This window comes from Gorilla gorilla, chromosome 10 (assembly GCF_029281585.2).
Source record: "Gorilla gorilla gorilla isolate KB3781 chromosome 10, NHGRI_mGorGor1-v2.1_pri, whole genome shotgun sequence".
NCBI lineage: Eukaryota > Metazoa > Chordata > Mammalia > Primates > Hominidae > Gorilla > Gorilla gorilla.
The window spans coordinates 43024634-43168812 of NC_073234.2; positions in this window are offsets into that span (position 1 = coordinate 43024634).

The window sequence follows — 144179 nt, forward strand, 5'->3', positions numbered from 1 at the left end:
AACTACAGCCCCCAGGAAGTTCACTTACGTGACAGTCTCAGACCATTGGATCTCACTCTCCACCAAACCACACCTGTGAGATCTCTTAGTCTTATCCAAGATGACTGAAGTTGTCCAGGACTAAAGCCAGCCACCAAGAAAGGCCAGTCATGACGAGACCCAGGTTCTCCAAAGCCAAAGCCAGGGGAGATGTGGTAATCAATTTGGAAGAGGGATGCTATTAGAATATTTATCCCATGGTGTTTTGCTATAATAACAGCAATACAGATAACATCAACTGCACTTAATCAGATACCCAAAACCCTCAATTGTCAAAACGTTCATTTTATTCCATTTCATCAGAATTCTACAGCATGCCCAATTTGGCTTTTCTGTTTCCAAACACCATACTGGTTTCCTAAATGATACTCCTTTGGTAGGGTACCAATATAATAATTGTGGACAGTCCATTTAGTGACAGTTGTTAAAAGAAAAACTTCAGCCTAATTAAATTTAAAGGTGTTTAATTGAGCAATGAACGATTCATGAATCAGGCAGCCCCCAGAATCACAGCAGATTCAAAGAGACTCTAGGGGCACCTCGTGGTCAGAACAAAGTTATAGACAGAGAAAAGTAAAGTGATGTACAGGAATCGGAAGTGAGGTACAGGAATGGCTGGATTGGTTACAGGTCGGCATTTGCCTTATTTGAACAGTTTGAACACTCATCAGTATATATGACTGGTTGAAGTATGGCTGATGTGATTGGCCAAAACTCAGGTATTGTTACAGGCGCAAACTCCTAAGTTAGGTTTTCAATCTTGTCTGCCTATTAAGTTAGGTTGCAGTTCGTCCTCAAGGCCTCAAATATAGAAGTACAGAATCCTTCTCAGGCCACATTTAGTTCTCTTTTACACAGTCTATTTGTTATTGGCCTTCATATCATCTGTTGCCTCTTTTGTGTCATCTAGTAAGGAATAGCATATGCCAAAATTTCTAGCAAGCTGTGTGGGATCTTTTATATTCAGAATAAGAGAAGTTGCTATAAATCTAAAGTCAAACTATAAAATATTCCCCCCCAAAAAAACTTAGGATTTTCAAAATATTGCCAATTCTATGGAGGGTAGGTACAGATAAAATGATGGGGTCAGCCTCCTAATTCACAGGAACACCTATAAGATAATGAAACTATCAATGTCTGATTTCTAGTATTAGTGGATATATGCTGATTAAGAGAGATGGAAACTCATGAATCTCAGGATACACACATGTATCCATTCCCTTCGCATAAAATGCCTACTTTCTGGGTCATGGTATCTTCATTCCAGGGGCATGTGTTTCCCATTCCAGCTATAAAACAAGCTTCTCAGGGCTGTCTCATCCCAACGATACCCTCAGCAGAGTCCACTCAAATCAGGGGAAGTCCTACCATGAGGAAGGGGCAGAAAGAAGAAACAGTTCCCTGTGGGTTGTTTTCCTCACTTGGGTACTTGGCCAACACTTTCCAAACAAAGACTTGCTTTTCTCAGAGCAACAGGGTATGTCTGCTAAACTCTTTAGAAAATGAGGACAAGGACCTTCACGATGTCAGAAATGGAGTACCTGGAATTAAAATGAACTCTCTGAATCAGGGGGCTCGGGGGAAGAAGGATGACAAAGCCCAACCTCAGGAATTTCCAACCACATAAAGTAACAACCATGGTCATTTATTCATTTGTTCAGCAAATATTTATCGTCTACTCTGAACCAGGCACTGTTCTGGGTGCTGAGGATACAGCAGTGAACGAACAGGCCAGGAAAGTGAAGAAAATGTAGAGTATATTAGAGGGGTGATAAATACTATGGAGAAAAGTAGAATAAAGCAAGGGAGAGAGACGGAGAGTTGGGAAGTTAGAACAGGTTGAATTTTGATTAAGGTATCCAAGGAAAGCTTTCTAAAAAGGTGACATTTGAGGAAAGGCCTGTAGGAGATGAGGGAGTAAACCAGACAACTATCTGGAACAACAGCTGAGGTAAGAACAAGTTCAAAGGCACTAGGCAGGAGCATACCTGGCATGTTGGAGGAACTGCAAGCAGGCCAGTGTGGCTGGAACAGACAGAATGAGGAGAGAATAGCAAGGACACAGAGAGGACATGCAGGGCCTTGAAAATCATAGTAAGGGTTTTTATTTAGAGTGAATTAGGGGAGCCATTACAGAGTCTTGACCAGAGAAGTGGCATGCTCTGACTTACATTGTAAAAGGATTATTCTGGCTGCTGTATTGAGAATAGACTGAATGGAGAGGCCACAGTGGGGTGTGGTGGGTAGGTGGAGATAAAAGCAGGAAGATCAGTTAGGAAACTATTACAGGTGATGGTGACCCAGGCCAGGAAAGTAGCAGTAGCAATTGTGAGAATGTTGAGTTGTGGATATATTTGCGGATAGAAACAATAAGATTGGCAGATACATTAGATGTAGGGTATAAAAGAAAGGAGCCTAAGTCTTCAAGGTTTTGAACCTGAATAGCTGGAAAGATGAACTGAAATGAAGACTAAAAGAGAAGCAAACTTGGAATTGATGACCAGAAGTTCCATTTGGGACATGTTAAATCTGAGTTGCTTCTTTAATCCAAATGATGCTGCTGGGTAAAAGGACCTAGATATGCAGGTCTAGAACTGGGGGAAGAGATTCAGGCTAGAGATACAAATGTCAGTCTTTACTATAAAGCTTTTCTACTTGCTGGTCCACTTTCCATGGTATCTCTTCATGCCCAGAACTAGATTGTTCTTTGATGCCTTTGACTTAAGGGGGCCCTACTCCTATGGAATTTAGTCATTCAATGTTTGTCCTCCTACAGAAATATCTTCATTGCAGGGCTCAAATGAGTAACTTGAAAAGAAAGTTTTTATTATTGTTCTAATAATTCTAGAAGGAGAACTTTTAAGTTTTTCTCTATTAATCACTTCTTTTTCAAGAACCTTGAAAAAGACTCTTTAAGAAGAAAATAAAGTAAGGAACTCTCTTGTGGAATTATTATAGATTTTAATTTGTGACTGTCTTAATAGTAGTTTGGTGAGATATTCTCAACATTTCATTACTATGGAATTGAAAACATTGTCATTTTGTCTGCATTGTTATTACAACTTGCCTATAGACTCAGTTTCCTCCATGTAACAGCTTATATTTCTTTTGACTAGTTTCTAAAACTTAAGGATGCATTATTTCTACACTGGCATTTTAAGATCTAATAAGGCTTTCCCTGGTAACCCTGGCCACATTTATGCCTCCTTTAGGAATTTGATAATCCAGAAGGTGTTCAGTCTCTATCTTTAGACTCTCTTTCAGAAATCTCCTTAAATCTGTCTGTGGCTACATTGTAAGGAGGACAATCTCTCCATACCAGACTAAGATATTCTTAAGAAAGCAATAAACCACTACTAGAACTACTAACCATTTTCTACTAATTTTGTAAAATCTTAGGTTGTGTATGTCTTATATTGAGCACACCACACAGCTCAGGGAATGGCCATGTTGTACAAACGCAAGAGCCTTTGCCTAGACTTGGAGTCAGAAGATGCCTGTTCTGGGCATAATGATGTCTCGTGCTTGGTTTGTGACGATGACAGTTGCAAGTCACCACACCTCTCAGTTCCTCAATTCTAAATAAGTAAAAATGAATTCTACCCACCTAACAAAGAAGTTGTGAAACTTCCAAATGCCTAAAACCAAAGGAATTAATTTTTTCCCACCCACTCCCCATGTGCCAAATAAGTATACCGAACTTTCTTCTATATTCCCATTCCTAGTCAATTATGAGGTTGGTGCAAAAGTAATTGCAGTTTTTGCCATTACTTTAAATGGTAAAAATCACAAATACTTTAGCGCCAACCTAAAAACATAAATATATACATTCAATAAGATCTCTTTCTTATCAAACTCACCCAAAAAATACCACTACATATAGGTAAAATGTAGCTTTCTAACTTACCCTGATTTTTAAATTTAGGACTTCAAAATGACCTCTAGAGCAGATATTAGCAATATAAAGGGCTAGGTAGTAAATATTTTAGGCTTTATGAGCCATAAGGTTTCTGTCATAACTACCCAACTCTGCCATTGTACCTGAAAAGTAGCTATACAAAATATAAAAATAAATAGACACAGCTGTTTTTCGTTGGTTTGTTTTTTTGAGACAGAGCCTCGCTCTGTCACCCAGGCTGGAGTACGGTGGCACGATCTTGGCTCACTGCAACCTCTGCCTCCCAGGTTCAAACGATTCTCCCTGCCTCAGCCTCCCAAGTAGCTGGGATTACAGGCACCTGCCACCATGCCTGGCTAATTTTTGTATTTTTTTAGTAAACATGGGGTTTTGTCGTGTTGGCCAGGCTGCTCTTGAACTCCCAACCTCAGGTGATCCGCCCACCTTGGCCTCCCAAAGTCCTGAGATTACAGGCATGAGCCAGCTGTGTTTTAATAAAACATTATTTACAAAAAGAGGTGACAGGCTGGATTTGGCCCACAGACTATAGGTTGTTGGCCCTGCTCTAATGCTCAGGCCTTATTCTTCTGCACATACAAAACTCTAAGTCTTCAGAGAACAAACACTGAATTCATTCCTTACTTTATAAATTCTGGATAAATTAAAATTTCAGAAGTGGGATTCTTAAATAAGGAACATTAGTATAATATGTATAATAAGTATAATAGTTCTACCAAACAGTGTACAATGGATTAGGAAATATATATATACACATATATATATTTGCCTTGGTACAAGGCATTATTTGGGAATGTATATATGTGTATGTATATATATACATACACATATATACATATACATATATGTATATATACACATATATACATGTATGTGTATACATACATATACACATATATACATGTATGCGTATACATGCATATACACATATATGTATATATACACATATATACATATGTATGTGTATACATATATACACATGTACATATATGTGTATACATATATACACATATACATATATGTGTATACATATATACACATATGTACATATGTGTATGTATACATATACACATGTACATACATGTAGGTGTATACATATACATACATATGTACATGTATGTATACACGTACATGTATACACATACACACATATGTACATGTATGTATACACGTACATGTATACATATATACACATATGTATATACATACATATATGCATACATATGTATATGTATGTATACATATATGTGTATATATGTATATGTGCATATATGTATATGTGTATATATACACACACATATGTATTCCCAAATAATGCCTTGTGTGTATATATGTATATGTGTATATACATATACATATGTATATACACACATATATACACATATACACATATACATATAGGCATATACACACACATATATATATATATTCCCAAATAATGCCTTGTACCAAGCAAAAAGGCTCATTCAAAGAAAATATGTGTTTAAGATATCATCTGCCAGAACAACAAAAGATTATTGCTACAGTTAAAACAGATCTCCAAGCTTTGGGAATTTACCTACAGGTTACAATTTCCCCTTTTGTTCAATTACAAAATATTATTAGCTTGTAAGTAGAGATGTCAGAAATAATATTTAGAGATTATAAAACATATATTCACATTTCAGTAACCCATTGGTAAGGACTTGAAATATCAGTGATATGGTTTGGCTGTGTCCCCACCCAAATCTCATCTTGAATTGTGACTCCCACAGTTCCCACATATCATGGGAGGATCCTGGTGGGAGGCAATTGAATCATAGGGGAAAGGTCTTTCCTGTGCTGTTCTTGTGATAGTGAATAAGTCTCATGAAATCTGATGGTTTTGAAAATGGGAGTTTTCCTGCACAAGCTCTCTTTGCCTGCTGTCAACCATGTGAGATGTGACTTGCTCCTCCTTGCCTTCCGCCATGTTCATGAGACCTTCCCAGCCATGTGGAACTGTAAGGCCATGTAACCTCTTTTTCTTCCCACTCTCAGGTATGTCTTTATCAGCAGCATGAAAACAGACTAATACAGTAAATTGGTACCAGTAGAGTGGGGCACTGCTGAAAAGATACCTGAAAATGTGGAAACAACTTTGGGACTGAGTAACAGGCAGGGGACGGAACAATTTGGAGGGCTCAGAAGACAGGAAAATGTGAGAAAGTTTGGAACTTTCTAGAGACTTGTTGAATGGCTTTGCCCAAAATGCTGATAGCAATATGGACAATGAAATCCAGGCTGAGGTGGTCTCAGAGAGAGATGAGGAACTTTTTGGAAACTGGAGTAAAGGAGACTCTTGTTATGTTTTAGCAAAGAGACCTGGAGGCATTTTACCCTGCTCTAGACAGTTGTGGAACTTTGAACTCGAGAGAGATGATTTAGGGTATCTGGCAGAAGAAATTTTTAAGCAGCAAAGCATTCAAGAGGTGACTTGGGTGCTGTTAAAGGCATTCAGTTTTAAAAGGGAGACAGAGCATAAAGGTTTAGAAGATTTGCAGCCTGACAATGCAATAGAAAAGAAAATCCCATTTTCTGAGAAGAAATTCAAGTCAGCTGCAGAAATTCACATAAGTAACAAGGAGCCGAATGTTAATCCCCAAGACAATGTGGAAAATGTCTCCAGGGCATATCAGAGGTCTTCACAGCAGCCCCTCCCATTACAGGCCTGGAGGCCTAGGAGGAAAAAGTAGTTTCTTGGGCTGGGCTGAGGGTCCCCGTGCTGTGTGCCGCCTAGGGACTTGGTGCCCTGCATCCTTGGCTCCAGCCAAGGCTGAAAGGGGCCAACATAGAGCTCGGGCCGTGTCTTCAGAGGGTGCAGCCCCCAAGCCTTAGAAGCTCCCATGTGATGTTGACCCTGCGAGTGCACAGAAGTCAAGAATTAGGGTTTGGGAAGTTCCACCTAAATTTCAAAAGATGTATGGAAACACCTGGATGCCCAGGCAGAAGTTTGCTGCAGGGGTGGAACCCTCATGGAGAACCTCTGCTAGGGCAGTGCAGAAGGGAAATGTGTGGTTGGAGCCCCCACACAGAGTCCCTACTGGGGCACCACCTAGTGGAGCTGTGAGAAGAGGGCCACCATCATCCAGACCCCAGAATGGTAGATGCACCAACAGCTTACACTGTGCACGTGGAAAAGCTGCAGACACTCAATGCCAGCCCATGAAGGCAGCTGGGAGGGAGGTTGTACCCTGCAAAGCCACAGAGGCAGAGCTCCCCAAGACCATGGGAACCCACCTCTTGCATCAGCATGACCTGGATGTGAGACATGGAGTCAAAGGAGATCATTTTGAAGCTTTAAGATTTGACTGCCCTGCTGGATTTTGGACTTGCCTGGGGCCTGTAGCCCCTTTGCTTTAACCAATGTCTCCCATTTGGAATGGCTGTATTTACCCAATGCCTGTACCCCATTGTATCTAGGGAATAACTAACTTGCTTTTGATTTTATAGGCTCATAGGCTGAAGGGACTTGGCTTTTCTCGGATGAGACTTCAGACCATGGACTTTTGAGTTAGTGCTGAAATGAGTTGAGACTTTGGGGGACAGTTGAGAGGACATGATTGGCTTTGAAATGTGAGGACATGAGATTTGGGAGGGGCCGGGGGCAGAATGATATAATTTGGCTGTGCCTCCCCCCAAATCTCATCTTGAATTGTAACTTCCACAATTCCCACATGTTGTGGGAGGAACCTGGTAGGAGGTCATTGAATCACGGGGATGAGTCTTTCCTGTGTTGTTCTCATGATAGTGAATAAGTCTCATGAGATCCGATGGTTTTGAAAATGGGAGTTCTCCTGTACAAGTTCTCTTTGCCCACCACCATCCATGTAAGATGTGACTTGCTCCTCCTTGCCTTTCACCATGATTGTGAGGCCTCCCCAGCCATGTGTAAGCCCATTAAACCTCTTTTTCTTCCCAGCAGCATGAAAAGGGATTAATACAATCAGTGAGTGCTTTCTGTTGTAATCCTAAAATTCCTAGAACATTAGAATCACAAGACTAGAACAGAGTTTCAAAGACTCTCTATGAGTCTGCAATTGTTGGATGAGCTATCCTAACTCTTTCCTACTGAAACACTAGTTATGTATCAATGCTAATTTATATGGAAGTTATACAGACTGTGGTAGCCAGTCTCCAATATGGTCTCTGATAAACGCCACCCCCAGTATAGTTTCTTATCACATTGTACCAGGGTTGGTCTGTGTGACCAACAAAATAAAGCATAGGTGAGGTTATGTGACTTCTGAAATTAAATTATAAAAGACACTACAGTTTCCATCTTGGTTGCTCTGTCTTGCTTTCACTCTCTCAGATCACATGCTCAGCATGTTCAACTGCCAAGTCATGACCTTCCCTATGAAGGGGCCCGCATGGCGAGGAACTGAAGCCTCCTGCCAACATTTATATGAATGAGCTTGAAAGTGGATCCTCCGTGCCATCAGAAGACTACAGCCTGGTCAACAGCTTCACTGTGACCTCATCAGGAACCCAGAGCCAGAACCAGCCAGCCACACTGCTCCTGGATTCCTGACCCTTATAAACGACGTGAGATAATAGATATTTGTTGCTGTAATATTCTAAGCATTATGGTAATTAGTAACATATTCTAGAAAATTAAAGAGATTAACAAATATCTAATACTTAAATTGGTTTCCATAAAAACAGATTGTAACCATTTGCAATAATTATAGACAAAACTGGTCATAGTCAAAGGCAGACAAGAAATAAAATCTCTCTGGTGTTGCAGCTAGACCCTGAGATGTGGTTCATTCTAATGGGATCCCGCCACTATCTGTGAATGTCAGCTCACGTAGTGAAAATTTGAGGCAGCTCTTTCTCTGCTTAGGCCATGTCCTGCTCTGGAAATTCTATCTGCCTTTCTTCTACCTGTGTCAATGTGCAGACTTTATTCATCTTTCATGGTCCAGGTCAGTGTTCAATTTCTTCCCAAAACCTTTTCAGACTACTCCAGCAACAACATGCCTCCCTGCCTTTTCTCAATACCTATTGCATTGAATTCCATACCACAGAGTTCATGACTGTTAACCAGGAATATGTTGAATCTCCCTAAGCACTTTGGGAGCAGAAGCCATGATTTTATAAGAATTCTCTACCTTTCACCTCACTCCCACCCACTCTTATCACCTGATGTTATTCATTCACTAGCATCAGGACACCGCGAAGAGACTAAGCTCTCACTGTTGCTTTAAGTGGGTCTGAATCAAAGCAAATACACTTAGTTTGAAAAGGTAGAAGCAGTGAAAGCGGGGAAGCAGAGAATGTGAGGGTTAATTGTAACTATTTCTTAAATGCTTTGCAGTGGGACAAACTGCAGCCTTATTACCTTAAAATCTTCAACAACATTTCAGTAACTACTGCAGTACTTTGAGGCCAATATAAGGGAGTAGAATTATTTCCAATGTCTCTGCTTGCTACACCAAAATTCAGGAAGGAAAAAAGATGGCATTAGAAGAACTTCCTTGGACAGGGCTTTTAAGAACATGGGTCATCCCAATTATTCCAGCAGAGCCCTTCTACACTCCTAGAAGGCATAGAAAATTATTGCTAATTAAATATTTAATGTTAATCAAAGCTGTCATATTAGTTTTCAGTCAAATTTATGATAGAAGAGAATTATAGTTTCAAGTGTTATGTATATACTTGATACTATATTAGAGCCTCGACTACCATCACAGTATATGGTACATTTATGCCCATTTTTACAGCATTTTGGATTATAATTATATTATTTGAAATGATTATAAGTATTTATGGTAGCTGTAGCTTTATCATATTGTTAATCATGTTTATAACGCTATGGTACTCACAGCTGAATATGAAGCACATATCCAATTACAGCATTGTTTTTTTTCTATGTGAAAATGATTGTTTTATGCACTGGAACACATTGCAGTCAAACTCAGGCACTGCCTCTGCTGTTTTGTGCATCTTCCACAGGACTTGGAAGAGCAATGGGTGCAAAGAAGGTGTTAATATTTTCTTTTTACTCAACTACATGCTTCCAAGTGTGTATATTAGTAAAAACATTCTGCACCTGAAAAACTAGTGATTTTTTTGACTTGGCGTGTTTTTTTCTTCAAACTGTTTAATTCATGTCCTTACACATATAAGAGGATCTCCTGACCTCAAGGACAGTCCATGATGAACTACAGGAAACTAAAATCATGAACTTGGTAGAGATAGTAAAATAGCTTCCCCAGAAAATCTCCTCTTCACTCCAACCATCTCTATTCTAATGGAAACTTGTGTAATTGCTCTCTGAGCCTGTACACCAGCCCACAATCAGGGGGGCCTCTCTGCCTCAGTGTTACCCTCCTCTATCATCCAGTCATTCACCCAACCATAATGCACTGAGGACTCACTATGCCAAGCACTAGTAAGGCAGTAGAGCGTAAGATTAGGGAACAGGCTCTGAAGCCAGGCTGCCTGGGTGTTCATATCTTAGCTCTACCCATTACTGGCTCTGTGGCCTTGAGTAAGTTGCTTAACCTCTCTGGGCCTCAGTTTCTTCACTGATATAATGGAGATTAAATTAATACCTGCCTCACTAGGGTATTTTAAGAATTATGAAATTAATATAAGTCTTTTAGGATAGCATCAGGCACACTAGTCTCAGGGACACAAAGTTGAGTGAGTAATCCTGCTCTCAGGGAAATCACTGTCTAATAAGGAAAGCAGTTCGTGAGTCAATTACTCACAGCCTAAGTACCACTGGAAAGGGTAGCACAGACAGAACAAGATGTTTCAATTAGACTGACACTCTGGGTAGGCTTCCTATAGGAGTCAATCCTATAGGGTCAACTGAACCAACCACGCTCTGATGAAAAATGTTGTTTGTTGGAGCCAGAGGCAGCAACACTGAGAAGGCCTGGAGGCAGACGTCTGGAAATGGCCAGAGGGATGACCAAAGACTGAGCGCAGCTGCAGGGGGAGCTGAGGCCAGAGGGCCCAACAGGGGACAGATGTTGACAGGCCAGGCATGCGCACTTGATGTGAACTTCAACAAAAAAGTCTGAGCATCCATTTAATAATTGGGATTTTTAAAAGATCTCTGTGGCCTTAGGGTAGAAATTGAAGAGTGTCAGGAAACTTCCAATTTCAAGATCTGTGGAGATGAATTGGAAGCAGCCACCCTATCCACTTTCTCCTCACTGTCTGTTGTCATTATACCCAGGAAGTGTTTGTCAAGTATTTGCTCTATGCCCTCTCTTGAAGCCAATACCCTGAATACCCTTAATGAAGTTGAGTCAAAAGAATAACTTTCAAATTAGACATGGACTCTAGATTCTATTATGTATGCTCTATTAAAAGAGAACTTCAGACCATCTATATTTGAACAGCTCTACTAGAAAATTAGTAACGTGGCAGCCTCCATTGTTCTATGAAATTTTCATTCATTCATGAGGGGAATCTGCCCAAAGATACAGATGAAGATCATAACTCTATTTTTAACTTCCTATTCTTCCCAAGTGAAAACAGGTTAATTATATTTCAGAAGTAACCTTTTCCTGCCTTTAGATTGGTAACGGTGTCAAATAATTTCATAATGGATAATAAAACTCCCATTAGTGTTATAAATTATATTAGTATGAATCCTTTCCAAAGACTTAAAATGTTTTAGCTGATATTTTAACTGTCTTAAAATGATGTTATAATGTACATTAAAAAAACTTCTCTCATGGTTCAATCTTAGCTCTCCAAAAATCACTGATCTTAATGACTGTGCTGTTTTAGTTCAAATTCTCCTCTTTCTTATATAAAGCATTCAGTAATTCTAAATCTAATACTCTTATTATTTCTGTTCCTGTATGTTCTTAAACATATTCTTACATTAGGGAAACATGACCTAATTGTCCAAGAGGCTCCCTGTGACTCAGAACACTCCAAGAATGCCTTCTAGGATGGTGAATGTTAAGTGGAGAAAAGAACTGCTTTCAGGCCAAGTGATGGTATTTAAATGTCCTCTCCTGTGTGGTTGTTTCTGGATTCCCATTACAACTGCTACACATCACTTAAAAACTTTCCTTCCTCAACAAAATGCTGGCCTACCCAAACTTTGTCCCTTACAGATTCCATGCCTCCTATGAATGTCACAAATGCATTGATGGTGTAAACCAAAAATAAAATTCAAAGGCCCTCCACAACCGTCTAAATGGACTCCCTCCTCAGTCATGGTACCATAAAATTTAATCCAAAAGACTGGTCAGGCCATGTCAGGACGTAGGAGTTGGACATGCGTTGTCATACCCCTCCACCACTAACATCAACACAAACCTTAAGTCTGATAAGAAATATTTACAGTCTTCTCTCTACTTAGAGGCTTCATCCACATGATAAAACCCAGACATTCCTTTCTACTGATAATAACTCTTTCAACCAATTGAAATTGAAATTGAAAGCAGAGTATGTTTAAATCTACCTGTGACCCGGATGCCCTGCCCCTACTCTTTGAGTTGTCCCACTCTTCCAAATCAAACCAGTGTAAATCATACACATAATGATTGATGTATTATGTCTCTTTAAAATGTATAAAAGCAAGCTGTACCCCAGCCTCCTTGGGCACATATCAACAGGACGTCCTGAGGCTGTGTCATTGGTGTGCCCCTAACCGTGGCAAAATAAACTTTCTAAATTGACTGATACCTGTCTTAGGTATTTGGGGTTCACAATGGCCATCAGTTATTTGAATGACTCTGAAATATCTATTCGGCATTCAAATGAGTAGCCTTAAACTACGACTACATAAATGCAAAATATTTACTGAAAATTTAAAAATTCAGTCAGCCCCTTTGACACTTAATCCTCCCAAGACAAGTAACAAATTTATTATACTTGTTACTAAGGGCAGAGAATTAATATGCTGTAGATTGAGTAGGATTTTTTTGCTTCACCAAACCTTAGTTGGGTTTCTCAATCTTCTCGTAGGCCCATCTATGAACTTCCTCATAAAATCCAGTTTTAGCAAGAACTCCTCACCCTCAGCATCTGACACCCTCCCATGTCTGATCAAGGTTCCTCATCCTCCACTATCCCCCAGGTGGTTTCTGGTCAACCTGGCCTGTCTTTAGCCAAAATCCTATTAGGTGAGGTTAGCCAGAATCTCCCCTACTCCTGGTGTTACCTCTTAGAAATTTACCATCCAACTGGCCGGGCACAGTGGCTCATGCCTGTAATCCCAGCATTTTGGGAGGCTGAGGCAGGTGGATCACGAGGTCAGGAGATCAAGACCATCCTGGCCAACATGGTGAAACCCCGTCTCTACTAAAAATACAAAAATTAGCCGGGCATGGTGGCGTGCACCTGTAGTCTCAGCTACTTGGGAGGCTGAGGCAGGAGAATTGCTTGAACCCAGGAGGCAGAGGCTGCAGTGAGCTGAGATCCCACCACTGTATTCCAGCCTAGGTGACAGAGTGAGACTCCATCTCAAAAAAAAAAAAAAAAAAAGAAAGAAAGAAAGAAAGAAAGAAAGAAATTTACCATCCAACAACTCCCCACTCTGCTTCTTGGCTATAAATTCCCACTTGCCCATCCTGTATTCAGAGTTAAGCCCAGTCTCTCTCCCTGTCTGTAAAATCCCATTGCTATGGTCCCTATACCAATCATGATGGTCCTGATTAAAGTCTGCCTTACCCATGCTTTAATAAGTATCATCAAATAATTTTTTCTTTAGCAAGAAAAAAAATTTGGTCTACAGTGGGTTGCATTGGTTTTTTTCTTGCTGCATAACAAATTACTGTGCTTAACTATTACTTTCTTCCATAGAATGTTTTCCACTTTTTCATGCAAAAGGGGATAGAGTTAGAATAATCTTACTGAAATTTTATTCATTGTTTCGGGATTTTACTACTGGAAAGTCATTAACATGGCACCCGAAATAAAATTATTTTAAAAGAAAAAATTATTCCAATTAGAACTCTCCCTCCTGTTTTGAGACACACTGCTGGGGCTTTAAAAAAAAATTGTAATCTCGTGACTTTGGCATTTTTCGGACGAGCAAACAGGATTTTCAGGGTAGAAGAGCACCTACCATGCCTCTCACTTAACTTAGTTAAGTCAGACTGGTAGCAATTAGCTCAATAATTCACTGTGTTTCTATTGAGTGTGTCTTGCAGTTTCACCTCATTAGCATGCCTGCATTTTCTGCATAAATCTATCGAGGATGTTCTCCAAGGGGTTAAGCCTAGATGTGGAAGCAGTGCAGCCCTTTCTCAAGAAATCCCTGACAAGATTCTCTTGGTTCAATGCAACTATTGTCCACAGTAGAAAAAAAAAAGAAGATGAATTTGTTCTTCACAATGTAATTTTCCAGCATAAAAAACTTGCAGACTTCCTAGGAATATTTGGCACATTGACAACAGTGTGTCTGACAATTTCTGCTCTGGGATGTGCCGTGACTGGAATCCTCAATAATTTTTCAGATGAGAACTGAAAGCCACAAATAGAGCATAGTGTTTATCCTCACAATGTCTGGCTTTGCCAAACATGATTCAGAGCAAGAAATAGCTAGAGGTCTTATATTACTGCTTTCAACATAGGTTCAAAAAATAATAATAATCCTTAAGAACATATTCACTGGATTGCAAAAAAGACAATGACTCAGCATTCTTTAACTCTCATGACCTCTCCTTATCACTCAACATTACCACTGGCCAGATGACCTGGTTAAAGAAATATTCACAATTATCTGGGACATCTACACAAAGTAAACATGAGGCAATTTTCACAATGACTAAATAAAACCAAAGCAGAACCCTAAGAACATTTTCTTCTATAAAAACTAAAAACCTGAAATAATTTTTTGCTTTAATAATGTAGATGTTACAAAAAATTGGGAGTAGAAACTATTATTATTTATTTTTTGATAATTATCTCAAATGTCTCCTTTACACCGCATGTATAACTAAATGTAACAAAAAAACCGAGCCAGGATTCAGAAAGTTGAAGATGCATTCTTCTTCGCTCATTATTATACAAGCCTGCAAGGTTCTCTGCTGGGCATTCTAGTAACTACAATGATGAGTCATACAGGGGTCCTAGCCTCACATGTTTATGTAATGTGATTTATGAAATATGTGCTCAATTCTAATATATACTAAATTAAATAATAAGTGAACCCTAAATGTAACTCCACTGAAACATGTAGATCCATATTTGCATCCGCACCACCGGTGTCCAAAAGAATGGCTGGGCAGGGTTAAATGCGTATTTTGCTCTTTTCATTTATTCCTTATTTCATTTATTTCTTTTGAATGTGTATATTATTAGACATCAATTGCACGTGAAATTCTCAGCTCGGAATAAATGTTGGCAAGCAAAATTTACCAAAGTGTTTACTTCTTATTTATTTCCATCCTCTATTTTAATCTACCATTAAAAATAATAGTCGAATCTTGCTTTCAGTTAGCACATAATAACCAACACAGTCTTTAAAAGTAGATAGAGGCCAAAGTCAGAATTCTTCATTCAACTGTCAGATAATTCTGAGACAGGTTGGTTCCTTAACCTCTTGAGGCTGTTTGTGTGGGGTGGTGAGGTAGTGAGGCATGACGGAGAGGCAGGAGCAGGCTTGTGAAGAGGCATCAGACTGGGTGATGACAGAGATGAATCCCATTGTGCACCCTTGGGCACATTACTTCCCCTCTCTCGGACTCAGTGTTCTTTCATCTGTAAAAAGGGTGTAAATGCTACTGCAGAGGTAAATACTAAACGGGATAAAGTATCCGTGTCTTGGCTGTTGTGAACAATGCTGCCCCAGAAGTGCAAATATCTTTACAAGGTGCTGATTTCACTTCCTTTGGGTATATACCCAGAAGTAGAATTGCTGGATCATATAGTAATTCTGTTTACTTTTTAATGCCTCCATAGTGTGTTCCATGATGGCCATACCAATTTACATCCCATCAACAGTGTACTAGGGCTCTCTTTTCTCCATGCCTTTGCTAACACTTGTTATCTCGTGTCATTTGGTAACAGTCATCCTAACATGTGTGAGGTGATATCCAGTTTGCATCTCCCGGATGATTAAGGATGTTGGTCATCTTTTCATATACCTTTTGGTCATTTGTATGTCTTCTCTAAAGAAATGCCTATTCAGGTCCTTTGCTTAATTTTTAATTGGATTGTCTTTATGTTACTGAGCTGTGTGAGTTACTTGTATATTTTGGTATTAACCACTTATCAGATATATGGTTCACAAATATTTTCTCCCTGTTCATAGGGTGCCTTTTCATATTATTGATTGTTGCTTTTGCTGGACAGAAGCTTTTTCGTTTGATGTAGTCCCATTTGTTTATTTTTGCATTTGTTGCCTGTGCTTCTGGTATTATATTTTAAAAATCATTGCCAAAACTAATATCACAGAACTTTTTCCTATGTTTTCTTCTAGGAGTTTTACAGTCCAGGTCTTATGTAGGCCAAGGTATGTGAACAACTTAAATGCCCACCAATGGATAACTAGATAAAGAAACTGTGGTGTGTATACATGTATATATTAAAATACTATTCAGCTTTCCAAGGATTAAAAAAAATACACTTTAGGTACAATGTACACTACTCGGGTGACGGGTGCACTAAAATCTCAGAATTCACCACTATACAATTCATCCATGTAACCAAAATCCACTTATACCCCAAAAGCTATTGAAATTAAAAAATAAATAAATATTTAAAATGAATATTATCCAGGTTTTAAAAAGGAGATCCTGCTATTTGTAACAACATAGATGAAATTGGAGGACAGGTTAAGTTAATAAAAATAAGCCAGACACAGAAAGAAAAATACTGCACGATCTCTTTTATATGTGGATTTTTTTTTAAGTCAAATACACAAAAATGGAGTAGAACAGTGCTTACTAGAGGTGGCAAGTAAGAAAAGAACAGATAGGAAAAGGTGGGTGAAAGATTACAAAGTTGTAGTTATGTAGAATGAATAAATCTAGGGCTCTAAACTACAGGCATACCTTGAAGACACTGCAGGTTTGATTTCAGATCATTGCAATAAAGCAAATGTGGCAATAAAGCAAGTCACATGAATTTTTTGGTTTCCTAGTGCATATAAAATCATTTACACTATACTTTAGCCTATTAAGTGTGCAATGGCATTATGTCTACACAAACCAATGTCCACACCTTAATTTTAAAATACTGTATTACTAAAAAATGCTAATGATCATCTGAGTCTTTCAGCAAGTTGTAATCTTTTTGCTGATGGAGAGTTTTGCCTCAGTGTTAATGGCTGCTGACCAATGAGGGTGGGGATTGCTGAAGGTTCAGGTGGCTGGGGCAATTTTTTAAAACAAGACAATGAAGTTTGCCATATGGATTGACTCTCCCTGTCATGAAAGATTTCTCGTAGCATTCAATGCTATTTGATAGCATTTTACCCACAGTAGAACTTCTTTCAGAATTAGAGTCAACCCTTTCAAACCACTGCTTTATCAACTAACTTTATGTAATACTCTAAATCCTTTATGGTCATTTGAACAATGTTCACAGCATCTTCACCAGAAGCAGATTGTACCTCAAGAAATCTTTGTTCATCCATAAGAAGTGACTCCTCAATTGTTCGTTTTACCATGAGATTGCAGCAATTCAGTCATATGCTTGGCCTCTGTTTAATTCTAGCTCTGTATTTCCGCATCTGCAGTACTTCCTCCACTGTAGTCCTGAACCCATCAAATTAATCCATGAGAGTTAAAAATCAGCTTCTTCCAAACTCCTGTTAAAGTTGATATTTGGACCTCCTCTCGTGAATCACAAAGTATGTTCTTAATGACATTTAAAATGCTGAATCCTTTCCAGAAGATTTTTAATTACTCCACCCAGATTTATTAGAGGAATCACTGTTTATGGCAGCTATAGTCTTATAAAATGTATCCCTTAAATAATATGACTTGAAAGTCAGAATTACTTCTTAGTTCATGAGCTACAGAATGGATGTTGTGTTAGCAGGCATGAAAACATTAATCTCCTTGTATATCTCCATCAGAGCTGTTGGGCAACTTAGGTGCATTGTCAATGAGCAGTAATATTTTGAAAGGAATCTTTTTTCTGAACAGTAGGTCTCAACAATGGGCCTAAAATGTTCAGTAAACCATGCTGTCAAGAGATGGGCTATCATTCAGGCTTTGTTGTTCCATTCAGAAAGCTCAGGGAGAGTATATTTAATATACTTCCTAAGAGCCCTAGAATTTTCAGAATGATAAATGAACATAGGCTTCAACTTAAAGTCACCAGCTGCATTAGTCCCTAACAAGAGTCAGCCTGTCCTTTGTCACTTTGAAGTCAGGCATTGCCTTCTCCTCTCTAGTGATGAAAGTCCTAGATGGCATCTTCTTTCAATAAAAGGGTGTTTCATCTTCATCGAAAATCTGCTGTCTAATGTAGCCACTTTCATCAATGATCCTAGCTAGATCTTCTAGAGAGCTTGCTGCAGCTTCTACATCAGCATTTGGTGCTTCACCTTGCACTTTTATGTTATAGAGATGGCTTCTTTCCTTAAACTTCACGAAACAACTGCTACTAGCTTCAAACTTTTCTTCTGCAGCTTTCTCACCTCACTCAGCCTTCACAGAATTGGAGAGCGTTAAAGCCTTTCTCTGAATTAGGCTTTGTATTAAGAAAATGTTGTAGCTGGGTGGATCTTCTCTTCAGACCACTCAAATTTTTCTCCATATAGGCAATAAGGCTGTTTTGCTTTCTTGTGTGTTTCCTGGAATAGAATTTTTAGTTTCCTCCAAGAACTTTCCCTTTACATTCACAACTTGGCTAACTGCTTGCCACAGACGTCTAGCTTTCAGCCTATCTCAGCTTTCAACATGTCTTCCAAGCTAAGCTTAATAATTTCTAGCTTTTCATTTAAAGACATACAGCTCTTTCTTTCACTTCAACACTTAGGGATATTGTAGGGTTATTAACTGGCTTAATTTCAATATTGCTGTGTCTCAGGGAATAGGGAGGCCCAAGGAGAGGGAGAGAGATGGGGGCACAAGCTGATGGAGCAGTCAAAACACACATATTTACTGAGTAAGTTTGTCATCTTAAATGGGCATAGTTCGTGCAGCCTCAAAACAATTACCATAGTAACATCAAAGATCACTAATCACAGATCACCATAACGGATATAATAATAGTGAAAAAGTTTAAAATATTGCCAGAATTACCAAAATGTGAAACAGAGACATGAAGTGAGCACATGCTGTTGGAAAAATGGTGCCCATTGACTTGCTTGAAGCAGGGTTGCCACACAAACCTTTAATTTGTAAAAAACATAATATCTGTGAAGTGCAATAAAACAAGATATACCTGTCCAGCATGAAGACTATGGTTAATCATATTGTGCTGTATATTGCAAATTTCCTAAGAGAGTAGATTTTAGGTGCTCTTATGACATTAAAAAAGGTAATTATGTGAGACAATGGATATAGTAATTGGCTTGACTGTAGTAATTATTTCACTATGTCAAACATCATGTTGTATGCCTTAAATATATACAATTTAAAAATTAGGAGATTTTTGGCAAGATAGAGGAATAGAAGTCTCTACCAATCATTCCCCAACAAGGACACCAATTTAACAACTATCTACACCCAAAAATCACCTTCATAAAAACCAAAAATTATCCGAGTGCAGTGGCTCCTGCCTGTAATTCCAGCACTATGGGAGGCCAAGGCGGGCAGAACACCCAAGGTCAGGAGTTCAAGACCAGCCTAGCCAACATGGTAAAACCCCATCTCTACTAAAAATACAAAAATTAGCTGGGCATGGTGGTGTGAGCCTGTAATCCCAGCTACCCAGGAGGCTGAGGCAGGAGAATCACTTGAACCCAGGAGGCGGATGTTGCAGTGAGCCAAGATCGTGCCACTGCACTCCAGCCTAGGCCACACAGCGAGACTGTCTCAAAAAAAAAAAGCACTCAATGTACTTGGCTTTAAAGATTAAAAACTAAATACATCAAAATACATACATAAATAATGGAATGATGTATTTGAAGCACTCTACACATAGAGAGCACTCAAAAAATGGTCGCTGTTTCTTCATCTATCAGTTGGGGATAATAAAATACCCACCTCACAGATAGTGGTGGGAACCACATTAGTGAATGTGTAAGGAAATGTACAAGCACGGCATCCAGTGCTTCATCAAAATCAAGAGACATTTACTATAGATGAGCAAGTGTGTGTGTGTGTGTGTGTGTGTGTGTGTGTATACACGCATGTGTCTGCAAGAGTATGTTTAGTTTATTGTATTTTCCAAACCATCATACAGACTGGAAAAGAACTAACTTGTTACTTTGGGAAAGGCAGGAAATTAAAAAGTCTAGCTTTGTCACGTGTTTGATAGCCTGTATGGTTGACATAGGCTAAAAACAGACTATGTAAGTAAGATAGTAAACATAGTAAAATTCCCTAGGAAGCTATGAATTTGCAACCATCTAGTCTGTAAGTCAATGTTCATTTATTTTCATGGGTGTCTATCTCATAACTTGATCATCACACTCTGTGAGATTCATCACACTTTGGTTCCTCCTTCCTCGCTGTGAGATTCAGGCTTGCCCACCCTGGCTCCTAATCTCCTCACATAGTTTTCTTTTCCTAAGCTTTTCAATACAACACAAATTAAAAACGATGCATGAACATTTGCTTAATTTTAATTACAAAGTTTGAGATTTACTGCGACTTGAGATTGGCTTAAAGTCTTTTCAAACTATTAACAGGTCAGATATTCCTTCTAAAGCCCTCATCTTGAGAAGATAGAATTCCTCATTAACAGCAAGCATTCTTCTCTCAAACACGAGATAAATTAGATAGTTGATTGTTGTTGTCCGATGAAACAGTTCATCAGTAATGCCCATTGCTTGAAATATAGACCTGACCTGAATGAAATTATTGTGGAAGACTTGAATACCTAGTTTTTTGGTGCTAATATGTAATAAAATAAATCTTGATTCACAGAGTTTTGAATTCTCTCTTTGCTTTTGTCCACCAACAGATATTCAAGTCATTATTGTAAGTTTAGCCACCATAGAATAGTCAGTATATGGACAAGATAATTTTCTTATTCTATTTTATCATTATTTTATTTCAAACTCATTTCTTTACTTTTTTTTTTTTTTTTTTGAGACGGAGTCTCACTCTGTCACCCACGCTGGAGTGCAGTGGCACAATCTTGGCTCACCACAACCTCTGCCTCCCTGGTTCAAGTGATTCTCCTGCCTCAGCCTCCTGAATAACTGGAGCTACAGGGACAGGCCACCACGCCCGGCTAATACTTTGTATTTTTAGTAGAGATGGGGTTTCACCGTGTTAGCCAGGATGGTCTCAATCTCCTGACCTCGTGATCCACCTGCCTCAGCCTCCCAAAGTGCTGTGATTACAGGCATGAGCCACCGTGCCCAGCCCTCAAACTCATTTCTGATCTGAAAATAATCTGCCACCTTCTCTGCATTTATATTGGGTATATATAAATTTGGCTATATGTTTAATAGGCCCAAAATAGCAGTGTCTTAAGACAGAAGTTCATTTCTTTCCAGTCATGAAAGCTGGTAGGACCGCCCTATTTTGCAAATGTATTAAAAGATCTAGGCTCATCTGGATGTAGTGTCTCACACCTGTAGTCCTCACACTTTGGAAAACTGAGACAGGATGGAAAACTTGAGCCCAGGAGTTCAGGGCTGCAGTGAGCTATGATCATGCCACTGTACTCCAGCCTGGGCAACAGAGCAAAACCCCATCACATGCAAAAAAAGACCCAGGTTCCAACAGCCTCAGGTTTCTGTTCTCATCTACCTGGTGCAAAGTAGCTCATCTTAATCCACATTTTGAGCAGCAGGATAAAGAAAGAGCGTAGGAAAAGGGGGAACATTATTCCCACCCGCTTTCAGGAGGTAAGAGTTTCAGAAGTCCAACACGTCTCTGCTCCTCATATCTCATTGGCCAGTGATTAGTCACATGGTCACACCTGGCTAAAAGGTAGGTTTGTAAATAGAGTTTTTGTTCTAGAAGCCAGGTGCACAGCTAAAAACCAGTGGTTCTATTGTGGTAGAAAAAAGAGACTGAACATTGAATCTGAATTATTAGTCCCTGTCACAATTTTTTTTGAGAAATCTAGTGATAATTAAACAATTCTGCAAAGCATTTTCTCTCAGTAGGACTTTCTTGAGTTGGGAGGAAAAAAGTTAAACCTAGGGGAAAAAATAAAGAATTACCATTGTGGATAGAGGCAGGCCGATAAAATGAAAAGGTAAAAGAAAAAACTACTCCCAAAAGTTTGAACTTCACAGATATCTTTCTTCAGTCTCTTTTTTTGCCGTAACACTGAGTTTTCTAAAAGTCTGTTTATTCTTAAACATCAATGGGACATAAGTTCTTTTAATTTTTATTTTCACAGTTTGGGTGCTTGAGATTTTTTAAGGCAGATTTTTCCTGGAATTAGACAGTTCAGCAAACTTAAAGAGGCCAGATTTGCCTGGTTGAGTCTACAGAGAGGAAAGCTTATGGTTAATCTGTTAGATTTAATATTAGTACTATTCATTTGTATATATTACAGTCTGCCTACAACTATCGGGTACTTAACCTCATGATATATAATAACCTCTTGAAGTAAGAGCAGAAAACACAACTGCAGTTTTTCTAGCCCAGAGGCAGCCGGTAAATGTAAAGTACACTGGAGCAAAAGGCCTGGGCTCTGGCCTTGAACCTTCTTCCTGGCCATGTGGTCTTCAGCAAGCCAAGTAATCTCTGTAATCACTATCAATTTAATTGATTGTGACAGGTACGAGTGGAAATCTAGGTGCATGAGAACCTGATTTTTTTGTTGGATTCATGTCACATGGAGTCTAAAGGCACTATTGATTTAGATACTACAGGGAACCTGTACTCAAAGGGATGTGAATATTTTCTTAAAAGCAAATACAATAAAAACTGTTGTATTTGCCAACTGTTACAATTGGCACAACACCAACCTGGGTATCAAAAATATTTCCACCCCAAACTGCAATCCTTTCTGGCAGTAGGTGTCTCCCAAAGCCACAGGTTTGCTTTACTGCTTCCTCTTCCTGTGTTTTGTGATGGTTGGGGTAGAGTCTTAAAAGTCCTTTTCAAAGATGAGTTTATTTAACTTGTCTCCTCTTTCCGTGTGAAGCCTGACAATTATTAAAAACGTTGATTCTATTTCTGAAGTTTTGTACTCCAAAAATGTGCATTAAAGAATAAAGTTATAAAACAGTAACTATTCAGGACAGTAATCATTCACTAAACAAACGTTTATGAAGAGACAATTCTGTGCCAAGAAAATGGAAACTGCCCACTAACGTAATCAAGGACCCCCCATTTTTCTAAGAAAAAACGAATGAGTTATTTTTTAATTATTTTTTTCTTCCTCTTTCCTCCTCTTCCCCTGTTCCCCACTTCCTACTTGGCTCTTTAGAAATGTAATTATAACCTTTTACCTTCCCTTCACCAGACACCCGCTGCAAGGCAAGTTCATCTAATTGTGTGCTTAGAAGCTTCAGAACTGAGACCTCTCCCACCAGGAGATTGCCTTGAGCAATTTACAACTTAAAGTAAGCCTGCTATGAAACTCTTTCCCACTGGTAGAGCATCTTGAAACAATGGCCACTTTACAATCTAGTTCTGTCCTCAATGACGCCAGGCTGACCACTCGGTGGATAAGGCACGAAGTCACATAGATCCCCACCTGTTGCATCCCTCCCTGTGTGCCGTTCCTGCCAAGTTCCCCTTTAAAAGCCCTTGCTTTCTGCCCCAGAAGGGAAGCAATACCTTTAAGGCAGGTAGCGTGTACTTCTTCCCCTAAGCTAGCTTTGGAATAAATAATTGCTTTGTTTTCCATTTTGTTCTTGTTTTTTTGTTTTGTTTTGTTTTGTTTTTTGAGATAGGGTCACACTCTGTTGCCCAGACTCAGACTGGAGTGCAGTAGCATGATCATGGCTCACTGCAGCCTCGATCCATCTCCCAGGCTCACATGATCCTTCTGAGTATCTGGGACTACAGGTGCACACCATCACACCTGGCTTATTTATTTATTTATTTATTTATTTATTTATTTATTTATTTTGGGTAGAGATGAGATTTCACCATGTTGCCCAGGTTGCTCTTGAATTTCTAGCCTCAAGCAATCTGCCCATCCTGGCCTCCTAAAATGCTCAAATTACAGGCATGAGCCACCGCACTGGCCAAAAGTCACTTTCTTTATGTCAGACCTCGCTGTTAATCGGACTGTGCAAGTAACAAGTGACTGAATCTGCATTTCTGTTACATTCATGGCTTACAATACAGTAATATATAAGGCATTGACCATATTTTCAAAGAGGTGACAGCCCAGCAGGTGGGACCATCACATATACAGAGAGCTACAAATCAGAACAGATGTGTCATGATGAGGAAATTCTGCAAGAAGCGGCAATTAGCTGGCCTGGAGTGAGTGCTGGGTGGGTGGAGAAGGAGGGTCAAAGAAACAATATAATACGGTGGTTAGGAAAGCTTGGGCTCTGGGCTCAGAAAGACGGGAGTTGGGTTGAAGGCTTTGTTGTACAGTAGCTCGGTGACAGCAATTAACAATATTATAATGGTTAATAATGCTAATAATAATAATATGCTAGATATCTGTATTTTAGTGTTCCTGAAGTACCATCAGCTTCTTAAAACACAATTATGATTCAGTCGGGTAACAAAGTTGTCTCATCTCTCTTTTACTTTTAAATTTCCTACTAGAATGCCTCTGTCCCCGAACATCTCTGACAAGGTGCCAATGGCATCACTGAAATAAGAATAACTCAGATAGGTAAAGGGGTGATTGAAGATATTTCAAAATCCTACTTAAACCTTTTGCTGGTGAAAATATGCATGAAAGAGCTATTTTCACTATCATATGAAAAATCCTTTTTTGGCACATACTTTGAGGATTAAACAGAGATTAAACAGCTACCTTTTTTAACCTCCTGCCTACAGAAAGCTGACAGAAAATTTTAGGAATCACCAAATTAGGTTTGTACCTGGGTGCACAAAACCTGGGTTATTTTTCTTTGTCACAACAAAATCTGAGATGTCTTAAAGTGACCTCACAGGCTGTGAATGCCAGAACTTGAATGTAACAGAAGGATTTTGTCTTTAAACTTAACCTTGGAAGGAAAGAGAGTGCTTCTCAAGAATAAAGCCTGTCCTCATCAAATGGCTACTTCTCATTAAGCCAGGTGATGCCAGAGAAAAAACACAAATAGAAAGTAAAATCGAGGCTGTAAACTTGTATTTAATCTCGTCAGTTCTTCATCCTCTGCCCACTCTTCAGAAAACCAGATGGACAAAAAGATGGTAATCTTGAAAAGCAATAAAAAATTAAAAACTTCTCACGTGCCCAAATAAACAGCATTTCAAAGCCTCCTCTGACTTTGATACGTAATTATTTTCGTGCCTTCTTTTGTTGTTCTTGATTTGTTTATTTTTAATATAAAAGGAATTGTTTTGTTGAGCCTTTTTCCCTCAAGTTTATCTCACCCATTTCAATGTGTTACAAAATTTACTAAACACTGAATAAATTTGAACATGAATCACCATAGTGTCCTATTTTAGTTGAGATAGTTGAGAAGGCCGGTGCTAAGGCCTTGTGCCTATTGTGGGAAAATTGTTTTTCTCCAGTTCTTCCGAAAGAAAAACCAGCTCAGCCACTGTGGAGCTGCAGCTCCCCCACGAACCCTACTAAATGTGTGATTTTGGGTAAGCCTCTTGACTTTTTTAAGATTCCATTTCTGGTCAGCAAATGGGATCATAATACCCACCTCATGGGCTGTTGTAAGGTTCAATAAATGTAAAATGCTTAATCCACAGTAAACACTGAACAAATATTAATTTCCTCTTTTTCCTCTCCACACATTTTCTTCTAATGTTCTCAGTCTTTTCTTCCAATAGAATAAGACTATTTTTATAGAATAGGATTAAATGACTTATAGCTACTAATAAAACATACCAAATAATCCCACAAGTTATTTAAATATAAGACCTATCTCAAATTTCACAACACGTTGTAAACCAGAGACACATAAGACTTACTACGTTAAGAAAATAGAACTTCTCCAGAGAGAGGCCTAATGTGCACCTAAAAATTTGATTGTCTTTTGTTCTGTTCTACCTGGTACATCATCTGTATCATTTGTTCAATCAATGTCTGCTCTCAAGAAGAAAAAATTGATTAGCTATTGCTTCTTAATAACATATGAAGCTTCAGTGAGAGTCCCTAATTTGGAATTAAAAAAGCAATTTCTGGTGTAAGAAACACTGCTATTCTATCCCTTTCTGGGAGAAGAATGCCTCATCTAATAACCTGTGTCTTGAGATAAATGAATGCATTAAAGTTCTTAACACTCTTTTGATGGACTGCAAATGGTCACAATACAGGACAACATTTGAACAGTAATGATTTGTGCTTTCTTCTTAAATGTAAGCTGATTGCAAAGGCTCCTAGACCGTGAGAAGTAAATAACTAAAGGGGTCATGAATCTTAATAGCTTCCAAATCAGAAAGATCTGCAACTTATACGCTCTGACTGGAGTGTGAATGGAATGTATAAATATTAATAGGTCTGGCAGAGCCTCTGCAGACAAGCTGTCTAAAATTTCACAGTGGGAAGATTGAAGTTGCAGTGTATGGGGCAGACATGAGGCTCCCACCTGGAAATGAACTGTCAGCATGGGTGTAAATACATTTTTCTTAAAGCGATATTTAGCAGGCGGTCCTGCCCTGGCACCCAGCAACACTGTGCATTGATGTTTAACACCACTGTGCTATTTAACATGATGAACATGCACACCAGGTCCATCTTTGGAAACAGTAAGACAGAGTACCCAAGTTTAAGAGCCTCAAAATACAACTTCGAAAACAGCACTGTGAAACTCTAAACAATACTTACTCCCATCACCCTAGGACTTGCTGGCTATTGGGGCACTACTTTGTTCTGTAACATCCAAGACAGTGATTCTGTTTTCAATGGACAAGACATAGAGGAATTAATTGGTCTGATTAAAATGGGTATATTGTGTTATGGGTAATACTCTGAACTACAAAAAATAAACATTAGTAAAACTGATATATAACCAAGAAATTTTGTTTTAAAATGAAGGAGGTCTATGTTGAATAATGAACAAGTTTTTATCTTTTCTAACCTATAGCATCCTTCAAAGAATTGAACCTGTATATTAACTTTTCTATACTGCTTCCTGTAAGCAGGGACCTTTCTCAGAACCAAGTATGTGAAGCTTATTTTACTCTTCATAGATGAAAAGATAAAAGAAGGAATGGAAAGATGATATATTCTTAGGAGTAGTGAAGAGAATGTGGTCAAATTAAAAAATTCAAACTTTTTTTGTAGTTTCAATATTTGTGAGGGAAACAGAAATGCATGGGGATTTTTCTTTATATTTGCTTAAGGATGTTTTGTTTGTTTGTTTGCATGAAGTGAACACGGTATTAATTTAAAATTTTTCTGACTTTTGCTTATCTTGAACAAAATCAAAGCCAAAGAATTTTCCACCAGCCATTCCTCTTCCCCACACAAACAGTATTGATTATTATTTGCCTCAAATGAGAGAGATATGGAAGCCCTCAGGAAAAAGCAAATACTTCTTAGGTTGAAAAATTTATGAATTTAACTCCTGTTAGATTTTACCAAAAATTTGTGTTCACCAATTTGGGTCTTTCAAAAGAAATTACGTATGATTCGTTAGATTTTTCCAACCAAAGGTTGTGGTGGGCAACCAAACCAACAAAGCCAAGTCTACCACTGATTCACATAAAAGCAATTTAAAATAATTAATTATTACCCCAAAGTAACTCAGGCCAAAACCAAAATCTGAATCCAAACAGTAGTCTTCATGTAGTGATCACAATCGCCCTGGCCAATCACAATCATGTAACAATTACAATCATGTAACAATTACAATCATGTAATCACAATCATGTAACACACACAATCACCTACATTGGCCAAAGAAGGTACCAAGAGGTGCCATCATGTGGTCAGTTACACACTGCCTTTCCTACAGGAAGCGCTCAACATCATAAATTAGCTACTGGAAATTGCGCACATGTCAAACCTGATTCTTCCACTTAATTTCAGGCATATTTTGTTTTCATCTGCAATAGATCACCCGATGTGAATAATTTCTAACACTTTAGGTTAAGTTTCTCTGTCTTTACCCTACCTCCCCTAGTATCTGATAATTGTTAGAGGATCCAAGAAGCTCCATAGTAAAACTTTCATAAAACTAAATAATCCTTTAATAATAATCAGCCCTCAGTTATCTGCTTGTTCCATTTGGAATTTTTAAAGTTGCTACACCCCTGTGTGGACATTTATCAGAGACTGGAATTTCATTAGCAATTTCTGACTTCGAGTTTCCCAAGGAAATTTCAACTCTACTAAAAAGAGAAGAGTGTCTTATGAGAGCATAGTTAACAATCCTGGTTAAACCACATTTGGCAATCAAAATTGTAGAGCAATTAACACCTCAATCATCCCCAGAATTACACACCTGTGCGATTAGATCTGCATTCCAAAACTGTCTGCCTTCAGCCTGCAGACTGCAGATAAAAGAACGGCCCTCAGAAGTCACTGTGGAAGGCTTTACATGTTAATTACAGCCATCCCAGGTCGTGATGTCCCTGTGGCTTTTTATGTTTTCAGCCACTTTATTTTTGAAATACCCATCTTTATCCCCCTAACTTCTGAAACTTACTTCTTTCTTTTGAGTGATATGTAGGGCACAGGTGTCATTTTTATTCCCAGGTTTAGATTTTTTGACTATACAAAGACAACTTTAATTTCAACTTTATATGTGACCTCTTTCACTGTGTATTGATGCGTTTGTTCATGACATGGTTACTGGAACAAAGATTTGTGGTTAATATTATGCTCCATTTATTAAAAATACAAAAGTCAGTGGTCCATCAGCATAGAGTTACATTTCTGGGAATTACAATTGCAGGTATGTGTATCCCAAACAAAGGTTTTCTTGTCCTGGGCACTTTCAAAGCCCTTGAAGAACCACCCTCAGCTGAATGACAAATGTCAGTTACCCCAAATGCCCCTCTTGTAATCTTGCTTTTTACTACTGCAAAAAGCAGATGCTTTTGGCAATGGGGGGCGAATTGATAACTAGCTGTGATGAGTAATGAAATCATTAGAACACCAGCAAGAGCACAGGCTTATTACACAACAAAGATGGTTCAGAAACATTAAACTAAGCAAATGCCATTCTATGTCTATGGATCTGAATCTTTATATTTGGGGAAATACAAGGGTCTGATCAAGTAATCACAGATGATAAATTCTATTACTCTATTTTTCTATTTTTTCTATTATAAATTGGTCAGAATTCAGTTGAATGTCAAGTATATCCCCAAGAGGTTTTGGAGTTAGGGTATAGAATTACGTACCCCCATGTAGGTAGAGAGGAGAAAAAGTAATTTCTTCTCCTCACCCATCACAAGGGTCATGGCTGACACCCCTGTAACAAACACAGATTAATAAGAGAAAAGCATAACAAATTTATCTGAACAATTTTTCCCATGACACAGGAGCCTTCACAGATGAAGACCCAAAGAGCCAGTGAAAACGGACAACTCAATTTCATATTTATATGTGGCCTCTTTCAATGTGTATTGATGTATTTTAATGTTTGGGTTTGATGAAGAATGGAAAGTCATGTAGAAGTATGACTAGACAAAAAGAGGGTATGACCTACTGATGATCAACTGAAGGGAGCTTAGCAAGGCCTGTTTGTTCAGATTCTTCTTGGCCTGTGTAACACTCCTTCCCTCTGTGGACAGGGCGGGACCCTGTCACATAAGGGTCTATAAGAGAGAAGTTCAGAGAGACTTTTCTACTCTGAGATTTTCTAAATACGCTTCAGCTTAAAATACTCAATATGCCAAGAAGCCCACACTTTGGGGTTGCATTTTCTGTACTCTGTCATTGGCCAGGGGAATCTTAACTACTGCAGGTCACCATAAAACTCTCTTGTGTGCTCATTTCAGCTGCCAATTCTCTTACAAAACTCCAGAGTTGGTGCAAAAGTAACTTTACTGAAAAGTAATTATAATTATATACCTCAGCATTTTTAGAACCTATTTCAACCAGAGCATTTCCAAAACCACTGTGCATCTTCTTTTTATTTTTCATATACATGCTAAAATAGTTTTACAGAGTTTAAGTACAATGTTCAAGCAGAGATATACATCAGTTTCCCAGAATAAACCATTAAGACAGTACTTAAATATCTAGGCAATACTACAGAGCCTATATTTACATATAAATTAGGCCCAGCACATCAAACAAAATGTCGTGACTTTCAAATAGTGCCATTAAATTCCACTCAATAACTTAATACTCTTGACTTTGATAATTAGTATGTCTGAATCTGCATTTACTGCAATTATGCACTTTAAAAATAGTTTCACCTATCTTTATTTTTTATTAAATGCTTCCTCTCATCCTAGGAATTTAAAGTACTTTCACGACTTTAAGATACTTTAGTTTCCCCATATTACTGTAAAGAAAAGACTAGGATATTTTTGCTATTCTTGCTGTTTTATTTTAGTTTTTCCCCCCTTCAAACATGAACAGAAGTTTGCCCATGGCTAAACAATGTCAGACAACTATAAGCACAGAAAAACAGTTTGTCTCTATTTCACGAAGGAGGAAATTGAGGATTGAAGAGAAGAAATGACCTTTCTATAATACAGTTACATGGCTAAGAAAGGCTTAGCAGATCCCCTACTTCCTACTCCAAACCTCTTTTAATCATTTAAGTCCCCTCCTCAATTTAGTCAGTCAAAATAGCCAAAAATATAAAAATACAAAAACAATATTTCTAAAAAAAAACAAATCCCTGGGAATTCTGATGTGAATAAAACACATTCTATAAAATGCTATCAAGAGGATCATCAGTAAATTCAAGACATAATCAGGTCCTATAACATCTTACAATGACGTTTACATCTTGCAAATGTCATTGCAAGACGTTATAAGACCCAATTATTTCTTTCGTCCTAAGAAAAACTATTCAATTATAGTCACACTCACAGTACGGTTAAAAATTCGTCTTTCACTGTCATTCTTAACTATATTAGACTATTCCAAAGGCAATATTTACCTTGACACAAACATTTTGGCCAGGAAACAAGATGGCAAAGAAGTGGGGAGAATTTTGAATATGGAATTAAAACATCTAACTTGTCTTAGGAAAGGTAATTTAGCAATATGTTTCAGGAGACTTAAAAATATTCATGTCCTTCACCCAGCAATTTAGCTTCTAAGAATGCATACTAAATTAATAATCCTGATTTTCAAATGAAATAATTTGAGCACAAATATGTGTTATTAGCATTGTGTTTATAATAGTGAAAAATTGAATGTAATCTAAATGAAAAAATATAAGACAATTGTTACATGAACTGAAGTATATCCAATGAGTATATCATGCAGTTAGCAAAATGGTAATTAATAGCTTATTAAATATCAGCAAACAAAAATTAGTAAACTATACTGTAAGTCAGAAGAAACTAGCCAGAATAAAGCATAGAGAGACAAAAGAATGAAAAATACAGACGAGAGAGTAAAAGACATAGAGGATACATATGTCTAACATACACTTAGTTGTAATCTCAGAAAGAAAAGAGTGAATAGGACAGAAGCAATATTTAAGATTTAATGGCAAAAAAAATTTCCAAACAGATAAAGATATCAATCCATAGATTTAATAACCCTATCAAAAAGGAAAATTAAAAACTCAGGATTTTTGCTGATTCAGCTCTGTACTTATGAGCATTTTAACCTCCCTGCATATCTGTTTTCTTATTTATAAAGCAAGGGCATTGAATTATATAATTTCTAAGAATTTATCAAATATTCTCCTAAGAACTGGTATAATTCTCAAGTCTTTATTATAATGTAATCTTATAGGTATTTCAAAATCCCTGCACAAAAACATGTCCCATATCAATCAGCAATGTTATCAGCCCACATTTCTACTAGTCTTTAAAATCCTACTGTAGACATCCTTTGGATTGTGCAACAAAACTAGGTCATTTTTTCTTAAAGGATAGTATTAAAGTGTCCATATGCTATGTGAGATGAATGAGTGAGCAACTCCAGGCCTTTAATGAGGTAATATGAACTGAATTTGTTTATTATATTGTATTACCTTCAATTGACAAAGAAGGTATGCTAAGGTATACCAAAAAAGTGAGTTTCAATGAAAGAAATTACCAACTACAGTAAGTATATAGTATAAATATAATAAACGTAAAATACTATTATTAATTTCCCAAATTTAACTAGATTCTGATAGTCAATTAAATATAAAATTATAATATTTATCAGTGTGTCAGCTCATTAGTGGTACCAAGTTGTAAACACAGAAACAAAAATTGAAGTTACAAGAATAGTAGTGTTTTATCACTCAATTATTTAGAACAACTCCTATGACCCCTAAATCATATTTTATTTTTAAAAAATAGCTATGGGTAAGAGAAAAGAAAAAAACATAAGAAACACAAATAAATTATATTAGTTAATATTCTACTTGCACATCATAAGCAACATGACTTTTTAAAAATGTGTATATATAAATTAGAACTGTGTCTCATGAGTCTTCCATGTTCATGAGCTAAAGATAAGGTATAATATTTCTGTTACCATTGATGAAAGCTGAATAACTTTACCACTAAACTAGTTTTAAGATTCACTGATCCTTTATAATCATCAATTCCTATAGCCCTTGTAAATAAGAAATATTATATACAATTTTATAAATTTGGAGAATGTACTGGAATTTCTTAAATAGATGATTGAAAGGTAATTTCATAAGTTTTTTTAATAAGAAAAACACTAGTATCCCATCTGATTTCTAATATTTAATGAAATGCAAATTGAATGCTTCTGTCTGTTAAACATCAGAAGGGTCGATGTATAAGTTATTCTCTAATATTCGGATTCATGCTGTGAATTTTAAATTCTAATTCCATAGTTCATTTCTCTCTCACCTCACCACTGACAATATCAGCTCAGCCCTTCCCTGGAATAAGGTTCATTTTCTTTGGTGATAAAGGGATTGAAATTTGGCTTTTCCCAGCTTCCCTGGAGCAAAGCATTTGCCATTTCCATTTGAGGTCTAGCAAGTCTTACTAATCATGCGAATTTGCAAAAAATAAAAAGCTCTGCAAATTGTTTGGGGTAAGTTCAAGAAAATTAGGTTATCTCGAGCTAATATTAATGAAGGGAGCATTGAAGCTAAGCAGATAAATAGGGATAGGGTCTTTTACAGTCATTTATGTAGAATGCGGCTTACAAATGAATGTCATCTGTAAAGACCCAAATATAAACTTTCAAATTCAGTATTGTGAACAATTGTTTTCAGCAAATACAAACCCAGTGCAACTGTTATGTAGGTGTCATTATGTACTTTATATTAGAATGATAGAGAGGGAACATTGCAAAGTAATGCACTTGAGGAAAAAATGTTAGGGATAGGTCCTCCCAGCTGAGAATATTTACATGTAAAGTAAATGGTAAAGAGGTCAAAGTACTATAGGTAGAACCTGTAACAATAGTCAGTAGATAAAACTATGGCTATGCAATTTATTGAGATTTTTTAAAAATTTGACTTAGTAAAAATTCATCTCTATATCATCAAATATATAGTCATTTAGAAATTCCAAAATAACAATACATTTTTAAATTGTTTTATTCAGGGTTCCAATACTTTATAGAAATGGCCTGAGACAAGAAGACTTAAAATGTTAAAGCACTAAAAACTATAGGGAATCAATGGGAAAAAAGTGTTTTGGTCATGTAGAGGCTGACAAGTTACAAGAACATATACTTGGAAACTGCCACATCTTGGTTAGAATGTCGGGTGCCTGCCCTTGTTTTTGCTCTCAGCACCTATTCAATCTTCCCCTGGAAATGCTGCTTTTGTTTCCTACTTAAGAATGACTCCTTTTCCTCGCCTCAGTCCAAGTGGTTTCTACAGGAGTGGAGCTGATTACCCAGGCCTATACCAATCAGCATGTTTTACCCAATCAAAGCCAATAATACAAACAGAATTTTTTTCCCTGGGATTTTGGGATCTTCATTTTTTCCCTCTAGGCCTGAACCTGAAAGGATGGTAGGTTTGGATTCATTGCACATGGTTGCAGCTGTATGAAGCTAGCACAACAGAAGGCAGAGCTGAGAGATGAAGGGAAATCACCTTCTCATAAATATCCTTTGATCTCTGAACTCAGACATGTTTGAAGTCAGCCCTGTCTCTGAACCTTCTCTCATGTTAGTGACAAATCCTCTTTTTGCTTAAGCCGGTAGGTTTTGGCTTCCTGTCACATACAATCAATTGAATTCCAACTAACATAGTATGAAATATGTTAACAGGAATAAAAGTGAAGCTAGGATTGCCAATAATCCTTAAGAATATGGGTTTAAATCTAGGGACTTGCATTATAGATAGTTGTTTTCACAGCCAACTCTTCCATTAGATTATAAACTCTTTGAGGGCAGGGACCATAGCTCATTCATCTTTTTATTCCTCTTACCACTCAATACTATTCATGAAAATAGTAGGTGCTCAACAAACATGTATTTAATTACAATAAAAGAAGACTATAAAATGTATTCAAAACAGAGCTGCAATCGAGAAAAATCAAACTCTGGTAACCTAAGCAAATTATCTTCTGATTTTATTGATAAAAATGTAAAACGAAATAGCCAAAAATACACAAATATAGGCTAGGTTCCTAGAAAATTCATTTGTATGGAAGACCCTTCCTCAACATTGCTGAATAAATAATTTCTCTACTTTAGGAAACTGAAATTTGACACTTTTTATTTACACAAGGTTTTAGGAAAATAGTTTATCCAGCAATTATATCTAAGGCAGTACACTTAAATAGTTACTATTATCAATACAGTGCATGGTTAATAATTGTGTGTTTGAACTATATCTTCTTTGAACTGTGTTTTATGGGCTAAGTTTTGGTAAGTAAATTGCTATGGACAATAGAATGACCAAATCCACTATCTAAAAGGGCCCTGAATCTTAATTTCAACTATTACAAATATGTCTTATAAAGAGAAATTGTTTCTTGCATCATAAGGTTTTTACTTAGGTGAACTTTACACCATGAAATTTTAGTAAAACGTGTCTGGAAGAAGGTTATAAGAAGCTGACTATAAAGATTTTTAAATATACCAGTAATTAACGGTAGCATTAAAACACTGAGTTATCTACAGCAAAGTTAAAAATGGCTTTTGTCAGTAATTCTGAAGTAAACGCTAAAAACTGGAAGGGGGAAGAGGCCTATTGAGTTTTGGTTTGGTTTGGTTTGGTTTGGTTGTTTTATTATCTTTTACACTAGTTTTCAAACTTCAGTGGGCATCAGAATCACCTGAAGGGTCGTTAGAATACATTGCTTGATTGGCGTCACCCCCAGTGTTTCTGACACAGTGGAGCTGGGTGGGACCCTCGGTTTGCGTTTCTAACAAGTTCCCAGGAGGTGCCTATACTGCTTGTCAGGGGACGCACTTTGAGAACCACTGTTCTGTACAGTTGCCAAAAATTTATTCTAAGAACGTAATTTCCTGAAATATTTTCTAAAATGGGAACGCTGAGAAAAAATCCACATTTAATACCTCTGTAAAATGGGTGTACAAGACCCATTTGTATTTGTCAAATGTCATCATCATATGCCCATATTAGAAAGTGTTTATTATTTTATAAAATGTATGATGGATTTGTGTGAAAAGTGAAAAATCTTTTAGTAAATCAAAAAATCATTGTAGAGTCCTCAGTGGAAGAAAGCGTACTTTTATTGATTTTATCACCCATGGAACACATTTACGGACACATAAAAATTGTGTAATTCCATTTTGTATGGAAGATACAGATTTTGGTTTTTATAAACCTAGTTTACTTTAAACACGTTTTCCTGAAACATTTTCCTGCACCCATTATATGGAATGTTTTGACTCCAAAATCACCACCTACTGCCTCCCAGCCCTTCTCTCCTCTAATTTCACCTTCACTTCAACCATATCAAAACCTTCCGTTCCTCCACTTGTCCATTTTCTCGCCATCTTTCAGCTTCTTTGGGTTTCAAGTTCTTCCTTCCAGCTCCACGATACATTACCTCAATCATTTCCCCGATATTTTTTAGGACTATCCTGGCTGTTTTGGCCTGGTCCACATCCTTTTAACAAAAGCCCTATCCTGGATCACACCAATCATCCAGTGTCCTCATTTCTGCTTCATTACACCTGAGAGAGAAAAATCACACAACGAGGCACACTGGTGCTTCTGCACATTTCTGACTTCCCACCTCAGCTGAGCTCTCCATTCTACCTGACCATTCTACACATAAAAGGGCCGCCTTTCCCATGCTCCTGAATGGTGACTCCAAACCTCACTCTCCCTCCCCAGTCTGCCTCTCCTGCCTTCTCACTTTCAAGGACATCACTTTACTTTCCACTTCACTGAGAAAACTGGGGCCACTGGCCAGCGTCTCTCTCAGCTTTCTCCCCTTTCACACTCCTTTCATACAAATTAAAGATATTCTTTTTGAGTTCTGGGGTAGGCAGTCTCTGAGATAAACCCCAGTGATCCCTGTCTCCTGGGATTCATACTGTATAGTCTCTTCTCACATTGTAGCAAAGTGAATCTGAGTGAACAACAGAACATGACAGAACTGAGGGCGGTTACTCCATGACTGGGTTATAAAAGATGCCACTGCAGGCCGGGCGTGGTGGCTCATGCCTGTAATCTCAGCACTTTGGGAGGCCAAGGCGGGCGGATCACGAGGTCAAGAGATGAGACCATCCTGTCTAACACGGTGAAACCCCGTCTCTACTGAAAAAATACAAAACAATTAGCCGGGCGTGGTGGCGGGTGCCTGTAATCCCAGCTACTCGGGAGGCTGAGGCAGGAGAATGGCGTGAACCCAGGAGGCGGAGCTTGCAGTGAGTCGAGATTGCGCCACTGCACTCTAGCCTGGGCCACACAGCGAGACTCCATCTTAAAAAAAAAAAAAAAAAAAAATGGCTCTCTCACTGTCTCGAGTCACGTGCTCTAGGTTAAACCTTCTCATAAGCAGCCCTTATGGGGAGCTCTGCCCGTGGGGTGAGGAAGCTTCTTGCCAACAGCTTGCAAGCAGATGCTCTGGCTCCAGCCCAGTTTTCAGAGACGGTAACTCAGCCAACAGCCTGACTGCAACCTCCCAAGAGCTCCTGAGCCACAACAGCCCAACTAAGCACCTCCCAGATTCCTGATCTCCAGAAATTGTGTGAGATAATATTGTTTTAAACTGCTTAATTTTCAGGTAATTTGTTACATAAAAGAGATAGCTATTGCAGAGCCTAAGACTAAATCACTCACCACTTCTTGCCCCCTCAGTGACATTACTCAATCATCTCCTTGTCCTCATGTGTGAAGTTTTCCTATTCTTTCTCCTTCTCCACTTAAGTTTGCTTACGTCTTTAGGTCTTTTCAAAAAACCCACTGCCTTAACCCCTACAACCTCTCTTGTTGCCTCCTATCTCTCTCCTCCTTTTCATATCCGGCTTTCTGAAGTAATGACTTGTTAGCCACAACTTATAACTGCTATTAGCTCCTCTACCCTCAGCATGCTGCTGCCCACTCGCACAACTCCACTAAAATGTCTCATAGGAGCTTCTAATGAGCTCCATGTTGCCAAGGCCAATGGTGATGGTAAGGAGTGTTTATTTTATTCTAAGTGCAGTGAGAAGCAGAGAGAGGCCAGAACAACGTTTACCCAATTGTTCATCCCATGATATCTTACTCAACTGCTCAACAGAAAAAACTCATCAATCTCTCCCCAACCAGCATATCCTCAGAAAATTTCAATATATCACCTCCTGCAGATGTTAGAAGCATATACTCTAGGGCGGGGAGAATAATTCAAGAGAGGGCTACTGTGGCCAGGGAGATGACTTCCTCCAAGGCTGTGGCAGAAGACCTGGAAAGAAAAAGAAATACTCCGAATTTTTTTTTTTTTTTTTTTGAGATTGAAACAGTAAGATTTGCTGATGGGTTGCTTACAGGAGGCTAGGGAAAGGAAGAAATTTAAAAGGACTTCTAAGTTTTGGGCATGAGTAACTGGTGGCTGGTGATGATTCTACTGAGATATAAAGTTTGGGGAAAATAGGTCAGGGTGAGGGAGGGTAAAATTAAGAGTCTGTTTTGGCATTGTTTGAAATGTCTATCAGACATTCAAATGGAGATATCATTAAATTAAATGGAATGTGTGGTATATAGTATGCCAACCATTAATAATTCCTGTCCATTTAAAAAATGACAGCTGAATTCAGAAACATCTCTCAGAAACTGTTCATTATTTGCATTTCTCAGTAACTGTAAAAAAAAAAAAAACTACTTCCCATAGTTCAGCAGTTCTTGAAATCCGCGTTTACAGAGTTTGCTTCATATTTCTTGAAATTAAGGCTCAACTAGGGTTTAATATTACATGAGCAATCAGACACAGCAACAGAGTTCAAAATCGGTGACTTGCAGAAGCAAATTCTGCAGGGATTTTAAGCTTCTGATTAAAATATATAGACAGCATATAATTTAGGGTTAAGTTTATCTCATGTTCTGGTCCCATAACTTTAGCCCCTGAGGAGAAACAAGACCCAGCATATTAAGCATCCATCAGGGAGTCTGTATACCAAGATCCAATTTGAGTAAGTCTGTTGCAGGATCACCTTATCCTAACACTCATGCAAACAATTTAAACTCTCCCTTTAAGCATTAGAAAAGCAATCACAGTGAAAATAGAAGAAATAAAATAAGTCACTTGAATATTTGGTTTCCTAGACCACAGAAGATCACAAATAGCAAGTTAGCAGGTGAGAGAAGGATATTGTTATAAATGCAAAGATGTAACAGGGTGACAGCCCAACAAGGGCAAAAACAGAAATAACTAAGCCAGTAAATGCGCAGTGGCTTGGAGTCATTCAGGAAAGAGGCAAAGAGGCTTGCAAGTATTAAGGAGGATTTCATGTACAATAGCAGTTGTGTATGATGATAATTCAATACATACTGGCTACCTTCTGTCTACTGGGCATTGTGTTACCACAGATAAAAGAGTAAATTAACCACTGATAAAAGAAAATGATAAAAGAAAATGGGCACTGTGTTACCACTGATAAAAGAAAATGATGAAGTCCATGTTTGGAAATTTTCCATTAAAAATGAAATGTTTTAATACCTTTATTTGGACGATTAGCTTGAGAGAATGTGTCGTTTCCCCACAATGATGCTTTGTAAGGTGATTTTCTGTTTTTCTTTTCAAGATCATTTTATAACCTATGGTTAATTTGAGTACAGACTACTAGCACTAACTAAATAAAAGATAGAGATGAACTTCTGCAAAAAAAAAAAAAATGAAACTTGTAAGGTATGATTTACATTGGTTTACTCCATTCACAACTGTGTGATTGGGGCAAGTTGTTTACATAATGAGACTCTTGTTTTTCTTGCCAGAGAAATGGGAATAATCCTATTCATCAAAGTGAAACTGTGACATTCAAATAAATAGTGAATAAAAAAGGACTTTCAAACCATAAAGCACTATGTAACTCCAAAGTTATAACGGAATTTTCATGCCTACTTCAGCTCCTCAAGAACATCCTTTCAAACCTATCACTCCTTGGGAATTTTCTACTACGTCGCTGTGGCCATCAACATTCCCACCCCTCCCTCCTGTAGCCAGATCCCTCACTATGGGTGGTACAGCCCTTCCCCCGCCACAGATGTCTCTACATGCCACACCGAAAGAGAGCCAGGCTGGCTTAGACACAGAGAAGAGGACCAGAGTGCATATGGGTAGCAGGAAAGCTCCTAGTCATAGGTGCCTTGCCTTGGTATATCAATTAGTTAATAGAGACTAACCTTTATTATTGCAATTAAATACTGGTTATCTACATTTGTTGAACTTTAAAGCTATTGTGCTGAAGTGATAACATTAAACTGAGACTTGAAATCTGAGAAATCAACAGCCACAAGCCAGAATTTTTATTTTGATAAATTATGTCTTTCTCTTTATTCCCCTATTATAATTCTTTCCCCCTCCCTCCATTCTTATTCCCAGTAAAAGAGTACATAATTATACAATTTAATTTATTTTAGTGAATCTATTACTTGTATTACAATACCAGTGAATAACTACATTATGAAATAAGCATTTTTAAAAATTTGCTATTCATCTGAGAACAATGTTTACCCAATTGTTCATCCCATGATACCTTGCCTATTGCTCAGCAGAAAACTCATCCCTCCCCAATCAACTTAGCCTCAGAAATTTTTAATGCAAATATAATCGTATCCATCACCTCCTAAAAAACCCTTTAATGCTTCTTATTGTTCTTAGAAAAACTTTCAATTTCTTAACATAGTATTAATGTAGTGCATGACTGACAACCCTACAAACTTACCTCTCAGTATTCCTCACCTTTATGCTCCAGCCACACTGAATTTATGTTCCTCAGCTACACCACAGTTTCCTCCACGTCCAAATCTTTGTGTATATTATTAATTTACTTTATCTGGTAAACTTTTATTGATTTTATTATTAACTTTATCTGGTAAACTTTTATTGATTCATCAGGTCTCAGATACAATGTCACTTCCTCCAGGAAGCCCTCTCTGATGCACCCCCCCCCCCACCCAGCAATATCAAGACTGGTTTAAGTTTCCATCTATGTGTTCCCTCTCACCCCATACTTCCTCAGTTAAAGCACTTGTACTACTTTGTAATCGCTTGTATTACTCTTAAGACTACAGGCTCTGCGAGGGCAGCAACCATGTCTGTCTTGGCTCATAGTTATATTTCTAACATCTAGCAGAGTCTGGCTATAGGCACTAAATAAATACTTGTATGAATGAAAGAAATGAATGAATCTCAAACTATCAGACACAATGCTAGATACAGGATGTGTAGTGGTGAGAAAAATTACATAATGGCTTTGCCCTTATAGGACTTGAAACCTATGGTGAAAGATACTACCAAGTAAATAAGTAACTACCAAATGTTACTTGGTTCTGTGAAAAAAACAAGTAGTCTGCTGACACAGAAAAACATGATGTAGAGGAGATCTGGGAGAGGACCTATTATAATTCCATGGTTAAGGAAGGCATCACTGTGGCATAGCATTTAAAGTGAGATTTGAAAGCTGAGAGGGCCGGGCGTGGTGGCTCACGCCTGTAATCCCAGCACTTTGGGAGGCCGAGGCAGACAGATCACGAGGTCAGGAGATCGAGACCATCCTGGCTAACATGGTGAAACCCTGTCTCTACTAATAATACAAAAAGTTAGCCAGGCATGGTGGCGGGCCCCTGTAGTCCCAGCTACTCAAGAGGCTGAGGCAGGAGAATGGCGTGAACCCGGGAGGCAGAGCTTGCAGTGAGCCGTGATCGTGCCACTGCACTCCAGCCTGGGCAACAGAGCGAGACTCCATCTCAAAAAAAAACAAAAAAAGAAAAAATAAAAGAAAGCTGAGAAACAGCCACTATGTAAAGATTTGGGAGAAGTATTTCAGGTAAGGAGGGCATCAAGTGACATGGTAACACAGGGGGAATGTGGGAAATGGCCAAAATAGGGCAGGAACATATGATCAAGGGGAAGAGAGCTGAAAAGAAGTGGGCAAGAGACAGACCACACAGGACCTTGAAGACCAAAGAATTCTGAAGGAGTAGAATTGTATGCCAAGTGCAGTTCAAGTACAAGCCGTTGAAGAATTTTAAGCATGTTAGTGATATGATTTAATTTCTATTTTTAGACGATTGTTCCATTGGCCATGTTGAGAATGGATTATAAGAGGCAAGAGTGGACACAGGGAGGCCAGTTATGAGCCAACTGCAGTCTTCCAGGTTAGAGATGAAAATGGTTTTGTGGGAGCAGAGAGAGAAAGTAGAAGCTAAAAGCATTAAAGCTGGCAAAAGAGGTAGTTGTAGGCAGAAAGGGAGTAAAAGGAATTCAGGATGAAGTCTCAGACTCTGGCTTGATCTCCAGAGGAATAGTAGCATCACTTACTGAGATGAGGAGGAGTCAGGGGAAAAGTCTTCCAAGAGAAATACAGACTTTCATTTTGGATATTTTAAGTCTGAGATGTCTATTTAACATATAAGTCACAAAGGAATTGGGTATCTATATAAGTCAGAAACTTAGGAGAAAGGTCTAGGCCAAAGATATAAAACTAAGTCATAAACCACTGGAAAGAAACAAGATCATCTAGAGAGAGAGTATGCAAACAGAGAAGGCAACAGGATTCTGGGCACAGGCATGATGTACTGCCATTTTAGAATTGAAAAATACAGCCACTAAATTAAGACCGCAGGGGATGGGACAAACATGTAAAGAGCTAAATGGATTGGTATAACTACGGAAAGAATAATCAGTTGAAATAAACCTGATTAAATAACTCCGAATGAAGCAAAAGAGATGGAAAGTATGAGAGAAAATTTGAGAGAGGAAACCCAGAATGAGTAGGTCCAACATACATCTAATCAGAATTCCAAAAATGATAGTAGAGGATATGGAGAAAAGACAATATTCAAAGGAACTGAAAGAAGATACTGAGTTCTGAATAGGATAAATAGAAAAACAAATCCAGATTAAAATTTTCCTTCTGGCACTGCAGTAGTTGACATAAAGAGACCTTAAAAGTATTCTAGAGAAAAAGCAGGCAACCTACAGAATGGGAGAAAATTTTTGCAATCCACTCATCTGACGAAGGGTTAATATCCAGAATCTACAAAGAACTCAAACAAATTTACAAGAAAAAAACAAACAACCCATCACAAAGTGGGCAAAGGATATGAACAGACACTTCGCAAAAGAAGAAATTTATGCGGCCAACAGACACATGAAAAAATGTTCATTATCACTGGCCATCAGAGAAATGCAAATCAAAACCGCAATGGGATACCATCTCACACCAGTTAGAATGGCGATCATTAAAAAGTCAGGAAACAACAGGTGCTGGAGAGGATGTAGAGAAATAGGAACACTTTTACACTGTTGGCGGGACTATAAACTAGTTCAACCATTGTGGAAGTCAGTGTGGCGATTCCTCAGGGATCTAGAACTAGAAATACCATTTGACCCAGCCATCCCATTACTTGGTATATACCCAAAGGATTATAAATCATGCTGCTATAAAGACACATGCACACATATGTTTATTGTGGCACTATTCACAATAGCAAAGACTTGGAACCAACACAAATGTCCAACAATGATAGACTGGATTAAGAAAATGTGGCACATATACACCATGGAATACTATGCAGCCATAAAAAAGGATGAGTTCATGTCCTTTGCAGGGACATGGATGAAGCTGGAAACCATCATTCTCAGCAAACTATCGCAAGGACAAAAAACCAAACACCGCATGTTCTCACTCATAGGTGGGAATTGAACAATGAGAACACTTGGACACAGGAAGGGGAACATCACACACCAGGGCCTGTCCTGGGGTGGGGGGAGGGGGGAGGGATAGCATTAGGAGATATACCTAATGTAAATGACGAGTTAAGGGGTGCGGCACACCAACATGGCACATGTATACACATGTAACAAACCAGCACGTTGTGCACATGTACCCTAGAACTTAAAGTATAATAAACAAATTTTTTAAAAAAGAGAGAAAAAGCATTACTTATCAGGAAATGATAATTAGATTCAAGATCTGCAATAATAAAAACCAGAAAACAATAAAATAATAGCTTAAAAGTACTCATGGGAGCCAACAGGCATATGAAAAAAATGTTCAACATCACTATTTGATACAGTTTGGCTCTGTGTCTCCAACCACATCTCATCTCGAATTGTAATCCCGACATGTTGGAGGAGGTGCCTGGTGGGAGGTGATTGGATCATAGGGGCAGGTTTCCCCCATGCTGTTCTGGTCATAGTGAGTGAGTTTTCACAAAAACTGATGGTTTTGAGAGTGTGTAGCACTTCTCCCTTTGCTCACTGTCTCCTGCCACCATGTGAAGAAGGTCCTTGCTTCCCCTTTGCCTTCTGCCATGATTGTAAGTTTCCAAAGGCCTCCCATCATGATTCCTGTTAAGTCCAGGAAACTGTGAGTCAATTAAACCTCTTTTTTTCATAAATTACCCAGTCTCAGGTATTTATAGCAGTGTGAAAATGAACACACTAATTATCAGAGAAATGCGAATTAAAACCACAATGAGATATCCCTTCACATCTGTTAGAATAGCTATTAGCAAAAAGACAGAAGATAATAAGTGTTGACAAGAATGTGGGGAAAAGGGAACTCTTATACACTGTTGGTAGGAATGTAAATTGATACAACCATTATGGAAAACACTATGGTGATTCCTCAAAAAATCATAAATAGATGTGAGCCAGCCATCCCACTATTGGGTATATATCCAAAGAAATATCCAAAGGAAATGAAATCACTATGTCAAAGAGATATCTGCACTGCCATGTTCATTGCAGCACTATTCACAATAGCCAAGATATAAAATCAACATGTGTGTTCATCAAAAGATGAATGGATAAAGAAAATGTGGTATATAAACACAATCGAATATTATTCAGCCTTAAAAAAACAAGGAAATTCTGTACTTGTGGCAACGTGAATGAACCTGGAGAACATTATGTGAAGTAAAATAAGCTAGGCACAGCAAGACAAATACTGCATGACCTCACTTATGTAAAGAATCTAAAATCATTGAACTCACAGAAATAGAGAGTAGAATGGTGATTACAAGGGGCTGAGAGTAGTCAGTTGAGAAGATATTAGTCAAAGGATACAAAATTCCATTTACACAGGAGGAATAATTTCAATAGATCTATTGTACAACATGGTAACTATAGTTAATAGCAATGCATTGTATTCTTGAAAGTTTCTGAGAGTAAATTTTAAGTGTTCTCACCACAAACAATAAGTATGTGAAGTAATGCATAGGTTAATTAGCTCAATTTAGCTATTCCACAATGTGTACACAGTTTAAAACATGTTGTATATAATATATAAAACTTTTATTTGTCAATTTTAAAAACATATGTATAAAGTACTCATGAGAAATAACTCAACCTTGAATTTTATTTTTCTCTAAATTAGGGCAAAGGAATTCATGTGAAATAAAAGCATTTTCAAAATACCAGAGACTAAGAGCATTTACACTGACAGACCCTCCCTGAAAGAAATACTAAAGGATACACTTCAGCAAAAATAAAATTGAAAACAGAAAGAAGGATAAAAGAATAAGAAGCAATAGTGACCAAAACATTTATAAGCATGTGGGTAAATGTAAATAAACATTAAACTACTTATTATAATAATTGACTATTTTGAGAAGGGTATAAAAAAACAAAACTGAACATAACAGACAAAAATCACATGAAATATTAGTCTGGAGGCTGAAGAATAAAGTTTAAAACTTTCTAAGACTCCCTTAAGTCATTCCAAAAGAAAACAGAGATGCTGATTAATTTTAAATATTGTAAATTTAAGAGTAAATATACATTATAAGGAAAACCTGTATAAAAATAAAAATAGAATGTTTAACTTTCAAAACAGCAAAGGAGAAAACAAAGAATTCTTTATCCATGGCTATTAAATACATATTCTTTTCAGGTATACATGATGTGTTCACAAATTGACCAAGTAATAAAAATCAAAAGAAGTTTTGCAGGGCGCGGTGGCTCACGCCTGTAATCCCAGGACTTTGGAAGACTGAGGCAGGCGAATCACAAGGTCAGGAGATCAAGACCATCCTGGCTAACACAGTGAAACCCCATCTCTACTAAAAATACAAAAAATTAGCTGGGCGTGGTGGCGGGTGCCTGTAGTCCCAGCTACTCGGGAGGCTGAGGAAGGAAAATAGCGTGAACCTGGGAGATGGAGCTTGCAGTGAGCCGAGATCATGCCACTGCACTCAAGCCTGGGCGACAGAGCAAGACTCCATCTCAAAAAAAAAAAAAAAAAAAAAAAAGAAGTTTTAACAAATTCTAAAGAATTCATTGTAATGAAAAAATTCCCTGATACCGTGTTATTAAAGTAGAAATAAATAGTTTTACAAATGTTTACTGTTCTTTGTGATGCCATAAAAAACTGCAAGCAACTTAAAAGTCCAAAAATGGTAGAATAAATCAATTATGATATATAAGTATAATTGAATACCACAGAAGAGCTAAAATAAATTAATTAGCACTATATGTCAACATAAATAGATCTCCAAAATATGATGTTAAGTGGATGAGGCTGAATGATAAATATGGTAAATCTATGGATATTTATGTTAATGTGAAAACACATTAAAAAACTTTATTTTTTGTGGTGGAATATATATGCCATAAAATGTCAAAACATTATGGGAAGGACATGTGCTAAAATAATGGTAACAGTGGCTTTGAAAATGGAGGAAGATGTTTGGAGCTGTGGAGAAGTTTTACATATAATGTTCTGTTCTCAAGAGGCAGTAGTTTCACTATTAAGAGCACAGTCTCTGAGGCTGGACTGCCTGGGTTCAAATCTTGATCTTGCTACTCTCTGCTTCTCAATTTCCTCATCTGTAAAATTTAGTTAATAATATTCCCTACCCAGTGGTGCTGTTTGTGAATTAAACAAATGAATACATGTAAAACAGTGCCTGGCACACTGTAGCCACTCAATAAATAAATGTTAGCTTTTATTTTTTAGTTGATAATTTCTAAAGGTAATAAATAAAAGATGAGAAATTGAAGAAAGCATTATAGACAACTCTTTGGAAAAATTTGGCTATGAAAAGTAAAGGAAAATGGTTTACAGCTAAGGCAATATGTGGGGTCCAGGGAGAGTTTATTTAAAATGGGAGATAGTCAAGTATGTTTATAAACTAATGAAAATGAACCAAATGAGAAGGGGAAAAATGCAAGAAACAGAGGAAATGGCAAAAGGACAGAGTCTTTGATGAGGATAAAAGAAAAGGGCTATGGCACACATGGAAAAATAAATCTTTGAGTGGAGGAGAAACAAACTTTCATTGTTTCTGGAAAAGAGAAAATAGATATGGAAGTTTGCGAGGAAAGGCTGATGAATTTCCCTATTGTTGATTTATGTTTTCTCAGTGAATCTGAGGCAAGTTCTTCAGTGGGAGTTTGAGAAATGAAAAGATGTGAGAGTCCATATGATGAATAGAAGCATGAGCTTACTAGAAAAAAACAACAGAATGGCATGCCAGTGCTGATTTTACACTGAGGGTGTTGTCTTAGTCTGTTTGGGCTACTATCACAAAATACCTTAGATTTGGTAATTTATAAAGTACAGAAATACATCACTCACAGTTCTGAAAGATTCCAAAATCTCATCTGAGACAATGCAAGTCCCTTCCGCCTATGAGCCTGTAAAACCAAAGCCAAGTTAGTTACTTCCTAGATACAACAGGGGTACAGATGTTGGGTAAATATACCCACTCCAAATGGGAGAAATAGGCCAAAGCAAAGGGGCTACAGGCCCCATGCAATTCTGAAATCCAGCGGGGAAGTCAAATCTTAAAGCTTCAAAATGATCTCCTTTGACTCCATGTCTCACATCCAGGTCACAGTACAAGAGGTGGGCTCCCATGGCCTCAGGCAGTTTGCAGGGTACAGCCCCCCTCCCAGATGCTTTCAACAGCTGGTATTGAGTTTCTGTGGCTTTTCTAGGTGCATGGTGCAAGCTGTCAGTGGATCTGGAAGACAGCGGCCCTCTTCTCACAGCTCCACTAGGCAGTGCCCCAGTTGGGACTCTGTGTGGGGGCTCCGACCCCACATTTTCCTTCTGTACTGCCCTAGCAGAGGCACTCCTTGAGGGCCCTACCCCTGCAACAAACTTCTGCGTAGACACCCAGGTGCTTCCATACATCCTCTGAAATCTAGGCAGAGGTTCCCAAACCCTAATTCTTGACTTGTGTGTACCCACAAGCTCAACACCACATGGAAGCTGACAAGCTTGGGGCTTGCACCCTCTAAAGTCATGGCCATAGTTCTACATTGGCCCCTTTTAGCCATGGCTGGGATAAAGGGCACCAATTCCCAAGACTGCACAAAGAAGCAAAGCCCTGGGCTGGCTCAGGAAACCATTTTTTCCTCCTAGGCCTCTGGGCCTGTGATGGGAGGGGCTGCTGAGAAGACCTCTGACAATCCACGGGAACATTTTCCCCACAGTCTTAGTGATTAACATTTGGCTCCTTGTTACTTATACAAATTTCTGCAGCCAGCTTGAATTTCTCCTCAGAAAGTAGGTTTTCTTTTCTATCACATCATCAGGCTGCAAATTTTCTGAACTCTTATCTTCTGCTTCCCTTTTAAACATAAGTTCCAATTCCAAACCATATCTTTGTGAATACATAAAACTGAATGCTTTTAACAGTTCCCAAGTCACCTCTTGAACACTTTGCTGCTTAGAGATTTCTTCTGCCAGATGCCCTAAATCATCTCTCTCAAGTTCAAAGTTCCACAGATTTCTAGGGCAGGGGCAAAATGCCTCCAGTCTCTTTGCTAAAACATAGCAACAGTCACCTTTGCTCTAGTTCCCAACAAGTTCTGGACTTTATTGTCCCTATCACTATCAGCATTTTGGTCAAAGCCATTCAACAAGTCTCTAGGAAGTTCCAAACTTTTCCACATCTTCCTGTCTTCTTCTGAGCTCTCCAAACTGTTCCAACCTCTGCCTGTTACCCAGTTCCAAAGTTGCTTCCACGTTTTTGGGTATCTTTACAGCAGCATCCCACTCTACTGGTACCAATTTATTGTATTAGTCAGTTCTCACATTGCTGCAAAGATACTACCACAGACTGAGTAATCTATAAAAGAAAGAGGTTTAATTGACTCAAAGTTCAGCATGGCTGGGGAGGCCTCACAAACATGAAGGAAGGCAAAGGAGAAGCAAAGGCACATCTTACATGGTGGCAGGCAAGATAGAGAGCATGGGCAGGGGATCTGCCCTTTATAAAACCATCAGACCTCATGAGACTTATTCACCATCACAAGAACAGCACACGGAAAACCCACTCCAATGAGTCACTGACCTCCCCCCAGGTGCCTCCCATGACACATGGAGATTATTACCATTCGAGGTGAGATTTGGGTGGGAACATAGGGCCAAACCATATCAAGCACTAATCTCTTTCATGAAGGCTCTGCCCTCATGATGTAATCACCTCCCGAAGTCCCCACTTCTTAATACTACTACATTGGATGGGGATTTTTTCAACATGAGTTTTGGAGGAAGACAAACATTCGGGTAGGTGGTGATCACAAATTTATGTTTACTCCAACCTGCCTGCCATATGGCTTCTCTGTCCAACACTTGGATATGTGGGCATATGCTTGGAGAAGATGGAAGGCTAGACCTTACAGGGGTGTAGATTTCCCAGAGTACAATTATAATTACTCATTTGCATAAAAAGTGTATAGTTATTATGGTGGATTCAAAGTGTATAAGGAAGAAAAGTGAAGACAAGAGAGGGCTGAAGATTAGGAAGGAAATTGATTAAAGCATTCAGTGTCTTTAAAGAATTGTTTTCATAGATAATTGAGGAAATTAAAAATATAGGACATCGTGTTCAGGGAATGAAACGTGGTAGGGAAGATGGAAAGAAATTGATGTTTTCAAGAAAACTGAGGTCATAGAAGGACTAGGTGTGTGACTGGGAGTAAGGAAGGAGTCAAGGCATCAGGATCATGTGATGGGCAGATGCTATTGCCATTCTCTGAAACAGGAAAAAGAGAAGAAAAAGCTGATCTGGGGACCACCTAAACCACTAGTGATAAATCACCTAATTCATATAAGTATAAATATGTCACAGAAAAGATAATAATTAACATCTCTATATTAAAATTCCAGCTCACATTTACAGTTTGAATGTTGATAATACACTTTCATGGGAGCCCAGTGGTTTGATACAGTTTCTATAGCAGCAGCACACAATGAAGGCTTTCAAGTCTAGAAGAAAAACTAAATTATTAATAAAGTTGATCTTGACAAAACTGCTCTGCCTGAAGATTAAAGGAGTCCCAAACATCATCAAAATTAAATATTAAAGTAAGCTATTTCAATTTCTTAATAGACAAGGCAATATCTGGTTTTTAAATTTACATTTAAAAATCAGTTAAAAAGCATAACATCAGTGAAACTTGGTTGAATTAATAAAGAAATTAACATTGTGCTCTGCAACAGACAACCTGAATATTAAAAATATTTAATAAATGAATATAATTTTGTTGCCTACTATACTTTCTCAGTGACAAGTTCTTGTTTACAAGTTCATATGAACTGTGAGCACAGGTTTTAGGAAAAGCTCTTTTTCCAGAAAGTTACTTTCATACATCTCTACTTTCTATTTGCTGAATCTTAACCTTCTGAATCTCATGTAACAATCAACATATCAACCTACATAGTAAGAATTTGTGATTCATTCAAATCATAACCCAATATCCATGTTAATTACTGTGATTTAATTATAGCTTCTTCCCCATTTCCAGAATATGTGTGAATTATTCTTTGTGTAATCCCAAGGTACATTATTAATGCACATCAAAGGACAGTTTAGTTATAAATATTAATGACCCACACAAAGTAATTTTGGGCATGAAATTTTATAACACTGCCATTTTTTGTATTTAATTCCTCATATTGCTTGATTATAGATGAGTTTCAATTAGGCATGAGTATTATTTTATTCTTTTTTGGTGGCAGGTTAGAAATTACAGCATTAGAATAACCAAATTTTTAAAAATACAACATAATCCATGGCAATTCTTGAAATTTCCATTTGGTTGTAAAATATGGCTTTTTGTAATAAATAAGTACATAATGACTTAAGGGCTAGAGAACAGTTGCTTGATCACATTTACAAGAAGTAATTTATATTATCAAGAGGAAGTAAGAAATTCTTAACATAAATGTAACTCGGATCTGCTGGACCCCTTTTCCATTAGTCTTGTAAAGACAGGTCTATCTGACACAAACTTTCCAATAATTATTACAGAAATCTATTGTGCTTTCCTTCCCCACTTACAGGACAAGTGTTTAAGGATATGCAAACTTCTTAAAGCACTTTACTTTCAGGCTTCCATGACTAATTATCAGGGTAGCTATTTATAACTAATCTAGTTTCAATAATTTATAACTGTTTCTCAATTATTATCATATGTAGCTCAAGTCTAAACATGGCAGTACACTCTAGGAAAGTCTGCTAGTAAACCTTACTCATCATTTTACTACTTAGAGTGCTACAATTTAATATGGATGTTAACAACTTAAAGAGCTCTGAGAGGGCTAGAAATGAACTAAAATTTAGTAAATATTTTCAATAAAGATTTCCAGATGCTGAATTAATTTTCCCCCAAGTAATTAAACTATGCTTAGTAAAAATAATAAATATTTGAAATTGTATTAAAGTTTTTGATCATTTGGGTTGCTCCTACCATGACAGAGCAGAAAACATGGATATAAAGCTCATTATAAGTAGCATTCATTGGGGGCTGACGATGTGCTGTACATTATGCTAAGCACTTTGTTATATATTATCTTAATCAGTCCTTATAATTAACCTATCAAGTGGATAGTATTATTGCGCCCATTTGAGAGATGAAGAAACTGAGCCTTGTACAGGAGGAGTTTGCCAGGGTCTCCAGAGCTGGTCTCCAGAAGGCCATTGCTCTTTAATCCCTTGTTTTTCTTCTCCCCAGGCAGGATAGAATGGTGGTTAAGAACACAGACAGGATGCTCTCCCCAGTTCTTCTGTAGTCATTTTTAAAGACAAGATATGCCTCATGGTTGTTTAAAAAAATAAAAAACTAGGGAATAGGCTAAATGACTGCATATGGTCCTTTCCAAGTCTGATCCAATCATCAAGAAACTTGATCCTAGCATCATGAATGCTCTTGACTTCAGAAGTCAATAGTAGCAAAGGAGGATTCACAATCAACAGGATGCAATGAGAAAACTGCAGCCACTTTTTTTACAGCCTTTTTTCTACTTTGAGCGCCCAATCCTTAGAGCGTCTGTCTGGCCACACCTTTCACAGCCTCCTTCGTCGAAGGACACCTATTCCTGAGATCCAGTGGAAGCAGACACACTTTTGCAGAAATTTTTCATTCATTTTTGGAAGCACTAGGGATTCCACTTGCTTCAAGACTGCTCATATTTTATTTCTGTCCTTGTAGAATGTTTATTAAATTTTAGATTTAAAAAGCTGGAATAACCTACTAAGGTTATCTGCTTAACAACTCTAACTCCAGGAAAAAATGCCCTCAGCATCTGTTATTACTGTGTTACAACTTACCTGTGAATATTCCAGGAACAGGAGTCCAACTAGCTTATAGAGAAAGCCATCTGAACTTATAGCAGCTGTAATTATTAGCATCCTCATTCTGAGCCATAATATGCTTCCTTGTCATTTTCAACAATTGCAACCAGGCAAATTTCTCATTCACTATCAACCCTTCAACTTTTGAAGACAGCAATCAAATCTCCTTTTAGTCTCAAATGTTCCAATTAATCCCCAGTTCCTTCAAACGTTTCCCATGTGGCATGAATAGCAAGACCTTCTGCCAATTCTGTCAACCTATTATAATATGTCGGTGCTATGGTTTGAATGTGCCTGCTCTCAAATTCAGGCATTTCAATGTGATAGTATTAAGAGGTGGGGCCTTTAAGAGATAATTAGGCCATGAGAGCTCCTCCCCTCATGAATGGGATTAGGTACCCTTATAAAAAAGACTTGACAGAGGGGGTTCATCACTTTTCCCCTTCCACCTACTGCCATATGAGGACACAGTCTTCCTCCCCACTGGATGATGCCATGTCAAGGTGCCATCTTGGAAGTGGAGAGCAGCCCTCTTCAGACAACTGAACTGGTTGGTACCTTGATCTTGGACTTCGCAGCCTCCAGACATTAAAAAAATAAATTTCTGTTGTTTACAAATTATCCAGTCTCAGATATTTTGTTATAGCAGCATGAAATTGACCAAGATGGTCAATTATCTTCTTAAAATGTGTTCTACCCCCACAACTGTTCAGAATGCAGAACTGAGACATCATATAATGAGAGTCAAGTACAATAGAGGTACTACCTTATAAGCTGGATATAGTGCTTTCGGGGATGCAACCTAAGATTGTATTGGAGTCTCAGGTAGACAAATTACACAGGTCAGGCATAGAGCTCACAAAGTGCTTACCATGAATCCATGTTAAGGCATTTACAGCTGTTTTATTATTATGTAAGTGGTATGAATTATCAATGATTTAAGCAGCCTCCAGCTCTACAGCCAAAGCTTTTACCCAAAATTTACTTTCCCATTATTTTAACCTATAAATTACTAGGATCTTGCCTTTGTATAAAACTAAAAGCTCAGATATATTGAACTCTTACTATGTGTTGTGCCAACCAGTGATATGCCTCATCTCCCCATAGCCCCACAGAATAGGGACTATCTCATCATATCCATTTTTTAGATGAGGAAAGTAAGGCTTAAAGAGATTAAGTGACTTGCCCAAGTTCACAAAGCTGGTAAATGGCAAATCTGGATTTAAGGCCAGTTGCATCAAAGCGCCAGAGGCTCCATCAATCTTGTTCTTTCTGTGTCACGTCAGTGCCATCCTCCAACATGTTCTGTTTTGCAGTTACAGCTGCTTATATTCTCCTTCCCCATTAAGTTACAATGTAGAGCCCTCTGGATCCATTTGGAGATCTGCCCAGCTCTTCTCTGATCCTCCAGGAATTGTCTGAAAATAGCAGGAAACTAACGTGGGACAGACTGAACCACCACTATAGAATGAATACCTCAAGCTGTTTACTATACTTTTAGTCCAAACAATATTAAGTACAATAAATTATCAACAGTATACAGAGTGTACTAGTATAATTAATGCCTATTTCTTAGTCCACGAAAACTCTTGTCCAGCTGCCTAAGCCAAACTGTCTCCATGATGAAATATTCTGGATTTTTTGTTTGCTTGTTTTGCTCAGGTTTTCCTGAGCCTCATCTGCTCTTGTCATTTGACAGCCTGCTCTGGGACATTCACAGCCAAGTATCTCGGACTTGGTACTTCTGTCCAAAGTTAGCATTCTCTACATCTACGTTTGTAAGTACATGATATTTGCCAACAATATTACTAAGAAGGCTTTCCTTCCCTACCGCATGCTTTGCAAGACAGACATAGCACTAATTTTGTATCTCTTCAGTTTGTGGGGCTGTGGCTCTGCTGTCTAGGGTTCTCTGGTTCAATTACTTCCGTGTTTTGTCCCACTCCTTGACAAGGAGAGAGATTATGTTAACTCCTCCATGTGGTAGAGAGAGAAATCTTAAAAATTGGATGCCAGCTAAGACAGATTCCCCATTGGGCAAAAATTCAATGAAATGTTACTTCCTCTGTATTAAAATTCAACATCTTGCTGACCACAGCAGTCCGAAGTTTTGATAGTTTAACCATTTTATGCCCAGTGCTTATGTGGGTTACTTATGCAACATTGAGTTGTCTAATATGCAATGATAAAAGTATTTTCTCATTCTCTCCCTGTGCCCTCCCCATCTTCTGACAAATTACATAGACTATGAACTAACAGCTTGATATGGTTTGGCCATGTCCCCACCCAAATCTCACCTTTAATTGTAATAATCCCCACATGTCAAGGGTGGGGCCAGTGGAGATAACTGAATGATGGGGGCAGTTTCCCCACAACTGTTGTCATGGTAATGAATAAGTCATGAGATCTGATGGTTTTATAGATGGGAGTTCTCCTGCACAAGGTCTCTTGCCCATTGCTATGTAAGACATGACTTTGCTTCTCCTTTGCCTTCTGCCACGATTGTGAGGCATCCCCAGCCATATGGAATTATGAGTACATTAAACCTCTTTCCTTTATAAATTAACCCATTTTGGGTATGTCTTTATTAGCTGTGTGAGAACAGACTAATATAAAGCTATAAAAAATATAAAATCAATAATACATTACACTGTGCAGTGGACAATTATTTCTTTGGGCTGATGAGCACGCATCCCCCCACTTTTGGTTACTGCACTCTGGTCTTATACTAGGAAATCATCTCTCCTCCACTAGGCAAAATGTGGTAAGATCATTAATTAAGAAACCATGTGAGCCACGAGGTGGAGGGAAGGTATGACCATAGTGGTCCATTCAGATGCCTCTTCCTGGAACTTGACCCCTGAGCCTCCATTCATTCTAGTGGGAGCACTCTGATGAGCTCAAAGAGGAGTTCCTGCCCCATGGATTCCTGGAGTTCACTCAGTTCTTTTCCTGCTCTGAACCCCATTTTCCAGTATTCCTGTTGCTTCATAGCCTTCCAACAAATTTTCTTTTGACCCAGAGTCAGTTTCTGTTGTCTGCATCTAAATAACCTTGGCTGTTGCACATCTCCATAGTGCTACCACTTGTGGACATTGCTTACATTTTAAATAGCATCATGCATACTATATTACGTCTTCACTCATGCATGATTTGCAGCACTTGTGGAAAGAAAATAAAAACTAAGCTAACTATTTCCATCAGCCTTAGCATTTTGCGCAATTTAAGCTAAATGTCATGTGAAATTTACCAGCTGCTCCTATAGGGCTTTTCTTAAGAAGAACATTATTTTGTGTTTTAGTTTATTTATGCACTGTACCCACTACTTAAAGATCCTCTTGGGAAGGGACATCTCCCATCCTAATTTACATTCTCATAAGAGTCACCCATATTTGAATTCTGAGCTTGCTGTTTATTTGTCCCTCATTCTGGAAACAAAAGTGGTAGCATGAGGAAAAGAAAGAAACACTTATGGCCTATTCCATTGTAAGTAACAGGCAATGTTAAAAAAAAAAAACCTTTATTTGTAAGAGTAAAGTGGAGATTAGGAGTGGAGAATGGGAAGATCTTATTACCTCTTATTTGTTTAACTCGCTTCAAAAAGTCTAATGCTATTAAGCATCTCCAGATACGTTGAATTTCTGTTTCTATCAAGATAACCTTTTCCCAATTTTAAAGTCCAAAACAAGCCTGTACAAACAGCCTTCTAGTGATCTCCTTACCATCATCTACCTCTGAGTTTGTAGCTACCTCACCCTAAGTTGTTCCTAAGTGAAACACGAATTAGTGTCTGATGTCATAGCCAGAGGCCAGGAAGTCCCCAGGACTGGTGGAAGTGAGAGTTTAGCCAGCATTTGTATATCTTATTTGTGTGTGTCAGAATGTTTATATTCATTCCATACTATTTCCTCCCCGTCAGAGAAGTTTCAAAGCCAAGAACTCATTTTATTAATTCAGTGTGATCTGTTTTTCATCTTCTTCCTCACACCTGAAACACCTGCTGTCAGCTTATATCTCTACTGCCACATATGGGAAACCCTGGCCATTTATAGAATGCAAGAAAACTGTGTCCATGGTCTTATAAAAGAAATCTTATTTTTACCCAGTTGAATATTTTTCTGCTTTACTTGTGTAACTTTGAGAGAAATATAGCCTTAGAGTATTGCAGTGTAGTAAGGCAATTAATAATACTAGGGTCCAACAAGAGATGTAATGTGATGTTATGCTTCCTTCACCTAATGTAACACATTAGGTTTAAGCTGTAGAATATGAACTATGGTTGTCTTTATCTTTATGCCACCAAAGAAACCCATAAAGAATGACAGCATCTGCAAAAGAGTTAGCGTTTCCAAAGATACCTGTCATTTCAATGGCAGATGAAACACGCAGTCAACCTCAAATGAAAGCCAGCAGACAGAAGAATAGAATTGGGAGAAAATCTGATTTCTCTCATTTCTTAAAAAGAATGGTTTTAATATCATATAGTCTTACATTCATTACAAAGGAAATTAGAACAATATGCCTTCACACACCAAAAAGGAAGAAAGAGAGAAAGGGGAAGTTGTGGGGGTGGAAAAACTGGCAAGGAAATCTGGGAAGATCTATCACAGACATTTCCTGAAAGAATGAGAACACTGGCTTCCAAGCCCTGATGTAGCCTGTGCTGTTGCTGCATAAACTGTCATGATTGGTGCGGATATTTACTTATGCCTCATTTTTTGATAGTCTTGGCCTATGATACCTTCCATTTTAGAGAACTGGAATAAAGTCTGACTTTGGAACACATTAAGACACACAGCACATTGTGCATCCTTTACCATCATATCATTTAAAATTACAGAGGCTAGCAGCCGCCTACTCTTTTATCAAAAACAGCAACTAATATAGTTACATCTGCAAAAAAACCCACAAAAGTTTGATTCTTATAGAAAAAGAGAAAATAATGTTTAATGAGAATTTGAGCCCTGTGGACCAAGAGCCCTTCCTTTATTTTTTTTTTAAGAAAATAAGAAACAATCCCATGTGGAATATAGCTGGGTACCACTTGGTAAACACGTGGTGGCTCTTAGAAAACTAAGCACCTTGCCCCTGCTCATTTCTTTCAAATGAGCATCACTACCCCACCCCAACTCCATTTTCAGACTATAGTAATTTGACAACTTTCTTTTCTTTCTCTTGTCCAGTATGCATAATATTTATTTTAGAAGTTATAGCCCAATTACTGTGGCAAGGCTAATACAATATTCTGTGTCAATAATGTGTACTACACTAAACAGAATCAATACGTTCATATTTTACAGCTTGGCTTCTTTCAACTATTTAGTACCTACACCTATTGTTGAAAGTTAATTTTGATAATCCTTTGCAATTTCTATTCTCTTCTTCAATAGCTGTCATTTTACTCAACAGTCTGAGCACTCAATATTTGAAAATAATTTTTAAATAATTTCTAGAGGTAAAGGTATTTCTGGATGTATTTTTTCACTTAATAAGATACAAAATGTGTAAAACAACTAACTTTCCAAGTTTAGAAATACGTTAAAACAGTGGTCCCCAACCTTTCTGGCACAGGGCAGGGTGGCGGTGGTAGTGGTTTTGTGATGCAACTGTTCCACCTCAGATCACCAGACATTAGCATTAGTTAAGGAGCACATAACCTAGATCCTCGCATGCACAGTTCACAATAGGGTTCATGGTCCTGTGAGACTCTGACACCACCACTGATCTGACAGGAGGCAGAGCTCAGGCTGTAATGCTTGCTTGGCTACTTGGCCACTGATCACCTCCAGCCGTGTGGCCGGAGGGTTGCGGACTCCCACATTGTAACACACTAACAGGACTGTGTGGCCCAGCAGCTAAAGGTCCAGACTTTGGGGTGAACTGATCTGAGATCAAATTTAAGCTCCACTATTTATTAAAATTATGTGACAAATTATTAAACTTCCCCAAACCTTTATTTTCTCCAAGTAACTTTTCTTTGGTAACTTACGTGACAAGTTACTAAACTTTCTCCGAGCCTTTGTTTTGTAAGCAGAATGGTTGGGATGATGTTTATACCACAAGGTATCGTAAAGCTTATGTGAGAAAATGGAGTAACAGGCTCAATACAGTGTCTGGCACAGAGTAAGCAATCAAGAAAGGCAGTAGAGGTGGCTGGTACAGGCTAACAGGAGAAGAGCTGGGAGTTGGACCCAGAAAACGTGGTTCTATTCCTGGCCCCACCATTAACTGAGAATGCAGCCTAACTTTTCTCATGTGCAAAGTGAAAAGGCACAGGCTAGGTGGTGTCTAAGGACCCCCTTGGGACTGAAATTCTACGGATCTTTGCTAAATACCGATTATACTCTACCATATTGTACCATGCTTTTTCCTCTACCTGAGAGCTCTTCCATGGGCTCTTCACAAGGCCAGCTCCTCCAGTATTTGGGGTCTCAGTTCAATGTTGATATGATTTGGCTGTGTCCCCACCCAAATCTCATCTTGCATTGTAGCTCCCATAATTCCCATATGTTGTGGGAGGAACTCAGTGGGAGATAATTGAATCATAGGGGCAGTTTCCCCCATACTGTTTTCATGGGAGCAAATAAGTCTCACAAGATCTGATGGTTTTATAAGGGGAAATCCCTTTTGCTTGGCTCTCATTCTCTCTCTCTTGCTTGCTGCCATGTAAGACATGCCTTTCGCCTTCCACCATGATTGTGAAGCCTCTCCAGCCATGTGGAACTGTGAGTCCCTTAAATCTCTTTTTCTTTATAATTTACCCAGTCTTGGGTATGTCTTTATCAGCAGTGTGAAAACGAACTAATACAAATGTCATCTCAGAGAGGGCTTCCTTGACCACTCTGTGTGAAATAACAATCTTCTGCTCCCTCCTCACTTCCTCCTCACCATCACCTACTCACTCTTCCTCACATCGCCCCCATTTTCTTCATAATGTTTGTCACCTGCTCCCATTAGATTGTTAGCCTCATAAGCGCAGATATCTTTTCAGCTTAATCGCCATCTTATTGCTAATGCTAACAGCAGTCCCTGGCACATAGCAGTTGCTCGGTAAATATGTATTGAATGAGTAGATATCACGCCCAGTTGTAAATCCAAGAGAAATGAGTGTACATATTCACAAAATATTTCCACGAGAATGTTCTTAGCACCCTTATTCAGAATAGCCCCAAACTGGAAATGACCAAAATGTCTATCAACAGGAGAATGAATAAGCAAACTATTTGGATTTTCAGTAATATTTAATGTCTTTTAAGTAGGCGAAGAACTGGAGCATTTTATTTGGCTGATATACATAGGAGATAATTACTGAGCTCCTGGACTTCAGTATGCATGCTTTCATATAGCAATGTCCATTTAAATCATAGACCTATGAGTTTTATGGAGCCTTGGCAGCATTTGGTCCAGCCCTCTCATCAATGTGAAATGACAACGACATTCCATTCCTAGAGTTATACAGCTATTGGCTGAAAAAAAGGTAAAAGCCCAGGCTTCCTGACTCACAATTCAGTGCTCTTTCTGCTGCATTCATCCCTCTGCCTATTCCATGAGGCAATGCAACTTAATGGAAAGAGACTGGGAATCAAACCTTGGTTCCGCCACTGACCAGCGGTGTGTCCTCCGTGTGACCTCACCCTCTCTTAACCTGCATATCTCCCTCTGTGTCATGGAGTGTAATAGTACCAACCTCAGAAATTTCCTGTGAGGTTAAGTGGGATACTGCGAGTCAGTGTCATAGTAATCACTCAGTGAATATCACAATCATGATGGAAACCAAGTGTGCTATATCCTTTGGGAAAAAGCTCCACCTGGTGTGAAGTAAGATGGGAACTGAGCCACTGCCACTTCATGAGAGCCAGTAGTATCTTCAGAAGACCAGAAAATTTCACACCATTCTACTTGAAAGTTAAACGTATTTAAATATCAGTTTGCATTGGTCCTTTCAAAGAAAACTTCCCAGCTTCTTTTAAAAGTAAATAAGTATTTAAATAAGCCACTACATATTGTATTTTATATTCTTACTAAAGAAGTTGGTTTACAAATCTTTCACAAAGTAATATATTCACATTTTAAAAGTCATACTAGATTACCTATAGATACATGGCATTTTGAAAAGCTGTTAAAATCTCTAGCACATTTATTTTCTGTATAAAGGTGAATGGTCTGGTTTTCAACAAAACCATTGGAATTTTATTTTATATTTTTATCAAGTTGAGCTTCAATGTTTCAAAAACAAAGCTGTTTGGTTGAGATAAGTATGTGGAATTAGTAGGGGATGGGAAAACACTTTGAAAAAGCCACCCAAGGAAAACAGATATATATATACACATACACATAGTTGTCATCTAAAGCCATAAGTAGAAATCAACAACAACACCTTCCCCACAAAATACAAATGGTTTTTCACAAAATCATTTGATTCTGCAAATGGTCCCATTTCTTCATCTCTGCAAACTCTGGAGTTGTCTTTTGTTTTTACTAAACAAAATCTAAAGCTGACTGATATACAGAGCATTCTTTGATGTTAAAACATCAAAAAATGGCATTGTATTATTGTATGACTCTTTTGGAGCCTGCAATGGCGACAAGGGTGGGGGTCAGGGGGTGGGGGCGTGGGGGCAAGTATGGAAGAGCTGGAAGGAGAAAATCCCAGCACAGTTTTAAAGGGCATCACCAGACATGTGTGGTCCTATGAATGAGCCACATCAGTACATTAAGAGCTAAGTGCTTTTCTTGTCACAGGACAATTTGGTGGTGGTGAAGGCTTTATATTTCCTCTGTTGTTTCTGAAAAGAAATGGGAAATATACTATTTAGATTCTGAGGCAACTAAAATAGAGGCATTTTGTGGCAGATGGGATTTTTATGAGCTGTTTGTCACCATATACCAGTCTTGTTAAGAAGCAATCGTTTTCTGCTTCATTACACTAAGATAGCTCTGTTTAGGGTTCCACTCAGCTGTGAAATGATTTTAAAACTTCTATAAGGAATAGAGATGGGGTTTTTTATATATAATAAAAGACTGTTGACAAAAATATACTAAAACACACAAAAAAGTGGTCAAACACACTATTTCTGTGTCAGGGAAATAGAGATATGCTGAATCTCCTACTTACGCTTAATCTGCTCATTTATGCCAACAGAGAAAACTACATAACACTCTTATTTTCTTCACCTAAGAGAAGTAAGAGTTCCTTTTATGTTTTTACATAGTCTTCATGGCATATATCACATAAATAGAAAGGGGTGAGGACTTGAGTGAGGAGCAATTTCAACTTAAAGTATGTAAAAGGAAAAACAAATTTAGTAAATGCAAGAAATACACTATATTTTTTAATAGCTTTACATCCCTCAAAGCTAATCTACTTTTAGGTTGTATTCATATTTGACTATGTTTTAAAGGATCAGCATTGGGACCAGGAGGAGCATAAGCTTATTGTTCTAGAAATTATGAATTTATCATATCATCTTTCCTGGCTCTAAACCCTTGAATGTAATTTGGGGTCATCAGAAGACCTTGGATCACACTCTGACCCAGCCACTTTCTTATGTGACCTTAGGTATATTAATTAACCTTTCTGAGCCTCATTGTCTTCAGCTATTAAAAAAACAATTAATAACACAAACCTTGCAGCATTGGTTATTTATTGCCCCAATAATGCTGCATAACAAATAACCACCAAACCTCAGTGGCAGACAGCAATTCACATTTATTTAGCTCATGAGTTTGTGGGGTTCAGGTGATCGAGCTGAGCTCAATCAGGCTTAGTTGTACACATCTATGTGCCTGCAATGTGGCTGGCCTGCTCATGAGTCTGTGGTTGGCTCTGCCAGGGCTAGACTACCTGCTAGTTGATCTAAGATGGCCTCAGCTTGCACAATTGGGGCCATTTTGTCCTGCTTCGTATGTCTCCTAACCTCCAGCTGGCTAGCCTGGGCTTGTTCTAATGACATGGCAAAGATGCTGAAAGAGAACAGGCCCAGTGTCAAAGTCAAAATATAGAGACAAATCTCTAAATTTAAAACAGTTTATCTGGAAAGCAAGAAAATTATAATCTGGGGCATACACACAGACTTGGTAGTCTTCCATATGTCCAAAGAACAAAGAGGCAGTTGGAGGTTTTATAAAAAGGAGAAATATGAATTGTTTTGAAAGAAAGTTCATTGGCATTAGTAAAGTTTTAGGGAGCAGGCAAGCTCTGATTGGTGAGTGACAGCCATAGATAGAACTGGTCTTAGAGCAGCAGCAGGTTGTTTCAGTAACATTAGATAAAACCAGTTTCAGATTACAATAGGCAGTTTCAGCAGCCAGGCTTGGAGAAAATTACATTCTTGGATCAATGCTACATGCCCTGAGTGCTTTCTCTCCCTGGTCTCTTGCCCCTATTTTAATTGGGTATGACAAGAATGACCCAATTTGTCTGATTAACTTCCACACCAATCACACAATATTTTTTCATCCCTTGCTTGCATCATATTTGCTTGCATTCACTTGGTCAAAGCAAGTCACAGAGCCCATATATAGTCAAGTGGAAGGGTGCTACACAGTTACATGACAAAGAGTTAAGAATCCTGCCATTAACACCAACAACCTGCATGCTTGTTGCCTCTTGTAAAGACTGAGATATCTTGCGAACACTTATGAAGCCACTGATTTAACAACTGGCACCCAGTAGGTACTGAGTGTTAATTTCCTTCCCTCCCACATGTACCCGTCTCCTTAAGCCCCACCTCAATTAATCCCCTAAGATTTTAATTTGTCTGTTCAAAAGGCCAAATGAAAACAAAAGTAATATGAAGGACTTATAGTTTTCTCTCCTTTCCAGGGTATTCACTCTCAGGGAGACAAATCATGTGATGCTCCATCATTAAACATTTCATGAAAAGACTGGGGAAATGAGATACAATTTTTACACTGAACTGCATGTTGATATTGCATTGTCTACTTTGGAATCCACTGAAGAAAAGTTTGACAAGCTTGAGAGATGAACCTCTAAGTTAAGCCTGTTCTGTAGAGGCAGATATTCTTTATATACGCTGCTTCTTAAACTTTTCCCCCAAATCCCAAAGCTTAAACTAGTAAAATCAGCTCTAAAACAAAGTCAAATATTGACAGAGGGAAAAGCACACCTATATTTTTCTTGGAAACAAATGAAGTTTGGCTAAATGGTTGTAGGATTCTGGAAAGGGCTTATTCAGAGGAGAGTGGTGCATGCTTTTTGTCTCAGAAGGTGGGAGCAAGCTCACCAAAGAAAAGACTGTAGACTCGCTAGTCCTGGGTGCTGCTGTGGGAGCTTCCAAAGCCCCCCAAGAAGCTGGAGAAGACCATCTCTACCCACCCCACCCACACACACAACACTCCTGCTATTCCTTGGCTGGCCAGGTCCTTCCACCCTGGGAGTGAAATGTTTTGGCTGCACATGCTTAGATCCATGGACTACAATAGCCCATAGAGGCAAGGATGAAGAGAAGGACCCAGCGCTTCCGAAGACGGGACACACCAAAGGCCACCCTCCCTACTCACTCAACCCCTCTTCTAACCCTCTTTAAGGCCTCTTTTATAACATACTTGTAAATTCTGAATTTCACTTTGTAGAGCTGCTTGTTTTAATAATATAAATTTCTTTTCAATCTTTGAGAAAAACAGAATCACCAAGAAGAAGAAATAATAACTTTGCCTGTGCTTTCCCTGGGTGCCAGAATAAGCAGTAAACTCCAAAGCTAGAATAAAAGAACAAAAACTCGAGAAAAGTAAGATTAGTATTCCCAACAGATTATCAAGAAAAAGGAGCAAGAAAGGGTTTTTGGAGATGAAAAACAAGGTTGCCAAAATAAAAATATTTAATATGTATAGCATGGTCTGATTTTGTTACTTGTATGTGTGTACATATGTATCTATAATATGTAAATATACATACACACAACATATATGTGTATATGTTAGTTGTGTGTATATATGTATATAGTTGTGTGTATGTATATACACACATAGATATATGTATACATATAGTATATACACACATAGTAGATGTATGTATACATATAGTATATACACACATAGTAGATGTATGTATACATATAGTATATACACACATAGTAGATGTATGTATACATATAGTATATACACACATAGATGTATGTATACATATAGTATATACACACATAGTAGATGTATATATACATATACTATATATACAACTAACAGGTTAGTTGTATATATACTATATGTATATATGTTAGTTGTATAAACATACATATATACAAGATACAACATGTTAGTTGTATATATACGTATGTATATATGTTAGTTGTATATATATATACACAGCAACTAACTAGTTGTGCATAACTAGTGTGTATATATATATACACAACTGTTATATTATTAGTTGTATATATATACACATATATGTGCAAATATACATCTAATATATGTACATATAGTTTGCACATGGACAGATCTAAAGTTTATAACCCAAACTATTGACAGAAAGTTACCTGTGAGAAGTGGAATAGGATTAGTGGTGTGAGAAGAGGGCAAAGGGGAGATTTTACTACTTAATGTAGTACTTAAGAACACAGGGTCTACAGCAAACCTGTCATTGTCCACATCCCTGAACTTGCAGCAAGTTACTTAATTTCTCTATGCTTCTATTTCCTTATCCATAAACATGAGACTATTCATACTACCTAGTTTATAGGACTGAGGTTGAAGTTTAAATGAATTCATTTAAAGCACTCAACAGAGCTTAGTATATAAATGTTAGCCATAATTCTCAATATTGCTATCATTGTTTTAATGAAAATGTATACATATACACAGTAGATAGAATTATTGGCCCCAGTTCTTCACGCCTCCTTATTCTACTCCTTTTGCCATGCAACTAAGCTGCTTCTCCCACTTTTGCTATTCCCCACCCCTTGACTCTTGGCTCCTCTGTGATTTGCTTTGGCCAATGGGATCTTAACAGATGTGATGCAAGAAGACTCGAAACATGCTCGAGTTATTGCTTGCATGCTTCCGCCATAGCCATTAGATGAGCTGCCTCTTATGGACTGTTTATGTGCTCCCCAAATTCACATATTGAATTCCTACCCTTCAATGTGATGGGGGTGGAGATGGGACCTCTAGGGGTAATTAAGGTTAGATAAGATCATGAGGGTAGGGCCCTGGTATGGTAAGATTAGTGCCCTTATAAGAAGAAACACCGGTGAGTTTGCTCTCTCTCTCCCTGAGTGCACACACTGAGGAAAGGCCCTATGTGAGCACATAGCAAGATGGTGGTCATCTGCAAGACAGGAAGACAGCCTTCACCAAAACCTGACCATGCTGGCAGCCTGATCTTGGACATCCAGCCTCCAGAATGGTGAGAAAATAAATTCTATTATTTAAGTCACCCAGTCTACGGTATTTTGTTATGGCAGCCTGAGCTAATACACTGCTCTTTAAGCCTAGACTCAAAAGTGAATACACATGGAGCATACCTGAGCCCAGTTTCGGTGAGGACCAAGGTGTAATTGGACCTGCAGTATGAAGCAGAGCTTCAGCCAAGCCAAGTCCAAACTGACCAATATGCAGTTAACCTGAACTCTTCCAAGAACATGAGAATAAAATGGGTATTATTGTATCTCACTATGTTTGAGGGTAGTTTGTTATGTGTGGGGAAAAGCAAGAGAGATCAGATTGTTGCTGTGTCTGTATAGAAAGAAGTAGACATAGGAGACTCCATTTTGTTCTGTACTAAGAAAAATTCCTCTGCCTTGAGATTCTGTTAATCTATAACCTTACCCCCAACCCCCTGCTCTCTGAAACATGTGCTGTGTCAACTCAGAGTTAAATGGATTAAGGGCGGTGCAAGATGTGCTTTGTTAAACAGATGCTTGAAGGCAGCATGCTCCTTAAGAGTCATCACCACTCCCTAATCTCAAGTACCCAGGGACACAAAAACTGCGGAAGGCCGCAGGGACCTCTGCCTAGGAAAGCCAGGTATTGTCCAAGGTTTCTCCCCATGTGATAGTCTGAAATATGGCCTCATGGGAAGGGAAAGACCTGACCGTCCCCCAGCCTGACACCCGTAAAGGGTCTGTGCTGAGGAGGATTAGTATAAGAGGAAGGCATGCCTCTTGCAGTTGAGACAAGAGGAAGGCATCTGTCTCCTGCCTGTCCCTGGGCAATGGAATGTCTCGGTATAAAACCCGATTGTATGCTCCATCTACTGAGATAGGGAAAAACCGCCTTAGGGCTGGAGGTGGGACCTGCGGGCAGCAATACTGCTTTGTAAAGCATTGAGATGTTTATGTGTATGCATATCTAAAAGCACAGCACTTAATCCTTTACATTGTCTATGATGCAAAGACCTTTGTTCACGTGTTTGTCTGCTGACCCTCTCCCCACTATTGTCTTGTGACCCTGACACAACCCCCTTTTCTTTAAGCACCCACGAATGATCAATAAATACTAAGGGAACTCAGAGGCTGGCGGGATCCTCCATATGCTGAACGCTGGTCCCCCGGGTCCCCTTATTTCTTTCTCTATACTTTGTCTCTGTGTCTTTTTCTTTCCTAAGTCTCTCGTTCCACCTTACGAGAAAGACCCACAGGTGTGTAGGGGCAACCCACCCCTACAGTTATGTAGTATTTTTAAATTATAGCTAACTGATATATTTTTCTATGATTTTAAAAATAAAAGATTGTAGGCCAGGGGCAGTGGCTCATGCCTGTAATCCCAGCACTTTGGGAGGCCAAGGCAGGCGGATCACCTGAGGTCAGGAGTTCAAGACCGGCCTGGCCAACATGGCGAAACCCCATTTCTACTAAAAATGCAAAAATAAGCCGAATGTAATGGCATGTGCCTGTAGTTCCAGCTGCTCAGGAGGCTGAGGCAGGAGAATCACTTGAAACTGGGAGGCAAAGGTCTCAGTGAGCTGAGATCATGCCACTGCACTCCAGCCTGGGCAACAGAGTGAGACTGTCTCAAAAACAAAAAAAGATTGTAAGTGTGTATACTAAAATGCTTACCTTTAAATGGCAGGATTACAGTTTTTTCCTTTGCTTTTTGGGTTTATGTTTCCCAAGTATTTTATAATTAAAATTATAAGGAAATGTTATTTCAAAAGTAAAATATAAAAAGGTCAAGTGTTTGGGGAGCTAAAAATGTAAGGAGGAAGAGAAATAAAAACATAGTTTAAAAATCTGAGTTTTTAAGTGCATCATAGATAAAACCATTAAGATTCTTAAAAAATAAGTTCTCAGATTAATTTATACAATCATTATATACCCTTGATTTCCTTATTTTCTTACACTTTATCTCCTTTCAGGCCATCTTTACTAGAGAGGGGACAAAGGAAAGACATCGTTTGTTTTACCCTTTTTTACTAATAGATTTAGAGAAAAGTTCAAATCAGGAGAAAATAGTATTTCCTTCTTGAGTGTCAGAGAGAAAGAGAGAGAAAGGAAGCTAGCTGACAGAGCCTGACTCCTCGTTTTTGGTTCTGTCGCAACAGCAGAAATCACACCTCTACAGAAACTGCAGGTTCTAAAACTTTGCTTAAACTCTTGGCCCAGCAGGGATTGCAGGATCATCTGAGGATGCCCTTTATCCAGATCATTATCACATAGAAGCAAGTTTGTACCAAGTTCATATGTGCAACTAATGCTCCCCCTCACTCTCTGCAAGGTGCTCCTGAAAGTTCTGGGTAGTTACCATTATTTAAAGCTAGCACATATTGCCATTGCTTTTGGTGTTTTAGTCATGAAGTCTTTGACCATGCCTACATCCTCAGTGGTATTGCCTAAGTTTTCTTCTAGGGTTTTTACGGTTTTAGGTTTTACATTTAAGTCTTTAATCCATCTTAATTTTTGTATAAGGTGTAAGGAAGGACTCCAGTTTCTGTTTTCTGCATACGGCTAGCCAGTTTTCCCAGCATCATTTGTTAAATAGAGAATCCTTTCCCCATTGCTTGTTTTTGTCAGGTTTGTCAAAGATCAGATCGTTGCAGATGTGTGGTGTTATTTCTGAGGCCTCTGTTCTGTTCCATTGGTCTATATATCTGTTTTGATACCAGTACCATGCTGTTTTGGTTACTGTAGCCTTGCAGTATAGTTTGAAGTCAGGTAGCATAATGCCTCCAGCTTTGTTCTTTTGCTTAGGATTGTCTTGGCTATACAGGCTCTTTTTCGGTTCCATATGAAATTTAAAGTAGTTTCTTCTAGTTCTGTGAAGAAAGTCAGTGGTAGCTTGATGGGAATACTATGCAGCCATAAAAAAGAATGAGTTCATGTCCTTTGCAGGGACATGGATGAAGCTGATCATCCTCACAAACACACACAGGAACAGAAAACCAAACACCATATGTTCTTACTCATAAGTGGGGGTTGAGCAATGAGAACACATGGACACAGGGAGGGGAACATCACACACTGGGTCCTGTCGTGGGGTGGAGAGCAAGGGGAGGGAGAGCGCTGGGACAAATACCTAATGCATGTGGGGCTTAAAACCTAGATGATGGGCTGATAGGTGCAGCAAACCACCATGGCACATGTATACCTGTGTAACAAACCTGCACATTCAGCACATGTATCCCAGAACTTAAATAAAGTAAAATAAAATTAAATTAAAAAGCTAGCACATATGAAATATGCTAGAAGAGTTTGCATTTTAAATAATCATATGGTGAATCTTTTTATAAAGCAAGTTATTAATGCTTAATTTGTTTTGTAAAAATCGGATTTTGATATGTGACATGTTTAAAGTGGGATAAATCTACAATTCTGCTTCATAAAGTGTGTTTCCTAGAAAAGTTCTGAGACTGCAAGTGTTAATACTCATGACTCCATGAGATATGCATCCTCATGCCTTGAATTAAGCAGGTGCATTTTACATGTCTAAGGGCAGAGAGATGGTGGCCTGGTGTTTCCCTCCTTCAATCCCACTTTGCCTAGGGACTGTCAAGTACTTGTAGAAAACTACACAAACATTCCTGCTTCCCTGTGCCTTAGGCACCTGAAACCCAAATTCCACAACAGGGAATTAACCTCACTCCACTGGGACCCTTCCACCTCCTTTCTTGTTTTAAATCAGTTTCTTTACTACTCTTAAGTTTCTATTTCCAATTATTAAAGAAAACAAGCACCTTACCAAACCCAAATATCCTTTCATTAAAAAAAAAAAAAAAAACTTATGCCTACTCTTCACTAGGAACAAAGCACACATTTTGTAATGCTTGTTGGTTTGAGAATTAGGTACCTGGCTGAATTGCCAGAATATATTGTGTATATGTATACAGTATTCTTAAAATTAGAATACAATAATACTCACTTAACTCAAGAGCCCTAGTCAATATAATTCAATGTTTTAATTTACTGAGACAAACACATTTTAAAAGCTAACCTAAGCTAGATAGTCCAAAAGGGAGAAAATGTTACTAAAGAAAAAGAAACTGGCTGAGTGCAGTGGCTCACACCTGTAATCCCAGCGCTTTGGGAGGCCAAGGTGGGTGGATCACTTGAGGTCAGGAGTTGAAAACCAGCCTGGCCAAAATGGTGAAACCTTGCCTCTAGTAAAAATAGGAAAAAAAAATAGCCAGATGTGGTGGTGCACACCTGTAATCCCAGCTACTCGGGAGGCTGAGGCACGAGAATTGCTTGGACTTGGGAGGTAGAGGTTGCAGTGAGCTGAGATCGCACGAATGCACTCCAGCCTGGGTGACAGAGAGAGACTCCATCTCAAAAAAATAAAAGATAAAGAAAAAGAAACCAAGGCAGTAATGGAGAAAAGTAGACAAAGTGTTACATATTATAAAGGCAGAAGACAGCTCGTTCGTGGTCCAGAAACCCCTTCTGTGCCCAGTGCCCAGTGCCTTAGGACCACCACTTCAGACATTTATGGCCATCTATTGGGTACTGCTTTGAGGGGGGAAATGTCATTAGGTCTCCTGTATTATGCGTACTGTGACTTTTTAAATGAAATTAGCTACAGCTAGTTTTTACATGAAAAAAAATTAACCCAGAGTCAAATTGGCTTAAAACCTCTAACTAGTACCATAAGGCAACTGATGCCTTTGTGTGCTGACCTTGATTTTGAATGTTGCCCTTAAAAAATTCATTATGGGAAGGAAGGGACCTGAAGGAATTCCTTCCAGCATATTAATAGCTTTCACCAAGACAATTAGGTCATGGCTAAATCAAGTCAGAAGCACCTCCATCTCTAGAATATATTGAACTTTTAAAAGCATTTTGCAGTAGTAAGTTTTGTAAAACATCCTCAAATGTGAGTCCTGTCTCACCCTGAGAGACTGGGTTCTTTTGGACTTTGCAGAGAATTGGTAAGCCAGCATCCTCATGTAGCTCTGCTGAGCACTTCGTGTGGGGAATGACATGGCCATGGGTGTTTCAGGAGATAACTCAAATAACAATGTAGAGATAATAAAGTTCTGAACTAGGGCATTATCCATGGGAGTGGCACAGAGGGAATGAGTCAAGAAATCTTGAAGAGGGAAAATGAACATGGTTTCTTACTAACTGGATGCAAGAAGTAAGGGAGATAACAACAACATTTCAAGGTTGAGTTAATCAAGGAAAGGCAGGACCATGAAATTTAAGATACAGAACAAAGGAAAAGGAAGATCAGACTTGAGGAAGGAAATTAATCCCTCTTGGGCATGATGAATTGGAAGGACTTTTAGGACATACAACAAACAAATGGAAATTCAGATCTGAAGTTCAAAAGAGAGAAATAAGTTCTGAAGAACAAGTTCTGGAAGCTATACACATGGTATCATAAAGTTCAACCCAGGAAGAAGAGGTGATCACCTGAGGGAAAGATAAAGGATGACAGCTTAGAACAGAAGTTTGGAAATGCCTAAATGGAATGAGCAGGAGGAGATGACAAGTCATTCACTCATTCATTTATTCAACAAACATCTTGAATTAAGCAACCTCTCCCTTCTACATTACGCAAGAATTTGTTTGGTGGAGGAGAAGGGATTCCTAGTGGAAGTTTCCTGACTGGCTTTCACCACCCTGTCCCCCTAGCACAGCTCTCCTCTCTATTCCATCACTGGGGCTTGATTCTGATATGTCTCATGCCTTTGGTTTCTCCATGCATCTGAATGGCCATTTCCAGATTAGCTGCCTGCTGTGCTTGCCTCTGCATCTCTGTATCTCCATCCATGCCTAGCTCCCTGCTCTTGTTCCTCACTCAACACCTATGTTGACCCTGAAATGTACACAAGGCTGTAGGCAACTGTTAGCACATGTGTAATGTATACAAATCAGCTAGTTACATCTGTCAGAGGAGGTGTTCCTCCGCACCCAGCTGCAAGGAGGGTACAATAGAGAGCAGATAATGTTGGGATTAATCCTAGCAATAAAAATCCAGAGTGGCATTGCAGCCCAAGCTAAAGCAACTCCGAAAATACACTAGAAATAAGCAGCTTTGGAGAGTCATATTGCTCTGAAGACATATATAATTTTCTGAAGTAGAACCTCCTTTTTATGAGCTAAAGCATAAATTCCAATTTTTGCCAATTGTTCAGGATTATCAGGTCAGAATAACTAGTTTAAATAAACATTCATAACATTTCCATTATTTTGTGTTTGAAGAGCTGTTCTGATTCAAATATATGCCCTATAACTTTGCAAAGCATTGTTTTTATTATTACCATACTTGTATTTTTACTACAAAAGTTCATTGTTGCTGATGTATGGTATTTTTCTTGCCATCAAATTATTTGCTACATCTATCTAATCCTTTTGCCCTGTGTATAATATTTCAATTTAGAAAAGAATATCAATGTGCAGTTTCCTGTGCTGAGAATACTTTTATAGTGAAAAAATCTAATGGCATATTCAATCACCTTATTATTGTTATCAGTATATCTTTATACAATGGTAAATGTCAGAGAATGCTAAAGTTCTGAGGGAAAAAAAAAGGGAGGTCATCCACAGGGGATACATATATAGTGATTATTAGTGGGTTCATGTTTTCAGTTTAATCACTTCCTATGACCCATTCGCCCTGAGGATATGACTGTTGAAACAAAATTATTTCACTTACATTCCTGTTAATGGGAACTGTAATTCTAGTCAGCGGCTTTTTGTGTTACAAAAGACTACACCTCCTACCAATCATTCACAAGGTTTAGAAATGCCTTATAATTCAAATACAATTTCTCTTGTAAGGCAATGGAGCATGTGACCCTTTTATGATAAACTATAATTTTTGGGTGCATAATACAATTGCTCCATCATTTGGTGTTCCTGGAGGTAAAACAGAGATTCATATTAAAATGTCCTGCTCTATGTATTCCATACAACATTACCTAGTAACACATCCCTTTGTTTTCTTGACAGTGATTTAAAAGTGTTACAAACCTCTGCTATAACCAAGGAAGAACATTTTAATAATCCCCTTAATCTCTCTGAAATCTCTCTAGCAGATTGTTCCTCAGAATTATTCTTCACCACAAGCCAAACTAAATAGGCCCCCCCAAAAGAAGTCTAGGTAATCTTCTATACCTCTTATTTCTCTATTTACTTTGCTCCTATAAAGTAAATGCAGTAGGATTAGCGCTAAGTAAAATAAGACATCTTGACATCTTTGGAGTGACTTTCCTGTTGTCCCAGCCAATCTGCCAGAAGTAGAACACCTTCCCATTAGTCATGCAACCAAGAGACAGACAGGATCCTGAGTCTCTAAATCCAAGACCACCTGTCTGTCATGACCATGGCCAGCCACTTCCTCCAGCACCATGGCAGTTCACCCACCCCATGTTCTCCCAGAGATCCATGTAAGAAGACACTCCAGGAAAATGTGCTCTGGGTCCTGGTGCCTGAGTCTGCTTGCATCCCACCCCAGTGAACTGAGTGGGAGCTAGCTATGAGGCTCAGGATCTCTCTTGCCTTTTGACACTGGTCTGGATGATGGCCAGCTTTTGTCCCCTCCCATCTGGGTCCCACTGTGGTCTTACTTCTTCCCAAGGGTGCCTCTAGGTTGGGGGTATTCCCAGCATCAGCCTCCCAAGATAGAAACAAGCAGAAATAAACATAAGCAAATGTCTTTAGCCAAGTCACTGATCAAAGTAGGATCAAACTGTCCACTTCCTGCTTCCTTTCCTCACATGTCAGTCAATCCCCAACCCAACCTTCATCCTGACCACATATTGCTTGGCCCTCCAAGTTTCTGATAACCTGACATTGAGAAGTATTTTCCAACCCATCTTATCACAATTTACCTCACCATAACTGCTGCATGGAGGGAAAAATATGAGAGGGAGAAAAAGAAAGGAAGGAAGGAAGGAAGGAAAAATAGGCAGGGAGGGAAGGAGGAGGGAAGGAAAGAAAACAGACAGGCAGAAAGACATTGTTACTATTTCCAATTTCTCCATTCCTCCAATTAAAAGCTATATTTCTTACTTTCCATACCACCCATTTAGTGACTTTATTATTTGCCCTTTATCCTTATCTCCTCAACAGGACAAGTGAGGGGGCTGGAGAGAATGTTGACCTCCCACTAAAGATGGGAGTACACGACACAGACCTTCCTGTCCCAGCACCCTCGGATAAGATCAGCCCTCAACCCCCAAGCATCTTTCACTGGCTGAGATGGAGCTGTTTGGAGCTCCAACAGGAGCAGTCCCTTCTAGGTCCACAGTCTCCTTGCTCACATGAGAGGGAAACTAGGACAAATATGTTCAAAATCTTTAGCTGTTTTCCTTTCATCGAAAGAAGGGGGGAAACAAAAAAATTAAAAAGGAAAACATTTGAAATGAAAAAGGAAACACTGAACTCTCAAGGCACACTAGTTTGGCCAAAGCCTATAAGTTTATTAAAATTATACTTCAGGTAGGCAGACTGCATTTTAGACCTTGAAGATTCCAGAAATCATTCACTCTCAGTTTACTGAGAACTAAACTTAATGAGAGTCACTGGGGAGAAAAGAGAAGGAATCAGATACCCACTCTCTGAGTCAGGGTTCAACCAAGCAAGCAGAACCAGTAGGGGTGTGTGTGTGTGTGTGTGTGTGTGTGTGTGTGTGTGTGTGTGCATGTATATGTATTTGTTACAAGGAATTGGTTTACCCCATCATGAGGGTGGTTAAACAAGTCTAAAGTTTATAAAAGTTTATAGGCTAGACATTTAGAGAAGAAATGAGAAAGCCAGTTACCCATGGGCACAGGCTAAAGCTCCTTCCACAGGCAGTTGGGAAGGAAAGATCATAAGTAGGTTGGAACTCCACAGGCACAGCTGAGGCTTATTGGCCATCAGGTAGGGAAAGTGATAAGCAGACTAGAACCCCATGATTCAGAGTAGGGGGAGAGGAATTGTGGACCCAGCAGCCATTTGCAGTCTCTAAGCACAAGGGATGGCTTCTTTGACAGGGCTCACCTAATTAGGTCACCCAGGATAATCTCTTGATTAATTTAAAGTCAACTGATTAGAGGCTTTAATGTGCAAAATCCCTTCATGGTGGCACCTAAATTAGTGTTTGATTGAATAACTAGGGACTATAATTCAGCCTCACCAAGTTGACGTATGAAAAAGCCATCATACCCGTTGTCCCCTAGAAGTAGTTAGGGAACGCTGTTAGTACACTAACATTTATTCTGCTGTAAACAAAGCCCTATGCTGCGCACTAGACAAAAGCTACCTTATTGCATAGAAACCTACAGAATGTAATAATAAGCAGTAGCAAGAGTAAAAATACCCTCCCTGAAACAAACAAAATTAATGACAAGGAGGGATGAATTTAAAACTACGATAAAAACAGACTTTTAAAATCATGTTAGAAACCAGTGCAAAAAAAAACCCTGGAATCTGTTTTTTTAATTAAAAAAAGGAAAAGGAAAAGATATTCACATTAGAATAGTATCAAAATTATGTTAATGTTGTTGTGTAATAGTACCTTCAGAGTACAGACTGCGACTTAGCTGATTTTTTTAACGAAGCTTTCTCGACTTATAAAAATTTATAAATATATAAATATGTTAAAGGAGAAAATATACTTAGTTCCTGAAAGAAGCCACTCTAATGCCAGACTATAAAAATTAAATTTCACCCTCAATAGAATTGTATGTTATAAAAGCAATATATCTATCATTGTTGTTTAAGTTGCTTGAGTTACTCAAGAGAATTTAAAAAATGCAAAAATACACTACAGAAAAGACATGAGTAAAAAAGTCATGAAGATTTTGTATATATTTATAGTGAGAATGGTCATACTCTTATAAATGCTGAACCCTCTATGTTTAGTAGCATAACGTGCATAAAGCTGGACTTCCTGGAATCCAGCCTCAGCACATGATGCATCCAAAGTCTCACTATCAGCAACTCTTCATCATCCTCTTCTCCTCCCCATATTTCTCCTCCTTTCCTGCATCTCTGCCCTTGAGTCTCCCTGTCCACCTTTCTCCTCCCTCATCTTTTCTAACTTAGAGTAATCTGCCCTGTTTGCAACTTGGCTGCTACCATTCGCCTCCCCGCCCCTCATTCAGCACAACCGAGGCCCAGTTTCAGGCCAAGAGAACAAAAAAGTCCCTCCCCCGTGGATGGCAAGGGGAAGGTACAATTGCAAATACTCATTATGTAAAATAATTTATCCTGACAGAGCAGTAAATCTCCAGTGTATTTGCAAGTAATGAATCAGAACCAGTTCTTTCATTTCTTAAATGCAAAACAAGTCAGAAAAAAAGATAAATATACTCATCCCAGGTGTCACACTTAAATCCAAAAAATATGCTCTATTGCCAAACTGCTCTTAAGATTTTTATTTCTCTGGATAAAAGGCAAGGTATTTGGGGCCAGAAAAAATAAAGGTTTATTTTTATTTGATTATTTTTAAAGTAATAGAAATGAAATATTATAGTGGGGGATGGTCTTGAGAGAGAAAACAAATACAGAGTTGATGCCTGGCATTATTTGCCTCTGAGATAAAAGCCAGATTTGTTACAGCTGACTCTCAGTTATTCCAGGAGCTGACTGGGAAATGTGTGAACTAACTGGAATCTGTTTCCTGTTGTAGCTCCCGCTGCCAAGCTGTGGCCACTGCACTGCAGGTCAGGACTTCTGTGGGAGGGTGAACGGGGACTAGGGAAGACGGCACTCAAGTCAGCTGACTGCTTACCTGTTACTAAAAATCTTAGTGTGAGATACTGAGATAAATTATTGAAATTAAGAGATATAGGTCTGGGGATCATTTTAATTACCTCTGCTATTCCTGTCCCTCGGTATTTTTCATATTCAAGAGTGGGCCTCATATTCAGGCATGCAAATTTAATCATCCAAATTCATTGTTCAGGCTGAATTAACTGAAAAAATATATATGGTAATAACACAACTTAATATTTTGGGTCATAATTTCAACATCATAAGTCAAAGGAATAAGGCTTAAAAGTTTTTTTAATTTTTTATTTTTGGAAGGATCAAGATGATCCATTCTACTTATTCACTCCGGGTTTTCTCTCAAGATTTGTATTTCTAAGGGTGAAATGCAAAATTTCCCCTATTTATTAAAAAATTTGTAGTTAAAATTCTCAATATCTTTAATGCTTGCCTTTATTCAAGCACAAAATATATCCATAGTAATCAAATTCAAGAATGAAATAAAAAGTCCTGAGAACTCAATTTACAAAACATAAAATGGAGAATTAAAATAGAAATGGTGATATGTTTGCATGCAAAAAAAAAAAAGTTGGTGTCAGAGACACACAATGCTTAGCACTTTTCCTTTTGACCCTATCAGTATGTGACCACGTCGTATGTCTCCCATGCATTCATTTATTCAAGAAATAAGCATTTCTTGAGCATCAACTCTATCCAAAGCCGGGCACTTCGCTAGGCACTGAGGATACAGATATGAAATAAGACATTGATATGGTTTGGATTTGCATCCCCACCCAAATCTCATGTTGAAGTGTAATTCCCAATGTTGGGGGAGGGACCTGGTGGGAAGTGATTGGATCATGGGAGTGGATTTCCCCCTTGCTATTCTTGTGATAGTGAGTTCTCACGAGATGTTGTTTAAAAGTGAGCAGCACTTCCCCCTTCAGTCTCTTCCTCCTGCTCCTGTTATGTAAGACAGTGTGCTGGCTTCCCCTTCTTCTGCCATGATTGTAAGTTTCCTGAGGCCTCCCCAAACATGCTTCCTATACAGCCTGTGGAACTGTGAGTCAATTAAGCCTCTTTTCTTCACAAATTACCCAGTCTCGGGTGTGTCTTCATAGCAGTGTGAGAACAGACTAATACAGACATGATCTCTAGTGAGAGTGTGAGAGGCCACAGAAGGCAATAAGTGATAGCAGTGTTGGTTTTCAGTAGCATGATGATAGAAGCTGATTAAGGAAGATTCCCAGCTACCTCAGTACACAGTGCCTTGTTGAGTTAAAGAAATGGGGCCACCAGGCACAGTGGCTCATGCCTGTAATCCCAGCACTTTGGGAGGCCGAGGCGGGCGGATCACGAGGTCAGGAGATCAAGACCATTCTAGCTAACACGGTGAAACCCCATCTCTACTAAAAATACAAAAAATTAGCCAGGCGTGGTGGCGAGCACCTGTAGTCCCAGCTACTCGGGAGTCTGAGGCAGGAGAATGGTGTGAACCCGGGAGGCAGAGCTTGCAGTGAGCTGAGATCATGCCACTGCACTCCACTCCAGCCTGGGCGACAGAGTGAGACTCTGTCTCAAAAAAGAAAAAAAAGGAAATGGGGCAAATGTGCCCACAGCTAATGCCCTGCATGTGTGTAGAGTCTAGGCTTCCATGCAAGGCTGAAGCAAATGATTAGCCTTGCCTGTAAAGAAGCTAAAGGGAGACTATAAAACAGCTACAAGAGACCTGCCTCAGACTTCTGCTTCTAAGAATGGCAGACTAGGGAATTTTGACCAGTTCTCCTAACTTTGTCTTTTCTACAAAGTCTACCCACAAACTCATTTGCTCTCGGTTACACTAGACGACACCAGGAGCAGGAAGTATATCCAGGGTCTTCCGCCATCTGGTGGTGCTTTTCACTGCGCAGTGTTGGATAATCTGCCAGATTTATCCAACAGACCTGGCACCTGGTTGATAAGGCACTGAGCCTAAGCATCTAAGTGGCCTTATTTTGACACCTCACCCCATAGTCTGCCCAATACCATTGCCTCCTCCTCTTCAGTCATTAATTCATGTCTTCATTCAATAAACATTTATTGAGCACTCAGTATGTGCCAAGTACCATGCCAGTGCTGGGGATATAAAGGTAAACAAAGCTGAGACAGTACATGTCCTCATGGTGCCTTCAGTTAGGCGGACAGGTTCTAGAACTCCCTCCTCAATCCTAAGTCATTTGGCTCAACACTTAAATCAAATCATCTGACCCGACTCTGATCATGTTCTTGCCAGCATTCTGCCCTAGAAAGTGGGAATGAATGGATCCTATCCAAACTTGCTCCCTTATACAGTTGGGCCAGGCAATAATATAAAGCTAAGGGAGGAAAGAGAAAAAAAGGGGTCATGTTTAATTTTAGCCATGGGCAATGCTATATCACCAAGCCAAGAAAATAATCTGAAAACAAATCCAAATGTACATGGAATCCATGAGCCAAGTGGTTCACGCAAAAGCTAGGTCACCAAAACTGAGAAGAGTTTCCAGTGACAAGTCAGGTGACACCAGGCCAAAATCAAGAGTTAAGTCTAGCACCCAAGTGGCAGAGGAGAAGAAAGGGCTCTAAACCAGCGTAGTTGGAAAGCCAGGCCCTACCCCTACCAGCTATGTGAGTTTGATCACATTTCTTAACCTCCCTGTACCTCAGCCTCCCCATCTATAAAATGGGAACAATAATAGTACTACTCTCATGAGGCCATTGTAAGTTTTCAGTGACTTAATGCATCAAAATTTTGGTGACTAGAACACTGTAAGTACCTTAATAAATGTAGCTCTTACAATTACGCTCCCTGAAGAGGTCAGAGAAACTTCCCCACCCCCTCCCCTCAAAGGAAAACCTTTATTTTTATGTTTAGGTTTGATGAATGAATAGCCATGCAGAAATGTGATTGGACACAAAGGATCTGGCCTAACAGTGACGGACGGAGTGAGGAATCCCAGCAAGGCTGTTCTGTACAATTCCCCTTCCCCTGGGTATGGGGCAGGACCCCTCGGGAATGAAGGTCTTCCAGGGAGAAGGGAGAGAGTGACCTTGCTATGTTTTATGGCTGGCTTTGGGAGAGAGGAGTTCTAGTTTCTATGACCTGCCTTGGGGAAAAATAATTCTGGTTTCTGTGACTCACTTTGGGGGAGTAAAAGGGGCAGGAACCAGGAGGGAAGGACAAAACCTGGCTACTAAGGCCTTCCAGTCTCCTCTGGGTCAGAGTAGTCTGCATGCCAAGATGCCATACTTTGGGGTTTAATGAGCCGTGACAGCAGGTCCTTGCAGATTTCACAGGCAACTTGTGATCCAAGTAATTGGCTTTCAGTCCCCCAATTTCAGAGGACTTTAGCAAAGCCTGGTTGAAATGGCCAAGTTGTTAGAAGAACCTCTTCGAAGTTGAAATTCATCGAGTTCTTCAGCTGAGGGCATAAGAATCCCAGATGTAAGGTTAGCAAGAGGTAGGAGTTCTGGAGTCTTCCCCACATGCCCTGGCTCTTGAGCATCAACAGACCAGAAGCTCACAGTATCTGATCCTCCTGTGGCTCAGCAGGGATGTGTTTTAGAGCAGCATGTTCAGAATGAAACCAGCACACTTAGTTGAGCCTCGAGGGCCTTTTGAAGTCATGAGTGGCCCACGGTGGCCTCATGGGAACACAGGTGCTCCAGCACCTTATGTCTTCAGGACTAGGTGGGGGGAAACTTCCACCCTGAAAACATCCTCCTTCTGTCTAGGCCAGCCTGCCCCATGGCCAAGGGCAGTGAGAACCCTAGCCACCCCTTGGGTTGCACCCCTGCTGGTGCTAGAATTTTGCCCTTCTTGGGCAGAAAAGCTCAACATTTGGCTCAGGGCATAACTGGAAAGAAATACCCCCCATGTTTTTTGCTGTGGGGCATGAAAATGCAGGGAGGCGGGAGCCTGAGGTGTCTGCGGCCACCCAGCTGGAGGCGGGTGGGATGCGCTTCTCAGATTGCTTTGAGGAACGTTCCTTTAGTTGGGAGGGAGTGCCTTTCCTGAAGAAGTCCTTGGGCAGAACATGCTCATCCTGAATGAGTCCTAAGACGTACAGGTTTCCCAAGACCCAGAGAAGACTGCAAGCCTGTCTTCCAAGCCAGCACTGGTGGCAGATGGGTTCTGGGCAGGTGGAGCCGACATGGCCTCGAGCCCGCAGCCACACTGGTCAGAAAAACTTTCTAAGAAGGCTTCTTGAGCTCAGTTTTGAGGGACATTTATCTTCTGTTCCACAAACTGCATACTGCATTCATATTCATGGGGAAACAATTAGGGTATAATAGGTTCTCTTGTTAAGTGACATGGCTGATGGGTAGTCAGAATCTTCAGGCAAAATGATAAAGAGGTCTTTGATAAAATGTGAAATATTACTAATGTTCATAGAGGGTGTCCTGCAGTGGAGAGGTCTATGCAAACGTACCCCCAAAAGTCTGAGGAAGCTGAGGGGCCAAAGAAAGAGGCTGACAAATTCAGTTTTTTTGTTTTTTAGGGTTTTTTTCTGTAATTATTTTATTTCTTCCATGATGATTTAGTCCCAAGAGGGACTATCTTCAAACCAGTATAAATATTTCATAAATAATATCTGGCCATTTTCTAACCAATTGAGTAATTTGTTGCACAATAAGCCACCTCACATCTTTCAGTGAGAAATACATTAAATTTGAATGGTAAAGACATTAATGAATTAGAATACAATTAAAATTTGCTTTAAATATTTATTTGGGGCATGGAACACCACACTTCTACTTAATGAAGAGAAATGTTTTTGCAGTCCAGAGGTCTTTTATTATTTTTTTTTTTTTACACCTACTATGTCATGAATTCATAAGGAATAGGTTCCAGCAGCCCAGGCTCCTTCCCATTGGTTCTTTCAGAATGCATTTCTCTAGGTGGAACATGCTGGTGCTTTGGTTGAACCCAGGTACCTTTCTCTTTGGCTTCCTTCTTTTTCTGATCATTTTCCTTCATGCATTTCAGGAAGGTATCTCATTTCTCAGAGTGCTTAATGTGCTTAATATGCACATTAATTCTCTTCACAAGAATCTTGCCCTTACTTGTTTTTTATACAACAATGCCAACAGCATGCTGGGTAGCACTATAGAGTGTTCCAGTTTTGCCATGGCAGCATTAGTGGGGCATTCCTTTTTGAACAGTACCCATTCCCTTATGTCTACAACATCGTCTTTCTTAGAAATTCACATATACGTGGCCAAAGGAACAACTCCATGTTTCTAAACAACTCCATGTTATACAGAACATATACAGATGCCTTTTCTCTTTTCCTTTGTGTTCGTCATTTTGGTGAATTACTGGAAGATGACCATTCCGGCCTCCAATTTCTTAGGAAGAAACACTTAATAGGGATTTATGAACAGAGGCCATGTCTGGTCTCAGGCAGCTGCAAGACAAGATGATGGATTCCCCCAACTACCCCCTAGACCCAGGGATTATAGACCACAGGGAAAAGAATGACCCAGAAGGGATTTATAGGGCAACTGAAGTATGATAATGATAACGTCAAGATTATTTTACCTAAGGGAAGGATTTACAGTACCTGCTCTTACACAAGGAACAGTAGACAAACTGGAAGTTTTAAAGGCCTTCCTGGAACAAGAATTAGTCAGAAGCCAACATGGTGGACAGATTAGCTTCCAAGATGGAGTTGCTTTGGCCTCCACAGTGGACAACACGGAAGAGAATATTGAAAAATAGGGAAGTTAGGGACAATGTGAAAGGTTTACGATGAGAAGTAGCCCTAAGGGAGTAAACAGAGGAGCCCATAATGGGAAGCCCAACTGAAATCTCACCTGAGAGACCCAGCTGTAGCCCTACTGGAATGGAATTGCTAATGGCTGATCTTTCTGAAGAGAACTTTTATTTTTAGTTGCCCAACACTTACAGGGATTGATCTATTTTAAAAATCAAATAAGGCCAAGTTGTACCTCAATCTTTTTGCTTGGTCCACTCTCCTATTTCTTGCTTCATTCAACTCCATGAAGTCTTTCCTCCATAAAGAATTTTCAAGCACTTTAGTCTGTCCTACAAGTCCCTGGCTTCTGTTTCCCCCTCAGTGACCTGCTTATGGATCTTGTTATGAATCCAATTCTGTGGCTCACAAACAAAATCTCCTCAGAAATGTCCTGTGAAGCAGTCTCAACGGGGCTGCCTGGGACTTGAGAGCTTTCATTTCCTCCCCCATGGAGCTCTGCATGATCAAGCACAGAGAACAGAATGGGGAGGATGGGAGGGAGGGGAAGGAGGTGACATTTAGCTGTCAGAGCTTATGTTTGGCAGTTTGCACTCCTAGCTACAATTCCTCAGCTCTTTTCTGGGGTTATGAAATAAATTTTGACCTCACATCTTAATTGGCATATAAACATAAATTTACTAGAAAATAAGGCATGTTTTAAGGGGCAGCTGAATTTTTACCTTATTCATGATACCTATTTATATTATTTAAGGTGATTCAGTTCAATTGTGGTTTTGCAAATAGATGGAATCATTTCCGGAAAAGTAATAATAACAAATCAATGTCTTATTTCAGTATTATAAAAGCATAAGCCTCTTTTTAAATGACTACAGTTGCATGTCAGAAAATCTAAACAAATGTGTAGTTAAAAATGATTGTTATACCTTAGGGACTTAGTTTATACAAGACAGATTAGCAAGATATGAGCCTCATTATGCATGAAGTCATTTGTTTTTCCATGAATACAGCATAGCACAAGTTCTGGGGTTGCAATTCATAAAGACAATGAACGTGAAGACTGAGTACTGTTACGACATTAATCTTCATGAATATGGAAAGAAGTGAATTATTATCTTTTTCTTTATGAGGTGAAGAGAACTGTCACAATAAATTTGAATCTTGGTGTATATTGGAATGTGAGAGCTGGAAGAGCCTCAGAGAATTAGTCTAACCCCTTCTAATTACCAAAAGGCAATTGAGAATCAACATTTTCAAGGGACTCATTCACCTTTATGTGGTGAGTTAATGGCAAAGATGGTACAGACCTCCAGGTTCCCAAAATTAGGACCTTTTCACTTACCCACAAAAGGGGCAAATTTTCCCCTAATTCCAATTTTTTTAAACATTCAAGAGTCTTTCTTTTATGTGATTGCTTTTTTAAATGCACTTAGCAAGAGCTCCTAAACGACGTATAAATATCCAGTTAATCAATTTTTAAGCACTTATTATGGCCTAATCCATTTCTTGGTATTTATCTACTTTTTGTTTATATGCATACTATGTGAATTCCACTGTTAATAAGTTCTTGGCTCTGTTAACATTGTCTATAGTTATAAATCTGAGCATTTCTATGTAGGTGTTTAGTGTTATGACCTTACAATGAAAGCTTCCAGGCTACTCACCATTGGCTGTGTCCTCATGTATTTAATGCCTGTGTTTAAAAGTTCCACTGAAAATCCATTGGCATTCCATTGCATGTAAGGAATTGCAATCTCTGAGGTTGTTAGAGCCCTTTTTGGAGAAGCAATACTCCTTAACAAAGAAATAGGAAATATTTTAACAAATTAAAGCAAACAGTCATTTCAAAATTCCTTATGTTGAAATAGAGTTCTCCATCAATAGAACAATTACTAGTTATAAACATGCATTCTACTAATTGCTGCCAGACATATTAACTCATTAAAAGTATATACTTGTATAAAAGCATTTGGAAACTGTAATTGAAATCAAAAGACTTTAATGTTAAGCATTGGTTTCCTTGACAGGGAATACAGTGAAGGAAGGACCATGTGATGAAGAGAAACCAGCCTGGCTCCCAAGTCCAACCTCACCACCTACTGCTTATACAACTTTGAGCCCATGTCTTAACCCCTAAAGCTCAGTTTCCTCCTCATTGGTAAAAGGGGATATAATTTCTACCTCAAGAGTGGTTGTAAGAATTAAACCAGATAAAACATACGAAGCACCAAGTAGAGTACCACAACCATAACTGGTACTCAGTAAATGTTAGTGTATTACCTCTTCACACATCCCAGCCTTCAATGCCCCTAATCTCTCTGCCTTGGCTCCTAATCTGAATAATCTGCATTACAAGAAAATTGGAAGAATTAATTATAGGATAATGCAAGAAAATATTGGGAGCATCTGATTCATTGCAAAAATCCTTCCGTAGGAAAAAACATTGCTGAAATAAAACTACATAGCAAAAAGATCTCCTTCCAAGACTTAAGACAAGTGGAAGAGGCACAGGTAATAGAATTCATTGGTAACTGTGCAAGAAGTAGCAAAGAGAACTTCTGGGAGATGGGGGAGGGTCTTGCGACTTAGGCTCTGAGTGAACAAAAGTGTCTTGCACTGAGGTAAGCAAGGAAGAGGATAGGATGAGTACAGGATGTGAGGAAGGATGGCAACAGGTTCAGCTTTGGATGGTAACAGGTTGAATTTTAGACATGTTGGGTTTGGACTTTGTGATTCTCTTCCTTGTGGTGGTTGTTTTGTTTTCATTTTGAGACAGGGTCTTACTCTGTCAGCCAGGCTGGAGTGCAGTGGCGTGATCATGACTCACTGCAGCCTCAACCTCCCTGAGCTCAGCTGATCTTCCCACCTCAGCTTCTAGAGTAGCCGGGAGTACAGGTGTGCATCAACAGGCTTGGCTAATTTTTGTGTTTGTTGTAGAGACAGAGTTTCGCCATGTTGCCCAGGCTGGTCTCAAACCACTGGGCTCAAGCGATCTGCTCATCTCAGCCTCCCAAAGTTCTGGGATTACAGGGGTGAGCCACACCACCCCCAGCCTGGACTTTGTGATTCTCTAATCATCTCCCCATCTCTTCCCCCTCCAATTAGACAGCGGCTTCTAAACAAATGCTTCAAGCATGTGTGCTCCTTTAAAAGGACTTAATTTTCAAGAAACCCCTTTTATAAAGCAAAGAATTGTTTGATAAAGCAACTCTTTAACATAGCTATTTTGTGAATTCCAATTTCAATGTATCTGATTTTCAAGGAAAGCACATCTGCACATATGTTCATGATGACTATTAGAATAGATTTTCTAACTCATTGCTTGGGGAATAATGACTACTAACTCTGAAACTTATTTGAGTTGTACATCATGACTTCTATTTAATCCCATGTATCATTTCAAAGTTAAGTTGTGGTCTTTGTTCAAAAAGAAACAATTTGGTCTTTAGCAGCACTTTTGGAAATTGCATATGAGTTTCTTGAAAATTATCATATTGGACAATACCGCTTTTAATTTTGGCCAAAAGCTTTTAAGAACTTTTTCCTCTCCTCCCTGCACCCTATGCCACCCCCAACCCCTATCCCCACACACACACACACCAAATTTTAAGATATTTGAAAGATCTAGTGCTTCTTACTTTGGAAGTACCACCCCCATAATATATCAAATGTATTAAAATAATTTATGAAATTATTTATAATTTTACAAGTTGAATTGCAGTAGACTGATATAATTTTATATTTTAAAGATATTTAAATTAAATATCAATTAATCTCAATTTTTCAGGATATTGCTGTTTTAATTTTGGAGCCAACAAAGGAATTTAAATTTTTAAATGTTTTTTTCTAGGCTCTTGAAAAGCTTATTTAAGCTTTAGACCCTTGAAAAGTACTTGTTCATTAAGTACTTTTTCTGTCATTGCCAATGAATAAAATAGTCCCAATAACAAATCTCCACTCAAAGAAAAAAATAAGACATTAGTGCTTTAAGAATATTTTTGCTGGTTTTTCCCCCTCACAATATAAAGCATTTATATCATTTTAAATATTTCTTATCATGTGTTCTTTTTTCCTCCTGCAGTAGTTAGAACGGAACCAAGATGTTTGGGAATTACCGATTAGCTAGCTTGTCCTGGCAGTGAGGGTGTCACCTCTTTTCCTGCCATGGGGTTTACTACGTACTCAGGCATGGTCTGAAATAAGGGTACCCCTGGCCAGTCTTATGCACCTGTGTCCTCTTATAAGACTTTCAGAAAGCTCCTTAGGGCCATCCAGATGGTCCAAGCAAGACCTAAGATAGATCTTAGTCATCCATGGACTTTGCTCCAATTTCTATACATTTTGGAATGTATTAACAGGAAAGACATTACCAAAAGCAAAATGTGACTATTTAAAATACTTATTTCACCAAATTGTCATATATGAAACATAAAATATACAAATATGCCTTAGTTATTTGCCTTGACAGCAAACTACTAAGTTTCTCGAAGTTTATAATGAATTTCAGAAGATCTCCTTCGCTAGTTTCTCCCAGCTAAAAAGCCAAAGGCAAGAAGAACCATCAGTTGTTCCCTCTGTTTCTCCTTCTTCACCCAGTGCAACCACTCTGCTAATCTAAGTAACATCTGGAAAAAAAAGAGAGCAGAAGGAAAGAAAAGGCATGGGATAAATGGAAGCGGATTTAATGCTGCATGAGAAGGAGCCCTTCCCTACACAGCACATGTCCAAATCTACATCCTTCTTTATGGAGGCAACTTGAATTAAGACAGAAAGAAGCAAAAGCCTATTTAGCCAATAATTTGACAATATTCTCTGGACACCCTTTTCCTCAAATTTGAATAGCCACTTTCTTTTGACAATGAAAGAAATGTACCCCTTATAATATTAATTTCTTGAATAGCAAAGTTGTGTTGAATTTAATGTGTTCACTTAAGATCTGCTTTTTATTCCACAGACAGTATTAGATAATTAATTTAAAAAACTGCAGCACACGATAATTGCAATTTATTGATGGTGTTAATTATTATTTTTTTACTGTTTTATCATTTTGTATGCATTTTTAAAGACTTAAGAACTTACATGTGGAAGAAGGGAAATTATTTTAAAGCAAAGCTAGTTATTTATTTTGACAAAAGATAAAAAATCAAAGAGGGATTTTTTTCTTTTTTTTAATTTTGTTATTGTTCTTAATTTTTTTGTACCAAAGGCAGGAATTTTTTTTCTTATCTATGAATAGAAATTCTGTGCAATGTTATAGCTAACAAATAGAGTATTGGCTTTTTCCCCCTTTCCACTTTTGCAACGTGCTTTTGGAACTGCCTTTTATGTATTTTAAATATGGAAGTCTGCGTTACATTTGGGGAAACATACATATACTGAAAATATATTCTCCCAAATGGGCCTAGGTATTTCAGTTGCCAGAAATCTATTTCACACACGTTAGTCTAGCATCAGTCTAACTGTGATGCCTGTAAAAAGAATAAGCTGAAATTGGAGAATTCAGCAATAACTGCCCAATAAAAAAGATTGATTTTATACCAGAAATAAAGTTAACCTGATTTTTAATTAAAGGCAAAAGATACATGGAGATGACCAAGAATACTTACACATCTTGAGATGCTTTTCCATTTTCTCTCTTCACTCCCCCGCCCCAATCATATTATTTGCACACTGTAAAATAATTAGCTTTAGTAGCAAGGTTGGCAGGCCCTGAAACTGACATCTCCAATCTTCTTACCAATTCAATCTCTAAGGACAAAAATGTAGGATGTAAAATATATATACATATGGAAAGAGGAAAGGATTACATATTTGAAATGAGACTTTGTAAAGTAACAAAAGCTAAGTGTGATCTCTTTGTATAAACTTGACCCAGAGCCCCCAGCTTCTAACTTAATTCCTTCCTCTTTATTCCCCCAACACTTAACATGGTGCCCTGCAAAGTAGAAGCACCTGATAATTCGTGTGTATGTGAATAGATGATTATGTGAAATTTCCCATAAGAGCGTTATCCTTTCCCCAGGATACTATCACAGAAACATTCTTTTTCCGAGGGGTGAGAGTGGAATAACTAGTATAACCAAGAAACATGATGAACAGGGACCCCTCAAGAATCTCATTTATTCCACTCAGAGGCAACAAATTAAAATAGGACATTTTAGTATTCTTCCTAACTTAAGAATAATGGCACAGTTTGTAACTGGGAGAAACTCCCAATTAGCAGATGATGTTGCTCATCTTCCCAGCTACACCCAAAATGACTGATGATCACCTGAAAGGAACTTGCATGCTAATAATTATTAACTCCATGGGTGCCTCAAAAGCTTTCCACCAAGATTGTTACCTTGGTTAATGAAGTTTCCTTGCAAATAAGAGGTTTTAATCTCCAGCAAAGTAGTCATAGAATTACAGAAAAATTTCTTTATCATGAGGCTTAAACATTTTTTTCTTTCAAAATAAGCTTAACTTTCAAGGAAAAAAGGACATTTAAATAGAAGGGAGGAAATCTTTTCCAAACACAGTTTTTCGGTTTTCACAGTGAAATAACTGAAACTAAAGCTCCACTTGATTTAAAAGTAAGTAGAATCCTAAATCTGAGCCATGCCTATTGCAACGTGCAATCGGTTTATTCTCCAGAGAATGCCCTCGTGAGGAGATTGGAAGGTCTCTTATTTGTCAGTCAGGATGAAAGACAAATCACCAAGGTGTCACCTAGAAAAACATATTCATGCTTCTCCAATGCCTTCTAAAAGTCCCCTGTCAGGAAAAGTACACACATTCTAGCCTTGTTCATTTTATCTCCTTAAACATCACATATCATTAATCATCTCAGTCTGTCAAGACAAAGAGCTGAAAAACACTTATATTCCAAAATCTCTCAAATATCAAATAGGTCTCAAACACAAAATACACTCTGGCTACCAATTACTATTGGGTATTCAAGGTGACAAGTTCTGTTCCAGGCTCTTAGCTTCGCCCTCCCACCATCAGGCTCAGAGGACGGTACATCACAGACAAAAAAATAGCCATGCTCATGCAAGTGATGAACTTCACCCTACAGAATGAACAGCCTCTTTCCTGTGATACGGAGACAAATGTACCACCCACTGTGACCATGACTCCTCCTGGGGAGATGCCCAACACTCCCCTGAATGCATAGCTGGCTCTAAGAGGAGGAGCCCACGTTCTTCCTCCCCCTCAGCCAAAGCTGCCTCCCCTGATGGCCTGCCACACATGAGACACTCTTTGAGACAGCTTTTCCCATAACCAAACATTCAAGACATCGCACTGCTAGTAAGGACAAAGTTAGGTGGACACGCCAGTGAAAGGGTCTGGATGGCCAGCACAGAACAATGGGTGTCTGCTGAGGGAGGAAGCAAAAAGGAAGGACACGGGGTTGACTAAAGATAAACTTATCCTACTCTATAACTTCTCCCTGAACCTGCAGCTCTGAGATCTGGAAGGGTGATGAGAATAGCATCAGGAATCTTTGGATATGCACGTGGTAAACATGGAAACTGCTGCCTTCTATGTGCCTGCTTCAGGGCTTTTCCAACCATCACTCCAAAACAATTTTGAGTTGTGTCACTACACCCCTTTTAGTACTCAACTCCCAAATTCAAACAGGTAATCTTCTGAGTTTATAACATAGCTTTTTCACTTCTAAATATATTTTTTCCCAAATAGCCACGTGTTTTCTCATCTTTCTACCTCTGCTGATTGTGTTCATTCTGCCATAAAGTCCCCTCCAACCATAATAGCTTCGCTAAATAGTGCCCATCATTTAAGACCCAAAGTGTAAAGGGGAAGGATCATCATCAAACCTGCACAGAATTCTCCTGTCATCTAAATTCTGGATGCAGATTGGCTGGACCAGCAGAACACTGAATATGCCCCATCTCAGTTCCAACAATAACCCACAGCAGGGCATTCAATACATGCTAGTACAGACAGCTAGCTCTGACCAATTCTGCAAGGAATGGCTTTCTAGAATCCTGATATCATACAGTTCTAAACAAAGTTACTTTAGCCTTGAGCTAATCATAGCAAATAACTTTTGCCAAAATTAAAATGAGACTGCTTCCTTATAATTGGGAATGTATATCTTCTCTATGGTTGCTCTTCTCTGTGGTTATATTGCTTTTACTTCACTTTATATGCCAGTTCTGCTATTTTCTCTTTCATTAGCCTACTACCAGATCTTTCAAATGAAAGAGATAACGTAGATAATTTTCTATATTTTTCCTTAAAAATTCACTTCAGATTTATATGTAGTTATTAAATGAAAATAATTATAAATACTATTTCCACAATACAGTATTTTTTGGGTAGCAAGATAATCACTTTTTAATTGTTTCTGATTTGGTTCAGCTCTAAGGAATTAGGTGTTTCCTATCTATAATCTATTATACGACTAATGTGTACAGTGTTCACCTTCAAAAGCATCCAAAAGGAGGAATTCAGTATGTTAGCTCATTATTTATATTCCCACTAGCCAGGCAATTAAATAGGCTTTTTGCTTTTCACAGTTTTTTCAAGTCTTCGATTCCTACTACTACGCTTCTTAATGGTTACGTGTTTTCATTGACAATATTAATCTGAAAAAGAAATAAAAATGCTAAAGCTTTAAAGATAAAAATGACAATATAAAAACATAAACTACATTAAGAATAAGGAACTCATGATACTCAACCTTTTGTAAAGGAAAGAACAGCATATTCACGAATTTATGTACATCCATAGTAAAGTTTATAAAAGGTTTAAACACTATCTTCATAAAATAAACCCAGATTTTAAAAAGAGCTTTTGTTATACTCATATAAATCCTTCTCATCATTACGATGGATCATGTAAATGTTGCCATTTAAATACAGCAGATGAATTTCTTACATTTTAGATACCAAATAATATTAGTTCTAATGAGGAGGAAGAGGATTTACATTAATTGGGCACTGACTGGAGCTTGTCAGTCACTTTTAACATATTATTTCATTGCATAACCATCTGCAATGAATATTTTACTCTACATTTTACAGATTTAAAAATTGAGGATCAGAGTGACATCCCTAAGCGGTTGAACTAAAGTTTGCATTTAGTCTGACCCCAAAGGTGATGATCTTTTCACTACACCATGTGGCCTGCTTCAATTGAGCCTTTCTTGTCATAAGCCTGTGAGGACAGATATAATGTGATACCTAGGAGGAGACAAGGAGAACCTAAGAGGAGATAATCAATGTTTTTCCCAAATATTTAGTCCACAAAAAACCCTGGGAGATTTCAACCCAATTATGAGGCCATAAATTAAAACTTGCAAATTATCTAGTTTACCATGGAATTACAGCATCACAAAATGATTTATAATACTTCTTCATCTAACCATATATTACATGATGAACTCTAGAGTATTTTCCAGAACAAGACCCCACTCAAAGCAACTACTATTAAAACCATCTAAAAATAAAATAAGTCTCTGTTGATGGTGATGTAGGGCTATCTTCCTTGTGAAGGTAAACCAAACATTAAAGTTTAGAGGCAACATTCCTTTACTGTGCATGCCTGTTCTTTTACCTAAAACCAGTAGAAAGGAAAGATATAGAGAATGAAGGGTCGTGATCCTAGAATAAACAACACATTCATCAGCACAATCAGACACCTGTTACAATGTGGCTTTTCCCAATTCAATATCTGTCTCCAGTCTCCGGAGTAGTTGCCAAGAACTAGGCCCTATATAACACACTGGAGATCTGGAGTGGACTCAGACAGTCCTGGCCTTCCAAGATCCCACAGTCCAATAAGAGAGATAGATCAATTACACTAACCACTGCAGTTGTAGATAAAGCAACATACATGTCATAAAGATATATAAGTGTTCAAAGGTAACGATGACCCCATGGTGAGTATATCAACAGGTGGTGAGTATATCAACAGGTGGAGGTGGGGCCCCAGCAAAGGAAGAAAAGGGCTGCTGTCTTCCAGATCTGGCATTTGGCTTCCTGGGCTGCAAGCTGCAATAGATCTGCAATGCAGTTAATTAGTTCCACACTGGGCAGGGCCTAGCACATGGCAGTAAGGATTCTGTATCAAACTGATGACCTTTGAAAGAGCTGTTTCTATAGAAAGGAAAGGTCTAAAATTAAACTACAAAGTGTGATTTGCATTTATGAATCCAATGACCAAGACTCCCATTCTCTCCTTTTCTCTTGTCAGCTGCTGCCAATATCTGAAGTTTCATTCAACACCTTGAAAGTCATTTCCTTACTCCTCATGCCCCTTGGAAGATTTAATTAGAGATACATTCAATGTAGAATAAACAGAGCAATAAAGAGAGAAATTAAAGTAGTGTCAGGAAGTGTCAGTAGCAGAAGATTGGCCAAGGGAAGAAATCAATGGATCTTGAGGATGAGAAGGAAAAGTCTGTACACCCAGCCATTCCTGCCCACCCCCACCCTTCATACTTCCCTGCAGAAAGTGAGAATCAACCAGTGGGGAAAAAAAGGAGGTTCCAGGCTTCTTAGGAAGTCACAGGCAGTGAGCACAATAGTTTAAAGCCTCAATTTGAAGTCAGACAGATGGATATCCACTTACTGGCTGTGTGAACCTCAGCAAGTCACAACTTCTCTGATCCTTGCTTTTTTGCCTACAAAATAGAGAGACTACCAGTACCACCCTTACAGGGTTGTTGGAAAGAAGAAAAGAGATGATGAAAGAAAAAGAGCCTGGCCCAGTGAGCCCTGTGGTGGACTTCTATTATTAGCTGGAACTCTAGATGAAAACAGAGGTCAGCTACCCAATCCTCTACTGCATTCAGATAATGGAAGACAGAAACCCTCCCAACCCCAGTGTGTGCATGCATGCCGGTGTGTGTATAAGTAGAAAAATTCCATTCTCAAACTAATTATTGTTTTCTTATAAGACAAAACGCGGAGGTGGAGCCAAGATGGCCGAATACGAACAGCTCCAGCCTACAGCTCCCAGCATGAGCAACGCAGAAGACGAATGATTTCTGCATTTCCAACCGAGGTACCGGGTTCATCTCACTGGGGATTGCCGGACAGTGGGTGCAGGACAGTGGGTGCAGTGCACCGAGTGTGAGCCGAAGCAGGGCGAGGCATTGCCTCACATGGGAAGTGCAAGAGGTCAGGGAATTCCCTTTCCTAGTCAAGAAAAGGGGTGACAGACGGCACCTGGAAAATTGGGTCACTCCCACCCTAATACTGCGCTTTTCCAGTGGTCTTAGCAAACGGCACACCAGGAGATTGTATCCCACGCATGGCTCAGAGGGTCCTACGCCCACGGAGCCTTGCTCATTGCTAGCATAGCAGTCTGAGATCAAACTGCAAGGTGGCAGAGGGGCTGGGGGAGGGGCGCCCGCCATTGCCAAGGCTTGGGTAGGTAAACAAAGTGGCCAGGAAGCTCAAACTGGGTGGAGCCCACCGCAGCTCAAGGAGGCCTGCCTGCCTCTGTAGACTCCACCTCTGGGGGCAGGGCATAGCCAAACAAAAGGCAGCAGAAACCTCTGCAGACTTAAATGTCCCTGTCTGACAGCTTTGAATAGAGTAGTGGTTCTCCCAGCACGCAGCTTGAGATCTGAGAACGGGCAGACTGCCTCCTCAAGTGGGTCCCTGACCCCCAAGTAGCCTAACTGGGAGAAACCCCCCAGTAGGAGCAGACTGACACCTCACACGGCTGGGTACTCCTCGAGACAAAACTTCCAGAGGAACGATCAGGCAGCAACATTTGCTGTTCACCAATAGCCACTGTTCTGCAGCCTCCACTGCTGATACCCAGGCAAACAGGGTCTGGAGTGGACCTCCAGCAAACTCCAACAGACCTGCAGCTGAGGGTCCTGACTGTTAGAAGGAAAACTAACAAACAGAAAGGACATCCACACCAAAAACACATCTGTACGTAACCATCATCAAAGACCAAAGGTAGATAAAACCACAAAGATGGGGAAAAAACAGAGCAGAAAAACTGAAAATTCTAAAAACCAGAGCGCCTCTCCTCCTCCAAAGGAACGCAGCTCCTCACCAGCGACGGAACAAAGCTGGACGCAGAATGACTTTGACGAGTTGAGAGAAGAAGGCTTCAGACAATCAAACTACTCCGAGCTAAGGGAGAAAGTTCAAACCCATGGCAAAGAACTTAAAAACCTTGAAAAAAGATTAGATGAATGGCTAACTAGAATAACCAATGCAGAGAAGTCCTTAAAGGACCTGATGGAGCTGAAAACCATGGCATGAGAACTATGTGATGAATGCACAAGCCTCAGTAGCCGATTCAATCAACTGGAAGAAAGGGTATCAGTGATGGAAGATCAAGTGAATGAAATGAAGCGAGAAGTTTAGAGAAAAAAGAATAAAAAGAAAAGAACAAAGCCTCCAAGAAATATGGGACTATGTGAAAAGACCAAATCTACTTCTGATTGGTGTATCTGAAAGTGACAGGGAGAATGGAACCAAGTTGGAAAACATTCTGCAGGATATTATCCAGAAGAACTTCCCCAATCTAGCAAGGCAGGCCAACATTCAAATTCAGGAAATGCAGAGAATGCCACAAAGATACTCCTCGAGAAGAGCAACTCCAAGGCACATAATTGTCAGATTCACCAAAGATGAAATGAAGGAAAAAATGTTAAGGGCAGCCAGAGAGAAAGGTCGGGTTACCCACAAAGGAAAGCCCATCAGACTAACAGCTGATCTCTCGGCAGAAACTCTACAAACCAGAAGAGAGTGGGGGCCAATATTCAACATTCTTAAAGAAAAGAATTTTCAACCCAGAATTTCATATCCAGCCAAATTAAGCTTCATAAGTGAAGGAGGAATAAAATACTTTACAGACGAGCAAATGCTGAGAGATTGTGTCACCACCAGGCCTGCCCTAAAAGAGCTCCTGAAGGAAGCACTAAACATGGAAAGGAACAACTGGTACCAGCCACTGCAAAAACATGCCAAATTGTAAAGACCATCAAGGCTAGGAAGAAACTGCATCAACTAACGAGCAAAATAACCAGCTAGCATCATAATGACAGGATCAAATTCACACATAGCAATATTAACCTTAAATGTAAATGGGCCAAATGCTCCAATTAAAGGACACAGGCTGCCAAATTGGATAAAGAGTTAAGACCCATCAGTGTGCTGTATTCACGAAACCCATCTCACGTGCAGAGACACACATAAGCTCAAAATAAAGGGATGGAGGAAGATCTACCAAGCAAATGGAAAATAGAAAAAGGCAGGGGTTGCAATCCCAGTCTCAGATAAAGCAGACTTTAAACCAACAAAGATCAAAAGAGACAAAGAAGGCCATTACATAATGGTAAAGGGATCAATTCAACAAGAAGAGCTAACTATCCTAAATATATATGCATCTAATACAGGAGCACCCAGATTCATAAAGCAAGTCCTTAGAGACCTACAAAGAGACTTAGACTCCTACATAATAATAATGGGAGACTTTAACACCCCACTGTCAACATTAGACAGATCCACGAGACAGAAAGTTAGCAAGGATATCCAGGAATTGAACTCAGCTCTGCACCAAGTGGACCTAATAGACATCTACAGAACTCTCCACCCTCAATCAACAGAATATGTATTCTTCTCAGCACCACATCACACTTATTCCAAAATTGACCACATAGTTGGAAGTAAAGCACTCCTCACCAAATGTAAAAGAACAGAAATTATAACAAACTGTCTCTCAGACCACAGTGCAATCAAACTAGGACTCAGTATTAAGAAACTCACTCAAAACCGCTCAACTACATGGAAACTGAACAACCTGCTCCTGAATGACTACTGGGTACATAACGAAATGAAGGCAGAAATAAAGATGTTCTTTGAAACCAACGAGAACAAAGACACAACATACCAGAATCTCTGGGACACATTCAAAGCAGTGTGTAGAGGGAAATTTATAGCACTAAATGCCCACAAGAGAAAGCAGGAAAGATCCAAAATTGACACCCTAACATCACAATTAAAAGAACTAGAGAAGCAAGCGCAAACACATTCAAAAGCTGGCAGAAGGCAAGAAATAACTAAGATCAGAGCATAACAGAAGGAAATAGAGACACAAAAAAACCTTCAAAAAATGAATGAATCCAGGAGCTGGTTTTTTGAAAACATCAAAAAAATTGATAGACTTCTAGCAAATAATAAAGAAGAAAAGAGAGAAGAATCAAATAGATGCAATGAAAAATGATAAAGGGGATATCACCACCTATCCCACAGAAATACAAACTACCATCAGAGAATACTATAAACACCTCTATGCAAATAAACTAGAAAATCTAGAAGAAATGGATAAATTCCTCGACATATACATCCTCCCAAGACTAAACCAGGAAGAAGTTGAATCTCTGAATAGACCAATAACAGGCTCTGAAATTGAGGCAATAATTAATAGCTTGCCAACCAAAAAAAAAATTCCAGGACCAGATGGATTCACAGCCAAATTCTACCAGAGGTACAAGGAGGGGCTGGTACCATTCCTTCTGAAACTATTCTAATCAATAGAAAAAGAGGGAATCCTCCCTAACTCATTTTATGAGGCCAGCATCATCCTGATACCAAAGCCTGGCAGAGACACAATAAAAAAAGAGAATTTTAGACCAATATCCCTGATGAACATCAATGCAAAAACCCTCAATAAAATACTGGCAACCGAATCCAGCAGCATATCAAAAAGCTTATCCACCATGATCAAGTGGGCTTCCTCCCTGGGATGCAAGGCTAGTTCAACATACACAAATCAATAAACGTAATCCAGCATATAAACAGAACCAATGACAATAACCACATGATTATCTCAATAGATGCAGAAAAGGCCCTTGACAAAATTCAACAATGCTTCATGCTAAAAACTCTCAATAAATTAGGTATTGATGGGACGTATCTCAAAACAATAAGAGCTATCTATGACAAATCCACAGCCAATATCATACTGAATGGGCAAAAACTGGAAGCATTCCCTTTGAAAACTGGCACAAGACAGGGATGCCCTCTCTCACCACTCCTATTCAACATAGTGCTGGAAGTTCTGGCCAGGGCAATCAGGCAGGAGAAGGAAATAAAGGGTATTCAATTAGGAAAAGATGAAGTCAAATTGTCCCTGTTTGCAGATGACACGATTGTATATCTAGAAAACCCCATCGCCTCAGCCCAAAATCTCCTTAAGCTGATAAGGAACTTCAGCAAAGTCTCAGGATACAAAATCAATGTACAAAAATCACAAGCATTCTTATACACCAATAACAGACAAACAGAGAGCCAAATCATGAGTGAACTCCCATTCACAATCGCTTCAAAGAGAATAAAATACCTAGGAATCCAACTTACAAGGGACGTGAAGGACCTCTTCAAGGAGAACTACAAACCACTGCTCAATGAAATAAAAGAGGATACAAACAAATGGAAGAACATTCCATGCTCATGGGTAGGAAGAATCAATATCGTGAAAATGGCCATACTGCCCAAGGTAATTTATAGATTCAATGCCATCCCCATCAAGCTACCAAGGACTTTCTTCACAGAATTGGAAAAAACTACTTTAAAGTTCATATGGAACCAAAAAAGAGCCCGCATTGCCAAGTCAATCTTAAGTCAAAAGAACAAAGCTGGAGGCATCACTCTACCTGACTTCAAACTATACTACAAGGCTACAGTCACCAAAACAGCATGATACTGGTACCAAAACAGAGATATAGACCAACGGAACAGAACAGAGCCCTCAGAAATAATGCCACATATCTACAACTATCTGATCTTTGACAAAACTGACAAAATCAAGAAATGGGGAAAGGATTCCCTATTTAATAAATGGTGCTGGGAAAACTGGCTAGCCATATGTAGAAAGCTGAAACTGGATCCCTTCCTTACACCTTACACAAAAATTAATTCAAGATGGATTAAAGACTTAGATGTTAGACCTAAAACCATAAAAACCCTAGCAGAAGACCTAGGCAATACCATTCAGGACATAAGCATGAGCAAGGACTTCATGTCTAAAACACCAAAAGCAATGGCAGCAAAAGCCAAAATTGACAAATGGGAGCTAATTAAACTAAAGAGCTTCTGCACAGCAAAAGAAACCACCATCAGAGTGAACAGGCAACCTACAAAATGGGAGAAAATTTTTGCAATCTACTCATCTGACACAGGGCTAACATCCAGAATCTACAATGAACTCAAACAAATTTACAAGAAAAAAACAAACAACCCCATCAACAAGTGGGCAAAGGATATGAACAGAGACTTCTCAAAAGAAGACATTTATGCAGCCAAAAGACACATGAAAAAATGCTCATCATCACTGGCCATCAGAGAAATGCAAATCAAAACCACAATGAGATACCATCTCACACCAGTTAGAATGGCAATCATTAAAAAGTCAGGAAACAACAGGTGCTGGAGAGGATGTGGAGAAATAGGAACACTTTTACACTGTTGGTGGGACTGTAAACTAGTTCAACCATTGTGGAAGTCAGTGTGGCGATTCCTCAGGGATCTAGAACTAGAAATACCATTTGACCCAGCCATCCTATTACTGGGTATATACCCAAAGGATTATAAATCATGCTGCTATAAAGACACATGCACACATATGTTTATTGTGGCACTATTCACAATAGCAAAGACTTGGAACCATCCAAATGTCCAACAATGATAGACTGGATTAAGAAAATGTGGCACATATATACCATGGAATACTATGCAGCCATGAAAAAGGATGAGTTCATGTCCTTTGTAGGGACATGGATGAAGCTGGAAACCATCATTCTCAGCAAACTATCACAAGGACAAAAAACCAAACACCACATGTTCTCACCCATAGGTGGGAACTGAACAATGACAACACATAGACACAGGAAGGGGAATATCACACACCGGGGACTATTGTGGGGTGGGGAGAGGGGGGAGGGATAGCATTAGGAGATATATCTAACGTTAGATGACGAGTTAATGGGTGCAGCACACCAACATGGCACTTGTATACATATGTAACAAACCTGCACATTGTGCACGTGTACCCTAAAACTTAAAGTATAATAATAAAGAAAGAAAGAAAGAAAAAGAAAAAGAGAAAACACTCCCCAGAGCCACAAGCACCTTAATGTCATTCTGGAGAGGAGTTCAAAATAAAACCACCACTTAGTTTAAAAAAAAAAAAGGAGATAGAAAAAAATTAAGAATTTATTCTTGTGGAAATTTGGCATCCAAAGCACAGGAATAGTAAAAGCTAAGTTGACAGAAGTAGAATTCTCAGGATGTGAAAAGTGGATATGCACTCTTTTCTGCTAAAGAGGCACTATGCTCAGTACCCTGGTTTAACTCTTAAGGACCTCTATGTTTACAAACAATATGTGCTTTCACCACACATCACACACACACACACACACACACACACACACACACACACAGAGGCCCATATCCAGCTCACACCTGTTCATTGTATTACTTTCACTGTATTACTTTGTGTTTCAATGTATTACTTTGTATTTCAATGTAACACTTTGTAGTTCAATGTATCACTTTTGCCATTACTTTCAATGACAAAAACTGCAATTACTTTTTCACCAACCTAATATTATTTGGAATACCAGATGTCATGGGTCTCCAGAATGCACCAAGTGAGGCCAGAGAGCACTAACGAGACCAAATGTGCAGGAGGAGTACAGAGAGACCAGCAGTCACAGGAGCGGCGGTATGATGGTGTCAAGGCTGCATAGGAGGATCAGGGCTGGGCAATTCACCTTAGGAAGTGGGGGCAACAACTCTGTTTAGAGCAAACTAGGACTATGCATAGGTCTAGAACCCATTCCTACAGATGGAGGCCTGAGGGGCTTTGTATAAGGCCCCATTTAACTCATAGGTTCCTTCACAAACACCTCTGGCCATGACTTGAGGAGCTCAGTACCTAGAGTTTCAATCTCACTGTGTCTTGGCTTTTTTTTTTTTTTTTAAAGCACCCAGGGCTAAAGCACTTTAGAAAATTTAAATAACCCAAGAATGACTACCCATGAAAATTCAAAAACGCTACTTCAGGCTACTCTTCAGAAATAGTTGTACTCAAAGAACTAAAATGCAAATGGTCATTAACAAGTATTTCTCCAAAGAGCCTAGTGTTTGACTGAATGCTATATTTTTCAAGAAATTTTATCTGTGTGTAGACAGAGCTTTGGTCTTGTTTACATAAAGCATTCAAACATTTTGACAAATTAACTGTCATCTGCCAAGCCAAAGTCCAAGAAATTCCTCAGGGAAGAAGTTGGACACAATTAGCAGCTTAACAAAACACAGCTGCAATACAGAAAGTACCTTAATTCTAATCCCCTTAGGCTTTCAACAGAGAAAAAAAAGAATGCAACCAAAAACATCCCAAGGGTCCCTAATATTGAGGTCACAATATTAAAGGGAAGTTTCTAACAGGTCCTGGAAACACCTGCCATATCAGAGGAATACTGACAGCCCACATCCCCGTTCAATACACAGCAACTTTGCTCTTCTCCAGAACCTTAGTCTGTGGTTTGAATTCATGATTTACTTAGTTAACATTCCTAACATACCCTTTCCCAGACAAGGTGAATATATCAGTGTAGTCCATCCATGAGAAGAAACTATTGATTTTTATTATATTTTTATTATGGAAAAGCAGACTTGGTGAATTGTACACTTGGATTTAATTACTTTGGTCAGCAGTCCAATGACTTCAAGGATAAAGCTGGAAGAGACATCTATAGCAAATGGAAAATATCCAGCAGCTCTGACTTACTCTAGCAGGGTATGACCTCAATTCAGCTGGAGTCAGATTTTACCTTCAGTCCTGTTTTTATGAGTCTGTTTGAGGAATGAAGAATCAATTATTAAAAGATCTTAAACTTGGAATGAAAAATCACAACTTAACATAGTGATTTTGGCTTTTATATACTGAAGCCTGTTAAAGCTAAAAGAGTCCTTTGAAATCATCTCATCCAGTTCTTTCATTTTACAGATGAGGAAGGTGGGATCCAAGGAGCATTGACGACTTGCCCAAGGTCACTTCTTTCCTTAGAGACGCTCTTTCCAGTACACAACAGGGACTTCAGATTGAAATTTCCTAAGTAAAATGCCATTCCCAGGGCACCCCTTTACTGTTGGTACTAAATGACCACAGGCTCTGACATATTGGCTTCACCTTTTTCTACTAAAGAGCTACTATGCTCATACCCTGGTTTACCTGTTAAGGACTTCTGCATTACAACCAAGTTGTGCTCACAATCTTGGCAAAGCAGTGGGTTAGAATTTGAATGTCATTGTTCCCACAGAAACAAGTTAGAAGTGGAGGGCTGGTGCCAAGACAACTCATAGAAATATATTTAAATTACTATAAAACTGCAATACAATTTACTATATTATAGAAAATATAGTAAAAAGCAATATTTTTGCAATTCTCATGATTAACAATTCAGAGAAAACAGAAAAACAATCTATTCCAAAGTAAACTTTCAGATTTCCGTTATCTTGAATGTGGATAGTTAAAGAAAAACAGTTTTAATAAGTATTCATTTAACAAGAATATCCTGGTTTCCACCAGATTGACAGCCTGCCACCAAGAAGCTACAGAAGCCTGGAGGGGTGGGGGGATGACAAGAAAACAGAATGAGAAGCCTAGAGATATGCCCTAACCACTAAAGAAGTCGAGGTGACTTCTAATTCTACAAAATGAAGAAAGGAATATCACCGCAGACAGGAGATAGAAACATGTTGAAGTTATTCTGATGAGAATTGGAGTACTCTCGGGGACTAATTATTTCTCATTTCACTTGAGAATGCAGAGCTTCCCTTTTTGCTTCATACAGATATTTCACCAGCATTGTTCATGCTCCTCAGTCATAACAAAGGTTGTACTTAGCTATGAATGAAAGGGGAAAAAAGGAGCAAAAGAAGAAAAGGTAACTGAGGAAGAACTGAAAAGAAGACAGGACCACCCAGCTCAGATACCATGCATTTGCCCTCTCTGCAGGAAGCCAGGTTCTTCATTCGTTTATAGTTTAATCTTCCAGAGCACAGTGTGCAGCATGTATTAGTATTCAGCAAATGTTTATTTGTTTGAGTTAAAAGTCATAAGATTCCACAGTGAGATACTACTCCACACCCACAAGGATGGCTGTAATCAAAAAGACAGATAATAACAAGTGTGAGTATAAGGGGATATGGAAAAAGTGGGACCGTCATACACTGCTGGTGGGAATGTAAAGTGGTGTGGGCTCTTTGGAAAACAGTTTTTCACTTCCCCAAAATGTTACACAGAGAGTTACCAAATGACCCAGCAATTCCACTCCTATAAATATATCCAAAAGAAATCAAAATAAAAATGTGTACCTCAGTGCTCTTAGTAGCATTATTTAAAATAGCCAAAAAGTGGAAACAACCAAATGCCCATCAACTAATGAATGGATAAATGAAATGTGGTTTATCTATACAACATAATATGATTAGACCATTAAAAAGAATGAAGTACTGATACATGCTACCACTTAGATGAACCTGAAAATGTTAAGTCAAAGAAGCAAGTTACAGATCACACATGGTATGATTTCATTTATATGAAATATCCAGAATAGGAAAATCTTTAGAGACAGAAAGTAGATTAGTGTTTGCCCAGGGCCGGGGGTTTGGGGGAAATGGAAAATGACTGCTAATGAGTACAGGGTTTCTTTGGGGGATAATGAAATGTTCTAAACTTAATCATGGTGGTGGTTATATGACTCTGTGACTATACTATAAACCATCCAACTCTACACTTTAAATGGTGAACTATATGGTATGTAAATTACATTTTAATGAACTTTTTAAAAAAGTCACAAAGTTACTATACCTATGAAATTCCTTTACCCATTTATTCAACAAATATTTTAAGTCCCTACTCTGTGCCAAGTATGTTAGAGGCCTGTACAAAATGATAAACACAACAAAATTCCTGCCTGCTCTCAAGGCATTTATACTTTAAGGAGATGGGGAACAGACAATAAGTAAAATCTCAAGGAACTAGATAAACACAGTGAATTTAACACAGGCCATTTGGTATGCCACCCTCTCCCAAATTCCAGTAAAGTGACTGCCAAGGACTTAAAAGGTCTAAAAAGAAGAGACAAACAGAACAAAACAGAAAATAACCCCAGAAAAGCCATGACAACAAAAATTTTAACTATGGAAAACTGATAGACAAATAGTATCTGATTTAGAAGAGCTGAGAAATATGAAACCCAATTGCTTACAGTATGAAAAGTAATAAGAAGCAAGTTTCAAAGCCCCAGAAAATCTTGGGATGGAAGCACAGGGCATCTCTTAAGGTTGAGCTTCAGGGGGGTACTGAAAACAGGAGCTGGGTTGAAAGTTGAAGGAGCAGTGAGACAGCCATCTCTAGATTTCATTCCCCAGGCTTCCACTTCTCCTCCTCTGGCCAGGAAACAGGAGTTTACGCTTTGCAGAGGTTGAAGCAGAGAGACTCTGGACTTAGGGACAAAATCTGGAGCAGGGCAGAGACACTATATCGAAAATGGGTGTTGAGTAAATGTAGGCATACTGAACAGCGAGGTCCCAGTTCCCTTCCCCTGATCAGCCCCCAGAACCTTGGCAGTTGGCCTCAGACATCCCAGGCAAAGGCTGGATGATTCATTTCTGGGGAAAATGAGCCCACCAATAGAAAAGAACTACAGATACTGTCATTAGTGAGTGTCCCAATAAAACCATAGGTAATCTATCAGTTAGCAAACTCTGCCCATACAAGCATAACTGCCAATTTGAGTTTTAGTGCCTCACCCCTAAAGTAATGATACAGAAATCTTAGGCATAAATAGATACCCAAAGATCATAGGATATTTAAGTAAATTGTCTATCATAGAAGACAGAAATCAAACACGAAACAGGGAAAACCTGGAAGAAGTTTAAACAATTCACGGGACAGAAAAAAACTTTTTAAAAAAATTCATAATGAATAGATTCAAATAAGGGAAGATATCACATCCATTAATAGAACAAATCACTACAGAAAAACATTCAGGGAATAAGAAAGTGTTCTTTAGAAATTACATATATTAAAGCTAAAATGTTAAAATATCAAAGATTTGAAGACAACATTAGGAAACTCTCCCTGAAAGAAAAACAAAAGCTGAAGAGATGGCAAATAGCTGATAAAAGATAAAGAAATTAGTGAATCAATCCAGGGCTAACAGAAGTTGTAGACAGAGCAAGCAGAGAAAATGGCAGAAAGGAAAGTATTTGAGAAATAAGTTACATAAAAGATAGTCTAAGAACTGAACAACATAAATTACCAGATTGAAAAGGCCCAGCAAATGCGTTGTGCAATTAGTAGAAAAGACCTCCATTAAGGCACATCCAATGAAGTTTCAGAACATAAGGGAAGAAGGGGAGTTATTTATAAAAGGTCAGGAATCCAGATGACAGAATTTCAACAGCCATACTGGAACTCAGTAACTTCAGAGTTCTGAGGGGCAGTACATCCAATCTAGAATTTTATAACTAACTAAAATATCAAGAATGAAGGTAGATTACAGACATGTAACATCACAGATATCATAGTGCCTTTCATACACTGTTCTTAAGATATTAAAAGATGTGCTTCGCTGAAATGAAGACATAAACAATAAAGATGGCAATGGAATTTAGAAAACAAAAATTCCAACCTAGGAAAGAAGTAAAGGAAATATCCAGAATGATAGGAAAGGCAGTCCCAGAACCACAACTGACCAACAACACAGACTGGGCAGGAAAAGAGAGGACTCCATCATGGAGAGTTCCAAGCTGGGGAGAGAAAAAAAAAATGAGTTCAGAGAGTGCCTGATGTATTTGCCTATTCTGAGAGGACATTTGTACGTTTTGCTTTGTTTTGTTTTGTTTTTTCCCCCAGACATTTAGAGGCTAAATTAAGGGATAAATCAAATGAAAAAAAAAGCAAAGCTCATGGTTCTGTAAGAAAGGAAATCTGGTCTTTACATTTTGAAGATCAGTTATGAAACAATATTTACAAAATCATCAGGTAAGATTATTTAGAATTTTGAAAGAAAATACAAGAAATCTAAGTATATGCCTCTAAGGAAAAGGCATGAGGAAGAACGGAGGAGAGAATGAGAGGATTACCATTTTTTGACCTAGATCTTGTATTACTGTTTAGCTTTTTAAACTATGTGTGCATATTCACTAAAAACAAAAATCAAGTTTAAAAATCAAGTAAATGAAAAACAAGACAAAAGTTTCAAATTGGGGTGTTGAAAAGGAAATAATGAAAATGATTTGAAGGTAAGTAAGTGGGAATGAATAATCCTATGTTAAATAGGATGGTCAGGGAAGAACCCTCAAAGGGGTAATGTTTGAGCTGAGACAAGAAAGATGAAAGGATTCAACCATGACACAAGCCTGGGGAAAGAGTTCCAGGAAGCTGCAATAGCCAGTGCTAAGGTGCTGAAACTAGAATGCACTCAGAGTGTTTGAGAACAGAAAGGAGCCCAGCACAGCTGGAGCTTAGAGAGGAGGGCCAAGTGGTGAGGAATGAAGAGGAAGAGGTAGGCAGAAGCCATAGCATAGAGGAGCTCAGCAGCCAAGGAGAGCAGTTTCTATTTTATTAAAAATGTGATGGGAAGTCACTAAAAGTTTTCAAGCAAGTGGAGTGAATTGAATTAACATTGAGACAATTGCTCTGGCTGCTCTGCAGAGAATGGAAAATGGAGCAAGAGAGTTGAAGCTGGTAGAATAATTCAATGCTATTACCATAATTCTAATAGGTGAAGATGCCACTTGGACAGTGAAGACAAAAAAATGGAGTTGGATTTGAGATATGTCTTGAAAGTAGAACCAATGGGACTTGCTGAATGATTGACTGTAGGGCATGAGGAGAGAGAAAAATCAAAAATGACCATTAGATATTTTAGCGGAGCACTTAAGTGGAAGATGTACCATTTACTCAGATGAAGATGCAGTGCGGTGGAGGACAAAAGCTTTAGGGATGGTGGCGAGGCATTAGGAATCAAGTATTCCATTTTGGATGGGTTAAGTCCAATACGCCTGTAAGATATCCAAGTGTCCAAGATGAGTACCAAGTAAAATTGTTTATATAAGTTCGGAATGGAGATACAGATCTGGGAGTCATAAGCACATAGATGGTGTTGAAAGCCGTGGAACTAGGAGAAGAGAGCCAAGATCCAAGCCCGGAAGCATTAAGAGGTGAACCAAGGGCCTTTTACCGGACACTGGATAACAGACTTGCTCACAGTAAGCAATTATTTATGGAATGGAATTGGCTAAGACACATTAGACCCAGCACTTAAACAGAATACATTCATAGCTGTTCAAAGCTACTCAAGGAATTTGAGGACAGAAGAGCCTGAGATGAGATGTAAAGGGGTAGTCAGCAACGAAATGGCCATTTGCTTAAGAATGTGGGAGAATTTAAACATTAGATTTTCACAGAGAATTCCTGTGAAAGAGAATGAAAATGAAACATTATTCTTTACTTGATATTTTATTATACAGAAAGGAAAACTGTGATGCCATGTTGTCTTTGGAAATTATTTAATCTTTTTAATCCTTGATTTCCTCATCTATAAAATGGGAATAATAACAATATTTACCTCAGTTCATGAGGAATAGAAGTACATGTAACAGGCTTAACCCAGTGGCTGGCCCATAGTCAGCACTCAATAAATATTGCCTATCACAATAATCATTATCATCAGTATCATTTCTCATGGACAATGCAAAATGCTTCATAGGCATCTGAAAATATTTATTCTTAATTTATTGGACAAATATATAAATTGTATAAAAATTGAGTATTTGATCATTCCAGGCATATATAGCCCACTTCTTTTTAATTTATTTAATCCATTAATTTCTGAACAAGATGTATTAAAGTGTTCTAATATGAATCTTCTTATATTTCTAATAGCTTTTGCAAATATTGTTTTAAAGTCTTCTTTTGGACCTTAATTTTGCTTGTGAAATATGTCATTCTACAAAAGTTTTAAATCATTCTTTCATGCTTCTACTTTTAATGCCATGCTAAGCCTTCTTCATTCAATATAAGAAAAGTATTTCTCTTTCATCTTTCCATATTTATATGTATATCTGTGACACAGTAAGTGAGCCAAAGATTTGAACAGACACCAAAGACAAAAATTTGGAGCAATTATAGAATTCATCCCATCTGGGGTGGATGCAGTGGCTCAAACCTGTAATGCCAACACTGGGAGGCCAAGGCAGGAGGATCGCTTGAGACCAAGAATTCAAAACTAGCCTGGGCAACATAGCAAGATCATCTCTACAAAAAATAATAATAATAATCCAATGTGGTGGTGGGCACCTGTAGTCCTAGCTACTCGAGAGGCTGAGGCAGGAAGATGACTTGAGCTCAGGAGTTTGAGGCTTCCGTGAGCCATGATCACACCACTGTGCTCCAACCTGGGCAACAGAGTGAGACCCTACCTCAAACAAACAAACCAAAACAGAATTTACTTCATCTTTTCCCTGTTTTTCCAGGATCCCTGAACTTTGCTGTCTGATGTCCAGTCTTGAAAGCTGACCCACATATGTTTCTAACACACTTAATATAAATGAGAATGTGCTAAATATATTGTATAATTTCATTTTATATACAATATACATACATACTAATAAATGTGCACATATATTTCTAAGTGCATTGAAAATAAACAGAAATGATATATACCAATTTATTAACAATGCTTACCCTCATGAGTGAAGGAATAAAAGTGAAGCAGGGATCACTTTTTATTTTACTTCATATATCCCTTCAATGCATTAATTTTCTATAGTGTTCATATATTACCTTTATAAATTATTGTAAAATAATAAAAGTGTCAATAAGAATGTCTTGAATCATTCTCCTTGACTACTTCTCTTCAACTCAGTAAGCTATGTTGAAGCAGAGGTGTTTGTCTGTGACTGACTGGCTCACATATCAGTTCAAATGACATTGTTTCCTTCACATTGTGATTTCTTATTAAGGTTTCCTAGACTTTATCTGTCTCCCATGTTTTGAAAAGCTCATCATTTAATTCAAATAATATGAGAATGAGGACAATTTAAATCAACAAATATATGATTTTAAATTCAGTTTGAGAAAAATAACTCTATCAACCATAATTTGAAATATAGCTATGGATATTACCATCTCCATTGAAACTTTCTTGCTGGTAGAAGAGCTGTTTTGTCTCCAGAGAAAACTGAGAGGATGTCAAGCAATTCCACTACATGGTACAACCCATCTCTACCATCTCTGAAAGTCTGATTTCTTGTTTTGAATACTGTATTTAAATTAGCTGACAGGTTTTGCATTGTAAATTGAGGGAACAAATTCTTGTGCAACCAAATGTCAATCTTATTTCCAGAGGTAGAGCCCAAAATGTAAATTCCACTATGTATTTTGAATGCCCTTTGAATAAAGAAAGTTTAGCAAGAGCATTTGGTCCAGATGCAAAGAAATGCTTCTTAATGTGTCTCCAGGTGGGATGTTAATCCCTCAAGTGTTTTGACCTAGGGCAGGTCACCACATAAAATAAAATAAGTCAAGTTTTTCCTTTCTATAGTCAGAGAGGTGACATGGATGCTCTCTGGAGGGCCCCTTAAACTTTAGGTTCTATTTAAATCTATCATGTATTTTGTACTCCCATACACACACACACACACACACACACACTTACACACATACACATATTTACCCCTGTCTTACTCAGGGTTCTCCAGAGAAACAGAACCAGTGGCATATATAGAGATATATGTGAGAAGATTTATTATAGGAATTGGCTCACATGATGATGGAGGACAAGAGGTCCCAAGATATGCCACCTGCAAACTGAAGAACCATGAAGCCAGTGGTGTAATGTGGTCCCATGTCTGCAGGCTGAGAATCAGGGGGACCAATGTGCAAGTTCTGATCTGAGTCCAAAGGCTCAAGAACCCAGAACACTGCTGTCCAAGGGCAGGAGAAGATGGATATCCCAGCTCCAGCAGAGTGAGAAGTTGCTCTTTTTCTGCCTTTTTGCTCTATGCGGGCCCTAAAGAGACTGGATGATGCCCACCCACGTTGGGGAGGGCAGCCTGAGTTACTCAGTCCATGAACTCAAATGCTAATCTCTTCCAGAAACACCTTTACAAATACACCCAGAAATAATGTTTTATTGGCTATGTGGACATCCCTTAGCCCTATCAAGTTGACACATAAGATTAACCATCAAGATTCCTGACTTTTAACTTCCAACTACTGTAAGAAGTCCCAGCCAGAGCAATCAATCAAGAGAAAGAAATAAAAGGCATCCAAATAGGAAAAGAGGAACTCAAACTATCTCTTTTCATAGACAATATGATGCTATTCCTAGAAAACCCCATAGTCTCTGCCCAAAGACTCCTAGATCCAATAAAGAACTTGAAAGTTTCAAGATACAAAATCAATGTAAAAAATTAGTAACATTTCTATACACCAACAACATCCAAGCTGAGAGCCAAATCAAGAATATAATCCCATTCACAATAGCCACAGAAAGAATAAAATACCTAGGAATATGGCTAACTAGGGAGGTGAAAGATTTCTACAATGAGAATTAGGAAACACTGCAGAAGGAAATCAGAGACAACACATATAAATGGAAAATCATTCCATGCTCATGGATAGGAAGACTCAATATTGTTAAAATGGCCATACTGCCCAAAACAATTTACAGATTCAGTGCTATTTCTATCGAACTACCAATGACCTTTTTCACATAATTAGAAAAAAACTATTCTAAAATTCATCTGGAACCAAAAAAGAGCCTGAATAGCCAAAGCAATTCTAAGAAAAAGAACAAAGCTGGAGGCATGACACTACCTAACTTCAAACTATGCTACAAGGCTACAGTAACTAAAACACAAGCAGTAACTAAAATACAAACTGTACTACAATCTACAGTAACTAAAACAGCATGGTACTGATACAAAAACAGACACATAGACCAATGGAACACTTTAGAGAAGCCACACACCTAAAACCATCTGATTTTTGACAAATCCAACACAAACAAGCAACAGGGAAAGGATTCTCTATTCAATAAATGGTGCTGGAATAACTAGCTAGCCATATGCAGCTGGTCAAAACTGGATCCCTATCTTTCAGAAGGTGAAAACTGGACCCCTATCTTTCACCATTTACAAAAATCAGCTCAAGATGGATTAAAGACTTTAAAACCTAAAACTATGAAGACCATAGAAGAAAATCTAGGAAATACCATTCCAGTCATCAGCCCAGGCAAAGATTCTATAATGAAGACTCCAAAAGCAACTGCAACAAAAAACAAAAAATGACAGGTGGGACCTAATTAAAATAAAGAGCTTCTGTACAGCAAAAGAAACTATTGACATAGTAAACAGACAACCTACAGAATGGGAGAAAATACTTGCCAACTATGCATCTGACAAAGGTCTGATATCCAGAATCTGTAAGAAACTCAAATCAAGCAAAAAACAACCCCACTAAAAAAAAATGGGCAAAGGACATGAACTGACACTTCTCAAAAGAAGACACACACATGACCAACAAGCATATGAAAAACTGCTCAATATCACTAATCATTAAGAAAATGCCAGTCAAAACCACAATGAGATACTATCTCATACCAGTCAGAATGGCTATAATTAAAGAGTCAAAAAATTGCAGACGCTGGCCACCTTGCAGAGAAAAGGGAATACTTACACACTGCTGGTGGGAATGTAAATTAGTTCAGCCACTGTGGAAAGCAGTCCAGAGATTTCTCAAAGAACTCAAAATAGAATTACCATTTCACCCAGCAATTCCATTACTGGGGATATACCCAAAGGAATATAAATCACTCTACCATAAAGACACCTGCACATATATGTTCATCATAGCACTATTCACAATAGCGAAGACATGGAGGCAACCTAGATGGCCATCAATGGTGGACTGGATAAAGAAAACATAGTACATATACAATATGGAATACTATGCAGCTATAAGAAAAAATGAGATCGTGACCTTTGCAGCAACATGGATGGAGATAGAGACCATAATCCTTAGCAAACCAACACAGGGACAAAAAACCAAACACCACATGTTTTCACTTATAAGTGGGAGCTAAATATTGAGTACACATGGACACAAAGAAGGGAACAACAGACACTAGGGCCTATTCGAGGGTGGAGGGTAGGAGGAGGGTGAGGACTGAAAAACTCCCTATGAGGTATTATGCTGATTACCTGAGTGACAAAAGTATCTGTACATCAAACCCCTACAACACGCAATTTACCCATGCAACAAACCTGCACATGTACCCTTTGAACCCAAAATAAAAGTTGGAAACAACAACAAAACACTACTATAGATTTTGAGTAGATCCTAAACTTTCAAAAGTGCCAGAGCTATAGCCATCAGGATTGTAGGAGAAAATATAATTTAATACTGAAACCCAAATGATTAACTTTTGTGAAAGCACTTAGAACAGTGCCCAGAACCTGATAGAAGCCAGGGATGACATTCAAAATATTTTACCATCAATATGGCATAGTCACCTACCAATCAGAACACAGACCAGCAATAAAATTTTAGGATTATACCACAGCATACTGCCTAAATTGTTATTAATAAAAGTTCAATAAATGTTTGGAATTTTTATGTGTGCCTTTATTCACAGTTTGTCAAAATAAATTTAATATTTATAAGACATTATAATAATAAATATGCTTTTTAATTGAGTTACAGTTTGGTGCAAAAGTAATTGCAGTTTTGGCCATTAAAAGTAATACAATATTTAAATGTATTTATATTTTATCTGCTAGTCTCATTGATACTGGAAGACTGCAGAAAGCTATCTCCCAAGAATTTGAAATAAGAGAAATAAGATCTGCCTCTGAGGGTTAAACTACGAAATCAACTTTTGTTGGGAGAAATTATCTGTCATAGTAGCTGGAGAACTTCCTCAAATTAAGTAATTGGACGGTAACTCAAAAAAGTTTATTATTATGTTAAAGCTGTGGAATATCTAAAGTCCAGAAAGAGAGAGAAATAGAGAAAAATTCCATAGAAAACATTCAGAACTGCCCCATAGGAAAAAAAAAAAAAGAGCAGATGCTGACCTGGAGTACCTTGACCCACATCACAGCTGCCTCTAGAGGTGGGGAGGCCCTGGAGCAATATCGTTAAGGGATGTTACCCTGCGATTAACTACATTTCTTTCATTTTGACCTGCTTACTGATTTGGTACCTAAAAATGGGAGGGCAGAGGGGCGGAGGGGAATGATATGCTCATATGGACCTAATCATACACTCTGGCTCCTGTGAAGCTCCTTCTCACTGTAAATTAGTAAATTGACATTCTGGTGCCCCAATCAGCCCCAGGTACATTCTAATTAATAAATGCCAGCCACTCAGGGCCTGATGACCTTCCGGTACTGATGAGAGAGAGAGGTGGTACAGCCTAGTGCTGAAGACTACAAGATTTTAAATCATATAGAGCTAGATTCAAATGCCAGTTCTGCCTTTCACTATGCCTATGATTCTGGGCAAGTTTTAACTTCCCTACATCTTGTTTTACACATTGATAAAATATATACACTAGTTCTTTCATATAGGGTGATTAATGGATTAAAAGTGCTAAAGTTCATGAAGTGCTGTCATCATTAAGGGAGTCTCTGGGCTTTCAGAGCAGGAGACACATCCCTATGACCAGACCCCAACACACACTCACTTTTACCTGTCATCTGCAAATGCCTAAAAATGCACTGAATTATGTTTACATGGTATCTCTTTTGATGGACTCTGATCTCATATTCATCTTTTTCTCCTCAGTGTCTCACTCACAATAGGTTTGCTTAGTTCTGCTAAATTGTTTTAAATCCTGAGAAAACAACTACAGTGCATGCACAATGAAGCTACAGCATATCTGTAGAGCTTTTTCTACAATTTTAATAATATAACAATTGTTACTGTAGAACAGTGATTATTTAGAAATGGAAGGATGTACACAATGACTGATAGCCATATTATTAGCATTTGCTTATTTTGATTCTCACAGAAACCTGTGCTGTCGCTTTATTATTGACCCTTTATTTCTAGATTTTTTTAAAAAAAAAGTCATAAAAGCTAAGTAGCTTACAAATATCAGTCAGATACGAAACAAATGTTCTCAGGTGCTTCCCATGTGCTTTTGACATCACAGCACTACCACAACATGCATACCTGCACGTGTGTGTGTGCGCATGCACACACACACACACACACACACACACACACACCCCAGCTGGCTGGTAAGAATCTAAAGTTGCCAAAACAAACATCTGTCAGGAGAGATCAGTTGGCAAGAAAGAAAGAGAAGCAGATTCTTAACAAAGCAAGAAAACAGAAACTGAGTCGATATCTGATAAATATTAAGAGCGTATGTTAGGTCAAGGCAGCTGCTGGGGAAACACTTCTTTATTTCTGGCTATTCTATCTATGGGAAGGGAGCTGAATAGTGTAACTCTTGGACTCTCTGTGCCTCTGTATTCACTTCATCTCTGGAGAGCTGAAGGGATGGATCTGATTGGTAAATTGGGGGAAATCAAGGCATGCTCTGCTCTGCTTCCTCATGGGAATCAAGCTGCTTGAAGGATGCAGTATTCTCTACCGCTTTTCCTCAAACACTGAGTCTTCCAGGCCCATGGCTGCCATGACTGCAAGGGCTAGTCTATCCAATTTGTGCATTCAGTCTTCAGGTCTCTTTGGCTCTCACAATAAGCCATATTTCCTAACCTTGCCCTTATTAGTAATTAAGGTGATCATCTGGCCTCCACCTGCCATTCCTTTGTCTTATCTGGAACTTAGGCAGGAAAAAGGAATATTATTTATTGAACTTAAACACTCCTAAGTATAAATTCTGATATTAGCAATATCACCTTAGACAAGTTGGTTATCCACCTGGTAACATGGGACAAATTACTTAATTTCTCTGGGCCTCAGTGTCAACATCTATAAAGAATACAAAACATCACTCAGGTTAGGCCTAAGCATGAAACAAGATTTTAAATAGATTTATATATTTGCTATGGTGTGGCTCTGTCTCCAGCCAAATCTCACCTCGAGTTGTAGTTCCCACAATCCCCATGTGTCATGGGAGGGACCTGGTGGGAGGTAATTTAATCATGGGGGTTCTCGTGCTGTTCTCGTGAGAGCGAGCGAGTTATCACGAGATCTAATGGTTTTATAAGGGGCTTCCCCATTTTGCTCGGCACTTCCCCTTCTCGCCGCCATGAGAAGGTTGTGTTTGCTTCACCTCCCGCCATGATTGTAAGTTTCCTGAGGCCTCCCCAACCATACTAAACTGTGAGTCAATTAAACCTCCTTCCTTTATAAATTACCCAGTCTTGGGCAGTTCTTTATAGCAGTGTGTGAACAGACTAATATTATATATTGTACATTATATATTTTATATACTATATTTCATATATATATATATATATATAATCAAAGGTTCTGAAACTCTCAACCTGAATCAAGCATCAGAATCACCTGGAAGGCTTGCTAAAAAGATTTCTGGGCCCACTCCTCCCTGCCAACCTCCAGTTTCCGCTTTGGCGGGTAGGGCCTAGAATTTACTAATGCTGTTAAATTAGGAACCACACTTTGAGAACCACAGAGATTATGTACACACACCCACACACACAGAGAGAGATCTTAGTATAGCACCTGTCTCATGGAATATATTCAATAAAATATTTAATAAAATATTCCATAAAGCAGCTACCGCTGGTTTTCTTTTGTTGTTATAACAAATAGCAGTAGTGGTTCTCAATCAATGGAGATTTTGCACACACATACACGCACACACACATACATATACACACACCTGCAAGGACATTTGGCCTATATTTTTATTGTCCCAACTGGAGCGTGGGCAAACTGCTCCTAGCATCTATTGGCCTACTGAGTAGAGGCCAGAGATGCTGCTAAACATCCTACAGTGCACAAGACAGCCCACCACAATAAAGAATGGTCTGGCCCAAAATGTCAATAGTGCTGAGATTGAGAAATCCTGCTCCAATGCCTGTCCTAAAACCCTCCATCTATAATTCAAGCATCTATGGCTACCTATTTTCACACACAGCCTCTCTTACCATTTGATAGAGATTTGACCCATTAGAGACTCATTAGGCTAAGCAGAAACACCATGTGTAATAGTCAAAAAGGAAGCTTCCATTTGTTTTATCAGATTATTTTCTTATATAAAAAATGTCAGTTCAAGAGGGGTTTTGATAAAGGAGAACAAGTCTTGGAACCACTGGTGTGTGGGTTGAGAAATTTTTTAAGAAAATTGAGAGAGTTTTTAAGAGAAATTTGTGAATAAAGACTTATAAATATCCAGGATAGTCATAAAATCACTGTTTAAATGCAGAAATAAAAACAAATTATGTACAAGTTTCTTGCTCATTAAATTTTCATGCTTGAATATTTAGAATTGTTAAGATGCTAAGGAAAAATATATTTTTCTCCCTGAAGATTCCCTGAGTTTTTCTACCAGCAAATAAACAAGACACAATTTTAGTGGTCAGCAGTTTTAGGAATATAGAGTTGTCTGTACTTTTTTCCATCTATTTGAGAAAATTAGATGGGCCTTCTGAAATAATTATTTTGAGTGATTTCTTCTCATTCACAGTTTTTAAGACTTAGCACAGTTTTACTACTTCTGTTGCAACCTCTCTGAGCTTTCGTTTTTTTATTAATGTAGAACACAAGATTCAGAAATTATAAATTGACAGTGCATGGGCAAATCTCGTCTTCACAATTGCTATTTTTTCACCTACCAACTTTTCTCAAACTTTGCACCTTAGGGCATCTGAGTTTGATCCCCGGCCTGGATTCAGTACCCACTGAAAATCCAGGGAAGTTCTTGAGTCAGGCCACGTTAGGTATTAACATGCAGCCTCTTTAGCCACCTGGAGAGACAATGACCAGTCAGATTGGACTAAGGCTATTCCCCAAGTTCTGGTTCCCAAGCCATCAGGAAGCAGTCCCCTGATTGCTGTACCTGGGACAGAAAGAACTCAACCAGAGGGAAGAGAAAGTTCAGTGAACAGTCTCGGTCTGTAGCTATTGTTTGCCAGCAACTAAAGAAGTGTAACAGTAGGAAAGCACATGCAGTTTCAAATAGCCATCTCATACCCCCAAGGAAAATCTGCAGGCTCCCTAATGAGAAATTGGCTGTAATCAATTAGGAGGGGCTCAGATTTTTTTTTTAAGTGCTAACAACTGAGATTCAGTAAAAAGGGAGAGCCAAACCACTTAATTGTATGGTCCAATGCCAGACTCCAGCCAGATAGGGGCAGGGCTAACACAGGTGAGAAAAAGAGAGCTGTTTCATATCTAAGAAAGGGCCCCAATTTAATTTGGTATGCAGTCTCCAAATTAAGCTTAAAGCATAATCAGTGTATCTGTTACATGAAAAGTGTTAATGTATTAAAAGTAAAACTTTTAAGTGTTTTCTTAGTCCAACTTTCTTAGTCATATTTGGCTACTTCTTCACTTCTTAATATAGAAAGATATTTTAAAAATTGGCCTGGGGCTTTTCTCAACCTCTGAACAAGCCTATTTGGAGTTAGACAGTGAAGCAGAGCAAAGGAACAGCTAATGGACCAAAGTGCTGAGCCAGCCTATCTGCTAGTCCTGCCCTCGAAGAGCGGCAACTACCGTGAGAAAATGGAGAAGCCCTGAGAGACCCTGGGGTAAGAGGAAGAAGCCCTGCTCTGGACTACCCCACACCCTCCTCACCACTGCCCTAGGACGCAGTGCCTGCCCCACACCTGGCCCAGGTGTCTAATGGAGTAAAATCAACGCAGAATGGAACCCCTAGGCTTACAAGAGGAGCGAAGGAAAATGGGCGAAGACTGACTGCTCCTGGCAGTTGTTTCCCCATCCTTGCCAACACAGCCCCAGGGCTATGAATAACCCTGGAGGGAGAGTGTCTTCCTAAGGTAGCTTAATTATACGGGGAGGGGGAAAGGGTGAAGTTCTGACCTGGCGAGTTGTTTTGTGGGTAAGGGGAAAACATAAAACCGAGAAGAAATATGAGATATAAAATACATAATAGTGAAATAAAGAATGCAATAGAAAAATAAGTGGCAGGATGGAAACAGCCAGGGGACCAATTGGAGAGCTGGAAGAATTGATTGTGGCAACCTCCTGCAAAAAAGAAAAGACAAAGCAATGGCAAATATAACAGAGCTAAGAAAAATGGAGGGTACAAGTAGAAGTGCTAATATCCAAATAATAGGAATCTCCGACAGAGAAAAACATGAAAATGAAGAAGATATTTCAATTTTTGTGTGGGTTTGAAGTTTCAAAGATAAAATGTTTTTCAAAGGTGATTAGAAGTATTTGAAGAAATAATGAAAATAAATTTTCTGAAATTAAAAAAAAAAATGAAAGACCTTAGATTGAAAGTGCCATAGGGTAGGGTGTCAATGGGGAGAGAGAGAGAAAAAAAAGTCTCTTTTAGTGTAATTTGAGGATGTCGACACAAAAAAAAAACTCTAAATCTTACAGAAAGAATGAGCAACCAGTATAAGAAAAGGTCAAGAAAGATTGATATCTGATTTTTCAACAGTTACATTGGATATAAGACAGTAGAGCAATATTTTCAAGATATCCCCCAATATGCTATTATCAAGTTAGGGTTTTCCCAATTTTCATCTTAGAAAATCCATAGAGTTTACAACATTAAAGGAGAAATACCACATAACTCTCTTAATAAATGCAGAAAATGATTTGATAAAATTTAACATCAATCCATGATTTTTAAAAAACACCTAACATATTTGTAATCAAAGACCGCATTCTTGGCCTGATAAAGAGATGAAAAGCCTACAGCAAATACTATCTTAATGGGGAAATGTTTGTGGATTGACAACATGATCCCTTAGATCTCCTTTGGCACTAATATGTAAGGCTGCTCCAGAAAGTGGGGGAGGTGATTTTGGAGCATGGGCCTCTTTGAGGAAAGCAGATTTGAGGGAGCCTCGGAATTGGGAGCTTTATATATGCAGGAGACAGCATGAGAGGATGGGGCAAAGGGGCTCTCTAAGTGGCAAGGAAACGGGGGCACAGAGACAGATCTGAGAAGGAGCCTTCTTCAAAATATTCCCTAAGGTGAGCTCTGTCCTTTCTCCCCAGCTCCCTGTATTAGTCTGTTCTCACACTGCTAATAAAGACATACCTGAGACTGGGTAATTTATAAAGGAAAGAGGTTTAATTGACTCAGTGCAGCAGAGAGGCCTCAGGAAACTTACAATCCTGGGGAAGGCGAAAGGGAAGAAAGGCACCTTCTTCACAAGGCAGCAGGAGGAATTGCCCAGAGAAGGCGGAAAGACCCCTCATAAAACCATCAGATCTCCCGAGAACTCACTTACTATTATGAGAACAGCATGGGGGAAACCACCTCCTTGATTCAATTACCGGCACCTGGTCTCTCCTTTGAAAACATGGGGATTATGGGGATTACAATTCAAGATTAGAATCGGGTGGGGACAAAAAGCCAAACCATATCACCTGCCTTCCCTCACATTCCATTAGCTGTGATGACAGGAGGCTCTTGGAAAGGGTCAAAGAGACTCATGCCTGGAAAGTTTTCCCAAGGGGGCCCAGGATCCTAACAGGCTCACACCTAGGGACAGGAGACTTGAAGGACTGAGCACGTGCACCATATAGCAGAAACTTGGATGCTCAAATTTCAATCGCTAAGAACTCTGGAAAGATCTTCAAGTGCCAGCCTTGCTTTTGTCTTTTTTGTTCTCATTACCCTTCCATAGCTTAGGAAATCCAAGTGCAAAATTAAGCACTGTAGGAAAGAAGGTGGATTTGTTATATCTGGAGTGGCACTTTGGGCTCTAACCTTGTAAAGTGATGACTCTTCCCCGTATAGCAGATGAGGTAGCATATGTTCTGAAGCTGTCAAGCATGCAGTGTAAAATCGAAGCTAGAAGGGAAAAAATGCTTTTCCAAGGAGAAGACAACCTGTGTTAATTGTGGATTCTTAAACAAAAAAAATACCATGGAAGAGGGTGCTTAAGTCTTGGAAGTTTGGGGTCTACTAAACTATTTCTTTTGTTCATTTTCTTTTCCTAATAATGAGGCTCTTAGGATGGGCTAAAATATAGAAAACCCAGCACTTCCCATTTATGTTATTAAATACCATATTTATTTTATAAGAAGAAAAATTCCATTATTGAGCCAGTGTGTATTAAGAGAAAGAGAGAGTGAGAAGGCACTTAGGGCCTCTCTGAAGAGACATCTAGAATTTGGCACTACTTATCAGAGTGCTCCATGTTTTTAATTTCCACAGTTAAGTTGCATTATATTTCATTTGGGGAGAAAAAGTCTAACTCTGCAAAGAATAGATTGAGTAGGGAATTTAACAGCATTACAACTGGATGACTTGTTATATGTTTGGGGAAAAAAAATTAAGCCCTGGAACAAAAGAAAATAACCATGGATGTAATTCAGTCACTTGTGAGGTGACATTTAAACTGTGTATTTAAAAATAAGTAGGTTTCCATCAGATAGACCAGATGAGGAAGAACATTCCAGAATGTCCACAGGAGAGGGCACGCTGTGCACAGAGGAAGATAGCACAAGACAGCACAGTGTGTTCAGTGACCAGCATGACTTGCAATGTGACAGAGGCATGGGGTGCTCCCATGAACTAGTAAGGGATGAGGCCAGAGAAGTACAAGGAGTGGCCATGTCATAAGGAGCCTTCAATGCCCAATTTATCATTCAAGAACTTTTCTGCTGTGAGTAAAAAAGACTGGTTTAAGCAAAAAATACAAATAAATAACTAAAAGGAGGATATTCGTCGTTTCATGAAACTGAAAGATCCAAGTGTAGGCTTCAGGCACAGTTCAAGTCACGGTTCAAATGATGGCATCAGGGCTTAAGTTCTCCCCAGTCTTCGTCTGGGTTGCCTTCATTTTCAGATTCCGCATAGAAATTTCCAGAATCACACCCAGGACCTGGACTAGGGTAAGGCAAGTGAGGCACTGGCCACATCATACACAAAATTTGAAGGGGCACCCAAAAACTCTGTAATCAAAATAAATATTATTTTAGTGCAATATTTTTTTAAATCTAAATTAATGCAAGGAAATCTGTGATGAACAAAATATCAAGATTTTAAATAAAGACAGGATCCATCTTACTGATCTCTCCTTTTGCACCTGGCTTCACTGTGTCTCTAATTTTACATAAAGAGAGAGTCAGTAACGGTGCTACGATACTAGAAGAGCAAATGGATGCTGGGGGTGGGAGGGCACAATTTGATGGACACCACATTATGGTTAGAAGCATAACTTGGAGAAATTGGGAATGAGAAATGTTGGGTAGTTAGGGACCGTGCTCTGACTTCTGGCTCTAGCAGCTGGCTGAATGGTAGTACCAATAACCAAGATCAAGAATATGAGCAGTTTGATGATTGTCCCAAGGAAGGCAAAGGTGGGAAACAGATACAGTTCTGGACATGTTTTGACACCGAGGTGGCAGTATCCAGCAGATAACAGGATCTGAACCTTGCAAGAGAGGTGTGGGCTGGAGAAATGGTTTTGAAAGGTGCACAGATATGGGATAACGGAAGCCCTAGAATTACTGCATTTGTCCAAGAAGCAGGTACAGAAGGAGGAGAGAAGAAGAAGGAGAATGGAGCTGTTTTCATGTGGAGTTCTCTCTAGTGTAAATTCTTCCCTACTGATCTTGCAACAACTCCTAGAATTTTCACCTTACTCCTGCCTTGGGTTAAGATACCAAAGGCTTTTTAAAGTAATACAGATGTTACATATGTAATTTTAAATTTTGCATATACATGTTAAAATGGCTAGGATAACCACTGACTGAATGGATTTAGAGCACATAACTTCCAAAAAGGAGAGAGGGGAAATGGAATGAGGTAACAGGTACTACCTATTGAGTATGTGACCACCCTAAAAACCCTTGGTTTATAGTTAATTCCCTAGGTTGGGCCTAAAGGAATTACAGAGAATTAAAGACTCCCTGATGTATCTTTCAGACACTCTATATATGATCACCTTGAAGAGTTAAGGGAAACAGAAGCAAGAAATATTCACTGCAAAGAAAGAAGGAAGGCCTCAAGCTTTGGGGTCTGGGCCCACAGTAGGTTTCTGTACTCTTGTCACCCTCCCTTCAAGTTAGGAGGGGAAAAATCAGTCATCTCTGCATGCCGCTTGATGGTGCCAACCATAGGGAAAAATAAGAAGCCATCACGTGGCTCTCACAGAGAGAACAGACAGAGAGCAGACTCACTCATCTTCCTGCAAAGTGAAGAAAAGCATCTGAAATATTTGAGTACTTCATCAGGAAATGCATGATTCAATAACAGGGTGCAATGTAACTTTTTTAAAAGCCCAGCAAGATCTACAAGAAGAAGAAAGATTACTTTCATTTGCAGCTAAGGCTGGAATCATTATTTTTATAGTGTAAGGTTTAGTGGATTTTTAAAATCTCTTGTTATTCTAAAACTTTAGCCTGTTTTTAATTAAGACACCCATGACAGTTGAAAAATATGACACATTTGCATAGAAATAACTATGGAAAACCAAAATCTTAATTTTAAGCCATTTTAATCACTTTTCCAGATACACTGGTAATTACTTCTGGTTGACACCACTGAAGTGCTTTCCGGCAGCATAGAATATATCATATCAATTGAAATGTTCCCTTGTGCAGAAAGATGAGATGCCCAGAATAAGTCTGGGAGTGCACAAATCACATTTTTCATCAGTGCCTAATAATTAGCAGAAATTCATTACTCTGTGTTTGTTTGAGCCTGAACAATATCAGCTTGTAATTACTGGTAGCTTAGGGCAAGGTAAATATTTGATGTGATGCTGGTAAATCAGTTTTAGTAATACCAGGAGTTAGCTGATCATGTATTTCTTTAACCTTTAATAAGATTGTAAGTATTAACAACAAAGGTGAGGCTGAACCTCCCCCATCTGCTATTGTGCCTTCATGCTGCTAACAAATAACAGGAAAGAGACTGCCCATGGAACACCAAGCTAATGAACCCCTTGGGGACCAGGGCTGTCTACTTGGGTTAAAAACAGGAAATTGCTTTCAGCAGATTCAATGCAGGAAAACTGACTATAGTGGCCTTATCGCGCAAGCTCTATCACCAGTTACAGGGCTAAGCTTTGGCCTAGTTTTGATTTAAATCTTTAGTTTTTTTTTTTTTTTTTTGAGTCTGTATCTCTGACACTAGAGGTGAATTCAAGATTTCCTGGGTGGTTTACTAGATATTTTTTAAGCCTTAAAATTAAGCAATATTCTTTATGCAATAACACAGCAGATAAGTTCCAGGACAATCTTCTCTGATGGTAAATATAAAAGTGACAATAAAAGTACATAGGACTTTTTAACAGTCAAAACACAAACACACGTCTCATTTGAGCTCACTATAGCTCTGCCAGGTAGACACAGCTGGTGGCATTATGCCCATTTAAGAATGATAAAACTGAGTCTCAGAGAGATTAAGGCATTGACATGAGGTCAGAGTTTTAATTAGTGGTGGAGTCAGGCTGAGAACACAGACCATCTAACTCTTAGTTTAGATGATACCACACTTACTTCTAGGTCAACATCAAGAGCAAATCAGCAGTAATGGGTTCAGAGCCAGAGATAACTGCCTCTCTCAAGGTTTAGGAACACTGCCAGTGCATTGTACAACACTGAGGGGCACCATGTCAATAGCTGCCTCCGATGGTTAATCTTATATGTCAATTTGACTGGGTTATGGGATGCACAGATCTCTGGTTAAACATTATTTGGGGGCATGTCTCTGAGTATTTCTGGAAGAGATTAGCATTTGAATTGGTAGACTAAGTTAAAGCAGACAGTCCTCTCCAGTGTGGTCGGGTATCATCCAATTCATTGAGGGCCTGAATTGAACAAAAAGATGGAGGAAGGCTGAATTTGTTCTCTGCCTGACTGCTTCAGCTGGGACATCTATCTTCTCCTGCTCTCAGTGTGCCTGGTTCTCAGGCCTGCAAATCCAGACTGGAGTTCACACCATCGACTCTCTAGCTCTCAGGCCTGCAAATCCAGACTGGAGTTCACACCATCGACTCTCCAGCTCTGAGGCCTTCAAACTATACCATCCACTCGCCGGAGTCTCCAGCTTGCAGACAGCAGGTTGTGGGACTTCTCAATCTCCATAATCATGTGAGCCAATACCTTATAATAAATCTCTTTCTAGATGCATAAAGATACCAATACATATACTCCACAGAATGCCACATAAATACCGCCTAACTGTATTGAAGGCAAACCAGAGGAAGGCACCAATTTGGGCAGTGACTGGGTGAGCATCAGAATAAGCTCCTTGAACACAAGGATTATATGTCTCTCTTCCTGATATCCTACATCCTAGCACAGTATCCATGCAGCAGAGGCTTAATAAGCATGTGTCATATTCATGAGCCCAGTTGAGAGGAAAGGGAAAAGCAGAGGCAAAGGGAGGTACAGCGTACTGATCCATTCTCAAACTGACATCAGATTCTTCCTATAACAAGTTCCAATCAGGCCAGGCAGAGTGGCTCGCACCTGTAATCCCAGCACTTTGGGAGGCTGAGGCAGAAGCATCGCTTGAGCCCAGAAGTACAAGATCAGCCTGGGTAACACAGTGAGACTTCATCTCCATTTTAAAAAATAAATTAATAAATGAAAAACAAAAGAAATTCCAGTCAAATCTTTCCTCTGCTCAGAAATTATCAAGGGCTCCACATTGCCCACCATTGGCCTCACTTTCAAAGTCCTCATCAGCAACCCCTGTCCCCACTAAGATCCAGCCAGAATGGTTTATTGTTTCTTCCAGAACATGCCCTAGGGGTTCTCACTTCTGCAGAACTGGCTTAAGCTGCCCTCTTGACGCTGTCTCTGCAGCTGATATCCTGCCCTCTTTTCACCCTCATTTGAAAGGCTGTCTACCCCATGAAGACCTTTCTGGTTTCTCCACCTGAATAAGATTTCATTCTCCCTTGAACTCCCAAACTTTCTTGTGTTTACTCTCTTACCCTGCCTTGAACAGGTTGAAGTAAATGAAACTGCCAAAATTCAGGTGCTTCAACCTAAAATTGTTGTTTGTCTTACGTTTGAGAGCTTTGGAGAACTGGAACTTATTCCTTTTAGTCGGTATCCTCCATAATGCCTGGGCTGTAACAACCGAACAAGAATTTTCAGTCAACAAAGAGGTTATTGATTGTTCCTCAAACTCTTCGGTTTTCTTTTACATGATACTCATTCTATAAGACAGGTCAGGTCTCAGCCCCGCCACCTCCACTCCTCTCTCTCCTCTCTTTCTTTCTCTCCCCCTCCATTGACTCCATTCTAGAAATTCTTCCTCCACAATAGTTCCTGAACTAATGCTGAAGAGGATTGATTCCCATATCTAATCACAATTTGTAGAATAAATAGGAGCTCCGTATTCCATTTGTCCATCTATTCAACTAACATGCATTGAGGATTGCCACTTTGCCAGACACTTGGAGCCCCCAGATAAACACAGCTGAAATATTCCATCTCTGTCTTCCAATCACAGTCCAGTGGGGAATAAACCAAGCAAGAAATCCAGGGATTGCCAAAGAATGTGGCAGGTAGAATGAAAGGGCTTCACAGGGTCTTGTAGGGACACAGAGGATGGGCTGCTCCTGAGTTATTCTATAGGTGGCAGAGGGAGGGTAAAGTCAAAGAATTCTTCCCAAAGAAACTATTATAACTGAATCTTGAGAGATAAGTTAACTGGGTGGGAAAAAATAGGAAAATTTTTCCAGGGAGACAGAGTAATGTTCAAAGGCAGAGACCTGTGTCAAAACATGCATTTTGGTGGAACATTAAGTGGTTTGTAAGGCATACATTTATAATTCTATGTACAAATATTTATTTGAAAATTAGTTTTTCTTACTATCAACCCTAATACATAGTCTTTAGCTGCTATATATACTTAGAGTCCCTCTCCACATGTATTTATAATTTATAAATACACACACACACACACACACACACACACACACACACAGAGACAATTCTAATGACTTCTAATTATTTTCAGGATAAAGCCGACATTTCTTGCCTTGGCACACAAGGTCCACCATGATCTAGTTTTGCTCACTTCTCCAGTCCCCTCTCTTGTCTTAGCAAGGTTGTCAATATCTCAAATAGCTTATATAATAAATCGAATTTCAATATGAGCTATATCCCGATAGGAATAAACAAGTTTTCCATGATAGGAATAAAGCACAATCAGGGTGGTGTCATTAAGAAGTCACAGACAATGTCATAGACATTGCCCACATCAGCTTTGGAACTCCTCATTCGAATGCCTCTGAAACATCTGGAGGGAGCACAGCACAGTCATTAAGCGCTGGCCTCTTGAGTCCCAGAGTGTCTAGGTTCAATCTTGGCTCTGCCCCTTACAAGGTGAGTGATCTGAGCAAGTTGCTTAACTGCTTTGTGTCTCAGTTTCCCCATGCAGGGAAAGAAGAATAATTATACTTACCTCTAGAGTTGTTATGAGGATTAAATGAATTACAATTTATAATGGTGAGAATAGTGACCGGCACATGAGAGGCATTACATAAGCATGTTAACCATTCCATCAAATATGAATATTTATTATTTTATTTGTTCAATGTTTATTGTTTAATTGTTAGCAAATCTCTTATTTGTCTGTTTACATGTTTAAAACCTCAAATGACAAAAACCATGCTCTCTGAACCTACTCTCTAAGGTGCCCAATGAGAGTGAACACTTTTAATGATGAGGACTAAGCTAAATAAACAAGTACCTTTTCTTTCTCTGTCAGCTTTATTTGGCTTTTCTATTTTTTTGGCCCGTTATGCATTTCCTTGGCATTTACTTTATTTTGCTTCTCTTTTGAATGGGGAGGGATAGTGGGAAGATAGTTTCCCCCTGATTTTGGTGATCTGTAAGATCGCTGCATTCCCCAACTAGGTGTAATCTGCCTCTTGGCTATTTTATTGCTGACTGGGTCTTCAGTAGGTCATTGAAGACATGAGGCAGCTTCATTTAGAGGTGAGACTGGGAGAGACCTACATAGGAGGAGAGGCAATTATCTCACAGCAGCACACTGTTTACCACCTGATCAAAAGGCCTTGCTCCTTGGATCAACCCAGAGAGCCTTGATGTCATGCTCCAATCATTGTGATGAGGTAAATAATATAAAATAGAATGCTGAAATGAAACACAGTGGTTCTGTATTTTGTAGGAAATAACTTACCAAAACACACAAAGGAAAGGACATGTCAGGGAAAAAATGGTTCTGGATACAGATAGAATTAAAACCACTTTTTAAAATCCCCAAAACAAAACATCACAAATCTAGCTATTTCAATTCCACTTCTTGAACTACCTACATATACCTTAAATTATTAAGTGCTTTGTAGGGCAAAATCTACACATCGGGCTTTTCAAATAGGAGAAAATTGTTTCAAGAAAAATTTTGCAAAGAAAAAAACATGAAATCTCCCACATAATACTTCTGGAAATAAGAATGAGGCAAGGTCAACATGTTGAACTTCAACCAATATATAATAACATGTGTTTAACTGAAAGCAAAAATCAGGTTGTGAATAAGATAAAACACCTGAAACTAAAGGATCCTCTTAAGCATGTCCATATTTATAATAAGTAATATTTCTGTCAGCGATGAATGAAACTAGTGAGAAGCTAGATTGGTTCCAGAGTTATAGACATGTCATAGCCCTCACCAAGCCCGGAGCTTACTGATCCAGTGGAACATTTGTAGCACAAGTTGTTGAGTTAATTAGTACAGACAGTATAGTATAATGAAAATATTCTTTTAAAGTGGGAATGCTTCTGTTTAATCTATTTGGACAATAAGAAAAGAGCATTTTTATGAGCTTCCAAAGGTTGAAAAAGGTCAAAGGAAAAGAACTACATAAGAGGTATATTAGGACAGCTAAGCATAGTGCTCATACCTGTAATCCTAGCTACTCAAGAGGCTAAAGCAAGAGGATTGCTTGAGCGCAGGAGTTGGAGGCTGCAGTGAGCTATGATCGTACCACTGCACTCCAGCCTATCTGACAGTGAGATCATGTCTCTGAAAAAAAAAAAAAAGACATATATATATTAGGATAATGAGATGAAATCTTTCCTGCTGTCAGTACCTACCTAGCAGACACTAAATGTCAAGTACAAAGTCTGTGTTGTCAATGGGCAGCCTCTCCCACAATGTGAGTTTGGTACTTCAGAAGCGTCTTTACTGTTATTTGTAAGAAAGTCTCAGAATTGCACCAAATCTGCTATTAATGCATAAGATGTGTATTTTCAGTGTGCCAAGGAAATATGATAATATTGAATTGCCTACATTCAAGTAAATAAATCATTTCTCTGTGATGATATTACAATGGCTCCCTCCTTTTTTCACAAGCTACTTCACACCTTCAAAGATCAAATCAATTAGGAATTAAGAAATTCACCGGTATTATTTCAAGAAATGCAACAAATATAATTCTTTTTTAAAAAACGTTCAGCAAGTCTATTAAAAAAAAAAGTCCTTGCTATCAATTTGTCAAGAATGTCTAAAAAGAGTGATTTGTGACCAAAAGGTCTTTCATAGAAAATACATACATTCCCTCTCTGTTTCATGTCTGACAGGAATAGCCAGCATTAATACACCTAATTATTTATGGTTTGACCTTTACTTTTCACAGAAATTCAAAGAGCACCTTTCCTTGTAAATTCAAGATAATAACCATACTAACTTTTTGAATATAAATCAACTTTTTAAAATTAAAAGTGTGCCTACTACCATTTTGATTTCTTGTAAATAATCCTATGAGAGAAGAACAAAAGAAATAAATTTCAATATACCTGATTATCTCTTTAATTTCATCTCTTCAACAAGTGTGTATGCAGTTTCTCCTAAAAGCAGCACACTGTGCTGTATATAACATGAAGGAGGAGAATTAAGAAAAGTAAAATACAATGAAAACTTCACTTTGAGGAAGCAAAATTTTTATTAAGAAGTACTAGGAACTTGCCTCTGAAGGCAAAATTATTAATAACATGATGTTAAAAGTGCAAAGTAGTATATCTACAAGGGCAAAACCATTTGATACAAAGAGTGTCTCTAACAGCTGGGAGAATGACAAATAACGGAATGATTTCTGTAGAATTAGAGAGCAGGCCGGCTGTTATTCTGGGAAAGGTTTTTGAACAAGTCAGATTTTAAATTGAGTCTAGAGGGGAGTAGCTTATCAAAATCTTGCTTTTCTATGACCTTCTGCTCACCTTTCTAAATTGTCTCTTTAAATTAACTCTCATTTGTTCATTCACTACTTAATATGTGCCAGTTACTGTGCTGGGTTATACAAATACAGAAAGTAAAATACCTGAATCCTAACCTCAAAGAGGGAAGTAGGAGTGAATCTCCTAAATTTAAAGTAGTGATAGTGGGGGAGTGACATCTGCAAGATGGTTGAATAGGAAGTCCCAGGCTTCACTACCCCCAAAGAAAGTTCAACTAGTAACTATCCAAAGACAAGAACACCTTGGTGAAAACAATTTTTAAAAAAATAGAAATAACCCTGAATCACCTGCATGATCCACAAAATGGAATAAAAACTACAGAGAAAGTGTAGGAGAAATGGTCTCACTTTGACTATGTCACCTCTCTCATCTCAACCCCCAAGTCAGCACAGTGCCCCCCCCACCCCACACACACACACACAAGAATTCCCTAGGGCCCATAGTTTCTACAAAGAAAAAAGAGAACCAGAGGTGGACACCCAGCTTCCCTAGCATTCCAAGATACTTCCTAGGAAACCCACTCCCATTGTACCTCAAAGAAAACACAAGAAAAAATAGCACGGCTAGACCACCTGGGTTCAGGTAGAAACAAACCAAGGGGGCAGAGCTCACAGTACCATGCAGATCTTGGTGATAGCTCTATGTACCTGACAGCAACACTGCCCAATCAGAAGTTCTAGCTAAGAACACAGCCCACCCACAAAGCTGATCTGGTTGCTCCCAGAAGAAGAGGGAAGTGCTACCTTGCTTGAATCCCTAGACAACTAGCCTCCAAGACCAGCCTTAGATCTTACCTCAGGATCTTGCCCAGGGAAGAAAATGACTGCTGCAACAAATTATAGAAAAGAACAAGAGCTAGTTGTGCCATACTCAGGAGTTTCATAGCACCCCATGCAACCTCAAAGTCCACCCCCAGACTCCACCCAGGGAGGGAGACAACTATCACAGAGAATTTTGGCAAAGGGCAGAGATAGGTCTGCCAGACACAGGAGTTTAAACAGTCTTCAGCTAGCCTCAAAGCCCACCCTAAGACTTCAAATAGGCAAGGAGGCAAACCTCAATAATATATTTCCACAGAGAAGGCAACTGGTCCTGTGCATCCCAATCGGTAACTTCACCTAAGTTTGGGGCCCTTCCATAGTCTTGGCCAAAAAGCTCCTCCAGCTGATAAACAGCTTCACAAAGTTTCAGGGTACAAAATCAATTTATAGAAACCACTAGCACTCCTGTGCACCAACAACAGCCAAACCAAGAACCAAATCAGAAAGGCAATTCCATTCACAATTGCCACAGAAATAACAAAATACCTAGGAATACAGCTAACCACAGAGGTGAAAGATCTCTACAATGAGAGCTACAAAACATTGCTCAAAGAAATCAGAAAAGACACCAACAAATGGAAAAACATCCTATGTTCATGAATAGGAAGAATCAATATCATTAAAATGGCCATGCTACCTAAAACAATTTACATATTCAATGCTATTCCTATCAAACTACCAACCACATTATTCAAAGAATGAGAAAAAGCTATTTTAAAATTTATATGTAACCAACAAAAAAGAGCCCGAATAGCTATGGCAGTCCTAAGCAAAAAGAACAAAGCTGGAGGAATCATGATACTCAACTTCAAACTATACTACAGGACTACAATAACCAAAACAGCGTGGTACTGGTACAAAAACAGGCACATAGACCAATGGAACAGAAATGAGAGCCCAGAAAAAAAGGCCACACATCTATGACCACCTGAACTTCAATAAAGGAGACAAAAACAAGCAATAGAGAAAAGAATCTATGTTCAATAAATGGTGCTGGGATAACTGGCTAGCCATATGCAGAAGATTGAAGCTGGACCCCTTTCTTATACTATATGTAAAAACCAACTCAAGATACCTTAAAGACTTGAATGTAAAACCCAAAAGTATAAAAACTTTGAAAGACAACCAGGCAATACTATCCTGGACACAGGAATGGACAAAGCCTTCATGGCAAAAATACCAAAAGTAATTGCAACAAAAACAAAAATTGACAAGTGGGATCTAATTAAACTTAAGAGCTTCTGCACAGCAAAAAAAACTATCAACAGAGTAAACAAACAACCTATAGAATAGGAGAAACTTTTTGCAAACTATGCATCTGGCAAAGGTCTAATATCCAGCATGTATAAGGAGCTTAAACAAATTTACAAGAAAAGAAACAAACAACCCCATTAAAAAGTGGGCAAAGGACATGAACAGACACTTCTCTAAAGAAGATATACATGCGGCCAATAAGCATGTGAAAAAAAACTCAATATCACAAGGTTGTGGAGAAAAGGGAACCTTATATACTGTTGGTGAGAGTGTAAATTAGTTCAACCACCTAGGAAAGCAATATGGCAATTCCTCAAAGAGCTAAAAGCAGAATTATCATTTGACCCATACAATCCCATTCATCCCAGATGAATATAAATCATTCTACCATAAAGACACATGCACACCAATGTTCATTGCAGCACTGTTCACAATAACAAAGACATGGAATCAACCTAAATGCCACCAATGACAAATTGGATAAAGAAAACGTGGTACATTTACACCACGGAATAGTATGCAGCCATAAAAATGAGATCATGTTATTTACAGAAACGTGGATGGAGCTGGAGGCCATTATCCTTAGCAAACTAACACAGGAACAGAAAATCAAATGCCACATGTTCTCACTTATAAGTGGGAGCTAAATGATGAGAACTTATGAACACAAAGAAGGAAACAACAGACACTGGGGTCTATTTGAGGGTGGAGGGTGGGAGAAGGGAGAGGAGCAGAAAAGGTAACTCTTGGATACTAGGCTTAACACCTGGGTGATAAAATAATCTGTACAACATGCCCCCATGACAGGAGTTTACCTATGTAACAAACCCTCACATGGACCCCTGAACCTAAAATCAAAGTTAAAAAAATAAAGTATACAATACAGTGTTTTTTACATACTCACTTGTATGTGCAAGTAACACCACAGTCAATTTTAGAATATTTTTATTACCTCAAAAGAAGCCTGTATTATTTAAGTATCACACTTCTCTTCCCTCCAATCAACTCCCCCAGACCTAAGCAACAAATAACCTACTTTGTCTGCATTTCCCTGTACTGGACATTTTATATAAATAAAATTACATATCGGGGGGAAAAGGCCAATGAAAAGTTAGCTTCTTGAAAAAATAAACAAAATAGAAAAAAAATTAGCTAGACTAAGAAAAAAAGAAGACTCAAGTAAATAAAACCAGAAATGAAAAAGGAAATATTACAACTGATACCACAGAATTCAAAGGGTCATAAGAGACTATCATGGACAATTATATACCAAAAAAATGGATAGCCTGGAAATAAATAAATAAGACACATATAACCTACCAAGACTGAATGATGAAGAAACAGAAAATATGAACAGGCTAATAACAAGTAAGGTTATTGAAACAGTAATAAAAAGTCTCCCATAAAGACCAGGACCTAATGGTCTTACAGCTTAATTCTACCAAACATTTAAAGAGCAAATATCAATCTTTCACAAACTCCTCCAAAAAATTGAAGAGAAGGAAATACTTTCAAACTGTTTTTACAAAGCCCTGTAACCAAGGCCAAACAAGAACATCACAAGAAAATAAAACTACAGGCCATTATTCACAATGAATATAGATGAAAAAGTCCTCAACAAAATACAAGCAACCTGAATTCTAAAAAACATTAAAAAGATCATACACCATGATCAAATGTGGTTTATCCCTGGAATATGAGGATGATTCAACATACACAGATCAATAAACATGATAGATCACATTAACAGAATAAAGTACAAAAAACATATGATCATCTCATCAGCTGCAGAAAAAAGCATTTGACAAAACACTCAATAGATCAGATACAGAGAGAATGCATCTCAACACAATAAAGGCTATATATAAGAAGCCCACAGCTAACATTATACTCAACAGTTAAAATTTGAAACTTTTTCCTCCAAGATCCAGAACAAGACAAAAATGTCCACCCTCACCTTTTCTATTCAATATAGTACTAGAAGTTCTTGCCAGAGCAATCAGGCAAGAGAAGGAAATAAAAGGCATCCAAAAAAAGAAATAAAGAAGTGAAATTATTATTGTTTGCTGACATGATCTCACATATAGAAAATCCTAGAGATTTCATTATTAGAACTAATACATAAAATTAAGTCACAGGATACAAAGTGAACACACAAAATAAGTAACATTTCTATACACTAAAAATGAACTATCTTAAAAAGAAACCAAGAGAACAATCTTATTTATAATAGCTACAAAAAAAACCTTAGAAATAAATTTAACCAAAGAATGAAAGACTTGTACACTGAAAACTATAAAATGATGATGAAAGAAATTGAAGAAAACACAAATAAATGAAAAGATATCCCATGTTCATGGATCAGAAGAATTAATACTGCTAACATGTCCATACTACCCAACACAATCTACAGATTCAATGCAATCCCTATCAAAACTCCAACGTCATTTTTAGAGAAATAGAAAAACTAATCCTCAAATTCATATGGAACCACAAAAAAACCTGACTAGCCAAGGAAATTGTGAGCAAAAAAGAACAAGACTACAGGCACCACACTACCTGATTTCAAACTATACCACAAGTGATCATCATTAAAACAGCATGTTACTAATATAAAAATAGACTTATCGACCAATGGAACAGAATAAAGAGCCCAGTAGTGAACCCACATATGTATGGTCATTTGATTTTCAACAGAGGTGACAAGTATACATATTGGGGAAAAGACAGTCTCTTCAATAAATGGTGTTGGGAAAACTAGATATTCATATACAGAAAAACAAAATTGGACACATTTCACATCACATACAAAAACAACTCAAAATGGATTAAAAACTTAAATACAAGACTGGAATCTGTAAAACTGCTGGAAGAAAACAAGGGGGGAAACTACATGGCATTGGTCTGGATTTTAGATTTAACCCCAAAAGCACAGGCAACAAAAGCAAAAATAGACAATCAAAATTAAAAGCTTCTGCACAATAAAGGAAATAATTCATGGGATAAAGAGACAACCTACAGATTGGGAGAAAATATCTGCAAGCCACACATCTAATAAGAGGTTAATATCCAAAGTAGTAGGAACTCAACTCTATAGAAAGAAAACAAATAATTTAATTTAGGAATGGGCTAGAGATCTGATTCGATATTTACATTTTTCAAAAGAATACATACAAAAGGTCAACAGACATATGAAAAATGCTCAACATCACTAATAGTTAGGGAAATGCAAATTAAAACCACGATGAGATATCACCTCACATCTGTCATAATGGCTATCACGAAAAAAACAAAAGGTAACAAGTTGGCGAGGATGTGGAGAAAAGGAAGCCATCATACACTGATGGCAGGAATGTTAATTAGGATAGCCATTGTAAAAAACGGTATGGAGGCTCCTCAAAAACCTAAAAATAGGATTACCATATGATCCAGCAATCTCGCTTTTGGATATTTACCCAAAAGGTTTGAAATCAGTATGTCAAAGAGCTATCTGCCCTTCTGTATGTATTGCAATGCTATTCACTATAGCCAAGTTATGGAATAAACCTAAGTGTCCATGAACTGATGAATGGGTAAAGAAAATGTGGTATATATACACAATGGAATACTAGTCAGCCTTTAAAAAGAAAAAAAGTTATCATTTATGACAACATGGATGGAATTGGAGAACATTATGTTAGGTGAAATAAGCCAGGCACAGAAAGACAAATACTATATCATCTCACTTACATGTGGAATCTAAAACAATCAAACTCAAAGAAGCAGAGAGTAGAATGGTGGTTACAAGAGACTGGGTGGGGTGGGGGTGGGAGGCAGAGGAGGCAGATGGTGGTCAAATAGTACAAAGCCTCAGTTACCCAGAGGGAGTATGGGTTTTTTTAATTTTGAGATATATTGCACAGGGTAGTGAATATTGCAAATAATAATGTACTGTATGTCTCCAAATCCCAAGAAAGTAAATTTCAAGTGTTCTCATCACAAAACATGTTAAGTATTTGGAGTGATGGATATGTTAATTACTTTAATTATTCCACATTGTATTCATGAATCATATCATCACTTTGTGCGCCATAAATATATACAACCATAATTTATCAACTTGCAATTAAAAAATAAAAATTTGTAAAGAAATTTTCTTTTCATTAAAAAAATGCAAAAACAAAGGGATGATGGTGGTAACAGTGTAATCAAATTAAAAGAGAAAAATGGTTCTCCCCTGCAAATTAGAGATGTTTTCAAAAGGCAGAAACTAAGTTTAGTGTTGAGAGAGGAACAAAAGTCCCACCAGAAGAGTGGGAGAAAAGGCCATTCCATGCATACAACCATCAAAATTTGCAAAGCGTGGGGCATCCAGAGTGCAGCAGGGAGCTCTGTGTGGCTGGCTGGGCCAGAAAGCCGGGAGAAATGTCTGTGAGCTATCGGGGAGGCGGGGTGGTAACAGAAGATCTACAGGAAAGCTGGTCTGGGCCAGAATGTAAGAATTATTTATTTTTCAAGTCTGTTTCCTCCTCAGCACTAAAAGCATTTCAAGAACAGCAGCTATTTTATTTTTTATAATTTATTATTATGATTGTATTTACTCTTTTTTTTTTTTTTTTTTTTACCTCCAGCATGATTATCCAGTTGGTCTGTGGGGAGCCAAGGAGGGAAATAATATCAGATACTTACATTTTGTTACTTAGCATTGTTCTAAAATTAATCTTGTGAGGGAAAAAGAAGCACATATGTAAGTATTTTTGTGTTGGATATTGGCTTGCCGTACTAATTTCAGTTCTTAAATAGGGCAATCTTTATTATTCAGAAAAGACTAATGTATAATAGAGGATAAAAACTGCATTTATTAGCAAGCACTTCGCTTAATCAGCCTGATAGTTACCATTGGCCAGACAAGAGCTTATGAATTATGGCATTGCTTTTGGCAAAACTATTTATCTGTGTGACACGATATGTCACTTTTGAACTTCAACTTGACATCCATAAAATTACATTTTCATCAAACTGAAAGATCAAGCTTTCTGTGCTGACTTACTTGGGTCAACATTTTGCAAATGCCTAGATTTACCACTTGAACCATAAACCCTTTGTGAATAATTTTGTGTACTGATGTCTGATAGCCTAGGGCACAGATCATAATTTCTGAGCAGAAGAAGAGGTGTCAAAGCAAAATGCATTTCCTTTCTGCATACAGGATGACTTACTCCAAAGTGTATTCTCATCAAGTCATTTTAAAATCACTGGACAAATACCAACTTTGTTGAGATCCGAAACAGAGTAAACAACACCCGTGGTGTATCCTTTATTTCTTAGAGATTAGGAAGGCACATCACCTCCACTGCCAGAGGATTTTCACTGATGCAATAGATGCCTGCTACAACTTGGTGATTCTCTTCTAAGGTTAGACCTAATTTTAGGTTCTTTAAAAATAAGCAATGAGGGTCAGATGTGGTGGTTCACACCTGTAATCCCAGCACTTTGGGAGGCCGAGGCAGGCAGATCGCTTGAGGCCACGAGTTCAAGACCAGCCTGGCCAACATGCCAAAACCCCTTCTCTATGAAAAATAAAAAAATTAGCCAGATGTAGTGGCACACACCTGTAATCCCAGCTACTCGGTTGGCTAAAGCCTGAGAATCACCTGAAACTGGGAGGCAGAAGTTGCAATAAGCCGAGATAGTGCCACTGCACTCCAGCCTGGGCAACAGAGCAAGACTCTGTCTCAAAAAATAAATAAATAAATAAATAAGCAATGAGGTAGAAATTTCAGGACTGACCAAAAGACCTGGAGGTGAGTCAAGAGTTGTTCTATCCTTACTTCTTTCCTCAAACTAATCTTACACAGCTTTCAGGTATTACCACCCTTGTCTAAGCCCTCTGTGAGGTGATTCTTTATCTCATATGAACAAGCAGATTTCAACCTGTCATCCTGGTAAGTAGATGTAGAGGATTTAGCCCTTAGACAAGTGCCTGCTTGAAAAAGAAATTGATCCAATGCCCCTTGTAATCTGTTTAGACAGAAATGACTGGCTGTGATGAACTCCATTCATAACTCAGGCACCCCATTCAAGAATTATTGAATGAATCATGTTCCTTGCTGATCTTTGCTAACCATGTTAAAGAGAAATCTGGCACCATTTTTGGAACAAGATTTTTCACAGTAATTTTGCAAGTATTATATATGCCATTTGATGCCATGACGTATATCTCCTGAAAAAGGAACAAACCAATTTTGGTGATACTTATATGACAACAGTTTGTTAGCTCCAAATCTTTCCCAAGAGGTGGAAAATATTAAATATGGTGATTTTTATGGTGACTTCACTAAGGGCTCCTGGAACAAGTGGTAGCAGAAGTTCTCACGGAAGATGGAATGTTTGAAGGCAAACCTTTGGGGAGGACATTGCCCCAGGAAGCACCTGAAATTAGACTGTTATTAACAGGGTTGACTGGGATAACTATAAAGGTGAAAGAGAAGGTACCTGGGGTTTTAGAGATATCTACAAGAACCACTCAGATCTTAACTAAGAGGATATTGAATTTTGGGGAGAAGGTTGGACTTAGTGTCAGATATTCAGCACTTAAAATCTCTCATTGACAAGACTTGTCATAATCAGTTTGGGTAATATTGGTATAGACCTTGCAGAATCTCAAATGTTAAAAGGCCCATCTTCTAAATTAGGTGATTGACAAAAAGATATATCACTTATGATACTTTATGTTGCAACTAACAGAAAATTTAATTGGACCTGGATTAAATAGCAAAGATTTATTAGCTCACCTAACTAGAAAGTTCAGAGATAAACAGGGGCTTAGGTTGGCCTTGATATATAGCAGCTCAACTGTATCACAAAACATCCAATTTCTTGCCATCTCTCTTCTCTGCCTCTCACAGAGTCCACTTTATCCTAAGCCTGCTTCCCTCATTGTCACAGGTAGCTTCTAGGGCTACATGCTAGCTTAGTTAAGCCCAGGGACAAACAGCAGCTTTCTAGGTACCACCCACAGAACATCAGGTAAATTCCCCTTCCAGAAGATTCCAGAAACTTCTTTTTAATTCTCGTTGGTGTGAATCCTGTGCCTAACCCAGAACCAACCAATGTGACTAGTAACCGAGGCAGAGATCTTGTCAAGTCATAGACTTTGAGTCTAAGACTGGGAATTTTTCTCTTCTAACAATCTTCTATAGTCCTTTATTTAATGGTCTTTACCTTGGGCCAATTTCAAATAGACTGTGCAGGGAAGGCACCACTAAAAGACATCCCCGAAGGTTGCATCCTACTGCAGCTTCATGAAAGAAATCGTCGTTTCTGCTCTCAGCAGGGAGAACACAGCAGAGGTTCCTGAGAGGAGTTGGAGGAATCAGGCTTCTCTCAGCTCTGACCTTATCTTCAGCTGAGTGTTTTACTTTCTTTGCTTTTGCTTGCACTAACTTTAGCTTGGAAAGGAAGCTTTTCAGACTGCTAGACCTTAAGCCACTTTGGATTATAGACTACCACATAAAAGGCCTCTCTTCACAAAGTTGTGGGATTTTTTTCCCTTTCTTTTCGATTTCAGGCTAAGCATACTACTGCCTTTATAGGCAAAAAATCTAAGCACCAAACTACAGCAAGCCTTAGGTCAATCAGCTATTCTACTACTAGAAATAAGAATAGATAATTTTCCAGACTTGAATAGTGAGACCTGCAGTTCACTCAACTTCCTGGGTTCAGCCAATTCCACATTTTTAGGTGTCTTCACTTCAAATACATTAACAGTTGCAAACAACAAAAGTAGTTTTTGACAATCCTAAATAAAAAGGGAAATTGTTGGAAAGTTATTGAGGGCTCATGGAACAAAAGGAGGTTGGAGTACGAGGCTTAGAAAATAGATACTGTACTAATTAGGATATGAATTCTGCTTCTTCAGCAGAGGCCAAATAACAGTGACTTAAACAAGATAGAAGATTCACTTCTGGATCATGTTAGGAGAAAGGGTGCAAGGGGTGTGGGCTGTTCTTCCCTGGGTCCCTTCCCCCTGTCTTTTCATTGTCTAAGATGTTGTTTTCATTTGCCTGGCTGCGTCACCAGCATCACATCCAGGCTCCAGCCCACGGAAAGAAGAAGAGGAAGTAAAGAGTAAACCACTTCCTTTTAAAGATGGGACCTAAAAGTTATTCACATTACTTCCACTTACAGCCAACTGGCCAAAAATAGTCACATGGTCACCTCTAGCTGCAAGGGAGCCAGAAAAATCTAGTCACTAGCTAGGTAGCTAAATACCCAGCTAATATTTGGGGTGTACAAAGTCTATTTCAAAAAAGGAAAAAAGGGGAATGGATGTGGGAGAATTGGCAGTCTCTGCCACAGTAACCCAGGAAGCTCTGGATGACAAAGAAGAAGAAACAATATCTTTCAGGAAGAACAGTCAGCTGGGGTACCTAAGAGCACTACCGTCATTAACATAATACATTGCTTCCTACTGCCGTGAATAAATTCTAGCTGTCTATTTATCCTTTTAGTCACTTACTTGAGAGCCAGAGTCCTGGGCCACAGTATCTGATTGCCCATGCCTAATTCATGTGCTCATGTCCTGGCATCCAAGAATGGTGTAATGGAGATCCTGTCTCCCACCAAGACTACATCTAATGAGGGATTCTCCAAAAATAAGAAAGGAGATTAGATACTAGACGACCAAATAAAAAGAACAAATGTCCACTACAGATGAATATATAGTTTCTCTTAACTATCTTTTATCATCTCATTAATCTGCTTAAAGTTAATGGATCTTAAAGGGGTTGTAGTTCTGGTTCATGGCCTAGAAAACAAGTAGATGTAACTCTAGTAACAGCAGGGAACTCTACCAGCTTATTTAAGAAATTTATGGGAATATTATGGGAGAATGATTCATGAGTCAAGGAAGGAGTTTTTGTACTCCTATAATGTCAAGATTTCACATATGCAGAGAGGGGTTTCCATTTGTTTTAGAAAACATGATTTTCTTTTATCTAAATAAATCTTAGAAAACACATCACATTCCACATCTCCAATTAAAGAATCTCTCTCTGAAAATGCTGCTTAAAATTTTTAGTTAATGCAAAGAACGTCATCATTTCAGCTAACCAACACTCTCTATAAGCAGGATACCAGGCTTGATAAAGATACAGAAAGTTTATAAAAAGATTTTGCCATAGATCTGTTTGCAACCATGTTTCTGGAGGAGGGTACTATAACCATTTTGGGTGAAACAATTTTCCATTGTGCAGGCCTATCCCACACGTTGGGCAATATTTAATACTCCAGGCCTCTGGATACTAAATGCCAGTGGCACCTCATTATAATATACATGACAGTCATTATAATAACAAAGATTGCCATACATTTTCCAGTGTTCTCTAAAGTGACAGCACCACCACTGGTTCAGAACAATTGGTTTATAATCTAGAGGAAGATAAATATACAATAGATGATATGGCAATCAGGAAACAGCATAGACTGGGAAATGATTCCTAGTGGCATCTAGCACAGTGCCTGCAATATGCAAGCAATGTTAAATGAATGGATGAATGGGTAAATGAGTGAAGATGGACTTAACTGGATCTTACAGAGTGGTAGTATATACACAAAATCCTGATGGAGAGGTTGGAGAACAGTAAATAGACTTATAGGGTCAGAGTGAGGAGTTTCCTAACAGGATCCATATGGAAAAAGGCTTTAAATATCAGGCATGAGTTTGATTTTCTCACTCTGCCACTTAACATGTGACTTTGGACAAGTTCATCGCTTCACTACACCTCATCTTTTGTTAATTTGTGAAATGAGGGTATCTGCCTTGTAGAGTAGTTGTAAGAATGAAATGTCAGAAAGCCTAACATAGTGCTTAGTATATAGTTAGCTAACAATAAATGGTAACTATTATTGTGTTATGATAGCAAGTTAGATTTAAACTTAAAATGCTGACTGGGAAACAGGGAGGTGGGGAATGCAATATGTGCCAAGTAGTGCATGGGACTACTTGGCTGGACAGAAAAGGCTGGAACTGAAGACTAGTTAATCCTAAGAACTCAATTCCAGCTTTTTTTTTTAACTGAGATAGGGTCTGTCTCTGCTGTCCAGGCTAGAGTGCAGTGGTGCAATCACAGTTCATTGCAGCCTTGACCTCCTGGGCTCAAGCCATCCTCCTACCTCAGCCTCCTGAATAGCTGAGACCACAGGCACGTGTGCCACCATGCCTGGCTAATTTTTTTATTTTTTGTGGAGACAGGGTCTCACTATGTTGCCTAGGCTTGTCTTGAACTCCTGGGTTCAAGAGATCCTCCACCTCAGCCTCCCAAAATGCTGCAAATTATTGGGATGACAATCATGAGCCACTGTGCCTGGCCAGCATTTTTCATTTAAAGCAATATGGTACCATTCCAGGTTTTCTCTTAGTTCCAAGACCATATGTTTTTTTAAAGTCCTCATAATAAGATATATACTATGATATAGTATTTATGAATTAAAGGTGTGATTGTGGGTTCTATTTACATTCATTTTTTAATATTTTTTTACAATAAATCTCTTAAATCTGTTTTCTTTTTATAATTTTCATGCAGAAAGACTTACAATGAAACAAAAACCAGGAACTCTCTAATAAAGTCTTCTTATGATAGTTAGCATTCGTTGAACAGCCTAGATGGACTGGCAAAATCTTGCCACTAATGTCTGTCCCAAATGACCAGCAACCCACAGGGAGCCACTGAGAGGGACCAAGTGGTTTCTCCATGAAGCTGATGTACTTTCTGGAGCAGGAATAATGGAGCCCCAGAGCCTGTGGGTACCCAGGGGAGCCAAGGGCAGAGGAGAGGGCCAGAGCTTTGTTCTCAGGCTGTTGGAGCTCAGTTGCTTTCTCCATCCCTTTTCACATCATGTGAAAAACTATCAGAGAGAGTTTATTTCACTATTGAGTAATTGTTTGAATTGGGTTAAAATAAAAAGCCATTTATTTAAGGCAAGTTTTGGGAGAATTGCCTTAAGCTTCCTTCTGAGTTTATCAAGCTACTTTGCATGTTAAATGCAATCAGTATTTGTTAATGTAATACAATATGCAAAATATAGTGGTTGTTACAGCTACAAGACAGCTGTATACAATACTGTACATGTAATTATGTTCTCACCTCACAACAGTTTACCAGTGTGACACACAAAATTGTGGACAAATTATCCACAATAGTGATTTTTGTATTTAAATATGTATATAGCTTAATTTATACCTTAGTTTGAGTAACATGGTAACAAATCAACTGTTTGAAAAGCAAAATAATTTCATCAAACTGGTGATTAAGAAAATGTAGATTTTTTAATCGTATGTGCATAGACACAGCCCTATAATGATATTTTTGCACATGCTGTGAACTGGAATGTTCATGTTCTTATACTTCAGCTGTAATTTGGTCTAATTTGTCAAAAGGTTTCCCACATACTCTGAATGATTGAATTTAACTAGCCAACATGCAATTAACATTAGTAACTTTTTAAGACATTATTTCAGCAAAGGATTTGTTTGGGTATTTTTTAACCTTACACTCAGAGAAAATACAGAAATAACAGGGAAAAAATATTTTACTCATTTTTACTCAAATCTTTTGGATTGTGTCCTTCTAGGACTTAGCCACAATAATAAAAACCTACCTTTTATTGAGCACTTACCATGGACCAGGTAAAGTGCAAAGTGCTATCCTATCCCTCTTCAATCCCCCAGGTGATCCTTTCCATGGCTCAGAAGGGGTAAGTGATCTGCTCAAGGTCACGCAGCTTACAAGTGGCAGAGCTGAGATTTAATTCCTGAGCTGTTTGACTCCAAAGCCCTCATTGGTGGCAACACCACCCCAGTCTCCATTCATGTGAGCCATCCTGAGAGATAAATGGCACAACTAGCGACTACTTCAGGCCATTTGGCGGGATGCTGTATATCTCTCAGGCCATCTTAGGGATGCTGTATGTCTTTCACTAATGTTCACATCAGGTAAAAACCATGCCTTAGAGAAGATTGCCAAATAATTATAGCAGCTCTTGATGTTTGCATTTATTTTGTGTCAGGCACTGTAAAATATAATACAGGTTTATTTTTAATTCTCAAAACCCTGCAAGTTAACTATTATTATTGTCAACTCTAATTTACAGATAGTAGTTTGAGACATGGGGAAATTAAGTAAAGGTGACATGGCTGGCAAGTGGAGGAGTTGAGATTCAAATGGAGGAGCTGAGATTCAAATGCAGCCAGGCTGGGTGGGGCCAGGGCCAGAGTCTTCACCACCATTCTACACCAGCTCTCACAGAGACTGCGCTCTCATCTGCATATTCCCACTGTCTGTGTAAAGCAATGGCTGAGGCTTTCAGAAGTAGCTTTACTAATTGAGGTTTGGAATAACACACTTCTTGGCAAAGTATTTTGGGAGGTAGAGGTGAATGATTCAATTCAATAAATAGATATTCCATTCATATACTCGTGTTCTTTTTTGTTCAAAACACTCTTAGACTTGCATTGTCTTTGCTAAGCCATAAAGGGGCAATAAAGAGGAAAGAAAATCTTACGATGAGAAAAATCTTATAACCATATAAAATGGCTTTTTAAATATATACAAACTGCAAGACCTTTCTTTTAGTCAGGTAATATCTAAGTGGCCATAAGATTAACAAGTATAAGACAATACACTTGAATTGTAGAGAATTAATATTCAATTTGGTGTCCATGGTCCATTCTCAGGCATAGGAAAAGGTTATTTTAAAAAGCAAAATAAAGAGATAGTATAGTTCACATAACACTCAATTGCTATGAGCCACCTCTAAGGCCAGATTTACATGACTTAATCAGTCGATTAGTTCAATAATTTCACCACCTGTATTAATCCTTTTCCTAATACAATCTCATAACCTTTGGTCCCATGAAAACAAAACTCATACAACTCTATTAAGCTTCTGCACATTGGCTACCTCAGGCAGAAAGAAAGAAAATCTCTCATCCCACAATGTTCCAGCGCAGGAGAGAGAGGCTGGAGGCTGGAAGAGAAGCAGTTTGCCTGAATGTCTCCTCTCTCCTGATTTAATTGTACTGCACTGAATTGACTAACGAGACCAAAATGAGAAAACCCATCTAATTATTAAGATTTGGGTATATCCGTTGCCCTTCATACACTATTGGCTTGATTCACTTTGGAAAGCAATGCAGATCCAAGCAATTCAAATATTTAAGTAGACTCTTCTGTCTGGGAGAGACATGCTCTTGTCATAGGGCTGAAATTACCCTGTGATATGAGAGAGGTACATACTACAGAAGACTGGGACCCCAGGAGCTAAAAAGAGGCCTAAGATAATCCAAACCAAGAGAAGAGGTCTGTTTTATACCATGTATGGTTACAGAAATAAAAGTAACTATCATTTACTGAATAGTTACTACGTGTGAAGCACCTGCTAAGCATTAGGGGCCATGTATCCCATTTGGGATGGATGCAGTATTAATAATCAGAAAACCTGGGCTCAGCTTCAGGC